This window comes from Erigeron canadensis, chromosome 4 (genome assembly GCF_010389155.1).
Source record: "Erigeron canadensis isolate Cc75 chromosome 4, C_canadensis_v1, whole genome shotgun sequence".
In the NCBI taxonomy this organism is placed as follows: domain Eukaryota; kingdom Viridiplantae; phylum Streptophyta; class Magnoliopsida; order Asterales; family Asteraceae; genus Erigeron; species Erigeron canadensis.
This window is the reverse complement of record NC_057764.1, coordinates 39,844,489-39,986,839: the sequence shown is the minus strand read 5'-3', so window position 1 is coordinate 39,986,839 and position 142,351 is coordinate 39,844,489. Positions and strand designations below refer to the sequence as shown.

Below are 142,351 nucleotides of genomic sequence, written 5' to 3'. Positions count from 1 at the left end.
AGATGAACCATGTTCTGTATGATTTGTTACACTTAATCTTTTCTTTATTGCTCTAAAAGATTGACGGAACAACGAATCACATCGTTTGCTTTCTGGAAGAAATGACTAGTATTTAATGCTGACAAAACTATGTTAAGCTCAGCTACATCTTTTCGCAGGGAAAGCCTTGTGAGGCGACTGACTCAAAGAGGAAAGAACCACCACAACCCTCACCTCCGTCACGTGCAAGTTCAATTGGGTTTGGTCTAGACAGTATTACTACAACGAAGAAATCAAAGTGGGAATGGAGCTGTGATGTTTGCAAAATCAGTGCCACATCCAAGAATGGTTTGGACGAACATCTTGCTGGAAAGAAACACCAAACAAAAATGGCAGCACTTAAGTCACCCAATAATGGTGGTAGTGAAATTGGTCTTGGAAAAGTTAAAAGCTCTGTCAAGGAACAATCCGATGGAGATTTCAGTGACCCCAAAGGAAAATAGGGAAACTAAAGGAGAGATCACCAAAAAAAGGTTCAACCCTTGGTGTAGGATTTGTAAAGTTAAAACTACCAGTGAGCAAGATATGAAAAAGCATAGACAAGGCAAACAACACTTGAAAAAGCGGTTTAGTAGAGAACGTGCAAAAAACAAAAATCGGCTTGCAGGAAGTAAAAGTATTGGTACATAGTCAAACGGGACATGCTATATTGCTAGAGTAGAGACTAAAGATCGTTGATGAAAGGATTAGTTTTTCTTGTCACATGCAATGCAGTCAAGGTGTACATCTATTATGTTCAGTATGCCTATTAGATTTCATTTACAAACATAATGCTACTTGGATGTTTCTTAAATTAATTTAACACTTCCTTCAGTATCTAAAGTTCAATATTTAATTTGGATCAATCTTAGATATCTGGTCTCTTGGTAATTAAAAAGGGACATCCGACTAGTTATCTTGTATGTTTTATTTATTAGATTATTAGGTCGCTTTTAATTAAAGTGCAATTTGAGCAAGGTTCGAGACTCACGAGTTAAGAGTTGTAAGGGGTCGAACAGAGAATGGGGTCTGTTCAAATTTCAACCACGGACCAAGAAAACTGAATATCAGAGTCTAACTTGTACCAACCATGCATACTCGGATGTCGGATCAATACATCTAGACTTTGGTGTTATTCTAATGTGAAGTGTGCCCTACTCACGTTCCCACGCATACTAATAGGAATGGATCAGTTTATTCTATATGTCCCACTTTTCCACTACCATATTACTCGTAATTTAGGGGTGTTTGTTATTGAGATTGCAAAACAGATTTTGCGTTTTCAAAATAAATTATGCATTTTCAAAATTGCGTTTTGAAAAAGCAGGTAGGTACATGCTTCTTTAAAACTGCGTTTTCATAGCAGATAATCACTTTTTTACACAAACACTTTTTCAGATTATCTGCGTTTTACGAACGTAATAATCAGATAATCAATTCAAAACGTATTCCCAAACACCCTCTTAGTAGGCTTGCATAATTGGTTAATTTCTACGAATCTACTTTCCCTATATATAAATTTTTAAAATAAGAACGGTAAGAACACTTAAAAACATCATTTTGATACATTAAAACTCCATAAAACTAATTATCATTATTTAAGTGTTTAACAACACATTAATTCATCAAAATCGAAAAAATCACGTTTTTTGTTTTGTGCATCCATCCATCAAAATGATGCATCCAACAAAAAACGTGATTTTTCGATTTTGACGGATCGATGTGGTATTAAACACTTAAATAATGATAATTAGTTATGTATTATGTCAGTTTTAAGGATAGTTTTAAGTGTTCTGATTTGTTTACATTTTAATTTGGTTCTCATTTGATAGCCTAGTAAATGAACTAACATGATTTGATCAAGGATCTCTTTGTTTTGATATTCTAATTATGTTGGCTGGCCAATGTTAACCATCAATCTGTATATATAGCCAACTATTCAGGATTGAAATTGACTCGTGTCATAATGTCGCATTCAGCCATTCAGGAGTGCAAATTGTATATGAATATACTTTCTATTAGATTGAGACTTGCAATATTTCTTCTCAAGAATTTACAGATGCTTTGACAGTTTGACCATATATATAGATATCCAAAAGACACTATGAAACAGTGTATTGTTTCATGAAACGATACCTATTCTAATAACCGACTCCAACTGACAATAACAAACTCTAACTACCTATCCTTTCCTATTGGTTGTGTTTCTTGCCAAGAGTCACGACCTTTATTATTTATTTACACAATATACTAACTTGTCATATTTAAACGAAAGTTTTGGTTTAACAATGAACACAAATGAGCTGAAAATCGTTTTTTCATTTCATAGACTTTTTGTTCGGATCAACAACTAGACAATCCTTTCTCAAACTTTATATACAAATTTATTTTCAATAGCTAATCTTATTTTAATACTATATATCTGAAAGATACTACATATAAGAAAACGATATAAAAGACAATTAAAGATGACAAAAATGCCCGTGGGTCAACAATCATAATGATACAATCAAACAAACAATCAATACATAAATTTGTATTTGGGGAACTTAAGGCGTTAAAATCTTATGTTCAAATCTTAATGTGAATAAAATGCTTCAAAATTGGAGATAGAGGTTTTCGCATAATGAATTTTCTCTGAAATTGGATTTGTTTTGCTGTTAAAAAAAAAAAATAATAGTAGTAATAGTAGTAGTAGTATAGTATATACCTCTATCACTTTCTATTCTGATTCTAACTTATATACATCTACATAAATCACCAACATAATTTGACAGTCAGATACAGCTTATATATATAAATTGAGATAAATCACAAACATAATCTAACAGTGAGACATGTGCTGTGGTCAAAAAAGATCTTAGATTTTTAGAATTCACTAGGTTAAACAATTTTTGGTGACTAATCAAGGGAAGTATTTGAAGCTAAAGACTCATCCATTAACATATATAAAAGCCCATTACCAGGAGTGGTCAGGGATACAATACAAAGTTATAGTAAAGGACAGTTACACCATTCCCATATAACAGTACACGAATTGCTTCTATTTCTATACCGCAAAAAGCCTAATGAATTGACCTTGTGTAATATTTTGTTAATACAAAACAGGTCCTCGCTCCTAGTTCCCTCTCTCAGTTGCCTCATACGAAGTACGTACTATTTATCGATATCACTAGTCTAGTCTAGCAAAATGGCCCTAAAATTTACTGAGCGAAAAACCATCTGATGAATCGGTAATAAGCATAACAATTAGCTACATAGCTTAGCCTTGGAAGTATGCGCAAATACCCGGCCTGTTATTACACTTTTACGTGCTTATGAGCTTTTAAAATGTCATGGCAAAAATTCTCTAGCGCCTTGAAAATAGGAATTAGACCACCTTGTAAACTATCTGAACCAACATTTTTAACTAACCTCATAGCTTTTTTAGAATCCAGATCCACTTGTCTCTCCAGCAATTGCCTTAAGATCATAGCAAAGTTATTCATCGCTATGGAGACTTGTTCTTGTGAAACACCATTGATTTCCCACTGCCAATCGTTGCAAATGATGAAAATTGGAGGAGCTCCTAACCAATCCGGGGAATAAGGAACCTCACCACCATCAATGGTTATTTCGGGTTCATTATCAATGCATTGTAGTAACCACCCGTTTAAGGAATCCACAAATGATTTCTGAGCATTAATCCAGTTATTAAGGTGCTGGGCCCAAGTTACAAGTCCTGTTTCGAGCTCAAGTGTGGTTCTCAAGCTTGAATCTCTTTCCATGTTGGTATTAGCCCTTAAAGTCCAACTTCTGCTCTCCATGATGGCTTCAAGCTGCTTTTGGTGACATTTCACAACTGATTGCCACATTCTTATCAGTCTGTAGAGAGCACAATAAAAGATAAAGTCATGACGGGTGTAATGCAGTTAAAAAAAGAAAAAGATGGGTCTAGTTTTAGCCAGAAATTTAGAATTTCAAATATTGGAATAGCTTATCAAAAGTTTAATACCTAAAATACAGATAAAAGCAGAAACCCAGTAGAAAGTAGCAATCTTAAAATTTGGGAGACACTCGGAATCAAGTACATACCCGTAGATCAGCTCACTGACTTGTGGCTCCAGTTCCATGTCCCTCACTTTGTGTATCTCGCTAGATATGGCATCAATATCTTTCATAGATATATCAAGTTTAGTAATCAACCTGTCTATAGAAGCCCGTGCAGCATCGATTCTACTAGAATTTGCTCTGCATGGTTCCAATTCAGTCAACCTCCTGAACATTCTTTGGTACTTCACTCTTAACCTCTCTCCATCCTAAAACCAAACCAGAAACATGGTCATTATTCTATATCCATTGTGTTTCTTTTTTTTAAGATACAGATATAATCAAGTGTTTTTAATGTTTTAACTATTAAGATGGTAATGATGTCTTACCTTTACTTCCTGGTATAACTTCTTCTCCCACATATATAGCTTCTCCAAAGTAGAAGAAGGGTTAAGGGATCTATTGTCCGGGACATCATACACATCATAGGATCCTGCAAGCTTTGTAACTCGAGACCTAGAGCTTGAAAATGTCGAGGAAGGATAGAGAATCTTGGATAACATCACTGCAATGTGACATTTATAATTAGTCTCTGATACATTTTAAAACATTAAAGCAACTCTGAACAGCATAATAGTACAGGAGCTCCAAGATAGTATATGATAGCATGATTTTTGATAGTATGCCATCATGATATAGATATATATACACTAATTAAGACTTGGAAAATAGTAATAGTAAAGCATTGGATGACTAATTAAATGGTGACAAATTAATGTGAATGATCATATATCTTACCCTTAAGAACATGAGACTTTGATTGGTAAGGCAGCTTGCCAGCTTCAAGCATCAAGGCAACCTGTTCCCCGTAACTAAAAGCAGCCTCGAATTCATCCTTGATTTCATTAAATACCTCATGAAGATCCCGAGAAGCCGCATGAGCAAATGGCATAGAGGATTCATCAATCTTTTGTGTTGTTGAGTACCCCACATCATCTATATCAAAAGTTTTCGGTTTTTTACCCTCATCATCCATGCTACGTTGTCTTTTCCCATAAGTTGGTATTCTTTTTGAAAAACTACTCCATGAAGAACTAGAATTGCCTTCATTGTGTTCATCACATAAAATTATTCTCCTTGTACTACATGTATGAGACTCGGTTTCTGTTAGTTCTTCTTCCCACTCAGGAAACCCCTCCTCCCGCATTCTGGAATATGGACTACTAGTACCCAATGACGACTCATCATCATCATCATACCCATATTTAAACATGTATTCCGTATTATCATATGCATCCTCAACCCATCCCCTTGTTTCCTCCGGTTGAATCACAGTAGTACGGGTAGCTGAGGCAGTTTTTTTCAGATAATAAGCATACTGATTTTTTGAAACCGGGTTGCCCCCATTATTATTATAACTATATTTATTATTGTAATTAGAAACAAAATTCTCTTGATACATGATCCCCCAAAAAGGAGGAGGAGGTCTATATTGCAACACATACGGGTCAGTTAATTCCCAAGGACGAGGCTGCTGCTGATATGGCATTACAGGTTGATCATACGGCGGAATTGGCATTGGTCCTCTGCCATGAAGATGACCATTGTCATGACCATGAAAATCGGAACTCAAATCAGAATCAGAACGTGAAGAATTAGGCGGTATATCAAGTTGTTCGTCCACAAATCTTGAAAGGGCGTAACCCATATCTTTAAGTGAATGAAAATAAGCTACATGTGAATTCGATAACTCGTACCGATTATCAACTGCATTCTTTATCAGTCTTTTCTTTCTCTACACTTTTTTACCAATGCCTTATCATGATCAACGACTTTTGAAGCTCTGCACCCCATTTAATTTGTGATATATAGTGTTAATTACACCCTATATATATAGTGTTAGCTCTACGATGGAAGAAAATTCAAGTGTGAGAATCAACAAAATTGTTTTTTTTTTTCGGGACTTAAATAACGAGATAATGTTTGAACAGAGATTTGTAGTCAAACAAAGAAGAGAGTTGTGCATGTATTTTTTAAAAAATATGGGGGCAATATATATAGGTAAGAAAGACAATGTTAGCTCTAAGTTTTCAATGTTTTTCCCCATATAAAAATTCTTACCATATTTATATTTTCCATGTTTGATAAACTTATGTATAGTTTCCATATACATAACTAGGTAATTCGGATGCGAACGCGGGGCTGTAAATATCGGTTTTTTCATGATTTGTTATTTAAATGCATTACCACAAACATAACATCGTAAATGTGTTTATTTCCAAATTAATAACTACGTAAAACATAATGTTTAAAAATATCTTCTAAAAAAGAAATAAAACGAAAATATGTTTATTTAAGGGCAATAACATAACACATTCAAAAGTTGTCCACTCCATCTAAGACCATGTTTGTTTAATATTTGGTATGCTACGCGTATCTGGTTTTGCGGCCTTTTTATATGGTATGGCACGTGAAAACATATGGGTATACCATCACATTTATATTTACTCAAAAAAATTATGAAGGACAAACGTTAATAAAATAACTCAAAAAGTGAATAGAGAAACAAAAAGAATCAAAAGAATATATGTAAGACAAAGTTGTACAAAAAATTTGCTAAAAGAATATATCAAAAAATATATAAAAGTCTATAAATAACAAAATGTTAAAAAATCAAAATATTAAAAAATAAAATAAAAGAAATAGATATTAAAAAAACCCAAAATTAAAATTAAAAAACAAAAAATTTAAAAAAATTACCTAGGAAAAGGTTATGTTTAAATAAAAATATATTAGCTAAATTGATTTTATATAAAATCAAAGATAAAGCTAAAAAATAAGAAATATATATATATATATATCAATCTATCCTAATATAAAAATATAGGGTTATATATGAAAGTCTTAGTATGTATATCAATGTGTTCAAATATAAGATTTCAGGGTTATATATGAAATTTTTGTGGGTTAAAGATGTAAATTTTAAAAAATAAATGAATTTAAAAACATTTTCGGGGGAGGAGTCGAACCACGGACCATTCCTTTAATAGGCAAGGTCTTTACCACTAAACCAAACTCATGCTTTTATTTGCTGTTTACATATGTATTATTTATTCCATAAATGCAGATGAGGACAAAAATTAATATTCACACCCATTTACTTTATTATAGTAAGTAATAACGTGTCTTGAAAATATAGGAAGTTGTTGTATATAAGACCTCTACTTTCCGTATCTATAACTATTATTTTTACTTCCGTACAACTATTTCTATCGGAGGGTTGCCATAAGAGAAAACAAAACTCTCGCGACAAAAGTTATAAAATATTAAGCCGAAAAACAAAATTTGTATGGCAAAAGTTAAGAAAGTAAACGATGTGGTCAAAAGTAAAAAAAAATGAAACTTAGGTAACAAAATTTATGTGGTAAAAAGCAAAAGAAAAACTTTCGGAACGAGACTTTAAAAAAACAAAGTTATGTGAAAAAAATTACAAAAGCTAAAAAACTTAAACTTAAAAATAAAGTTTGTGTGGCGAAAGTTTAAAAAACAAAAGTCATTTGGCAAAAAGTAAAAAGTAAAATGTAAATAAATAAAAAAAATTCAGTGGCAAAAATTTAAAAAGTAAAAATTATGTGGTAAAAATAAGAAAGAAATATACTTTTGATGGAAAAACTTAAAAACAAAAAGTTATCTGGCAAAGAGTTACTAAAGCAAAACTTTGGTTACAAAAGTTAGAAAACTTAAAGTTATAAACAATCTTCGTTAAATCCCTTTTGTAACTACTGTTAGTTAGTCAAGCAACACTTAATGATCGTTAAAGCCGTTAATTATTTTGGTTTTGCAATAGAAACTTGTACCTTATACATTAAGAGAGTACTTTTAGCTACAATGTCCCCCCTCTAACCCTTCACATACTAATATTTTATTATTTATTGTTTAATGAACAAATGCATATGGCCCGATGATTTTTATGAATTAAAAAAACAATATGTGAGTGTTCCACACCTAAGCTTAGATACCCGACAACCTTATATTCCCATATATATAATTTCTTTCTTTCTTTCCTTTTTGAACGACAAATTTAGATCACTGACGGACCACTGGAGTATTATCGTGCCACCAGGGTACCACCTCATCATATCCCCTTCAGACAATAATGTCAATACACCAATTCAAGAAGAAACTCAATAAATGTGAGAAAACCCCATATGTGAGTTTTGAACCCATGATCTTATGATCACCAAGTCTTATCTCACCATCAAGATACCACTAGGTTATATAATAATAAAAAAAATGTTAAATAAAATTAATATGTGTGTGTTGAACGACGAGTTAATAGTTGATAGTTAATATTCGAGACACTAAAGTAACATTCAATTGGGCAATATGCAGATCAGCTCGAATCATGCATGCATGCGATGAAACTCAAGACTCTCAAAACACCCCTTAATAATCTAGTGCTACAAATGTAGAATGTGTGATCCAAACCTGATAGATTTCCCGAAGGTCTAGAACCTTACTAATGGGCCACCAACCTATTGACAAAAAATTATACTACTTTTTATATCAAAGAGATATTAAATGCCTAAAAATATATACCTTTTGTACTTACCTTATATTTTTTTAAAAAGATAATACTTTTTATTAAATGTTAAGCTATTAGGGTACCCAAACAATTCGACAGTGATTATGGATGTGATGGTGTGGTGGTGAGACGATTATTGGTGATAGAGACGACGTTAAGTGATGTAACTCATTGATGTAAATAATTAATAGAGTTATTTTAAAAGATATTAGAGCTAATATCATAATTACACAAAAGTTTAAACAATTTTTTCATATAACTTTGAGATGTTCTTTTTATAACGTAGTAATATTTACTTATAAAATATATCAAATACAATAAATTCATGCAAGTATAAAATGAAAGTATTTTACGAACAATATGATACCCATAAAACCCTGGTAATAATATTGTTTTTATTCCGCAGTGTTACTTTGCTGTTCACTTATTTAAACCCTAAAAGAAGGTACCCAATATCTTTTTCTTCCTATTCCTAATGTAATTAATATTTAATTCAACATAATGAATCATCTCTTTCTCTTAATTTAAGATATTAGAACCCTAATTTGTTGCTAATTTCCCACTAAATTGAATTTCAGTACCAATTTGAGTTGGCTTTTATCATCAGGTTTTCAATTAGGGTTTTATTAGCTTTTTGCTTTAGAAATTGTTGCAAAATTTGAACTTTTTTGGGGAAAATTTATAGTGCCAATTTTGATTCCAGAATGTGAATATATAGCTATATTTTGGACTTATCTGTTATTTTTAAGCTAGATAACTATAAGTAAGAGTTTTGTTTGAATATTAACAAGTTATGCGTTTTCGTTACGTATATAAGTAAGATTTATGCCAGTAATCTACCTTCTTTTATAAGGCGAAATCGGCAAAATGAAAGTACAGACTTTCATGATGCTACAGACTTCAAGTCGGGGACCCATAAGCTGGATATAATCCAAAAGTATATAAGCCAAGATCCAAGTGCATAAATCGGAATAGAAAGAAAAATAAGAATGAAAAAGTGTATCAGGGGTTACCATGTTGCCATAACAAATGCCAAGTAGGGTAGATATCGAGCTAGTAGTCTACTTGCTATTTTTTGTTGCAGAATTGTCCTAAATTTTGAAAGCATAGCATTTTAGAAGTTGAATGTAGTATATTGCTTTTGTATCTTTTGTGTTTTCTTTCTGGAAACGTTAAAGCGGGTTGGTGGTCTGCATGATTTGTCGTTCTATATGGAGGCAGTTCATGTGTATTTGTTTATTTTTCGAGTAAAAATATGCATTTTCATGATAAATAACCAATCATACAGTTTTTGCTTTAGTCTACCAGAAGATACAATTGAATGGAGATATGTTTTGAGTTTGTGGCTACTCTTTTTCACTGTAATAGACAGAATGAAGTACCAATTATGATGCACCTTCTTATAGTTTTGTTTAGGGCACATCACTCTTATTATGCTAAGGTGTTTCTCAGGATAAATAATGATTGGTTCATTCATTGCTGATTCTAGCATATTTAGAAATTGTTGTAATTCTGATTCAGCAAGTAGATTGGTATGAAGAAGCAACTTGACAGATTGGTTCATTAATTTTTGCGACCTCTAGCCAGAAGCCCATCTAAATAGGCTAGTAGACTGGAGATTGAATGTTTTACTCACTTTGTTTTTTTAATCTGTATGTGATGGTATATAGATATTATCCGTTTCGTTCTCTCCCTTTACCTTAGTTTGCGTTTCTGTCTTCTATAGAGAATAAGATACTTCATAATGTGATATCCTAACTTTAAGACCTCTATCAGCTATCAAAAGCCTTTACTTCCTTAAATATATGATTATATGCCTTCATTTTGTTCGGTTTTTCCCTTTATAACTTTCTGTACTAGAATTCTAGAACCTTAGCTTGTATTTTCTTTGTTATTGTTTCAGAGTTTTGTAAAATGGAAAGTACTCAAGGATTGGAGGAAAAAGAGACTAAAGAAATTCAAGTAGAAACAGAAACCCGCGAGGAGATGCTCTCAAGGCATAGGTAAACTATTTTCTAAAACCGTTTTGCAAGTTATATGAATCCGGATTCCAGGTGGCAAATTTTTTTTGTATGGGTCGGGATGAACCATATTATCTTTTTTATGTTTTTTCTATCCATGAATTTAACAAGCGATTACTCTTTTACATATGATTTTATATCATTCAATGAATTAAATCATTGTTGGCCTTTATGTACATTGTGGATACACATAGTGTGACTTTCAACCCATTTTTGCTTTTAGCTTTAAAATTTAAATTTTGACCCGTTAAAGGCCAAATATTTCCCAGATCAACCTAATTACCTATTATTTGATCCAAACTGTGACTACGTCTTTTTATGAAGACCTTTCAACAAGATATGCAATTTACTAAATTAATTACAGGAAAGAGATCAGCCAGCTACAGAACAGGGAAATTGCACTAAAAAAAGCAGCTGCAAAAGGAAGTAAAGCTGAACAAAAAGCTAAGAAGAAACAAGTGGAAGAACAGATCTCTCAACTCATCACTGAGCTTAAAGGAAAACAGGTCGCCGAACTAGCTTCTGTAGGCTATGCTAGCACCACTACCAGTGGAGATATCAAAGAAAACAATATTGATATTTTGGCAAAAGCCATAGCTGGGGTCTCTGTTACCAACCAAACAGAGCATGCAAAACCTTCTAAAAGTGCAAAAAGAAAAGAAAAACGAGCCCAAGAGGAAGCTGCCCGGGAGCAAAGGATACAAGAAGAACAAAGCAATATTGTAAGTGACCGTATGGTTGAAGATGAAAGATTAGAGAAAAAGCTTGAACCCCGCGGTTTAATCATTAATGAAATCAAACCAGATGGTCATTGTCTATATCGGGCTGTTGAAAATCAGCTGAAAGTCAAAGGCTCACCGTTCTATACATTTCAAGAACTTAGAAAAATGGTGGCTGATTATATGAGGAAAAATCCTTCTGATTTTCTTCCATTTTTTCTCTCGGAAACTGTTACAGATGGGGATTATGATGATTCTGTTGTAGAGAAAAGGTTTGAAAGTTACTGCAATGAAGTGGAGTCAACAGCTGCTTGGGGTGGTCAACTTGAACTCGGTGCACTGACGCATTGCTTGAAGAAACATATCATGATATTTTCTGGGTCTTTTCCTGATGTGGAAATGGGAAAGGAGTACAAATCTAGTGACTCTGCAAGCTCAAGTATTATGTTGTCTTACCATAAGCATGCATTTGGGCTCGGTGAGCATTATAATTCTGTCGTGCCCGTTTAAAAGCATAGAGTTTCAGGTAGGATAAAACCATACTTGGAATTTAAATTATAGCTTTTTGTTTCATATTTTTGCTATCCAATGGCAATATAATCGTGTTTAATCTTTGAATCTAGGCTTTGTAGTAGTATTGCCATTTCAATTTTTCAAGTTCCTAATTTTGAGCTCATATCATCCGAATAATACGATTGGTGCCATATATCTTTCGATGGCGTGTGAATTATGGTTTTTGATTCGAGTTTATGATAATTCAGATTTGAAAATGAATTATCATTGTTATAGGTATTGGTCAAAATTAGTGCAAAGACGCTTTCATTTTGTGAGAATGTAACTTATGGTTTTTTTTTTGGAGTCAACCATACTATCATAGTAAAGGTTAAACACGTAAGTTTTCACATTCATCTTGTCCATTTTTATTTTTTCTTGTTATTAGTTACAATAATTATATTACATATGACAAGAATAACCAATGGTATTAAATTAACTGTCCAATTTCTTTTATTGATAGATTGATATTAATGATGGATCTGTTGCGACTTAAGCGCTTTGGGTAAAAAGGTATATGGTGTAAATATTTGGGTTACTGTGTATAGTTCTTTTAGTCCGAGTAATGTAGTTTTACGATATTTTTACGGTGATAAATCAAATAATTGTCAGTAGCTAGTAAACATCCGAATTAGGTTGTGTTAGCCTGCTTTTGAGAGATTATTATCTGGCTGATAATCCTCTTAGTATGGTTTTTTAAGCGTTGGTCAGATGGTTGGTTAACGAGGTGTTTGGGATTGTGTTTGCAAGATACATTTTGCGGTATAAAAATGAAATTTTGTAGAAGCCATGTATTCAAGTGCTATGAGGAAGTTAGATAAACCACATCTTATATGATTTCTTAAACACAAGCTTTTCTTTCTTGCTCAAATAGATTGACAGAACAACGGATCGCATCGTTTGCTTTCTGAAAAAAAAATACTTGAATTATTTTATCTTTTCGTTATGGTAATGCAATGCAAGAGGTCGGAAATAAGGTTGTTTCTGATGATGAAAAGAGTTTTTTTTTTCTCTGAATCAATTTGAAAACCTAGCTTGCTTGGTCTGACCAAAAAGAAATGGGACTCTTTGGGCGTCAGATTCTTTTTCTTCTCTTACGATATTAAGAGTTTTTCTAAATGAAGTCGTAATCTTTATATACGATATCGTCAAAAGAAACTTCCTGCTCACAAAGCGCGAAGGGTTATTGATCAAATTCGTGGGCATTCCTAAGAAGAAACACTTATGATATTAGAACTCATGCCTTATCGAGCATGTTATCCCATTTTTAAATTAGTTTATTCTGCAACATTCTTCCATGAATTGCTGAAAGCGAAAAGAAGTTCATCAAACTCAAACTAACTCTTCAAATTAACGAGTTTCTCTTTTTCAAATATTCAACTGCCATATCAATTCTTTATAACGTGCTCTACTCTATGAAATTACGTTGATACTTCCACATATTATGGGTAACGTAGGCGACATCTCTACTCCCCCCCCCCCCCCCCCCCCGGAATTTTTAGAATTACCACTACTTAGCTTTTAATTCGCCTTATAGTGATCCTGTTACTGTCAAAAAATATGCGAGACATGCTCAATTGGGGGAATTTTTGAATTAGATCGAGCTATTTTGAAATCTGATGGTTTACTTTAGAGAATCAATAGATTCCTTTTCGGGACCGATTTATCCTTCCTGAGCGCAGCATATAACTCTCCGTTCTTCCTTACCATGACAAGTCTTTGTGAAATATTGGCATGGTGTTCACACTTTGTTTAGAGATGTTTTTGTTGGTATTGACCCATATTTGGATGCTCAAGTGGAATTTGGAGCATTCCAAAAACTTGGAGATCCAACTACAAGAAGACAAGGAGTCTAATACAATTTGATTTTTTGTTTCTTTGTCCCGAACCGCTCTTTGAATTCTTCGATTTTTTTCATCCATTTATTAATTCAACTGATAGTCACAGATTAGACAGAAGGATTTCTATAGAATCCCCATCTACATTCACTACTAAGACTACAAGGATAAATAAAGAAAGTAGAGTAGTTCTTACTCTTTTTGCATTTTTTCTTATTTCTGAAAATGATTCCGAGGTATAAGTAATGCAACTATGAATCTCATGGAGAGTTCGATCCTGGCTCAGGATGAACGCTGGCGGCATGCTTAACACATGCAAGTCGGACGGGAAGTGGTGTTTCCAGTGGTGGATGGGTGAGTAACGCGTAAGCCCATCTTAGCTTTATCTGGGTCACAAAGGGATTCAGTTACTTTTGCATATCATTTAACTCGATTAGTTTTAAGAGAGATTGCAAGCAAGAGGGCAATTCATGATTTCTAAATCAAATAGATTATTAATTTAATTTAGAAAGTAGAAAACTAGAAAGAAATCTATATATAAAGAGAGCAAAGTAATACAAAAAGAACGCTGTTCATTTGGAATCCTTCTTCTACTTCATTTTTATTTACTTATTTAATTTAATATGAATATTTTTCCGTTTCTTTTTTTATTCCTTAAGTCCCATAGGTTTGATCCTTTATAATTGGACTCATTTTCTCATTGAGCGAATTGTTGATCTTGTAGCAGTTGAATGACAATAAATAGCCTGAATTTCGTGTCAATTCGTGATTTAAAATGAACCCTGCCGCGTTTAGTATTCTATGACTTTTATTTATTTACTATCTATCTATATCTATTGAGGTCTTCCTCAACTAGCAGTTTTTTCGAAAACTCTATTTATTCTGGTGTAGATGGCAGACAGGCCTATATTAATTGGTTTTAAGATTCCATTTTGAGAGAGTTGAATAAGCACTATCTCGTTGAAAAGTTCTATAGATCTGCCCTTTCTCAACGCATTTCTTTAGACAAAGACTCTGTTTTTTCCTCTTTTCGGATGGTAAAATTTTTTCAAAACATGAACAGTAATTAATGTTGACAAATCTATGTTAACCTCAATCAACTACTTAAATTCATGTATTGTCACAGGGAAAGCCTTGTGATGCGAACTAGCTTAAAGCGGAAAGACCCACCACAACCCTCAAGTTCATTTGGGTTTTGTCTAGATAGTAGTACTATCACAAAGAAATCAAAGGGGGAAGTTGCGATGTTTGCAAAATCAGCGCCACGTCCAAGAATGGTTAGAATGAACATCTTGCTTGAAAGAAACACCAAACAAAAATGACAACACTTAATGTTGGAACCACGTTAGTGTGACCGTCATTGATCATGTATCATTCCTGATATGATAATTGACGATAACTGAAATCCCTATGTCTAGTAAATATATAATGGGCTTATTTACTCTTAGAGACGTAGTATAGGATTTCCCATTAGGTGATTGTAAACTAAGAGGACTAATGGTGCACACATTAAACACCAAAGGGGTTGAATGTGTAAATACTCTCCTTATAAATAGAGAGTCATTAACCCTAAGTTAAGGTTATTTCCTAATTTTCGTGTGGTTTTCTCTTAGGAATTCGTGCATCATGTTACAGCCGAATTCATCATCTCATTATTACTCAATCACCTTGTTATGGGAACCCGAAATCAATAGCAATTATGCTTTATACTTTTACAGGTTCCACATGATGATCTGAGATGTTTTATCACTCGAATCGAATCATCTTTTTTCCAACACTTAAATCACCCAATAATGATGGTAATGATGGTCGTGAAATTGGTCTTGGAAAAATTAAAAGTCCTGTCAAGGAACAATCCATGGAGATTTCGGTGACCCCAAAGGAAAATAGGGAAACCAAAAGAGAGACCGCCAAAAAAAAGTTTAAACCTTGATGTACAGTTTGTAAAGTTAAAACTACCCGCAAGCAAAATAGGAAAAAGCATAGACAAGGCAAACAACACTTGAACAACCGGTTTAGTAGAGAACGTGCAAAAAAACAACAATCGGCTCGCAGGAAGTAAAAGTATTGGTGCATAGTCGAACGGCACATACTATACAGTAGAGACTAAAGATCGTGATGAAAGGATTAGTTTTTCTTGTCACCTGTAATGGAGTGTAGGTGTACATCTATTATGTCCAGTATGCATATTAGATTTCAATTACTGACATAATGCTACTTGGATGTTTCTTAAATTTAACACTTTCTACAGTATCTAAAATTCAATAACTAATTTGGATCAATCTTAGAACTAATTTGGATCAATCCTCAGATATCTGGTCTCTTGGTAACTAGAAAGGGACATCCGAATATATATATATATATATATATATATATTTTACATTATTAGGTCGCTTTGAATTAAAGTGCAATTTGAACAAGGTTAGACTCTTTTAGAGCCGTGAGTTAATAGTTGAAACGGGTCGTATAGGGAACAGGGTTTTTCCATTATCAACAAAAGGTTTCGAAAGCAATTGATCATAGGTGAACAAAAGGTTTGTCTCGCATATAAATGATTCTATTTAAACAAAATGTAGCAATGCTAGTTTCGATATCACTAGTCTAGCAACATGGTCCTAAAATTAACACCATCTAATGGATTGGTAATAAGCATAACAATTAGCTTCATAGCTTAGCCTTGGAAGTATGCGCAAATAGCCTCTTATTGTAGTCTTACATGCTTATGAGCTTTAAGAACGTCACGGCTGAAATTCTCTAGTGCCTTGAAAATAGGAATTACACCATCTTCTAAAGTACCTGCACCAACATTCTCAACTATCTTCATAGCTTTTTTATGATCTAGATCCACTTGGTTCTTGCTAAGCCGTTGTATTTCATCTTCTGTTTCTAGCAATTGCCTTAATTTCAGAGCGAACTTATTCATCGCTATGGTGACTTGTTCTTGTGAAACACCATTGATTTCCCGCCGCCAATCGTTGCAAATGATGAAAATTGGAGGAGCACCGGACTGACCCGGGGAAAATGGAACCTCACCACCATCAGTGTTTATTTCGGGTTCATGATCAATATTAAATTGTAGTAACCACCCGTTTAAGGAACCCACAAACGATTTCTGAGCATTCATCCAGCTATTAAAATGTTGGGCCCAAGTTAGAAGTCTTGTTTCGAGCTCAAGTGTGGTTCCCAAGCTTGAATCTCTTTCCATGCTGGTATTTGCCCTTAAAGTAAGACTTCTTCCCTCCTTGATGGCTTCAAGCTGCTTTCGATGACCTTTCCCAATTGATTGCCACATTCCTATCATTCTGTAGAGAGCACAATAAAAGATAAATTCATGACGGGTCTAATGCAGTTATAAAGAAAAAGGAGGGGTCTGTTTTAGCCAAAAGTTTAGAATTGCAAAATTGGAATACAATATCAAAGGTTTAAAACCTAAGATGTAGAAAAACAGAAACCCAATAAAAAGCAACAATCTTAGAATTTTGAAGATACTCGAAATCAAATACATACCCGTCGATCAGTTTACTGACTTGTGGCTGCAGTTCCATGTCCCTCACTTGGTGTATCTCGCTAGATATGGCATCAATAAGTTTCATAGATATATCAAGTTTATGCCTCGACCTTTCTATAGAAGCCTGTGCTGCATGGATTTTTCTAGAATTTGCTCGACATGGTTCCAATTCAGTCAACCTCTTGAGCATTCTCTGGTACATCACTCTTAACCTCTCTGCATCCTGAAACCAAAGTAGAAACATGGTCAAAATTATCCGTTATGGTTTTTTTTTTTTTTACAAATATAAGCAAATGTTTAGGTACAAATAAAAAAAAAAAAATTTAAATGTATTAAGATGGTAATGATGTCTTACATTTACTTGCTTGTATAACTTCTTCTCCCACATGTATAGCTTCTCCAAAGTAGAAGAAAGGTTAAGGGAGCTCTTGTCTGGGACATCATACACATCATAGGATCCTGCTAGCTCTGTAACTCGAGACCTCGAGCTTGAAGTTGTTGAGGAAGGCGCCAACAGACCGAGAATCTTGGATAAGTTCCCTGCAATGTGACATTTATATAATTAATTAGTCTACGTGCATTTTAAACTATAATATGACAGTAAGTATATGATAACATGATTTGTGATAATATATATAATTAAGACTTAAGGACAATAGTAATAGTATGATCATATATCTTACCCTTAAGAACATGAAACTTTGATTGGTAAGGCAGCTTGCCGGCGTCAAGCATCAAGGCAACCTGTTCCCCGTAACTAAAAGCAGCCTCGAATTCATCCTTGATTTCCTTGAATACCTCTTGAAGATCCCGAGAAGTCGCATGAGCAGATACTTCAATCTCTGTTGTCGAGTACCCCTCATCATCTATAGCTAAACTTTTCCCCTTTTTACCTTCGACATCCATGCTATGTTGCTTATTCCGAGTTGGTTTTCTTCTAGAAGTACTAGTGTTTGTACAAGATGATGTATGAGACTCGCTTTCTGTTAGTTCTTCTTCCAACTCATCAGGAATCCCCTCCGCCCGCATTCTGGAAGTACCAATTGACTCATCAACATATGCATCCTCAACCCATCCCCTTGTTTTCATCGGTTGAATCACAGTAGTACCGGTAGGCGGGGCAGATTCGTTCCGATAATAAGCAGCAGCAGTAGGAGGACACTGATCATCATGTATAATAACATGACCATTACTGTCATGACCAGTAAAATCGGAACTCAAAATAGTATATGGCGGAATTGATGTAAGTACGGCATCACCAACCGATCCCCTTGTTTCCTTCGGTTGAATGACAGTATGTTTAGCTGAGGCAAATTTTTTATGATAATCAGCAGCAGCAGCATCATGTATACCAGTATGACCATGAAAATCCAAACTCAATATAGAATTAGAGCCAGATGGCGGCATTGATTCTACTACATCATCAGGTGCTGAAGAAGGTGGTATATCAAGCTGCTCATCCACAAATCTCGAAAGAGTGTGACCCATATCTTTAAGTGAATGAAAATAAGCTACATGTGATTTCGATAACTCGTAACGATAATCTACTGCATTCTTCATCAGTCTTTTTCTTTCTCTACACTTTTTTACCAATGACTTTTTTACCAATGCCGAATCATCGACTTTTGAAGCTCCACACCCCATTTAATTTTTTATACGTACTGTTAAACCCCTAGATATATATTATATATAGAGAGATATATATATATAAGCTGCGCGCGATCGAAAGAAAACTCAAGTGTGAGAATCAGCAAAATTGAATTTTTTTCGTATTAATCGATGAAGGTTTGAGTGTTGTGCTTGGTTTTTTTTAAACATACATAGCTAGAGGGAGGGGGCAATATATATAGATAAAACAGCCGTTGGCTAGAAAATTTTCTTACCATATCTATGTTTAATATTTTTAGAAATAAAGGGACGCTACGGTTTTTTCATATAAAAATCCTTACCATATGTATATTTTTAGACTATACGTAATAATGTGTCTTAAAAATATGGTAATTAAGTCATATGCCTACTTTACGTATTTATAATTATTAATTTTATTTTTATATAATAAGAAAACAAAATGCTAAATACAATTAACTATTAAATTTATACTTTTCATATTAATAATCTCTAAATTTTATGTATTTAGATAGTTCATAATTACGATAAAAATGAAAAATTATACGCATACCTATTAAGGGATAACTGCAGAAAATAAAAAACACTTTTCGATCAATTCACGAAAATAGCAGTGACCTTTAAAAGTTTTACTTTTTAGAAATAAACTTTCATTTATTCACGAAAATAGTAACATTTGACACATATACATGATGACGTGAACATTTTTTAATTACGTGACATTTTATAATGACATGCCATTATTTTTTATTTATTATTTATGTAATTTGTATCAGCTATGTCATTTCCCCCAAAAAGTGGCATGGCTCTGTTTCAGTTTCGGTTCTGACAAGATATTTTTTTTCGTCATTTTCTTCTGAAGCTAATTTCACCTTAATTTTATTGATTTTTGTTGAGTCTCTTCCTATTTCAAGCATTGAAAATCTGAAAAATTGTGTATGAAGATCTTATAAGATACACAGATCTAGCTTTTCTTCGTCTATCTCGAGATTAAAAAATCTAAAATTAGATGTCTAAATTTAGTTGTGTATGAGGATGTTCAAGGTGAGACGAGAGTTTTATAGGCCGGATCTGGACCGTTTAAGAATAGTTCGTCGACAGATGACATAGATTCAAATAGCGGAGGTCCAGAGGTTAACTCGAACTCGAACAGACTGCCGATGGTTTCTGAACTAGTTGAAAAAATCAATAAGAAACCACCTCCACCTCCAACACCGCTGTCGTCGGTGTTGGAGTAATCCAACAATAAATAAGAGTTTATTGCTTAAAAGTGAAACTTTTAAATGTCACTGCTATTTTCGTAAATTGATCAAAAGATTCTTTTTATTTTCTGTAATTATAAAGTATGCCACATAATTAAAAAATGACACGTAATCAAAAACTGTCCATGTCATCATTACGCGTGTCAAATGTTACTATTTTTGGGAATAAATGAAAGTTCATTTCTAAAAAGTAAAACTTTTAAAGGTCACTGCTATTTTGGTGAATTGATCGAAAGGTGCTTTCTATTTTCTGCAGTTATCCCTATTATTAAATATCTCATAAGTATCATGGTAAGTTTAACAAGTTCTATGATGTCAATGGGTTGATAGCCCAGTAGCATCTCAGACCTCCAATGAAGGTTTTTACTTAGGCAACTAGGGTTCGAATCCAAGGGGGCGCAAAATTTACCCCAAATGACATTTAATGTTGTAGATGTTGTGCCGTTTGGCGATTAATTCAGGGGTTTTTTCCTGACATCATCCCCGGTGGGTGCAGTCGTACACAGACCATATATAAGTTGAACAAGCTCTGACAAAAAAACGAACGTTAAAAAAAATAAGTATTATGATATGAAAACTTTATTTATAATTTTAGGAAAATGTTAACTACACAATCTGTAAAATTGTCATCAAAGTGTATAAAATGTATATTCCTCAAAAAATTTTAAAAAAATTATGACTACTTATGAAAAAAAAATAACTAGTGACATCTTTTTATATACAATGAAACAAGTAAGCTAGATGCATAACAATCTTTTTGTTTATTTGTTTGAAATTTTTTTATTTTAAATCAACATTTTTTCTTCATTTTCCTTTTAGATTTATTTACCTTACTTAGAAAATAAATTTCAATATCTTTGTTAGCGCTTCTTTGTTATTGTATCCTTAGAATTGAATAGCACTATATTTGCTCATTTGTTATCATGTTATATGTGCCTTTGATATTGTGACAACCTGAATTATTGGTTCCTTTGACATTAGCTTTTTGATTATCAACTTTGGGTATACGGGTTATTAACCACCTATGGGGGTACCATATGCACGTCATTGTGGCACTGATGGCGCGACACTTCCGTAGCAGTGTGATCAGTTACGGCGTCTCATCTTCGTTGGTCGTATAATGGTGTTAGGGGACGTATGGGTTGACCCTAGTTTGTATTTGGGTTTTGGATTGTGTTTGGGGTTGTGTGCCAACTCCTCATTCACCTTTTGTGCATATGAATCTACAGTCCTACGTGCACCTTTCACCCAATACTTGTTGTATCTAACATACTTGATTTGCAATTGTTGGAATTTCGGCAGGTGTTTGTCATATCTAATGTTTCGGTCAAAAATTATCTAAGATAGTTTTAGAAAAGATTTTAGACAACTCAAGAACCGAAGATTTGTAAGTAGGGTTAGGTGTTCAAAGATTTTCAACAGGCCTAGTGATAAATAGGCGCAAGCTGCCCACTAGAGCAGGGTACCAAAATTTTGGTGGGCACCAAATCTTTATTAACATGTTATATATCTATTGGTCCAAAGTTTTTAATTAAGCCCATAGGTCATGGAGTATGTACTGTCAGTTCTGAAGTGGCTAGTTTTATTTATTTCATGTATATTTTAACTTATTTATTTCAGTTATAATATTATATGAATAGTTAATTTACATACATTTGAAATTAGAAAAATAGGTTTTACTAAAAGCATAAATTCTGAATCATTTAATTATATAGGTTGCTATAAGTTATTTTGATATATCTATCTATATATATAATAGTGTTAATATCCTTAAAATGTACCACAATATATATATATATATATATTATACTTATCGTGCTATTAATGCTATGTGTAATAAATACTCCATCCGTCCCATCAAAAGTGTCCACTTTTGAATTTTCAAAGTCTTTGTCTCGCAACTTTGACTTTAAATATTTTTATTTATTATGTATAATATTTGATAAAAGTTATATGAGTTGATAGAGCTTTCGATATGTTTTCATTGAGTATAACTTTCATCAAATATTATATAATGCAATAAAAGATATTTATGGTCAAAGATACAAAAGAAAGACTTTGACAAAACAAAATTGGACACTTTTAATGGGACGGAGGTAGTAATGTTTAAGCATGTTTCATTACATGCATTTGATTTTCTCAATTATAATCTAATTGCAAGTATCTCTATACATACACACACTTACTATCTTTTTATTATTTAATGAATAATTTTCGATGTTTAGAGGGCCCAATTTATCTTAACGCACAGGGTAACTAAAATCCACGGTACGGACCTAATCTTCAATTAATTAGGATCCAGCTATTATAGGATCCTGCTAGCTCTGTAACTCGAGACCTCGAGCTTGAAGATGTCGAGGAAGGCGCCAACGGACCGAGCATTTTGGATAAGATCATCACTGCAATATGACATTTATAATTAGTTCGTGATACATGCATTTTATAAGTTTAAAGCATAATATGACAGAAAGTACATGCAGCACCAAGAAAGTATATGATAACATGATTTGTGATAATATATAGTCCTAATGGTGGATCCACCACTGAACTTATGTAGTTTAGTTTCCATATACGTAATAATGTGTCTTAAAAATATGGTAAGTCATATGAGACTCTTACTTTCCGCATCTATATTTATTATTTTTACTTTCATATAACAAAAAAATAAAATATTAAATATAATTAACTATTATTTTTACTAATTTTTTTTTACTTTTCATATTAACAATCTCTGAATTTTATGTATTTAGATAATTAGATAGCTAATAATTAATAAATTCTATGATATGAAAATTTTATTTATAGGCTTAGGAAAATATTAACTACGTAAAAATTAATATGTATAAAAATATATTCCTCAGCTTTATGATAAAAGTTATGACTATTTATGATAAAAAAAAATAATACAGTAGTTGACATCCTTTTATCTAATGGGTAGGATAAAACCATACTTGCAATTTAAGTTATACTGTAGCTTTTTTTTTTTTTTATATTTTTGCCATCTAATGGCAAAAATAAATATACCTTAATGAAAAATTAAAGGATAACTGTTGAAAATAGAAAACACCTTTCGACTAATTCACGAAAATAACAGTGACTTTTACAAGTTTTGTTATTTAGAAATGAACTTTCATTTATTACCGGAAATAGCAACATTTGACACGTAGACATGGTGATGTGGACATTTTTGATTACGTGACATTATATTTTATTTATTTACTATTTCATTTTTATCAGTCGTGTCATTTCCCCCCAAAATGGCTTCGTTTCAGTTTCGGTTCCGGCAAGGTATTTTTTCTCGTCATTATATTCTGAAACTAATTTCACCTTCTTTTCATTTATTTTTGTTGTGTCTCTTCCATTTTCAAGCATTGAGAAGTTGTGTAAGAAAATCATAAAGGACACATAGATCTATATCTTCTTCGTCTATCTCGAGTTTTAAAATCTCTAAAACTAGATGTCAAAACGCCTTTGTTTTCGTCGGAGAGAGATCCTGCGGATGTTCAGGTGAGACGAGAGTTTCATAGGCAATATTTGGTTCGTTTAAGAAGAGTTTGTCCACACATGAGATAGATCCAGATGGCGAAGGTCCAGAGGTTTTCTCGAACTCGAACAAACTGTCGACGGTTTCTAAGTTAGTTGAAGAAATCGAAGAAAAAACCATCTCCACATCCAACACCGACGAGGTGTTCTAGTAATCCGACTATAAATTAAAGTTCATTGCTAAAAATTAACTTTTAAAGGTCATTGCTATTTTCGTATTGTTTGAAAGGTCCATTCTATTTTCTGTGTTATAAAGAATGACACGTCATTAAAAATGCCACATAATCAAAAAATGTCCACGTCACCTTGTCCACGTGTCAAATGTTGCTATTTTCGGTAATAAATGAATGTTCATTTCTAAAAAACAAAACTTTTAAAGGTCACTGCTATTTTCGTGAATTGGTTGAAAGATGCTTTCTATTTTCTGCAGTTATTCCAAAAATTAAAAAGGGGTTAATATATGTACTGCAACGGTACATATTTATGTGTACTGCAAGGGTATTATGAGGGGAGGTTTTAGTTCATAATTGAAGGTTAAATTTGTAATTATTTTTTTAATTTTCTTCTTAGTTGTACATATTGGTGTACAGTACATATCATTTCCCCTATAACTATTTTGTAAACATGACAATAATTGAAGGTTAGAAACCCATTTGGTCAGGGAAAACCAAAAAAGCCTTTTTATTTGGGCTTTTATATATTGGGCCAAATCTTAATTCACCGGGGATTGGATTATGATTTATTTATGTAGATGTAATTATGTAAATAAGAAAAGATGGAAATACATAATAGATACCCAACGACCTATATAAAACACATTTGCCACACAAGTACTCGTAATAAATTAATCGAATAAGGAAACTTTATTTCTATATATAGATTATATTAAACTAAAATCAGGGGAATAAACCAAAACGTGTACGAATTTAATTCCAAAAACTAAAAAAACGAACGAATTTATTAGAAAGTCGAATTGAATTGAATGGAGCGTCAAGCAGGTCGAACGCATGTGTTTGGAACTCCAGTGGTGGAACAACGTAATATTATTCTTAATGCTGATGGTTCGACGCCACGAACCCCAAGGCCGCTCTTTGAAAATCCGTTGGTGGTGGTGACACCAACCCCAAGGCCGCCTCTAATTCAAAATTCAGAGGTGGTGGTGGTGCCACGCCATGTCGGTGTGACACCAAGGCGTCTGTTTGGAACTCCGGAGGTGAAACGCAGCAAGAATCGTGGTGTGACTACTACTACTACACCAAGGCCTCCTGCTGCTCAGCAAGATACGCAATCTTTTGTGGATAACAGTCAAGGTGGAGGAGAATCGGAGATTTTGACACTCAAAGCACTGCTCGATTCGATTGAAGATGTTCATACACTGTATATGCAGGAGTTAGCTAGATTGAAGAGAACACCCGCGGCTAAAAAAGCTGAACGAGAGTCGCGTGTAAGAACTTTGATGTCGATGAGATAAAAAGTGATAATTAGTCACTGTACGTACGATCTTTCTTTCTTAGAATTGGCGTGGAGGTTCTACTCTTGTTGATCAAATTATCGACTGATACTATTTAGTTTGTTGTAGACGATATTTCTTGTATCAACTTAAAAGTTGCTTGTTGTAGTTTCTTGTATCTATCTATAAGGTTCGTTTGTAGTTATTCCTTCTATCAATAAAGTTTATACACCCAGCAATTAACTTGTTATTTAACTCTGCTATTTTTTAATCTTTTTACTTGGTTTTATTTCCTTCTCATTAAACAATATAAAGCCCAAAGTGATTCAAGTGCGTAAAAAGTTAAAAAGATTTTTGCTGCTTATAATTTTCTGGTACTTTCATCTATGATTATGGGCAAATTAATCCAAACTTGAAATACAGACAAGTCAAAGTGAAAGAGACCAAGCCAGGTCAACTAATTGTATAATTGTATATTCCTTTGACACAAGAAGCTAAATTATACGAGTCCTTATTTACAAGTTTATAACCAATACAACAAGAGAAACAATTTTGTTGTGATACGGGCAAATGGGAGGGGATTCTCTCAAGTTGGCCTTTGGATAAAACTCAAGGGCCAAGATTCAAAGATGATATTTAAATCTTGACCATTGATTTTCATTCAAAGGTTAAGATCTCTCCAACTTGACTCAAGCCAGGAAATGTTTACAATCTACCAAAATTTAAAAAACCATGATGACATGATCAGGTTGCAGATTGGTTTTTCCCTGTTGGCAACAATCACAATTACTTTAGTATTTTTTTCACCTTATCAATAGACTGGATATTCACCTTAACAATACATTAAACCAATGATAGGGATCTGAAGACAAAAAAAAAAGATGCATAAAAAAAATGAACCATAGCATATCTGCATATACATGATTTTGATATATCCAGGTATCTTGTTTACTCAGCCAAAAGAGGTCAACACAAGATTAATCCAACATATACATAATTTTGATTCCTTCAATCATTCATATTGTTTGCATCTCCAGCCAAAACAGAAAAGAACAAAACAATCAATAAAGCTTTCTTTACATACGCTTGTTTTTAGCCATTAAATTACCGTCAAAAGATCAATATAACCATAACTGCTGACCAAGTAAAAGTTAAAGTCTTGGTCTTGCACTATGTTGATTTTACCTAATCCACCTAGTTTATTATCAGTTCATACCCTTAAAGCCACAGGATCTTGCCATGAGATCTTCCTTTTTCCTGAACGATTTGTCGAACCATCACCAACATTTCGGCAAATCGACAGCTTTAAGTCGGTTTGTTCTTTTCTTTGATCCTCAAAGCTCTCTTGTGCTTCTTCTTCTTCTTCCATCTGACAATCAATAAACCCGTTAGAACAAGTAACCAATATGTGTACAGTTTAGCATAGAACAAGTAACCAATATGTGTACAGTTTAGCATTCAGAGTTGATCATCTTTTTCATTAATTTTTAATGCATACTATATTTGAATGTAACGTTTACAGTTTGATAAATTTTTAGACCATTGTAACAAAACCTGTCATGGTTCAATGAAGTTCATTAACTTACTGATATCTGGTTCAAGTCAAATATAGGAGCTCTTGCTTGAACTGCGGCTTCTTTACCACTAATACCGCTTTCTTTCTGACTAAATTCCGCACCAGGAGACATGTTTCCTATTACCCTTTGGTTTAGATTGACACCATGCATATTAACACTTTGATCCAAGTCAAAAACAATGGGTGGTCTACTTGGAACCATGTTTTTCTTCTCAATATACACTCTTCCCTTTTGTTTGAGGTTGTGAATTGGGGGCAAATTGGGCAAAGTTGCATCCTTTTTTGGGTTAAACTTCTCTTTCTTGTTTTTCCTGTATTGGGTTGTTTCCATATTCTGTGATTGCCATTGTTGTGGAGTTGATGATCTTGTTTTCAGTAGAAATTTGCGTCTTCTCCTCAAGAACCTGGGTGAACCATGAATAAGAATTCAGTTTTTTAACAGTTGCAAACTTGATGTGAATTCAAATTAAAAAAATCTTGACTAAAAGCTATTCTTTCAATGGACAATATGCGAAAATGAAGCAATTCTTTCAATGGAGTATGTGCGAAATTGATCATACCTAACTTCGGCTTCTAAAGTCTGTTTCCTTTGCTTCATGACCACCAAGTTGTTTCTTGCAACATCTGTTTCCTATATCAAGTCCATCAATTTATCAAAAATACTATACTGGTAATTCGAAACTGCTATCATTTATAATTCTGGTATATAACAGAGAAACCCAACCAATGATCTTTGTAAGATCACAAAAGATTTATGACATAAATACCCTTCTCTAGCTTAGAAAAGCCACAAATTACAAGAAAATTATGCCAATCACTCATGAATTATAGTCTAATCAAACAATTTCAGTTCAAACCCTAACCATAACCCCAAAAAATTGCAACACACTGAAACGACCAAACGAAATAATACAAAACACAAAAGGTAACACATAGATAAAACTCAACTATTGAAAAAGAAGTGAACTTTTTTTCCAAGAATCTTGACTGAAAACAACAGATCTAATCTAATAAGGTATACCAAAAAGATCACACATAATAATATCAAATATTAGATATCAAATCATACGATCAAAACCATATGAAAACACAAATAAAGAATCCTGAAGCATATAACAATATATCACAAAAAGAAAATAGAGAAAAAAGATGATACCTTTTGTAACTCAAAGAAATCTTGGATAAGTGTCTGATACTTAAATCTTGACCTAACATCTTCATAAGAAACATGAGAAGATGATGGATTAAAGGCAACACCTTTCATCTTTTTACTCATCAGATCTTAACTTTCTTCAATACCCACTTTGGAAAAGATATCAAAATGATCAAAAAATGTAAAAAAAAAAAGAGAGAAAAATGAGTTGAAAAAGGATGTGATGGAGAAAGAGAGAGAGAAAGATAGAGATTTAGGATGTGTGTATGTAAATGTATATGTGTGTGGGGAAGAAAGAGTTAAAGAAAGAAATAAAGATGGGGTGGAATGGGTGAGAAGTTTCTTGCTTTTTTTTTTTCTTTCTCTGTTGATGGTGATGAAACTCTGACCAAAGAGAAAGACCCAAAAAGCCCATGAAATTTGGTTGGTTTGGTAGACAATGAAGTGATGAAGATGGAGATTTTGGGGGGTTGCAGAAGGGTATTTCTGGAATAAATATAATTAGAAAGTCTGTTATGTCAAATTTGTTTATGTGTGATGTGTGTAAAGACTGTTTGTGTGTGAGGTGGGTTTGGTTGGGTTGGAGTTTGAAGACATTAGACATCTTTCTTCTCATGATTTCTTTCTTTCATATAATAATATCTTTTCAACATAAATTTTGGTCCAAATGGGCCACTGAAGAGACATGGAGAAGATATATGGGTGGCGTATGTAGACTCTTATTTATTTGTCTTTTGATGATGGATATGTTAAAGTTTCCATTTTTCTTTCTTTCTTGTTTGTGGGTATTGTCTGTATATAATGGGAAGACAGAAAGAAGCAGAAAAAGAATCATTTTAATATAATATATATTTTTTTATATTATATTTTTTTTAATTTTAGAGAGAGTGATAGGGATGATGAGTGCTGTGTTTCCTCTGATCTGTTGCAGTTGTTGGTAGTACCTTTGTTTTTAGGCCTGGCTTCCCTTGCTGGTTTTATTTTAATGCGATTGTGATGGTTATCTATATATCTACGTATAGATAATTACTATTTTGCCCTCTTCATTCTTTGAAAGATTCCTTCAAATAGAGTCATGAAAGTCTTCTGAATGTGCCCACTATAAAGTATGCTAGTACTAGTATAGAGTGTAGACTATAGATTAATACACTATTTTATTCATTCAAAGTCCTCCAAGGATAAGATGGTAATTTTATCGTACAAAATCCAGGCCAATTTCTTAACTTTCTGGTTTGGATATCATTGTATGTTTTAACTTTTTAAAGATAATGATAATAATGGCATAGTTAATTAGTAGTGGTAGTTGGGGAAGGTGGCAAAGAAAAGTTAAACAAAAGAATCTCTTCTTTTTTCCACCAAATAGTCATGTCCACCAAGCACCTCTCTTTTCTTTTCTTTTTTGTTATTTCCGATCTTCATATTTTCATATATATTTGTTTTACCCATCATGGCTGATGCACTTCCCTGACAGAGAACTCTAAATTTTATTTTTTTTTAACCAGCTGAACTTGGGATAAGAAAGCAAAAGAAAAAACTTAAGGGTTGGTATTGTAATTTTGGTGAAAGTGTGTTTTGACAACCTTTGTCATCTTATCTTTCCAAAGGGTAAAAAGGTAATTCTGGTTTAAATCTCAATCATGGAAGATACATGTCATTTTCTTAGCTTTCAGGTACATGAATATCAATGTATGCATCATTCTTTATTCCTATCAAATTATAATGTCTGTGTAAATATGCAAAAGAAGATAACTTTTCTTCCAACAAGCAAAAGAAAAGGTTAATTTGGTCATTTCAGTCTTTGTTTAGTCACCAAGGTCAGCAGTTGGTGACAAATAGTTAAGTTTGAAAACCAGTTGAGGTGAGTAATAGAGAATATCAAAGTAGTATTAATTGTTAAAAGTGGTATTAGAAGAAAGAAACAAAGTTAGAAGGTTGTGTTGCAATTTGTCAAAGTTTTGCTCCATATGTATCAAAAAATGTTTTTCTTGCTTTCCTAGAATTCATAGTTTCAACCCACATTGAATGGGCCAACAGGATCAGACCCGTAACATTTTATTCATACGTGATAAAGAATGTTTCTAAGCATATATTATCATGATCTTTTTCCTTTTGCAGCTGTGTATTAGGAACTCGATCAACAGTTTCTTGAGACCTGAAGCAATTCTGATACATTTGAATATGGCCAACTACATCTCTATTTTGATCTGCTGTTCTGTTCCCGTGTCCTGTTGCTATACTCTATATAGGTGCAAGCTCTTTGGCTATTTTTCCATACTTATTTGTTTAACTTCACATTTTCTTATTTAATTCGATTACTGGTATGGTGGTGTTGTAACGTGTAACTAAGCAATCTCTAGTTTTCGATGATGAACAATGATGATAATTTCTCGGTCCTCCTTATCATCCCTTTTTCCTTACAAAAATTTTTATGTTTCCCTTAAACTATAAACCACAATTCTATTGGATCATTTGACATTTCTAATGCTTTTTTAACTTGTTCAACTATTATATATCCTCATAATTTTAATCTTTGTTTTGCTCAATCATGAAGTGATAATCATACTTTATAGTCAATCATGTGTCTTATATTGCATAGGCCAGTACGTATTCATTCTTGGCGTTGCTATTCTTGATTCTTGTTGTATTAAAGCTGCATATAAATATTCACCTTGTATCGAATTATGATTTCACAAAATAAGTGTTCAAATGATGCCTTATCTTACATCACAGTTCTTAGTTTATATATGACTCGTAAAATTATTTTCCCACAATGCATGTATGATAACAACCAGAAAGTCATTGAACTACTTATCAAGTCAACGTTAATTTCCATGTAAACTTAAATTTGAATCAATCATATCTATACTTACTAGATAACCCATAGACTTTTCTGTGGGTTGATCATATTGCTTCAAAATCTTTACTTCTACTTGTTTTTTGGTAAGTTTTTGCCAGCCAAGAATTGTTGGAATAGAAGAAATGCTCTTTGAGGCTGGAACAAAGGGACTTCATGCCCGGCTCCTCGGACCGTGGCAAAGGTTAGTCCCTCATACACTTCAGTCCATCCTCCTACCTGTTTGTCAGTACACATATATTACCACTTATGACTGCCTTTTTCAATTAAGAAAGAACGAAACTTTTTGATCAACCTCTGACTGGCTGAATTTAGTACCTGGCCCTTTAAGTACCACGGGTACCATGGAGTCTTGACCGTGAGATTGAGATGGCTCAATGAAGTCCGAGTGGCGGTAACTGGTACAACCGAATCTGTGTCACCACTGTGTTATAACATACAATCCCTTTAGATTTTACTTCCCTATAATGCATATGCTACAATGGAGTTGTCAAGATGAGCGGGTCAGGAGGGTTCTGTAACATTTAAATTTTGACCCGAAACCACTTTTTATTGAAAAGTTTTTCTTTAATTTTTTTAAATCAATGGATGTAAGAGGAGGTTTGGTCTATATGAGCTGTTTCCCTTTTAGTTAATCTTGTAACTTGTTTCACGACCTGTTAAAGACAAAATGTTAATCGAATCGTCCCATTCATAAGCAAATGGGTTGAAACTGATAGCTTTTAGTTACAATTATGTAATTTCTAAACATGTTTGAACCATTAAAGATATTATGTTACTCGAATCATTCCATTCATAAGCAAATGAGTCGAAATGGAGGCCTCTAGCTACAATCATATACAATGAAGAAACTTACCTAAACACCCAAATTCGATAACCATTCTTGATTAGTTTCCTGTACGTTGGTAACATTGAAAACTGAGAATCCTTCCAGTTTTCGAGAAGTTCGTCACTGCAAAAACAATCATGAAGAAAATCTTGTCAACATCTTGCATAATGCATTGCATATTTCATCGTTTTGTATCAAGAATTAACCTGCAAGCAGTCCACTTATAGGAAATCCCAGTGATATTTGCGTGCATTGCTTCTTGTACATCACGCCGGTTATAATACTTTTCTGAGTTTCTTTCAATGCAAGGATCATAACCCGAAATATGTCTGCGTACAAGTGTGTTCTTAAGCCTTTTTGGTGCAACGTTGGCTGATGACTTGTTACAAGAAGGTGTATATATACTGTACTGATCAATCTCCCCAAACTCATTATTCCATGCGTAGTTGATTGCATTATCGCATTTTTCTGTGAATTTTGATGATGTGAATTTACAAGCACTCATGATTGATTTGTAGGTTGTATCTGATATGATAGAATGACTCCACCAATAGTCCACTGTCCCAATGTTATCATACTTGTTATCTGTTACTGCATTCCCTACCTGCATCAAGAGTAGTTTGTATACAATCGTTTGTTAGTCAATTACGTAACGAGCTAGTGTGCCTGTACCGTATAGACAATGCTGTTTTAGGCATCGTTTGGAATGTTAGTTTTGCTGTCAAGAAAGTAACTTACAATGAACCCTTTTAGGTTGATGATTGGATCATGATGCCTCTTGTTGTAATTGTGGATTTTGTTCGCTAGTTGAGGAACATAATGACCTAGAGAAGATTTATAACAGAGTTAAGAAAATGGTTGCTGAATGTTAACACGACCAGTCATGCTGTCCTGTCAAACGGAATTAGATATCAAGCCTGTTATCTTGAAGTCAAACGGGCCATATTGATGTAGGCTCAAGGAAAAAGTGTTTTATTTCTGGTCAAATCCATGCTGATGATGTTTTTAAGCATGACTTGTACTTTATCCTTAAGATTTTATATTGGTTTGACTATTTCTTTTTTTCAAAAATGTACTCCGTATAATGGTTAGTTTGGATGGTGAGTATACAAGGAAAATGTGAAAATTTTTGACCTGCATAACTTTCTCCGGCTATATAAAACTCTCTGTATTTGTATTGTGGAAATCTTGACATCCATTCTCTGAGGAATTTAAGTGCATCCCTGGCTGCATTGCAAAATGCAATTATAAACTCGTCATTACACATACCAGTTATATATATAAAGTGTACACATTATGAGCTCTAGACTAAGATAAAATTGTTAGAATAGCTAGTATATTAGTACTTTTGTGTAACTAACTATTTATATTATTGCATACTGTGCTTGTCGTTCTAGGCTTCAAGTAACATAAATAGTAGCATGAACAAATTGATCATAGATCAACTGGTACCATTACCATGTAACCACATGGCCCCACAAAATGAAGACCGCAAGGTCAGCTTCAAAACTTGTCAAAGACAAGTGTAAATTATATCGTGTTTCCATGTGTGAGGATGGTGCTTCAGGACATAAGTACTATGCGGTGTGCACTCTGGATATCAAGATGGACATGGGATCCGGAGGTTCCCACCCATTTACCCTAAAAAATAGCATGAAAATAACACTTTTTTAGTGATCGCAACTTACCAGTTCTTTTGTCACCCGAGTCTCTACGGTTAGAGCTTGTGTTTGTATACGAAAAACCGACACCAGCTGGAGATTCGAGAAAGAGAATATTTGCCTCTGTATTATTATTATCACCATCATATAAACTAGAATTAATAATGTTAAATGTGAAATCCAAGTTGTTTTATTGATTCATATGAATAATTGAGCTTACAGTATAGTAGTGGCTTATATTTTACCTATGTTCCATGAATATTTATTGAGATAGAGGGACTGGGCATTCTTGTGAATTCTAAATGGTCCAATTTCTTCTGAGGCTCCATATGCTATTGATGAGCAACCTGGACCTGTATTCATATTATCATATACATGAATTCAATATGTTCATAACTACTTGTACTTTTTTTTTTTTTTATATAAATTTTAAATCTAAATTAAAGAAGTACTGTGCAACAATTCATTCATTCTATTACATAAATAATCATCCCGGCCTTGAATGTGAGAGCAACAGCAGTCAACTAAATGTTGTTAACAACATATTAGCTAACCCCTAAATAAATAGGATTTTATCCTATGTAATAATTCATGAATACTCATTATGCTAGAACTTTATATAAAAGTATTCTTTTAAAAAAATATCTATATTTATACTCATTTGAATTTGTGTTATTTTTTTAAACTAAGAAGTTAATAAATCCAAAGTGGCCATCATTTTTATTCATTATTGAAAAAAATTTCACTTGAAATACCTAATACCCTTAATGAAATTTATTTATAATATCCATTCAACTTCCAAAATAACTATATTACCCATTTTACATCAATAACATATATTACTCGTCACCGTCACATGTCTACCACCTCCATTCGGCCTATCGCACGACTGCACGAGTACTCCTTTGGTATATTTAACCCATTACATTTTAAAAGTTTTAAAATTGTAGAATATTCATTTTACTTTTTCTTCATGAGAATTGAACTACTACTTGTAGCTCAAACACTTTATAACGCATACAACAATTGGTCTTCTAAACACTCATTAATTTCAATCATAGTTATTTTTTTTATTCAACTATTATTATACTTTCAATCCTATAGTATTTCATAGGCTCGTTCATAATTTTTAACCCTATAAATAAGCAAATTAATGTAAAGTGAAACAAAATCATGTCAATCATTTTTTGTTCTCGATCACAAGATTGATTGATCTTGCCATGGTTGCATGGGTTCATATAGATTGTAAGGTTCAATCTTCGGTGTCGTTCCTTAAAAGCGGTAAAAAAATTTAGATTATTGTATCATATCACATGTGTTTAATTTTTATGTCACTACTTCAATTCACATATGAAAATATAAAAATTCAATAACGATTTTTAAAAAAAATTCACCAGTTTTGCTTATTATTCATATGTAAGTGATGACTTAATTTACTCAAATGTATCATTTAGTGAACATATTAAATTGTATGTAATTTTACATGTTTTAAATAATTTGTTTTAGATGAATTATTTTTTATGTTTTACACGTAATAAACTTAAAACTTTTAGCAGTTATTACAAAACGAATCTTTGTAATAAACTTTTTGTTACAATCTTTTTTTTATATACTCGTATTTTGAATGATATAAGTAGCTTGTTCTCAGAAAACAGACTGCGATACTCTATCTCTAGACTTTAATGTTATGACAAATTGACATGCCAAATTCTTGGCCAATACAGAAGCTATCTAGCCTCAATGAAAAATTAAAAACACAAAATAGATAGACTAACGTGTTTGAGTTCCAACTCACAAATATTAAATTTGACAAGATATATGCCAACCCACAATTGAAAAAGAACACACTCTCACACTTATTGTGGTCAGAAGAATTAAGTGCAAGAACACATAGTGAATTTTTATTGGCGGTGCATGCATGTATATACGGAGTATATTTTATTTTGAAAGGTAAGCATATATATATATATATATATAGTTGTCACTTTATTAGTATATATGCATATGTACATACACGTACGTGTGTATAGTTATGTGGTTAATAGATTGTATGCAAAGACTAATATTAATAATAGCCTAAAGATGTGTGTAAAAATTTACAGTTGACATGTGACATGATTATAGATATAAATTAGGAAAAAGAATGAGTGTTATATATATATCATTTGTTAAATATATTAAATATATGTTTAAGCATATTTTTAGATATATATATCATTATCTAGGAAGAAATTGTGAAAAACATGCATAGAATAAACATGATAGTAGGGTAGATACATGAGACAATATATGTGGTTGGGATTAGGGTTAATCATCAACAACCTAATAAAAAACATACTATAATCATTATCAAATCATGCATCTCGTCCCATCGAAAATAAAAATATACATATAAAATGCTTTTTTATTACTTACAGTATTAAGGTTAATTAAGAGTGTAACTAAGTAAAATATATCAAATTGTTTCACATCTAATTTGGGTAAAAAAATTTTTACATTCTAACTTTTTATCATATTATGAAGAAAGTTAATAAATGGTCAGTTTTTGTTTTTGATTAATTAAAAAGTTAAGATGTGAAAAGTTTCTTATCAAATATGAATGTGAAACAATCTTATATTTACTTTTCATATATATGAAATTATCATCGGTTATACATATACCATTTTATATTATATATATATATAAGAAACATTTATATAATAAGAAAGTAAAAGAAAAATATCTACACAAAAGTATCACCGATATATACATCAAAAATTGAGAAAAGAGGGGAGGGGGAAGAGAGACAAAAATGTTTTGGTTAATTAGTCATGTGCAAGTTATTAATTGTAAAATTCTTTTGGTTAATCTTTCGTAAATTATTGTATCATCATTAGATAAAGTTATATTAGAAAGGTAATTAAGACGTACTTAAGTTGTGGATCAAAATAAATACTTGGTTACTTATATATAAACCTTTAAAAGATTTCATTTATTTTAATCAACTAACTTAACAAAACAAAATCACAATTTTTGGTTCTGGATAACGAAAACGTACGTCATTCAATTTAAACAGGAAAAGTACGTAGGTAATAATTATGTGTAGATATTTCGAATGAACAAAATGCTATTAATAACAAATTAAAATCCTCAGCTTATTTTGTCGCGTGGTACAGATTTGTATAGCAAACGTTTAAAGACTAGCAACGTGCGCGCCTAGCTAGCTAGCTAGGATAAGATAGCAGGCACGAATAATTAATCTTAATATCAGTTAAGGGTCATAAATTAGTACTTACTTATAATTTAACTCACCAGGCCAGTTAATTAGTTCGTTAGTGGTGGTTAATATTTTGGACCCTTCAATTCGAATCTTATTTGAAAAGTATAATTTTGAAGGTGGTCGATCAAGAAGAATTTGAAATTTGTATATACATTACGAGTATAATTTTAATTACCTCCATTGAGCCAAAGAACAAGAGGCTTGAGTTGTGGATTTTGAGATGCGGCTTCAATCAACCAGTAGAAAAGGGCTCGACCATGTCTCTTGTGGACTGTTACATAACCCGAATATTGGGAAAACGTCACGTTCGGCTGCCCTGGCAATGCCGTAATTCGATCCTTTTCTTGTCCTTGGGTTATTGAAGTTGTGTTGGTCTTGGTAAATAAGGAACCCAAAACCAAACACATTACAACTAGATTTATCATCATCATATGATGATGAGCTCTATACATCTAATTAATTTCTCCTTAATTTGACCACCCTAGCTTGCTTGCTTGCTTATATATTCCTTTAGGTTAAGTTTATTATTATGTGAACAAAACAAAAGTGTTTATAGATATATAAAAAATTGTTTGTGAGTTTGTGTGTGAACAATATTGCTATGAGTATATATATATATATATATATATGTGATGAGACAGAGAGATATGAGCTGGATATATCAAGGAGTAGAACTTGAGAAAAGGTAGTAGATGTATATATATATGATAGATAAATTAGTTATGATGAACTCCATATATATATATATATATGAGAGAACACAACTATAAATGATCACAAGTAGCTAGTATAGCCTGGATAGAAAAGTAATGGAAGTGTGTGAATTGAAATTCAATAAAGCCTCGGGTAATTATTACTAGAAAACATTTCATCTGAATTGATCGAATTAATCTATCTATAAAACTCGTTTTCAACAATAATTTTATATGTATGTGTTCGATTAAATTTTTGATAACGTGACAAACATTACATACATACAATTAAAAATTTTATAAAATTAAGTCGATCTTTTGATTTGAATACACACAATATATAGACTTTTTTTAATTGAAGCTTAATGCAATAATGGTATATTCATGGTACGTTCATATATGTATACATAAAATTATAAAAGATATATATATATATATATTGTAAATAAATAAAAAAAGGTCAGATACTCGATCGGGTTAACTAAAAAAAAGAGTCAGGTACTCAGGTTCATTTTCAGTTGAAGATTCATGATTAAACAATGTCCCACTTGTCATTGCATAGTATCGTATTTTCCGAAAAGAGTAAAAGACATCTACTTTTTGAATTGGCAATAATACAGCATATCCAAATTTCTTTTTCTTTTTTACCATCAATGTTAGTCATGATTGATCGATCATTGGCCTGGATGATCGAGTTAAATGTAAATAGGCTTTAATTTTCCAATATAGCTAGTTTAACTCTTATAATTTTACCACTAATGTTAGTATTACAAATAAAGTTAATTAGAATCATCTGTATTTCTTAAAACTATTCATTTGATAATCATGTATCCAATGTTTGTTCATATAGCTAGATCACTCCCGCACAATGCATTAGTGGTAACATGGGAATTAAACTAAAAGGTAACACAATTTATATGCGTGAAATGTTAATATGTAGTTTATGATAACATGCATATTTTATTTGGAAAAGTTCACATAGTAGGGGTTTGATGTGTGAAATCTAGCTTTAAATTTATAAACACGATTTACCGAAAGACTGACTACTACACACTCACAAGCAGTGTACCTGATCGCATGCAGTATAGTAAAAACTGGTAAGCCGAGATCGTTCACAAGGACTTCTATAAGTAATTGTAAATGTTAAGTGATTCAAGTCAAATGGGGGTTTTGTGGCCGAATTGCCACTTTGCAAGTAGTTAGTAAAATTTGTTAGTAATCCCGGAGGATTAATCGAAAGAGAAGTTTGTTGCTGAAAACAATAATTTAAAGGTCACCCATCTTGATTTCGCTCGACAGAATGTTAAGACTGCACGTTTGATGAAGTTCAAATTCAATTTAGTGATTAAATGACCGAGACTCAAATTAATCGCCAACCCCGTACCCGTCAAGTTAACAACTTGTTCGACTCTCTTGTATAAACTAGTTTCATTATTAAGACCGGTACCCCGAGACGCCTTATTATAACTTCTCTAGTTTAACAATGGTTTTGGTCATTTCAGATAACAATTTTGCCTATCGATTGTACCCAACCATCAACCTGTTAATTCTTATCGAATATTAATTACCCTCTACCGTACCCGTCATACAACCAATTGCTTCTAACCAAGCAATCAAAATAACTTATACCCAAATCCTAGTCGTCACTAAGCAATGAATACAAATTATCCGCAATCAATAATTGAATAACAAAGAATTAATAGATTAAGATCACGACAAAACGTTAAATCAAATCACTTGAATTAATAAATATTGTGCAATCCCTACATAATGTCTCACTCCATCAAGATGGATGAAAAGGCGATTAGCCACTCATATTAAATATGAAATAACAAATCAAAATGAAGGAATTCATTGTTACCGAGTACAAAGGATTGAAAACGAATAACGATATAATTCCAATAAAGCCTTAGATCCTCCAAATTGATGAAATATTAGAAAAACCCTAAAAAGAGGACTCAAAATCGTCTGGAATATCAAAGATAGGCTTTTGGAATGTTTTTGCAAGCTATTTATATGCTGACCAAATTCAGCAGATTCGGCGCTAAACTGCGTCGCAATTTCAACTTTGACTTTTCTGTTGACTTGACTTTCATTGACTGGCACTCTGTCGTATATAGTCTAACTGCGTCGCAGTTTCACGCAACTGCGAAGCAGTTTCAACCTCGACAATAATCATTGCGACGCATAACCACACTGCGTCGCAGTTTTACGTTGACTTGCATTGACCAGCTTTGACTTTCTTCTAATCTTCACTTACGTGCCCCGTAAAACGTCCGTAAGCACTCGTTTTGCTCCAGAAACTTCGTTTTCTTCAAATTATCGCTTAGGTACCTTTTTTCCTCCTGAAACACTGACAAATACCATAAACGCACCAACTACATACGAAAACGATTCGTAAACCTCACTAATCGACCACTTTAAGCTATGGAAAATGGGCATAAAATACGACATATCAGGGTTGAACTGAAAAAGTAATACTAACAATAAATACAGATCTTATCTTCTTCACAACTTTCTTAGGGCATCCCCAATGGCATTAAGCTATCAATGACTTTTTATTATTTCCACACTACTAGTTTATAATATTAAATTGAAAATATTAGATAAAGTCATATTAATATAATATATTTATAAGTTGGTGTGAGTGCACTTGAGAAAAAGTCTTTCATCAAATAGATTGAGGATTCTCAACCTTTTGAAGAAAAAAGTTATTTTTCCCAATGGTAAAAAACTTTATAATGACTTATTAGTATAAAAAAACATTTTACTCAACCTACCATTGTGGATACTCTTAGTTTTATTACAATAGGTGAGATTTTTTTTTTGAATTGGACATATTTGTTACTCATTTTGTCAAACAAGTTTTTGGGGAAAAAAATTTATAAAACAAGTAAATCCGGCATTAGAAATGTCGGACTCGTACACGTAAGCTCAACCCGGATATAGGATTGCCGAATTCAAGAACTTTTTCGTACGTGGCAGGAAAGAGAATATTGTACAAATGAATCTGGAAGTTGGAATGCCGGATTGACATGGAAGTACAAATGTGACCTGACAACGACGAATCTGGAAATCCTTTTGCCGGATTGGAAAAGTGAATCTGAAGTCCTACTTGAAGTAAATGATTGGAAAAGTGAATTTGGAAATTCTATTGCCGGATTGAAGTAAATGCCTGAACATATTATTTAACACTTTTATATAAAAAAAATATGAACACTTTTCATAAATTTTAAGGACAAAATTCTTTAAAATTTTTTAATAAATATATAAAATCAAGAAGAACAAGTAATAATAAAAAAATCACATATTAATAAAATCACAAGATAAACTATCATTAGATTTTATTCATAAAAATAGATAATACATTATTCAAGGAGATTTTATTCATAGGGGTAGGAGACGCACCAAACGGTACTGGAACGAGATGGATGAGAGTTCTATCAGCAGATCTTCAACCTCAAAACAACAAGCTAGGTATGGCGTTTGCGGCGGATTGGGCCATAACAAGAAGACATGCCCTGAACTTTAAAAATGACAATAATGTTGTTGCTTATCTGTTTCCATTATTGTGTTCTGTTTTTGTGTGTTGTTTTAATCCGTTGTTTTATGAATTCATTGGTGTTTTAATGTGACATGGCAACTTTTAATATGAAATTTATGTTTGATTTAGATTTTTTTTTTCTTATTAGGTATCCTTATGTTACTTACTTTAAAACAAAACAACAGTACAAACATTATAATTACATAAAAAACAATTATTTTATTTAAACGATTACATAAAAACTAATAAAACAACATTACAAACATTATAACAACATTAAAAACTAATGAAACAACTTATTTTATTTAAACGAAAACAACTACATAAATCGTAACATTTAAAGGTTGCAATCGTTACGGTGAACCGAATAATATGGCGAACCAAATCGGGAATCTGAAGAGGATACGTCACTGTCACCATCATTACGGTGAATGTATTCACCGGGCTCATAGTCAGGTGAGGCTGCAACTTCGGGGTCTTGTGGTGCGTATTCCTCTCCCGAATCAGTCTCGTAACCGTCAGGCCGCCTACCAACCGAGCCAATATCATGACAATAGCTAGTCTCATGTTGAATTGTGCTAATCATTGACGACTTGACAAAAGTAAGATGGTTAATGCTTAATTGCAACCATTGGACCTTCTCCTGCAGATAGTCCTTATACCTGTCATCTAATTTGGACGTTGGACCACTGTGCCACGTTCATAAATCTCAGCCTCATACTCCGACTTTTTCCCTTTCAAATGATCGATTAAAGTTGACACCTTATTTTTACACTTGTTATCATCAATACCGTGAACCCGAACCCTCTCATGTGCTCCAAGTCGTATGAGATTTGGGGCTGAAGATGAACCTGGCATTTGAGAAACCAAAGTATAAAATGAAGTGGGGGATTTTTTTAGGAAGAAGAAGAGGTGTGTCAACAAAATAAAGGCTTGAATGTATATATACCAAAAGCAGTCATAAAAGGACCAAGATTCCCTGCGAGACCGGTAGTGGGAATACCGGCCTGCCAAAATGGTAGTACAATTTGATTCAATATCAATCCGGCACTCCAACTTCCAGATTCGTTGGTGGTAGGCACGTGTACTTGTCCTCTCAACCTGGCATTCCAACTTCTAGATTCATTCAACCCGACATTCCAACTTCCAGATTCATTCAATCCGGCATTCCAACTTCTGGATTCATTTGTACGATATTCTCTTTCCTGCCGTACGAAAAAGTTCTTGGAGGTACGAAAAAGTTCTTGGAGGCAATCTTATATCCAGGTTGAGCTTACGTGTTCGAGTCCGGCATTTCTAATGCCGGATTTACTTGTTTTATAAATTTTTTTTCCCAAAAAATTGTTTGACAAAATGAGTAACAAATATGTCCACTTCAAAAAAACATTCTCACCTATTGTAATAAAACTAAGAAATTTATATATGGAAAGTCTTTCAAAATGTGGAGCTAACGGTAGCGCAAAGATAAATTTGGTAAGAATTATTATATGGAAATTAAACCTTTTGATCGAGCCTTGGAGCCAACGGTATATATGTTTTACCGGCTATATATATATATATATATGTATTGCCCCCTACGTACCTATGTTTAAAAAAAACCAAGCAAAACAAAAAACCTCTGTTCGCAATTAAAATTTAACATCGACCGATACAAAAAATTTCAATTTTTCTGATTCGTTTCTTCAATCGCATAAAGAAGTTTTAAATGGCTTCAAAAGTCGTTGATAATTCGGCATTGGTAAAAAAGTGCAGAGAACGAAAAAGACTGATGAAGAATGCAGTTGATAATCGGTACAAGTTGTCGAATTCACATGTAGCTTATTTTCATTCACTTAAAGATATGGGTTACGCCCTTTCAAGATTTGTGGATGAGCAGCTTGATATACCGCCTAATTCTTCACATTCTGATTCTGATGATGATGTACCAAAATCAATAATGCCGCCATCTGGCTCTGATTCTATTTTGAGTTCCGATATTCATGGTCATGATCATATTCGTGAGTATACTGCTGCTGCTGCTGTTTATCGGGAAAAATTTGCCACGTCTGTGATTCAACCGGAGGAAACAAGGGGATCGGTTGATGATGCTCAACTTCAATATTCAATGCGACCATATACTATTTTATGTTCCGATTTTCAGGGACATATTATACGTGATGATGATGAATATGCTCCTCCTTCTGCTGCTGATTTTCATCAGAAAAATTGTGCCTCAACAGCTGCTGCTTATTATCTGAAAAAATCTGGCCCAGCTACCCGTACTACTGTGATTCAACCCAAGGAAACAAGGGGATGGGTTGAGGATGCATATGTTGATGAGTCAATTGGTACTAGTAGTTCAATAAGTTTAGAGATAGATGATGAGGGGTGCTCAACAACACAAAAGATTGACGTATCTGCTCATGCGGCTTCTCGGGATCTTCGTGAGGTATTTAAGGAAATCAAGGATGAATTCGAGGCTGCTTTTCGTTACGGGGAACAGGTTGCCTTGATGCTTGAAGTTGGCAAGCTGCCTTACCAATCAAGGTTTCATGTTCTTAAGGGTAAGATATATGATCATTCACATTAATTTGTCACCATGCATTTTATAATTAGTCATCCAATGCTTTACTATCACTATTTTCCAAGTCTTAATTATATACACTATCATATTATGGTTTAGAATGCACGTATCACAGACTAATCATATAAATGTCACATTGCAGGGATCTTATCCAAGATTCTCGGACATGGAATTGCAGCCACAAGTCTGTAAACTGATCTACGGGTATGTATTTGATTTCGAGTATCTTCCAAATTACAAACCTTTGTTAGCTATTCCAATTTTGCAATTCTAAACTTCTGGCTAAAATTAGACCCCTCTTTTTTTTTTTCTTTTTCTTATAACTGCATTAGACCCGTCATAACTTTATCTTTTATTGTGCTCTCTACAGACTGATAGGAATGTGGCGATCAAATGGAAAATGTCATCGAAAGCAGCTTGAAGCCATCAAGGAGAGCAGAAGGCTTACTTTAAGGGCTAGTACCGGCATGGAAAGAGATTCAAGCTTGGGAACGACACTTGAGCTCTTGTAACTTTGGCGCAACATTTTAATAGTTGGATTAATGCTCAAAAATCATTTGTGGATTCCTTAAACGGGTGGTTACTACAATTCATTGATCATGAACCCGAAATAAACACCGATGGTGGTGAGGTTCCATATTCCCCGGGTCGGTCAGGAGCTCCTCCAGTTTTCATCATTTGCAATGATTGGCAGCGACAACTCAAAGGTGTTTCACAAGAACGAGTCTCCATAGCGATGAATAAGTTCGCTCTGAAGTTAAGGCAATTGCTAGAAATAGAAGATGAAATACAACGGCTTAGCAAGAGCCAAGTGGATATGGATCATAAAAAAGCTATGATGTTAAGTAAGAATGTTGGTGCAAGTAGTTTACAAGGTGGTGTAATTCCTATTTTCAAGGCGCTAGAGAATTTCAGCCGTGACATTTTTAAAGCTCATAAGCACGTAAGACTGCAATTGAGAGGGAACCAGAAGGACCTGTTTTGTAGAGTTGATCCCAAATGTAACAATTTTTTTTCAAACAATACTCTTATTAATAGAATTCTTTTCGTACGTATAGCTTTGCTACATTTTGTTTAAGTAGAATCATCTACATGTGAGACAAACCTTTTGTTCACCCATAACGGATTGCTTTCGAAACCTTTTTATTTGTGATGATAAAGCTACCAATATCAACCATTCAATGAGATTTTGGTAAACATTATTTTTTCTATATAAGGTTGTTCAATGTATTGAGCAAGCAAAAAGATATGCTCAATGACCAGGCCAAAGGTGATAATATCAAAACAAAGAGATCTTTGATCAAGTCATGTTAATTCATTTCATTCATATCTTTCGTGGAATCGTAGCAAAACCAACAATGACATATATAGGGAAAGTAGAGATTATGCAAGCCTAATAAATTGAAGAAGTAATGGAAAAGTGGGACATACAGAATCGATTACCAATCTTTAGTTTCAAACTAGTTTTTGACCAAAAAACACACATTTTTCACCCAAATCGATCACCAATCATTTAGATCTATACCAAGAAAGTAACCTACAATGTAAGAGGAACATTTTGAGCGTAGAAACACTTACTAACTTGACCCGAAGCTGTACTTCCTAGTTAGCTCAAGTGGTTGAGCACTTGCCTTACAAGCAACAAGTCTTGGGTTCAAGACTTGGGAAGTACATAGGAAGTCTTCCTATGAAGGCTTGACTTGGGTATACCCAGGTTCAAGTCTGAGGGGGTAGGGTTTACCCCTATTGATCGGCGTGCCTTCGGGCGGATTAGTAGGGGGTTTTCCCCCCATCGGGTATTATTTGAAATAGGCATTTCTACTTCGAGGGAGCTCTCTAGCGCGGACCCGGTTAAGACAACGTATGCTAGACCTCCCGCTGTCGAATCGCGACACGAAGTTCTCAAGCGAAATTCACCTTTCAAAAAAAAAACTTGACCCGAAGCTCCAAATCCGGTTTTTAAAGCTTTAAAGTGGATAAACATTTGATTGAACCCAAAATTCTTGAAGTTACAAGGATGATTATTATTATACAACGATTAACTAACAGTTTTGGTTATACCACTAGCTTTAGATCCAAAAATTAGAAGATGAAAATAGGAGATAAGATGGTGAGGGTGTTTGGTTCTTGCTTTTGAGAGAAAAGGGAGGAAAAAAGGGTTAGAGAGATAAAGAGAGTGTGAGAAATGAGGGAAAGAATTAGAGGTGGGAGGAGTTTTGTTCCACCAAAACACTTTCGCGGTTAGTTTCGGTTTCTCCCGATAAATGATTCGTATAATTAAAGCGTTTAACTCGAGGCTTATTCAAACATTTCGTTGACATATTATTATCTATTTTGAAAATACGTTCCTAACAACTATCCATTTGCCTACCTTTTCATTACAAAAGTTTACTTTATTTCAGTTTGACTCATTTCAAATTGACCAGTCCTGTTATGTTGACCGGTCAAAACGGCAGGTGTTACAGATAAGAAAAGAAATGATAGGAATAAACGTTAACGATGTGTTCTTGAGTTTTTTGTTGGAAAGAAAGGAAAAGATTGTGAAGGATTTTAGAAATTGTTGTGTTTTTTAGTTTCATTTAAGAGAAGAAGAGAAAAGAAAGAGGAAAAATCGGAATGATAATCTAAGGGTATTGTCAACCGCTTCACTCACCTCTCACTCACCACTCACTTCCAACCAATCACGTTGTGCCACCTCAAATCCATCACTCACTCACCACTCACTACAGTTTTATTTTTATTTAAAATATATTAAAACATTTATACAAAAGACTTAAAACACTTACATTAAAACATAATATATATTACAACATTACCGACATCATACAAACCCGGGTCGGTTGAGTGATACACTTGTGGAGATGGAGGTGTTAGTATGGGACGATAAACGGGTTGGGATTCACTACGGCTGGGTGGGGGAATGGGTCGTGATCGGTTTGGTGGCGGCATCATTTGTTGCAGGCGAGCGGGTTGGGTTTGTTGAACTCGAGGCCGATTACCACGCTCACCTCTTCCCCTTAGTGCCATCGTTGATCTTTTTTATTGTCTTGGATCCATTTTGTGCAAGTGTGTGTTTCAAGTTCTATATGTATACGTGTATGGTGTATTGTTGAAGAATATATATATATATATTTGAAAAACTAGCCATTGGTGGAAAAGAAAAACAAAAGAAAAAAATATTTTCAGTTGCTAAAAGAGACGTTACTCCCCTCGAATTTCGTTCCACGCGTTATGAAAATGGGTGTTCCCACCACGCAAAAGCTCCCACGCGTGGGTCGTCCCGCGTTGGCGGCGGTGTGCAAGTGAGTGGTCGAACGACTCACTACCGCGAACACTCAGCGTTGCCAACACCCTAATAAATTTTGTTTAAAATTCTTTGCTTCCATTTTTGAGATGATTTGGAAGGAAGAAAAATCTACCTCTTCTCTTCCATTCATCTCTCTTTTCCTTTTTCCTTCTTTTAAAAAAAGTCTCGAGAACAAAGCATAAATCTTTATTCTTGATTTTTTTTTATGTTTTATTTTTTTATAAAAGAAAGGAAATAGAATGATAGGAAAACTTAAGAATTTTTTGTCTTAAAATTTTCTTGCCAAATTCGCATGACTTGGATAGAAAATAAAGGATAACTATGTATTAGTTTTACTTCACTATTCGATCTATTTCTAATAATTTATTTAATAAGGGTATATTTATAAAGTTATATTTTTTTTCCTTTTCATTTTCTTTCAATTAAACTCAAGAATGTAATTAATCCTTTTGAATTTTTTCTTAAAGTCACGAATGCATTATATACATACAATTTCTTTAATTCTCCATCCCTACCCAATCTTATCATTTCTTTTCTTTTAATTATAAACTCGAGAATGTAGTATCAAGGAGGAAGACAATGAAGGGGAATATAAAAGGAGGCAAGAGCTTCTCACGGTAGCTAAAATTTCTTGATTGACTATACACCTGCATTATCCAATGGGAAAAGCTTGCTAGTAGATAGTGAAGACGGATATAAAAGGAGGCAAGAGCTTCTCACGGTAGCTAAAGATTTCTTGATCTAGTATTATATACCTGCATTATCCAATGGGAAGAGCCTGCTAGTACCAAGTAAGGTTAAACTATTTCGTATTATAATATGTTAATTAACACAATAAACTAGTGAAGAAAACATGGTTGGTTCGTTAATATTTATTAATTTAGTTGTATTTTTTAATTGATATTATTCTCTAAGATAGGTTATAGAGGTGTTGGTTTTTGGGACCTTCAAAACTGCCCTATTCCTTATGGTTCGCATTTTTTACATGTAAAAAACAACATCCAAAAGTTTCTAAACAATGCTAGAACAACGGGCATGCTTTTAAGATTTATGTCTAAGGTGTTGTGTCAAATTTTTTTTACAGAAAAACAGAGACTAGTCTACTAAAGGACTGGTGTGAATATCATGATCACAAAAGATGCAGAAATAGCGTTGCTGATTGCTTTGTTCGAGTAGTCATTTTCATATCCTCCGTCGTCTACGATGATGATCATTACCAAGGATGTCGATTTAGTTATGGCAGTTAATTTACTTTGTCATCAGGGGCACATAATGTTTCTTGCCATTCCATCTAATGTCGATGCTTATCGAGCTTTTGAGAATGTATCTGACTATGTTTGGGAGTAGGACAATGTTGCTTGGGGAAAAGACTGCTCCTAGATCAAAGGTAAAAAAGGAAGAATCGGTTAATGTTCAAATTGAATTGCTTTGTAGTTGTCTTGTGGAAAAGATGGGTATAGAAAGATGAAGATCATCGATTGGCATCGATTTAGTCTTTGGCATCTTTTCCAAACAACATTACTTAAATCTACTCCCTCCGTCCAATATTAAATGTCCAATTTTGACTTGTCAAATCTTCTGCTTGCAACTTTGACCATAAATATCTTTATTTATGTTATATAATAGTTGATGAAAGTTATATCAATGGAAAATACATCGAAAATTCAATCCATCCATATAACTTATATGAAGTTTTATATAATATAGACAAATATTTTTACGGTCACAGTTTAAAGTTTAAGACTTGACAAGTCAAAATTGGACATTTAATATGAGACAGAGAGAGTATATAAAAATGACAATAATAATAAAGAACTATAAGACTATAAACATGCACTAAATTAAGTATAGTCAATAACGTATCACATGTTTTTGAAATTTAAACTTAAATTGTAAGAAATGATGGTGGTTAAATTTAAAAGTATGAAGATAAAAATAATGAAACATATCTTATTCTTATTAAGTAACATATGGTTTAAAAAACTTAAATTTTAAATTCCAATAATGTCAAGATAAAACTTAAGTTAAAATAAAAAAGGTTAATTTACATTAGGCTTGATATTTTTAAAAAACTTCTTAAAATCAAAATTAAATAAGTAATATCATAAATTAATTAAATAAAAAATAAATAGTTAATAAGAAAATGTCTAATGTATCAAGTAAAATTTTATTAAAATATATTGATGTCATCACAACTTTGAATTATTTATATATAAAAGATGAGATTATTTTCATTTGGGTGTGATTTATATTATAAGTAACTAAACGCAACGCTTAGGGTTACATTTAACGTGCATAAAAAATTTATACTTTTCATATCAAAAGTCCATTTTTTGAATTATATGATAAGTGTACAACTATGTAATACACATTAACTACAACCTTAAAGATTGCATTTAACAAAACTCATACTATTAAATAAGTGGCATATGTATAGAACGTAATATCACCTTTCACAAAGATATATGTATCTACATCTCTACATCATTTTTTTTAACTTAAATACTTAAATGTATCTTTAGATAACCATATTTCTTCTATAGAATTTACACGACGCGTATTAACGTGCACCTTACCTTGAACACAATACAACTCTAGACACGTGACAAGAATTACATTTAGAATTGATTCCATTAAGAGACATAATCTTGATATCGGCTTCAACATTGGCGAATTCGCGGCGGTACCACAATTTATATGCATCGGTTATTTTGTAAATTATCTATATCTATATCTATAAATAAGGGTATTGGATTAAGAATTAAGCACTTTTTCGTTCTCATAATACCCTCCTTACTTTGCATTATATTTTACACCTCCTCCTCAAAACTACCAAAATTACCCATAGGAAAAATTAAAACCCACAAAAAAGACAATCACCCGATCTAAATCAGTTCTCATTCTCCCGGACTCCCGGTCGCAACTGACGCAACCCCTCCCTCTCGCCGGATTATCTCCCCCAACCACCACCGCCGGATTCATCACCATCATCAACTAAATCACAACCCCTCTTTCTCTTGCCGGATTCATCGCCACCAACCACCGTCGCTGGATTCTTTCCGCTGCAGCCATCAACTTTATTTTGTGACAAGGGTTTTTCTTTATTTGATCTTATTATTTTGTTTAATATACCGTCGCCATTTACTATCTAGATTAATAAGCATCTAGATTAATTTTCTTCTTATCTTTTGATGTATTTTGTTTTTTCCTTTTGCAGATTTGTGATAGAGTTGGGTTTTTTATTTAATGGGTTGATTTTCAATTCATCACCATCAACAACAAAATCACAACCCCTCTCTCTCGCCGGATTCATCACCACCAACCGCCGCCGCCGGATTCATCACCACCAACCGCCGCCGCCGGATTTATCACCATCAACAAAGGTTTTTCTTTCTGTTATTATTATTAATTTCTTATAATTTTTAGTACTACTATTTTAATTTTATTATACCAAGTCTTATCTTGATGTTAAGAATATAGATACTCTCTTGCAACATTAAAGGATATACTGTTTACCGATTCAGATTATGATTATGCAAATCTTTAATTATTGTTAATGATTTTGTATAACGATTTTTATACAAACATTTCATTATTAACACAATACACAACCCTCAATGTACATAGACATTCGAGCTTGCGTATCTATGTTATTGTTGTTCTTAATTACATGAACATTCTTAACAATTTATTATGTGAAAGGTTGGTTTCTTTTTCTTTACATATATTAGGCCTCTCCCTAACCTATCCCTCTTCCACACCGCCGCATCAGCTTTTCTCTCTTCATCCACCTCTTCCACAATCACTCCCTGTAACCCCTCTTCCACATCTCTTCCACAACTTCTATTTATTTTATTTTATATTTGTTTTGGCGTTTTCCACCTACATGGCACGCTCCCCCTTCGTCTTTCTTCATCGGTGGAACGAAATGAATTGATCGATGGGGCGGTCGACGAATCACTCCCAATGTCTTCCTCGTCAACGGGCCATGGAAGAGGCGGTCGACGAGAGCATAGTGAGAGGCCTTATAGGACAAGAAAGACGATGATGTGGATTTTGTTCATTTGCTTTCTCTCTATGGTTTAATAAACCTTGCACTCTTAACTTTTATTTCTTGGACACTTATATGGCAGGTTGTCGTGCAGGTTTCTGGAGGTGGAGGAACTTCCAAATAAAATGTTGCTCGATCTGTGCGGGAGTGGGACTGTTGAAACGGGAGCTTTTTAAAACACAATGCTTCCTAATGGTATATGCTTTAATCTTACTTTTTTTCAATAGGACATCACCCTTATCTACTGGAATCTGTTTCATTCTTTTCCGGTCTAAAGAATTTCAGTTTGAGGTTAAAGGGTGTACCATGGAAAGAAGTTTAATTTTAAATGTGTTACTTTATGTAAAAAACCTGAGCTTGGAAAGTAGAACCGATAGATAAAAGTGAATCAATTTTGTGTATAGCTTGGATGATCATGTAAAAAACATGAGTGAGATATTGAGAGTTCCAGATACTTATTTTAGTTGCTTAATTAGCATTGAATTGTAACTTATGATTCATTTCGGTTCTACTTTCCAAGCCAAATTCATTTTTATCTTATTTTAGTTGTTTCATTAGCATTTTATCTATCGGTTCTACGATGCAATCCAACTTTATTTTGAGATAAATGATGATATCCAGTCGGCCGAAGATCCTATTAATGAACTTAACTTGATTTTTAGATGGATTCGTCAAAAGAAAAGGCACCTTGATCATCTCTACCTTAAGTCGTAATATGTCATGTCCTATATTATTAGTATATTTAGTTTGAGTATTAATTTATGTTTGGTGATTGTCTATTATACCCTATTGGGTTTTGAATAAACTATGTTTTTTTTTCTGGATCAGTCTGATAAGTAAAGTTTCATGTTTCTTTTGTTTGATGTCGATATATCATGGTAATCTTTTTACTGATTAACACAAGTATTTGGTTTGAAATTATCGTTGTCGCCACACCTCACATGTTTTATATTCTCGTCCACTTTAACCGCTGCAACGCGCGGGCACCAGGCTAATCAATAATAATTCATTTCATAAGCTGTTTAGCTTTGCAGTTTGGTTTGTTTGAGTTATATATTTACTACGAGTATATATATTGTGGGCACATAAACGAAATAAATCAATAGTTAAGTTCCAGTGCTACCCTACAACCTCAATTGAATGTCATTAACTTAGCATGACCAACTACTTTTTTAATTCACATTTAAACGGGTGTTCTCAAATTTGTCGGTATACTTGCCATATTTTATATTCATTCAATATTATTTATACATTCAATTCGTTATCCAACCTGGAAAACTCAAGGTAGTACAATATATACAATATATATTTATTAATATTTATTATAGTAAATAGTTAATTAATCATGTGTAATTCCTAAAGAACAGGGGACTAAGAGACGATACATGTATTCTTGAGTTCAATCCTGCTTAGTTTTATTTTATTTTTTTATATTTTTTTTATTTTTAAGAACAGCATTAGTATTATTATTAGGACTTTCGACGAAAGACTTAAAGACACCACACAGTGAGTTACATGCATGTTACAATAAGTAATTAGGAGAAATTTGCCATAAAAGGCCAAACTAACCTATCTTTTTTACTACGACAATTAATCCAAAAAAATAATGAAGAAACGATATCTTTGAAGATATCAATACTACCATTAAAGACAACATTATTCCAATGTTTCCATAACGCCCACCACCATGTATATAAAATCGCCTCTAAAATAGTCTTGAATTTCTTTAACATTTGGTAGACTCGATAGCTGGTATTAAAGTTCTTCATCAGAGTAGCTACAAAACAAAAATGAAAAAATATATATGTATTATCATCGAATTTGCATATTTTCGGCCCACCAAAAAGTAATCACATCAGCAATGTCGGCTCAAACTTTTTAAAAGCCTTAAACGAAAAGTAATTATGGAGGCCTAGTCATAAGCATATACATACGAAATACGAAAAAGAAAAAGATATTAGTTATGTACCTCACTAATGTGAAAAACGTTAACTACATTGTTGCCTTTCATTGTATTTTGGAATTTATGTGGTCAACAAGTAAAAAATGAAGAAAAATGAGGATAGGTTTTTAGGACTATTTATTTTATTTATATAGAAGCCCAAAACTTTTTAAAAACTGAGGGCCTTCTATGCGTGGTGGCTCAAAGCAGCTAATTACCTGCTTACAATAGTTAGGTCGATCATGCACATCAATAATGAAGTATCAGTTCGACACATGTTTTTGTGTGTCATAGGCCTAAGAAAATGAACAAATAATAACAAAGCTACACATTAAAGATTGCCGACTACATAAATATTAAAGGTATGCCTGTGTAATGCAGCGACATTGGTAGTACTGGTGACAGATGGTGGTGAAGTGTTTATTAATGTAAAAGTTTTGATTTAAAAGATGGTAGTGCAATTATTTTGTGGGTAGAAAAATTTATGTTTAAGTTATTTCATTCCGGGTATCTACCAATAAACTAAAACAGGATTGAGATGTTATTAAAATGACACGTGGCGTAATATCTGATCGACATGTGTCATTTTAATTTATTTATTTTATTAAGTTAGTTTTTTTAATTGTATATAAATTTAATTTTCTTATTAAACCTAGAGTTAAACTATAACTTTTGACTTATTAATACAAAAGACAATATACTCTTATTTGATTGATTGTTTTTTCTCATTAATAAATTGTATACTTTTCTTTCTCAATTATTCAAATCCTTTACTTATATTACTTATAATAATAAGTTATTAACATGAAGATACTTAAAAAATTTGAGTTTATGATCCGAAATCACAAAACTATTTGTCATCATCCACTATGCTTACAAGTTCCGATTTTGACGTGATTATAAAGATTTAAAGTAAATCCAAAACTCTAACTAAACATACTATATTTATCATTATTGTTTATTATAATTTAGTTTCGATCATCAATTTACTTAACTACAATTTATTTCATACTAACGAATCATTTATGAGGAATATTCAAATTTCTTTATGATACAATTTATATAGCTACCATATATCGTACGGGTATTAAGACTAGTTATAAGTATATTAAATAGAGAATTATTGGTAGATTAGAAGATGAGTTGTTAGGATAAATTATTGAGGCCCGCAATTCGTTCAAACTTCAAACAAACTTATATGGGCTTATATTAGAGACAAGCCCATATGGTTAACTGGGTTAATTGGGAAAAAAGGAAAACGAAACCATTTTATATCAGGGCTTATTAAATCATCCTACACGACCCGACCCGACCTGCCATCCGACAATTCGTTCAAAATGCTTGAAATCATATTTTTCCCGCCATTCCCAAAAAAAACCCCCACTTTTTAATCATTTCAAATTCCCATTAAAGTTTCACAAATAAGGGAACCCCCAAAATCATTTTTTAATTTCAAAAGTTTTCAATCTCGAAAACCCCATTTCAGTATTTCGCCCAAATTGTGATTTCTAGGGTTTTGTAAATCCAGAAAGAATAAAAAAAATGCACATCAAAGAAGTTTGTTTGGAAGGATTCAAATCGTACGCAACACGGACTGTTGTTCCGGGTTTCGACCCGTTTTTCAACGCGATAACGGGTTTAAACGGATCGGGTAAATCGAACATTCTTGATTCGATTTGTTTTGTTTTGGGTATTACTAATTTGCAGCAGGTTCGAGCTTCGAATCTTCAAGAACTTGTTTATAAGCAAGGGCAAGCTGGGATTACAAAAGCAACGGTTTCGGTTGTGTTCGATAACTCGGATAGAAGTAGAAGCCCTCTTGGTTATGAAGATTGTTCCGAAATTACCGTCACTCGACAGGTAGTTTTTACGCCGTCTCTGATTGTTTTGTTAGTTGAAATTTAAAGATTTTGACATATCTTGGAATTTAATTGTTGTATAGATAATGTTATATTGTTATATATGTGTATATATAGGGGTAACAAAAATGATGTCTTTCTTGTAAATACTAAAATCCAAGACTTGCTAATATATGTAGTTCCCAGACTTGCGTTATCGTAACTTAGTAACTGCTTACTTAGATTGATACAAATACAATAGCCATGCTTACAAGTATTGTGCATACAGAAGGATATGGTGTCTTCTTGATTACTTTAACGTGTATTTTGCGCTGTATATATTTAGTTTATGTGAGGTGATGAGTTATATAATGTGCCGAATCAAGGTACTTTGTTATGGAATCGGAGTTTTAGTTAGTCAAGGTAATATGATTGGCGTTATATGTCAACTGTGTTTAGTTGTATAGCGAATACTATTAGGCAGTTGAAACTTATGATGAGGTTGGTATCTATGTTGTAGTGTATAACTGATGCTACTAGTAGAATCATGTTTGTTTGAACTTTGAGAAAATTTATACCAATTAATTCCTTAATTAGTATGTTAAGTCTTGGAAAAGGCAGTTAATTTGTCTTTGTTATTTTTAGAGTATGAAGACTTGTTTTAGAGAGGGTTTAGCAATACATTAGTTTTTATGGGTTGATGTTTATTTGTGTGCTATGTATCAGATTGTGGTTGGTGGGAGGAACAAATACTTGATCAATGGGCACATTGCACAGCCAACTAGAGTGCAAAATCTTTTCCATTCGGTGCAGCTAAATGTCAACAATCCACATTTCTTGATTATGCAAGGGCGGATTACAAAGGTGTTAAACATGAAGCCCCCTGAAATATTGTCCATGCTTGAAGAAGCTGCTGGAACAAGAATGTATGAAACAAAAAAAGATGCTGCTTTAAAGACCCTTGAGAAAAAGCAGGCTAAGGTTGATGAGATTAACAAGCTTCTTGATCAAGAAATACTTCCTGCGCTAGAAAAGTTGAGGAAAGAACGAATGCAGTACATGCAATGGTCTAATGGGAATGCGGAGTTAGATAGGTTGAAAAGGTTTTGTATTGCTTATGAATATGTAGAAGCAGAGAAGATTCGAGATAGTGCGGTTCATGGTGTTGATGAGATAAAGGCCAAGATAACCGAGATTGACAATGATATGCAGATGACACAGATCCAGGTTCAAGAGATGGAAACACATGTATCAAAGTTAACTGCTGAAAAAGATGCGACCATGGGTGGGGAAGTTAAAGGTTTATCAGATCGAGTTGATGCCATTTCTTGTGATCTTGTTAAAGAAACTTCTGTAGTTAAAAATCAAGAAGACAATCTCAAGACCGAGATAAAGAATGCTAGTAAGGTAAACTGATTGCCAGTCCATTGACACTTTCTTTGTGCATATTAGGTTCTTTTGTTTACATAATTACTGATAGTTCCTTTTCTGATGCTGATAGATTGCAAAAAATATTGAAGAGCTGAAGCAGTCTGTGGAAGATAAAGTTTCAGCTGTAAAGAGCGCAGAAGATGGTGCAGCTGATCTGAAGAAAAGAGCAGAGGAGTTTGCAAAGAGTTTGGAAGATCATGAGAAAGAATACCAGGTTAATTTTGGGTTATTGAGATTGCATCTTTGTATAATTTAATATTCTGATCATCTGATTATTCTTGTTTGACTAGTGACAGGGTGTAGTTGCTGGTAGGAGTAGTGGTAATGAAGAGAAATGTCTCGAAGATCAGCTAGGTGATGCTAAAGTGGCTGTTGGAAAGGCAGAAACTGAGCTGAAGCAATTGAAAACAAAGATAAGTCACAGTGAAAAGGAACTAAAAGAAAACAAAAATAAGCTATCATCAAAGCGTGATGAAGCTGTTAGTGTAGAAAAGGAGCTGAAAGTCAGACAGAAAGAAGTAGAAACTGTTGAAAAGGCTTTGAGTTCACTTTCGTATGAGGAAGGACAGATGGAGGGTTTACAAAAGGTGTTTTTTATATATATATAATAGGATCAAAGGTCAACACATGTACACGTGTTTCTAATGAATATATATGTGAATATTTAAAATTTTGTAGGATCGAGAGTTGGAGTTAAAATTCGTGGATAAGATAAAAGAGGATATTCGGAATATTTCTTCATGTTTAGGAAACATTGAATTTTCTTATCGTGATCCTGTGAAGAACTTTGACAGGTCAAAAGTCAAAGGTGTGGTTGCAAAGCTCATCAGAGTGAAAGATAGCTCAACGATGACGGCTTTGGAGGTCTTCATTCATCATATCATGCCACTGTTGTCTTATCTGTGACTCTTAATTGTGTTAATTTGTATACTTTATTTTGTCCAGGTATGTGCAGGTGGGAAGTTGTATAATATTGTGGTCGACAATGAAAACACCAGTAAACAACTTTTAGATAATGGACAGCTTAGAGGAAGAGTCACAATTATTCCTTTAAACAAAATCCAACGCCATGTTGTTGAACCTAGAATTCAAAATAAAGCTGCTACTAAGGTACATCATTATTCAGTTGCTTACTTTATTTCATCTTCTCTGAAATCATACTTATTTCGTATGTTTGTCACATGGTAACCTTTTTGCTTCTCAGTTTGGTAAAGGCAATGCTGAAGTTGCTCTTTCATTGGTTGGCTATCATAATGAACTTCAGGTATACATTCACATGGTATTTTCTTTTTGTTCATTTAACAAAATGTGTATAGACCGGGAATAATCCACAATGTTTTACAATTTATATGCCTGTTTTTTTTGTTTGTATTCATCATGTATTGAGTTTTATGACAATTATGGTTTTCTATGATTTTGTTGCCATCTTTTCTGAGATTTATCAATACTGCAGAGTGCTATGGAATATGTTTTCGGATCAACCTTAGTCTGCAAGACCAAGGAGATTGCACAAGAGGTTGGTTGCAAGAGTTATAGATTGTTATATCATTATATCAGCTCTTTTATGAGTTTATCTTCAATTCTGTTATGTGTATGCAAATTTGATTTTTATATAGTTGGATTTCTTTTTATATCTTTTTTATGGTTCACAGGTCGCTTTCAATCGAGAGTTTGGTACCAAAAGTGTGTCGTTGGATGGCGATATATATATGCCAAGTGGACTTCTGACTGGTGGCTCTCGAAAGTAAGCTACATTGAACATTGTATGTTTAATTTTTACGAGCAAGCGATGTAGATGACCTTAGTTATTACATGTTTATATGTGAAGAAATGGCGGTGATTTATTAAGGCAACTACATGCTTTGGGAGAGGCAGAATCAGAATTATCGTTACATCAGAAGCGGCTATCAGAAATTGATTCCAAGGTTTTCTTTTAGACGTTGTTTTTGTCACCCTTGGGACACATAAGAAGTTTTTTAAGTGGCTTTGTATGTCCAGATCAGTGAGATTCTTCCATTTTATAAAAAGTATACTGAGCTAAGGAAAGAGCTGGAACTCAAGGCATATGAACTCTCATTATTCAAGACTAGGGCCGAGCAAAATGAGCATCATAAGGTTCTACCCTATTATTTGTTTATTGTATAACAGTTGTAATATGTTTACTTACCTTTTTGTGTTTTTTGTATGATGTGCAGCTTAGTGAAATAGTGAAAAGGATTGAGCAGGAGCTCGCAGAAGCAAAAGTTGCAGTTAATGAAAAGCAAGCACACTTTAAAGAATGCGCTAGTGAAGTGGCAAATCTTGAAAAATCAATTCATGATCATGCTAATAATCGGGATCGTAGGCTCAAAGATCTGGAGAAAAAGATCAAGGAAGTGAAGACAAAAATGCAAGCAGCTTCAAAAGACCTCAAGGTATGCTTTTTTTAGAAGTGGTATATCTGGGCAACTGGTTTGGGAAAGAAGTCAAAACAGAACTTTGTCTAGGGGTTAGACTCACCCAAGATTTTCCAATTTCTTATGTAAGTAATATGTGACAAACTGACAATTACGAAAACTCTTTTATAACAATAATTATGAAGTGTTCCATTAAATATCTATGTTTTTTATGAATTAAGTGATTTTAAGAGTTTTATACGTGTATCAATATGCATTACTCATTAGTCATAGGGGGACTTTTGATGCTGATCTAATTCCTACTTAGCCAAGTTGTTAAATTTACCCCTATGGAGATATGATTTGTCAGAGATAAACAGTCCTATCCTACTTATAGGTGAATGGGTTGAAATGCCACATCTAGTTACTTGTTTTCTTGTTGAGGAGAATATATACGGTTCCTGACATGAGTGTGTATGTAGGGGCATGAAAATGAAAGGGAAAAACTTATTATGGAAGTTGAAGCTGTGAAACAAGAACAAGCATCATTGGAAAATCAACTAGTTGCATTGCAGAAGCAGATTAGCGTGTTAACTTCTGAAGTGGATGCTCTCAAGACCAAGGTGGGTTTATTGTCTGTATTTACAACTTATGTGTTTACATATGTGTTTCATCTTACTGTAAGACATTGTTTGCAGGTATCTTTATTGAAAGATGAACATAGTCTAGCACAATCTGAGCTGAATGCCGCCCGCGTGAAGGTGAAGGAGTGTGATTCACAAATAAGCAGCATTCTTAAAGAGCAACAAAAGCTTAAGAACAGGATCGGTGAGAAAAATCTTGAAAGGAAAAAGTTAGAAAACGAGGTAACTAATGCTATTCAACAGTGGCAACTTAATATATATGCTAGTCTAACTATAACTGGCAAAATGGCAACTCAGGCTATAACGAGTCATATCTGAAATGGGTTAAGTATGGGCTGAGTTGGCTTAAAAAGTTTCTCTAAAGTCAACTGTTACATGACTTTTTACTGTCTGGGATCCAAATTTCCATATATAGGTGAAAATATGAACAGTATAGTCACTAGAGTTATTTTACTGTAATTAAAATCCTCTATTATTGAATTGAACGATTTAAGAGGTTTTATGCGATATAAATACATTTTGAAGGCCTTTCGATCTGTTTGAGCTGCATGTTTCATTTTAACAAATGTTTTTAATCTAGCATGTCGGACACATTAGAGATAAAGCATAACCTGATTGGTCCATTCCAAGCAAGTTCATTGAACTGTTGAAGTGTCTCTGTTAGTCAAAACTTATGCTTTTTTTGGGTAAAGGGATACCCCGTTTTACTTTTATAACATTATGTCGTTTGTAGGTGAAACGCATGGAGATGGAACAAAAAGATTGTTCATCGAAGGTAGATAAATTGATTGAAAAGCATGGTTGGATAACTTCCGAGAAACAACTTTTCGGAAGAAGTGGAAGTGACTACGATTTCACATCACGTGATCCGCACATAGCAAGAGAACAATTTGAAAAACTCCAGGCTGAACAAGCAGGGTAAGGAGGTCGATCTTTTTCAATAGAATCAAGTTTAAAGATGGTAAACTGAACGGGTAATGTATGGGTCAAAATAGCAATTCTTTGTACATATGATAACGAATCAGATTGACCCAAGCTCTGTTTGTCCATTTTCTCTAAAACTTGATCACAAAGTTTAGCTATTTAAGGATCTAAATATTTCTGAGGTTTTATGCATTAAATGATTAGAAGTACACTTTGGCTTATATGTTACCTGTTAGAACCATTTGACCTATTCCCTTTTAAGATGGATATATATTTTACCCGCTTGACTCTTTAGAGATCAAACGTGATCTTAATCAACTCAGTCGCTATTCGCTACTAAACGGCCCAAAGTTAGAAAAATTCCTTTGCCAGATACTTTGTGGCGAGAAAATAGACCATTAGTACTTAGTTTTCAGTTGTTTGTCTCTTAAAGCCTTGAGAAGAGAGTGAACAAGAAAGTTATGGCCTTGTTCGAGAAAGCAGAAGACGAATACAATGACTTGATATCCAAGAAAAACATTATTGAGGTCTGTAAACCCACTCTTTAGTCATGGTTTCCATCACAATGATCTTCTTTTTAGTCTTTTACTTATGATGATCCTTTAACCTAGAATGACAAGTCAAAGATTAAACTCGTGATTGAAGAGCTAGATGAGAAGAAAAAGGAGACACTGAAAGTCACATGGGTTAAGGTTAATAGGTGAGTCTGTTGAAATTCTGTACCTAATCTTCTTTAAAAAATGTATATTCCTATAATTTTGTTCCCTTAATTAAAAACTTGTCACCACTATTTTCAGTGATTTTGGCTCTATATTTTCTACTTTGTTGCCCGGAACAATGGCAAAACTAGAACCCCCAGAGGGTGGTACCTTTTTGGATGGGTTAGAGGTGCGTGTAGCCTTTGGGGGTGTTTGGAAACAATCATTGTCAGAACTTAGTGGAGGACAAAGATCGCTACTTGCACTTTCACTAATTTTGGCGTTGCTTCTCTTCAAACCAGCTCCACTTTATATACTGGATGAGGTATTTGCCAACTTTTTAATGAGTTACTAAACAAACAAAAATCTTAATTGTTTCTTGAAGGCTTTCAATCAAATTTACTTGTATATCAATCAACAGTAATATGTTTATTGTTTATAAAACATGTTTTTTACCATTTTGAGTAGGTTGATGCAGCCCTTGATCTAAGTCACACACAGAACATTGGGAGGATGATCAAAGCTCATTTTCCACATTCACAGGTACTGAGAAACAACCTTAAATGTTTATTAACAGAACTATAATGATTTTAACGATGCTAATATATACAAATTTATCTTCTTGAATCTATAGTTCATTGTCGTCTCCCTGAAAGAAGGCATGTTCAACAATGCTAATGTTCTTTTCCGAACCAAGTTTGTGGATGGAGTCTCCACTGTTCAGAGAACGGTTGCATCAAAGCAGAGTAAATAATAATTATTATGAGTTTCAACTACTTAGACAATGTAACATATATTCATCTATTATTATGTCAAGTCCTTTTGGAGGGAGTCTTAATGTCGTTTGGTATTATTAGCACTAATCTTGTCCTTTTCCTGATATATGTTTGGATGATATTTGTATCATGATCTGCATGTGATAATGTTATAAGAAACATCACTTTGTTTGCTCTTCCTCTGTCTGTTTTTCCTGGTAATCAACTTACTAGCAGTACTTGTTTTCTACTTTCTGCTTCTCATTTTCATATACTCACATTTGATTGATACTTGTTTTCTACTTCTTTCTGCTTCTCATTTTCAGATACTCATATTTGATTGATATGCTAAATGAGGATCTTATATGATAATGCAGTGAGTGAACGAAAATTGACAAAAGTACAAAACTGACATGTATCGTAGCTGGTCATTTTAAATGAAAAATGTGTATTTTGTACTACTTTGGATTGTTAATAAATATAGTTTTATTGGTTTTAAACAACTCCTATCAACAATCAAATTCTGGGTTATTAACAATTTAACGTAGAACAAAAGTTTTTCAAATTCTGGTTTATTAACGTAGATCAAAAGTTTTTCTTCTCGTTTTACATCTGTAAACTTTTTGTGTCACATAATGATAGTAATCCAGGTTAACTATCACCAAGTTGGCTTAATGTTTAGATGTCATGTCTTGTTACTTATTGGTAGTACATACAGTTTTATTGTTCATTCATCATTGGATGCAATACCTTTTATGCTAATACCTTATATGTTTGTGCAAGTCGAATACTCGAATTTAGTCACGTTCGTAAACTTCCAAGATATATTCCAAAAGTTTATAAACTAACTACCAGTTTTTATAGATGATTATATAAATTTTTATAATTTGGTGTTATTAATAAAGGGAAAATATTATACTCATATATGTAGTTAGGTGCAATTTTTCACTTTTCACTCACATATTAAGGTTCATTATAGATGAGAAAATTCAAGGTTAATTTAAAAATACAAATGATTTTTCTCAAAATTTAGTTATGCTGATCATTTTTATATAAATGAAAAAAATATTTACTAAGAGAATATCAGATTATATCAGGTAACAAACTTGTCGATTTTAATGTATACAAAGCTGTACAAAAATTTTCAAAACCGTTCACGAATTATTAAATTTATATAATTTTAACGAGGATAACAAAAAAAATAAAGATACGAGTAATGAATATCAAATTAAACTTTTTATAAAAAAAAAACCCGTAGGAAATGAATTAAACAATGGTCAAACTTCATTATTAGAAACAAAAAACTTAAACACACAATAAAACTCATTCCCCCAACAAAAATTAACAATTTAATTTATAGCTGTAATAAATGTAATCATAAATGTAATAAAAAAAATAAATATTATTTCATCAATGTATTTCTAAACTGAACTACAACATTTCGAAATGCTGTAAACGCGTTTAATATGTAACGGCTTAATCATATCATCATAAATAAAAAAAATGTTTAAATTTCGAAATGAAGAGATATGATCAAATCATTAAGAGTTAACAAAAAACACGAAATAATCTCAAATGATAAACGGCTCCTCCAACCCATGACTCTGACGTGGCAATCGTGGACAGGCTTGCCAACTTCTATAAATTGGGGATGTCACCCACACCCTGCTACCACTTCCCAAATGTATACGTGAAAAAATCTTTGTTACTTTGAGAAAGAAAAAAAAAACATCATTTCGTTTATATAATTAATTTCTTCGTGTTTTTCTTTTAACTTCTCAAAAAGAATGGGTTCGACTAGGTTGTTGTTTTTGTGCTTGGCAACAACTCTCGTCGTGTTTTCGGTGAATCTTGATGTGTCCGAAGCAACTGAGTTTGTCGTCGGAGGAAAACAAAACTCGTGGAGCACCAACGCTCCTAACGAGTTGAATGCTTGGGCCGAAAAGGAAAGGTTTAAGGTCGGAGACTCGCTAGGTATATATATGTTACTTCATCATCTTAATTAATCCGTGTTTAATTTTATTTTTATCCAGTTTATTTTAGAAATGCTTTTTTTTTATTTCAATCTTAATTTTTATTTTTTTGGTTTGATTACCTACACATGCATATATGATATATATGTATCAGAATTATTAGCTATGTTTTTATGTCACTACAAAAAAAAATTACATTTATTCACACTTCCCCTAAAGAAGTGTGAAGAAATTTCTTAATTTATTCACGCTTAAAAATGCTTAAAAAATACACACACATAAAAGTGTGAAAATTTTTGAAAAATTATAATTTTTTTACACTTATATATGTGTGGAAAGAAAAAATTCACACCTAAAAGTGTGAACAAATGTCAAATATATTCACACTTAAAAGTGTGAAAGTCAAATTGTAACACCTAATTTCTCCACACTTTTGTTGTGTGAAAAAATTTGGTGTTACAAATTATTCCTTACACTTCTAAGTGTGAACAATTGATATAGTTTTACACACTTGGAAGTGTGAACTTTTTTCTCTCACATATATAAGTGTGAAAAATTTATGATTTTTCAAATTTTTTCACACTTTTAAATATGAATACTTTTTAAACATTTTTAAGTGTGAACAAATTAAGAAATTTCTTCACACTTTTTTAAAGTAAGTGTGAATAAATGACATTTTTGTTGTAGCGTGTGTTTAACATATATGATATATGTATCAGAATTAGGTTTTGATTAAATCCCTTAATTAAACTTCTATGTGTTCATTACTTTTTTGATACACACATACATAAGAAAAAGGTATTATCAATTGTACGTATTCAACATATTTTGGCATGCACTTAAATTAATTAATTATGGTGGCTTCAATGCCATGCTATTTTTTTGGTAATATATTATTATTATCATGATCGATCAACATATGTATTAATTTCACTATCCTTTTAGTGTTCAAATATGACGCAAAGGTGGATTCGGTGCTGCAAGTGGAAGAAGGCGACTACAAGAAATGCATCAAAACCAAGCCTATCAACGAGTACCACGACGGCAACACCTTGATCAAGCTAAATGAATCGGGTGCCTTCTACTTCATTAGCGGTGCCAATGGACACTGCGAAAAGGGCCAAAAGCTCGTGATCCGGGTTTTGTCTCAAAAACATAGCTCCACCGCACCGGCTCCTTCACTTCCTCCTACAACTACTCCATCGGCCGCTTCACCTCCTCCGGTGTTCACCCCCGCAGAAGCCCCAAAAGATAGTTCGGTTGGATCGAGTGACTTTGCCATTTCGACCATGGTCATGACCACCTTGGTTGCTGCTGCTGCTGCTATGATTTAAGGGAATTTTTTGTCTTTCTAGATTATTATTGTTAGTATGTTCTATTCTCTGTGTTTTGTTAGTTTTCTCTTTTTAGATTGATTTTGGATCGATTTGTGACTTTTGTGGTTTAATTAGTTTGAGCAATTATGGTTATTAATTTTGTTCGTATTTTGGTTTTAGCATATCTTTTTCATCATTTAAGTTTATATAATCCTCATGCATAGTCTTTGAATGTTTTTTCATGTGACAAAAACAGTCATCCCCAAATATGACCATGAAAACAACAACCATATTTCGCTATGTTTTTGGTTCTCATACAAATCTTGTATGGTTTCTTTTAGATCTAATTGCTAAATATTTATATAAAAAAAAGTATTATTATTCACAAATAACTCTTATAAAAATTTGTTCATATAATATTATTGAATTTATAACATGTTCGTAAATATATATTGATACTATTGTATTACATGAAAATATTATTCTAGTGGATAGAAATAAAATATTAATTATTCTAGTGTATTACATGAATATTATATGTAACTATGTACATATAATATTTAATATTTAATAAATATAATATTAAAATATTTTTACTAAAATATTAAAATATTAAAAATATTTTTAGAAATATTTAGAAATAAATATTTAGAAATAAAAGTGTGAAGAAATTTTTACTCACTTTTGTTTATTTTTATATTTAATAAATGTAATATTAAAATAAATTTAACCTATAATATTTTATATTTTTAAAACTATACTAATTTGGTAAATATTTTTGAAAGTATACTAGTTTGGTAAATAAAATTTTCCATTACACTATGTAATGATATGTGACACTTTTCACGCAACTAAAAATTCTTTGTTAAAATCAAAACCTATACTAATATATTGTCATGTTCTACCCTTATATTTGTTAAAAAACTATTGATGTTAGTGTATTATACGATGATGTTAGGCTGTTAGCATATCTGATTTTGTTATGATATCCGATCTATTATGCACAAATGAAGTCTTAAAATTATACCTAATACGAGTTATTTTTGCTGTTTGTTTTCATCCCTTTAACAACAAGTATTTATATATTCCGTACTATTTAATAAAATAAATAAATTTTTTTCTTAAACATGCTTCTACTTTTTTAATCAATTGAAATATTTTTACCTAATTACATATAATACCCTTAATGAAATAATTATAATATATATCCTTCAACCTTTGAATTAACCACCCAACCATCAATTAATTTACGTTCATTGCCGCCTCCACCACTATCACCGTTATCACTGCCGACATTATCGCCGTCATCACTATCCCAGTGTTATTGTATTGCGTGAATATAAGTTAGTACAGTATGTTTCTCCAACAAAAACAAAAAACCGAACATAACTTTAATGGGCCGGTACAGACGGTTCAAACAAATGAAAACACAAAAACTACTACAAAAATAATAAAAAATAATAATTCAAATCTGAAGTTTGACAATTCACAAACTTGCCAAATTTGGAAATAATTTGCATTCCATATTCTCGTCCCTGATTCTTCTTCTTTGTAAATCATCTTCTCCGATTTTAACTCCCTTTATTCATCATCTTATTTTATTAACAACTGTAAGTTCAGTCTCTCTACTTATTACCATTATTATTATTTATTATCTATTATCTGTTTAATTATGTAGTTGGTTGGATATTTCCCACATAGCCTCAACAAAGATCCCTCTCTGTTTACCGGTTTTGTTTGATATATTTTTTAAGGTTTTGGGTTTTCTTTAGAATTGCAAAATTAATTAACTTTGGATGAAAATGATGATTGCATCTTATTAATTTAAGTGGGTGTTATTGTTTTTAAATAAAAAAGGAAAAAGTTTAGATCTTTATATGGATTTAGAACAATGCATATACTAATTCTTTGTTCGGTTTATTTATTTTTGCAGTTGAATATATGTGTTAAAGATATATGCAAAATGCTTAAATGTGTATCTCAGTCTCAATTTATGAGGTAATTTTTTACTAATTTTTGCCTTTTGAAGTGATACCAAGTTCAAATCTTTTTTTGCCTTATGAAGTAATACCCTTTTATGGGCGTGAGTTCATTTGATATTCGTAAGAAAGTGTGTATCTAGGGAACCAATATGATTCCTTTGATTGAAAAACAGATTTCCAGATTGATTTGAATTACATGTGATTGGAAAATTATGGATGAAATTTCACATATTTTAGTCGCATGTGATTTAGAATGCAATCAGATGCGATTCATGTGGTTTCAAGTTTTTGAGGGCTCTCAAATGGACCGACGCATAGCCTTTGGTGTAGTTAATTGGGGTTACACAAAATTAACGAAGTGAAATAATGCTCATTAAGTTTGTATATTAGATATGGTTGAAAAGATTAAAAGAAAGGAATAAGAGTATATACTGTAATGTCTAAGAGAGCTTAAAACATAATCGATAGGTTTGAACTCGTTCAAAGCCTATTTACCCCTTTTGGTTATTATGTCAAATAACTTCAAAAGTATGTACATTTATAATGATCCACCGGTCTTACTAATATACTATCCATGGATTTGGTAAACTTGGATCCATCTTGTCACGCAGACATATAAAACCTTTGTTTTGATCCATATTCAAAGTAAAAGTTAACGCAAATGAATATTTTATGTGGACTTGTGTATGGTGCATAAGTACTGCTACTTACTCATATTAGTATAATTTTGAGAATTGCAATGCTAAAAAATCAAATAAAGGCTATCTTCATTTTGATTTTGCATTGTAGGTTGGATGATTTAGGTTCAAGATCATCATCAGCCTCATCCTCGATTCCCCTGAACAAACGTGGATTTGAGGGAATAAGTCAGCCACATCATGCAGCTGCAATCCCCTTTAAATCTTTCAAAAAAGGAATTGAAAAAGGTACTGAACGAATTAGATCAATCGGCCGCTCACTCGGATTTGGAGTATCCCGTGCAGTATTTGCTGAAGATCTTAAAGTATCAGAAAAAAAAATCTTTGACCCTCAAGATAAATTCCTTCTGACATGGAATAAATTCTTTGTTGTTTCCTGTATTCTGGCTGTGTCTATAGACCCATTATTTTTTTACCTCCCGGTTATTGATCAGTCTAAATCATGCCTTGGTATGGACAGAAAGATGGCCATTATAGTTACAACACTTAGGACCATTATTGATACATTTTATCTTATACACATGGCTCTTCAATTTAGAACAGCATACATTGCACCATCATCACGGGTTTTTGGACGGGGTGAACTTGTGATTAACCCAGCACAAATAGCTAAAAGATATTTGAGGTGGTATTTTATCATTGATTTCCTCTCCGTGCTTCCCCTGCCACAGGTTAGATATCTAATTTACCTAAACACTTTATATTGTAGAGATGGAAAAGCTGGACAAGTTAGGCAGGTTGGGTAACGGGTCAAAGTGTATCCAGCTTAAAAAGAGTGTTTATGGGTCTTCGGGTTAGGTTGAACACTTGAAACTGAACTCTATTGTGCAAACTTGTTACATATTTCTTCAATAGATAATCATTGTTTCAAATAAGATCTCAAAACGTTATATTAATTCAACAATAAGCTATATTTTCGGAGGGAAAAACAAAATGATATAGGAGGTTTTATACATTATGAAAACAATTTTGATGAATAATACCTGTTTTCTTCTAGGCTACTACTTTTATATTACATGTTTGACTTGTTTGACTATCAGAGTTAGAATATATACTGAACTGGCCGTATACATAATTTATTAACTATGCAGATTGTCATTTGGAGATATTTGCAAAGATCTAGAGGTTCAGATGTATTATCTACAAAACAAGCATTATTTTTTATGGTGTTACTCCAGTATATCCCAAGATTTGCACGAATTGTGCCTTTAACTTCAGAACTCAAAAGGACTGCTGGTGTTATCGCTGAAACCGCTTGGGCTGGTGCTGCTTATTATTTATTGCTGTACATGCTTGCTAGTCATGTAAGCTACTTCTTTTAATCCGGTTTATGCATGTTTATGTAACATTGACAATGTTCAATATATGTAGAGACACAAAAACATGGGTGGGTTACGGTACGGGTAGAACGGCAAACTTTTGCTTGGGTTGAATTGGGTCAGCTGACCCAAACTCTTAGTGTTTCAAATTTGGTTACAGAAATCTCTTTGTACTAATAATAATCCAATCCTTGGAATAGAGTGATTTGAGAGATTCTATGCATCAAAAATAAATCCTGGTGAATTTCAGCCTGTTTGACTGATGTGGCCCATCTGACTTGTTTTGCTTTTAGGTTTTTTTTTCTTTTTCTTTTTTGATTTTACATTAGAGAAAACTATAGCCCACTACCTCTTCTGATTGGAAACTCGTTTTCAAATCTTAATGTCCATTTAAGTTGGAATCATAATTTGTGTGCAGATAGTTGGGGCGTTTTGGTATTTATTGTCTGTAGAGCGTAATGATACATGTTGGCGAAGAGCTTGTAAGGAAAGCGGTCACGATGCTAATCTATTGTATTGTGGTAATGATCACATGGTGGGTTATGATCGCTGGAGCAATATCAGTAGGTCAGTTTTAACCACGGCTTGCAGCCCTGATGGTGACAATCCACCATTTGATTTTGGGATTTTCCAGCAGGCTTTGTCATCGAACATCGTGTCATCGAAAACATTTGTATCAAAGTACTGCTACTGCCTGTGGTGGGGACTGCAGAATTTAAGGTTAATTTATTTCTTTGCAACTGATCTATAGTGTTTTAGAGTATATTGTAACCAGATTCAAGCATGTTTGAAACACCACAAATGGAAGACGTAGAAGTTCACGTGAATGAAGAATTTCAGTATATAAAACAAATTGGATATAAAAACTACTTTTTTAAATATATGAATATACCAATTTAGTTTTGATTGTGCTTTTAATCTTGTCACAGCACACTTGGGCAGGGGCTTCAAACCAGCACCTATCCTGGGGAGTCTTTATTTTCCATCACACTCGCCATATCTGGACTCATTCTCTTTGCTCTTTTGATCGGAAACATGCAGGTTTGTCTTAGATCATCCAAGATATGAAATAATCTCATCATCATAGTTACAATAATTGTAAACTTTTGGGTTGATTGTTAAGGCCTTATTTGTCTTGCTATCTACTATTTTCTGTGTCTTCGTGTCCCACCTATATGTTATATGACGAAATGAAGATGTAATGTTGAATCAATTTGACAAATGATCAGTCCAGCATATAGAACCTTAACCTGAGATCTTTGAATTGCACCAACAAATGTCATTAATTACACTTTAAATGGTTCCCATATTTACATTCTGTTGTAACATGGTTTTTGTGAACATCTTTAACCCAACCCAACCTGTTTGATCTATACAAGAATTACCTATTTTAACTCAAACTGGTTTTAACCCGCCCTGCCTGTTTTCTTTCACTACAGAGATTGATATGCTTTCTTTTTAATGTTCCAACAGACATACCTCCAATCTCTCACTATCCGTCTTGAAGAAATGAGAGTTAAGAGGCGTGACTCTGAACAGTGGATGCATCACCGGTTACTTCCACAGGATTTGCGTGAGCGTGTAAGACGCTACGATCAGTATAAGTGGTTAGAAACTCGTGGTGTGGACGAAGAGAGCTTGGTCCAGAGTTTGCCCAAGGATCTCAGAAGGGATATAAAACGTCATCTTTGTCTCTCTTTGGTCAAAAGGGTATTTCACCACTATCGATTCTTGCTATTTGAGGCCATCTAGTATTCTTCTTAGAGAAATCAAGTTATATACCTAATTAAATGTTTACATCTGCAAATTCTTTCCATGGAAGGATACATATTTTAAGAGGATTAATTGTACCATATAAGTATCATATCTGACACTTTTTAACCAAAATCATTATTTCAGAAAATGTAGTGCTTATTTTCTTCCTTTTATGCATTTTGAAATACTAACTGACTTACTTCTTTTGCAGGTTCCCTTGTTTGAGAACATGGACGAGAGATTGCTTGATGCCATATGTGAAAGGCTAAAACCTTGTTTATACACTGATCATACCTACATTGTTCGAGAAGGAGATCCCGTGGATGAAATGCTCTTCATAATCCGTGGTCGTCTTGAGAGTGTAACCACTGATGGCGGCAGAACTGGGTTTTTCAATCGTAGTTTGCTAAAAGAAGGTGATTTTTGTGGTGAAGAGCTTCTAACATGGGCACTTGATCCTAAATCTGGGGCTAACCTTCCATCTTCAACTAGAACCGTGAAAGCACTACGAGAGGTGGAAGCATTTGCATTACCAGCAGATGAACTGAAGTTTGTTGCTGGCCAGTTTAGGCGGCTGCACAGTAGACAGGTGCAACACACTTTCAGATTTTACTCACAGCAGTGGCGAACCTGGGCAGCATGTTTCATTCAGGCAGCCTGGCGGAGACATTGCAAGAGAAAAATTCTTGAGCGAAGGCGTAAGGAAGAAGAGGAAGAGACAGAATTGGCTGCACATGATGCATCCGGTGGTAATGGAGGTTCTCATAGCCTTGGTGCTACTTTCTTGGTGTCAAAATTCGCGGCTAATGCTCTTCGTGGGGTCCACCGGATCAGGGACCAGGACCAGGACCGGAAATTGGAGACTGGCAGGGAACTGGTAAATTTACCAAAGCCTCCAGAGCCTGATTTTACTGCCGATGCTGATTAGTTTTGTTCATACCTATGTACTAGTATTTACATGTGCATGGAAAGTTGTAGGCAATAATGGTAAATACAGAGTAATTATTATATTACTAGAAGATGTTATACCTTAATCTATATCTTGGATTGGATATATATAGGTATATGGCCTAAAATTTTGCCAACTTTGTCCATAGAACATAAATATTTCATACTGATACACACATATATCAATATCAATAAGTCGGGTTAACCCAGCAATTCTAACTTATTTCCGATGTAACACAATATATATATTTCTATATTTTTGTTTGTTATAAGTATAACACGAGTTGAGATGGTATTTGGGTATGTTAAGCACAAGGCCATGCTTTGAAATAACTGTTGGGATTTGTTAGACACGAATTAAACCTTGGACCAGCTTCTCTACGAGTCTCCAAGTTCTGAACTCTTTGCGCGGATTTTATCCAACCCAATTGGTGGCGTCGATATCAGTTTAGCAAATAGATGGTTCGGATTAAACTTTCTCAAAACCAAAATTACCACATCTGTTTAATTCTTATCAAAGTTGATCGATCAAACCGGATTGTATACACCCCTGGTCGGATCTGTTTAACCCAACTCGACCCATTTGTCATATCTATTAGTGCCCCTTTGAATAACCGCTCATCACTCCTATCATTTAGTCCGGATAGTTGTACCTCACTTTTCTTTTCTTATTCTTGATAATAGAAGTCTGACGTTGTCGCACCTTGCAAATTTAACAATCGACTAAAGATCTTGAAAGTCTTGTCATATAGGTCACTAGTCGTAATCTCGTTTGGTCCTCGATCCTCATCCTAAGAGTTGGTTGTAACTTTAGTTCTCACCATAACATAATTTGGTGCCATTTTTTTTGGCTAAAATACAAAAATGTACTTATGAAGCAACCACAATCTCTATATTTAAGCAATCCTATAAATATTTATTACAACTTCATTCAAGACCCTCTTTTAATAAATTTACATGGCACGTTATAACATAATAACAACTTGTAACTCTGGGTAAAGTCAACTAGAGTATAGAACGGAGCAATGGCCAATTATAAACGTTGAATTACAATATCTTTATTGTATTGTTTTAGTAAATTAGTGAAAACTTTGATCATTTTCTCCCATATAACAACCATATATATGATCATAACATAATATTTTCAAATCTTATTTTTTAGTTTTCTTTAAGTTTATATAGACTACAAAACTACGAGTATACATGTCTATCATCTAACTGATATACCCCAAGACATACTTTTTACTAATTAATTAAAGTGACAAAACTCATACAATATCACAGAAAACAAAACAATCATATAGTATGTATAGTTTAGTAAAACAACATTCATTTAACTTTGAAATGTAGAGGTATTGTTTGTAAAAGCTCGACTCGTTGTAACCGAACCTCGAGTAACAAACTAAAGTGTCAAAGGGCTTAAATTTGGCTTGGAAAAAAATTTTGATTAGGCTTGAGCCCAACTCGATAACTCGACAAACTTAAAAGGTATATGCTCAAACTCTGCTCAATTAGGTTTTAATATACTTAACCTCGGCTGTAAAAGCTCTATAATCTAATCTATAATATAACTAAAAGAGGGGTTGGGGGTATACTTGACACCCCTAATCCTCCTTCTTTAACCTAATATTTTCTCCTTATTAATTCTCTATTTTTTTAATATGTATTTAATAAAAAATGACTTACCTATAATAAAAAAAAATCATCATCATTATTATTTTTATTATTATTATATAGAGTTAATTTTCATATGTTTCTTTTTTAACTTTCATATTGATTAAGTTGTGATATTGGTTATACACTTTTTGTTTATCTTTTCATTTATCTAAAGTTGGAAAATAAAAGGTAAACTAGAATCAATATTTATATGGAGTTAATTTTTATATGTTTCTTTTTTAGCTTTCGTATTGATTAAATTGTGATATTGGTCATACACTTTTTGTTTCTCTTTTTATTTAACTAAAGTTGGAAAAAAAAAAAAAAGAAGGGGTAAATTGGAATCAATATTTATATGGAGTTAATTTTCATATGTTTCTTTTTTAATCTCGTATTCATTAAGTTGTGCTATTGGTCATATACCTTTTGTTTCACAATTATTATTATTAAATTTATATATCTTTAGACTACTCGTCCAATGCACGAGTCTGAGCACTAGTACCCCTATATAAAGAGAATAAATTAAGACATTAAGCCAAAAAAATTTCTCTAAAATACCATCACTTTGTCTCTAAAGTTCCTAACTTACCCTTCTATATCTATATCTAATTATCTATACTATATACCCCTTATAATACAAACTACAAATCTGTTTTAGAAATTTAAGCAATTTTTTCATAATCCCAAAAATACCCTCAAATACCTATCTTCATCTACATTATAAAGAAAAATCTACCTTTGATTAATTTTCAACATTCAACTTAAAATTTCAATATTAATTTTAAGTTATAACAATGTACATATTTTAATGCATGATGTACCATACATCATAGTCACATTACACAATAACTTTCATTACTCGTCGGCGCCACCGCCACCAATCTCCGCTGTCACCACCGCCGCTACTGCTGCTCGCCACCATCATCCGTCACCTCCACCACTGCCGCCACCATTATAACACCACCATCGCTACCACCTTTATCACCGCCGCAACGCGCGAATACCTTTCTCTCGTATATCTAAGTTAAACAAAACCATAGTCAAGTTAAAAGATAATGTTATAACTTCAAAACTAGCATCATTTTCAAAATCCAATACCGACATTCGTTAACCCAAGTTTAAAACGAATAGAGAAACAAATTAGCAACTCATATATCTCAAATACTCTAACAGAATATGTATTATGTTAAATATCATGAGCTTTAAAAGCTAAAAAAACTAAATAACTATTTAAGGTTAGGTTATAAAAGCTTGAGTTTGACGGGTAAAGTTTAGGACCCGTTGAATCGTTGATAATAACTCGTCTCAAAATTGATTGATAAAAAAAAGTTCGACTCGATTGTAAGTGAACTTTGGATTTTGTAAAGAGTCAAAAACTCAAAACCATAGATAATATCTATATCTATCTTATTCATCATCAATATATAAAACGATAAAAATGATCAAACGGCTGAAATCACTTTAATAACCCTCCACTTATCTTCTTGATCCCCAATTTAATCAAGTTTTCATGTTTTCCCCGTAACCATAAACCAAACCCCCCAAATGTCACACACACTCTCTCACACAAACCTATAGATACAGATTTATAAATATAATAAAAAACAGGAACTTGAGAGATTCAGTATACATACAGATCTAAAAAAACCCAGATCTAAAATCTTTGAATTTTGATGATATGGGTCATCAATCAAATATAGTGTTTCATTTATGGATCTGCGTTTTTCTGTTACTATCCATTCATGGATACTCTTTCTATCTCCCTGGTGTTGCTCCTCAAGATTTCCTCCAGGTAAATTATATATGTATATGGTTGTGTGTTTGGCTGAGCTGTTGATGGGTTTTGTTGATTAAGTATGAAAGTTTTGATCTTTATGTTTTTTGTTGTTTTTTAAAATAGTTACAGTGTGTGATTATGTTTATGAAAATGTGAATCTTTAGTAGGGACTAAAAGTTGAACTTTTGATTATGTATGATGATGAGTATATAGTTTTATGAAAATGACGTAATTTGGAAAGAACAAAAGACAGAAGTCTGGGATTTTGCAAACCGATAATAGTGGTTAGTATAGTTAGATTTCTTGTTGTATTTAGAATCTCATGTATGTGTACTTAATTGGATCGGACAATGGCACATGCTTTGTAGATAATTCCGTTCTTAAAACCGTTAATTATGTAAGAACCTTTTATTAGTACTACCTGATATGTTGATGTAGATGTATGAACCCATTTAACAGCTTACTGCCATACATTAATCCGTTTATCTCATGTATACCGTTCATAGATTCTTGATTAAATGGTGGACAGCTGTGTGTGTGCGTATACGCGGCAACAAACGTCTGATACTATAATGTAACGTTAGTAACACGGAAATGTATGTAAGCAATGGTCAATGGTCAAATAATGGATGCAAGTTACTAGCTGATTATGTGTCAGGTTTCTTGTATGTTTTGCGATTATGACTAATCTAGGTGAAGAATATCGGGATAACACAATCTTATGCTTTGAAGACGATTAGTGTATATATAAGTTGTAGATTAGATGTGGGAATTGGGTAAGCTTTTGCAGATCTGAAGTTTGTTATCAAGTGTTAATGATTCCTTTTTTATGTTGCAGCGAGATACTCTGAGAGTAAAAGTTAACAAATTAGCTTCTACCAAAACCCAGCTTCCTTATTCTTACTACTCTATTCCTTATTGCCGTCCAAGTAAAATCGTTGACAGTGCTGAGAATCTCGGTGAAGTTCTTCGTGGTGATCGTATAGAAAATTCTCCATATGAGGTGAATTTAACAGTTTTTAGAGATTTCCTTCTGATTATGTTTCTGGTTTTGATTGTTCTAATGATATTTGCACCGCAGTTTCAAATGCGAGTTCCACAGATGTGCAATGTCGTATGTCGCATCGTACTGACTGAGAAAACAGCCAAAGAATTTAAGGAGAAGATAGATGACGAGTATAGAGTAAATATGTAAGTTTGATTTTGTATATTATGTTTGCATTTTCATTTTGCAAATCATAAGATCAGTTTAAAAGTAGCGGATTATCTAAGAGTAAAACAAAATGTACCTATTTTACTCTCATATTAACGAAATATAAGATACACAATTATCATCCTACATGTTCACTCACATTTTTTGTAATGCTATTCATTTCTTCAATAATATATCAGAATTTGACAATGATCGTCCATTAGTCTGATGTTACAATTTCAGATAATCAAAACACACCAAAAGAGTATCTTGTGCATCATGTTATATCATAACTGATTATCTGATTGCGATTATTTTACATAGTCTCAAACGCAATTCAAACATCAGTGGTTCCCCAACTATGTATCTGACTAAATCTACAATTGTTGACCTGCAGGATATTGGACAATCTACCTTTGGTTGTTCCCATGACTAGGTTGGAAAGGGATTCACCAGTTATATATCAACATGGATATTTTGTTGGACGCAAAGTGCAATATGCCGGAGTAAGCAACAAAATAGCCCTCAGTACTAGAGCAAATTTTACTGTATTTTATTAGTGTGTCATTGGTTCTGGTGTTTTTTCTAACTCGTGAATATCTGCAGACAAAGGAAGAGAAGTATTTTATCAACAATCATTTGACATTTATAGTAAAGTATCACAAGGATATTCAAACAGATTCTGCAAGAATTGTAGGATTTGAAGTTAATGCTTTCAGGTAATAAGTTCTTCAAGTTACTGTCAGTTTGTAACGTCGATCTATTTCGTGGTGGCGAATGAACAGTTTTGGCAATGGGTCAAAAAGGTTAATGCCAACTGGGTATGTTTTAGAGTATCTCCAATGGAGCTTTTCACAAAACTTTTTATAAAGCTTTTTACTATTGTAAAAAGCTTTTGTACGAGCTTTTTACCATTGTAGTAAAAAGCTTTTTATCAATAGCTTGAAGAACTTCAAGTCTTTGAAAGAATTTTACACCCTCTCTTCATAGTTTTGTTATTAAAAAGTATTTAAAAAACTTTTTATGAGTTTTTGCCATTGATGCAATAGCTTTATGAAAAGCTTTTTTTAAAAAGTAACTTGACCATTGGAGATGCTCTTAGTATGAGTTGACCCGAAAGACTTTTTAGTGCTTTCTATAAGCTCTATTCTTTTTCTTTTACCCATCCGACCCGTTACTAATAGTCCGAAATGACCCATTACCAAAATCACAGGGGTTGAATTGCCATCTCTTTAAATGCATTAAATTGTGTCATTGTTTGGTTTGATGCAGTGTGAAGCATAAATACGAGGGAGAATGGACTGACAAGACCACCCTAACAACATGTAATGCTCATGCAAAGCAGATGGTCACGAGCTCTGATCCTCCTCAAGAGGTTGAAAATAAGATGGAAATTATTTTCACTTATGACGTTGATTTCCAGGTGAGTCTACTGTTAAATATATCATACTTCAACAGCACTGTCATTATTAGTTGGATATGGCTGTATGACTGATATATATACGAATGATGTGATATGGGCTGTGTTGTATCTCAAAAATGGGTCAAAAGGGTATATGTTAAACGGTTTTGGAAGCCATCCAAAGTTTATTTGTTAATGCGTACAACCTCTTACTTGCCTATATTCAAAGATTTGGATTGTTGAAGTAATATTGTTCTTGACTTCTTTCAATGATAAATGCAACTTAACATCTATAAGGCCGTCTTTAACCCATCACCTACTTAAAGTACTACCATGTCATCACCACCTTCACTTTTACTTCCAACCCATCACCTTTAAATTGGACCCCACCTTTATTTTGTTTATACTTTTTAATCCCCCGCTACACCCTACAATACTCAAATCAAAATATTTGTATTCACAAATCTAGACCCCACTATGCTCATCAGCGACTCGTTAAAGATGGTCTAAAAGATGAAGAAAATAAACAAAAAAGTGTTGGTTGATTTTACTTGGCATGACATGTTTTGACTCATTTTAAGTGACCCATTTGAACCCAAGCACAGTTTGACCTGTTACTTGACAAATCCATCTTTGCCACTTCTGCTATTATTAGTTTATATGTTGATTATTGTACATTTACTTTGATCCACAGGCGAGTGATATCAAATGGGCATCCAGATGGGACACTTATCTTCTAATGGCAGATGATCAAGTTCACTGGTTTTCTATAGTTAACTCCCTTATGATCGTGCTTTTCTTGTCGGGTATGGTGGCTATGATCATGCTAAGAACACTTTACCGTGACATCTCAAAATACAATCAATTAGAAACTCAAGAAGAAGCCCAAGAAGAAACAGGCTGGAAACTAGTTCATGGTGATGTTTTTCGTCCTCCACCCAACTCGGATTTACTATGTGTTTATGTCGGAACTGGTGTTCAATTCTTTGGTATGATATTGATCGCCATGATCTTCGCTGTTCTTGGGTTTCTCTCTCCATCTAACCGGGGTGGGCTCATGACAGCTCTGCTTCTACTTTGGGTTCTCATGGGCATCTTTGGTGGGTATGCATCGGCTCGCCTTTATAAAACATTCAAAGGAACAGAATGGAAATCAATCACTCTCAAAACCTCTTTCATGTTCCCTGGGATTGCATTTGCCATTTTCTTTGTACTAAATGCTCTTATTTGGGGCGAGAAATCCTCTGGTGCAGTCCCATTCGGTACCATGTTTGCTTTGGTATTCTTATGGTTCGGGATTTCCGTTCCACTTGTTTTCGTTGGGAGTTATATAGGGTTTAAAAAGCCTGCTATTGAAGACCCAGTGAAAACCAATAAGATCCCAAGACAAATACCCGAACAAGCTTGGTACATGAGCTCAGCTTTCTCTATTCTCATTGGTGGGATACTTCCATTCGGTGCAGTCTTCATTGAGCTCTTTTTCATACTAACCTCGATTTGGTTACAACAATTCTACTATATCTTCGGCTTCCTTTTCATTGTGTTCATTATCTTAATTGTTACGTGTGCTGAGATTACAATCGTGCTATGCTACTTCCAGCTCTGTAGTGAGGACTATCTTTGGTGGTGGAGATCATATCTAACATCAGGTTCATCGGCTTTATATCTCTTTTTATACACAATTTTCTACTTCTTCACAAAGCTCAACATCACAAAACCAGTTTCGGGCGTTTTGTACTTTGGGTATATGTTGATTGCATCATACGCTTTCTTTGTGCTCACGGGTACAATTGGTTTTTATGCGTGCTTCTGGTTCACAAGGCTCATTTACTCATCAGTGAAGATTGATTGATTGTTGGTTAATGAAGGAATGGTTAGTAATACGTAGCTTCTTGATATTTTATAGGAAATTAGGCTACTTTATTGATGATGTTTAGTTATACAAATTGTTTCCCGAACCGGGCATTTTGCTACTTGAATTTCGTTGGATGGATAATTTTTGTTATAATCATATGTCCCTGCATAATATGTATGTAGAGATTTGAGAGAGGATTCTCAGGGAATCTTTTTTGTTATTGTTCATTGATTATATGTATCAGAGGATTATGAAATTTTACTGCTGAAATTGATCGTCTTTCTATTAATGAGATGAAACTGTATTCTATATCTTTCGGGTTGTGTGCTTCTACCCCTAAGACCTGCCTGCCTCTGTGAAAGGATTACCAAAACTGCTGCCACAAAGGCACAAACTTGCCAAACTGCCACAGCTCACGGCCTCACGCTATTGGGAATGGCGAGACTGTCGTGATTCATGAAATCCGTTGTGGAACATGAATCTTTTCTAGTGGAGAATACAATGGTTATGTTTGTTTTCATCTTAGTTAGACGGATGTACCCGTAAATTATAGGATTTTTTTTTTTTTTTTTTTTGAACAGCAGTAAGTTTTTTTTTTTTTTTTGAACATTGACAGCAATAAGTTATAGTAGGAGTTAATTGGATAAAGATTACATATGATGGTTGAGAATTATTAATTCTAATAAATAATGATTTTTGTGAATAATCTTTTTCTTTGTGTATACCGAAAATGAATAAGATAATAAAAATCTATTATCAGTTTGTGATTTGTGATGATGAAAATAAGTTAGGAAAAGGAAAATGATAATCTTTCTAACTATTCTTTTTTTTTTTTTTTTAAAGTTAATTTCGATTTAGACATGTTGGAGACAATTTTAACCAACAAATCGTTGGACCTCCAACCCCTTCTTCATGGAAAATACTTTGAAATGAGAAACCCAAGACTCGAAATATGTGTATCATACTAACTCTCTTTGTTAATCCTAACTCTTGATTTTGACACATATTATAACTTATAGTTAAGAAGACTTTTAAAAGATTTTGTTAAGAGGATTAATCATTTTCTGAAAGAAAAAACACTTGGTCTTAGATCAAGGGGTCACCTGGGTGGTTGGGCCTACTTTAGGGGTTCTAGGAGATTAGATATTAATTTGGAGACCAAGGATTGAATCTCAATTTCTCATGGTCTAAGGCATTTACCTTTTCAGATACGTAAGTTTAAAAAAAAAAAAATAATAAGTTACGAATTTAGTAAATGGGTGTTTAAGTCTTTTTGGCCATATAGTTTAGTATACAAAATGATATAAGAGATGTTACATATAGTGTTGTAGAGCTTTATCCAACACAAGTCACCTATAGTAAGTTTTTGTATTTAAATTTTATAAAGAGTCGTATGATTTTTAAAAGTGTGTCACTCTTAAGATTATATTTTTCTATTCTATTTTTTTTCTTCTCCCTTATTTCTTTGTTCAATCAATAATTATGAAAAACCAATAAAAGTAGGTTTTAGTGCATGCATCAGGTACAGGTTTATTCATTCCCTCCTTTCTAATTATTCCATTTGAACTCCATTATATTTTATTCTCATAAAATAATTAAAGTCATCTTATCTACTAATTAAGTAATTATTGTTTTTCTAAGTTTTTGTTTAGATTTAGATGTTGATTAATATAAAATTGACATGGCTAGTCAGCATTGGCCCAATGGCCAAGATAAACGTTTTCTCCTAAACATGATGAGTAGGCTAACCAATACAAAATTGTCTATTCGAATCAAAGTTAATTTATTATTATTAAGTTGACTTGGCCAATGTAGAGTGAATTACAAAGAACTGTCTATGGTGTATGTTGAAAGTTATTGATTTAAACTTTACCCATTAAACTATGTTAACTATTTTCGTTCATTATGATTTTTGTTACGTTGGTTTATTTGTCTAGGAATGGCGTCCCCTTTTCCCCTTTTAATATTTACAATCATGTTCTTCATAATTATGAAAACGATCCAAATGGACAAAAGAACATATTGATATTGGTTTTGTAAGTTTAAAACTCAAAAATATGTCCCATTTGACACAGGCAAGGTTTTTGTATTTTAGGAGATCGACGGTGGAAATTCACTATATGACATGAAACAATTTATGAACTTCACACATGAGTTTGGATTATATGATTAAATGAGCCATGGTTATAAATGGACTATTTATCGTTTATGTTTACCCTTACTGCTCGAAAACATGTTTACCATATAAGTTTGACTGTTTGAGTAGCATAATCAATCAATTCAGATTAGAGTTAAGATATATACAACCTTTTATAACCTCCAAGTCAAATGCAACAATCTAAACAAGACATGAAAGGCAAAAATTAAGATGATACAACACCTTTATATAGACATCTTTAATAAGGTAGTATCTTAGTATAAAGGTTTTGTTAATAACTTAATATTGATCTTTAGAATGATGTCAATAATTTATAATTACATGTATAAAATGTTATACATATTATTCAAAAATACATTTTTATACATGATATATAATTTATTTATACTACATGTATAAAATGTTATAGATATTATTTAAAAACAAGTAAAGAAAATATATCTAAAGCTCCATAATTCATATGTCAGGATGGTACTTCACCGGATACAAGCTCAATGCGGTATGTGCTACCTAAGATAATAAAACCTTTTTTTCTATATATATTTTCTTTCATGAAAAAGAGATTGCATAAGGGTATTTGGTATAGGATGACATGAAAACGCTGAAAAAGATGAAAATAAAAGGAGAATAATTTATCTTGTTTGGTGGCATTATAGAAAGGGAAACACTCATTATAGAAAGAGAAACACTTTCATTCTCAATATTTCATGAAAATGAAACTTTTTTCTCATGGATTTTCATAGATTACTTTTAATTATTTATATTAAGATAGAATAATTATATTTATGTATTTTTTTTTACAAAAAAGTTTGTATTACTTTTTTTATATTTATATCATTCTTATATTTGTTTTTTGTTTGGACCAAATAATGTAATTATTTTCTTTTAGATATTCATTCTCTTTGCTACGATCTCTGTTATGTGTTATATTTTTATTTTTTATGATCTTCTTGTAGGGAAATAATCAATCCTTTTAAATTAATAACTTAAAATTCTCATAACTGTTAGATGATACATGTAGAAAAATCAATTTATTATTTTACTGTTATTTAAATACCCTATAAAGCAAATCCACTATTTTTTCTTCTTAAACTTCCTGTCTTTAAAAAAACGAAGATACCCATGTTTCTATAACTATCCTGATAACCGCTCACACCATAAACATTTCCTAACACCTACCTATTTTTATTTTTTTTGTATGATCTCTCCTCAACCTTCCTTCCTTCCTTCCCTAATCAAAATGAAATCCAAACAATGTGATGAAAAAGGTTTTGGCTTAATTGGTTTGCCTAAAGATGTGCCTAATTGTAAGATGATGTCATGTGGAAAAATCAGAGGGTAAATTTTGAAAAGAGAATTAGTAAAATCCACATGTTAAATTCTTAAAGTTTTAGACATATATTTAGACACAACAATTAAGTTGATTAATCATTTTCCTAAATTTATATCTATATCCATACCTTTTTACATATTAACAAATCATCACTCGCCGTCACGTTACATAAGTAACCTCTCGTATGGGTGTAATCCGTGCAGTGACTAGTGAGTCACTTGACGATGATGACATAAACACCCCATCTCCACGCCTTTTATTTCACCCAATCCAAACCCAAACCCAAGCCCCGACCCAACCCGACCCAACCCAAACTCCTATAAATAAACCTCATCATCTATTTCACTAATGGCATCAGCAGCAGCTGCAATCATTAAAATTGCAGCCCATTCTTCTTCTTCCTCTTCCTTCGCTCTATTCACTTCATCTTCCATTTTATTAAGATCCACTTGCTTTTCAATCACAAATACAAAAACATATCAAAACAATCTATTGTCTTGTGGTTTTTCCAGAAACAAAAGAATGGCTCATGTTATTTCTAAGGCCACTCTTGGCCTCACTCTTCCTGCCCAAATTGATCACCCAAAGGTCCTTCCTTTTTCTTGTTTTTCATCATTTTCTTGATTATTTTCACATGGGGTGTGTTAATTTTAGATGATTGATTAGTTTCTTGTGCTGTCCATAAACCAAGTTGTGAAATAATCTGATCTTTATTGTATTATGTTGTGATTCAGTTATGTAAAGACTAAAGATTTATATATCTTTTTACTGCTTATGTATATGAAAATTGTGCTATATTTGTTTTGTTGTGAATGGTAAAAATATAGTTATAACCTTGAATTACCTAGATACCATTCTGATTATCCTTTTTGTTGTTAAGTTGTAATTTCTTAGATAACAAGCGACTATGTGCCTGAAATTTAGAAACCCGGTCGGTTTCTTTCCATGCTCATTTTTAATAAGAACTTACCCTGTGTCTAATTGGAATATATATTTGTCGGTGGAATGGAAACCATAAACTTGTATTTATTTTTATATATACATAATAACGAAATCTTTTTATCCTATGTAAATGCTCATAGTTAGAGTTATATGATTTCTTAACTGATATTAAGGTTCCATTTCATTAACGAGGAAAACGATGTTAAGTTCCATAAGTGATTATTTCTTGATCTGTGTCATGTTCTAAGTATACTTAGATTGCTTGTTGTAGAATCATCTCAAAAAATTGAGTTTTTGGATTGATATCAAGACTAAAGCTTTCTTATCTTTTTTCTTGAAACATGAAAGATCTCTTTCTCCGCAAAAGAAACTGATTTGGTAGAATGGAAAGGAGATATACTAGCAGTTGGTGTCACAGAAAAAGACATGTTAAAAGATGAGAACTCAAAATTCCAAAACCCAATCTTAAAGAAACTAGATTCACAATTAGGTGGATTATTGTCCGAAGTATCTGTTGAAGAAGATTTCACTGGAAAGACTGGACAGTCAACTGTTATTAGGCTCGCAGGTCTTGGGTCCAAACGGGTCAGCTTGATTGGGCTTGGAAAGGGCTCCACGGGTTCATCAACTGTAGCTTACCACAGTCTTGGTGAATCTGTTGCATCAGCTGCAAAGGCTTCACAAGCTAACAATGTTGCCATTGCACTTGCTTCTTTAGAAGGCTTAACTTATGAATCAAAAATCGCCATTGCTTCAGCACTAGCAAAAGGTTAGTTTTACCATATTTTTTAGTTAAAGGTTGTAATATGGTTTCACTGTGCATGGCGTGGGTTGGGTTGAGCAACGGATCAAATGGGTCTAATTGGCCCATCAACGTTTTTGTATCCATATTTATAACTAACAGATGTACGTAGGGTCATAATTTATTTTCTGTTCCTTACATAATTAGTAAATTAGAAGTACAATTCATCTTAAGAAAATTGATTTATTACATCTTTAAGTCACAGTCATCAGATACTCAGTTTTAAATCAAATATCCAAACACCACTTGTTTTTTATTGCAAAAGTTATACCATTAAAGTTGTAAATCCATTTAAATTTGTGTTAAAAGTGATTGGGAGGTTGTAAGCATTTGAACCACTTTGGGCAAGCCTCAACCATTTGAACCTTTTTCATTCTTAGTCAAGTTTATTCAATATTACTTGTTTGTCCCGTAGGAGTTGTAGTGTACCCTGAACTAACCCGTTTTCAGATAAATACATCTTCCACCTCTGTTACTGATGTTCTACAGCAGAGATTGTGACCTGTAACAAGAATATTTGGCTCTTATAATGTAATAGGTACGCTGCTGGGTACATATGAAGATAACAGATTCAAATCTGAGTCTAAGAAGTCAGCTTTGAAGTCTGTGGAACTTCTTGGTCTTGGAACTGGACCCGAACTGGAAAAGAAACTCAAGTACACTGAAGACGTTTGCTCAGGAGTAATTTTGGCAAAAGAGCTTGTAAATGCACCTGCTAATGTGCTCACTCCTGGTTAGCCATCCATATCTTCTCACTTATTGTTTGTTAAATACTTTTAATAACAATGCTTAATTATTACGAATAATATTGAATGTGTTTATGTTTATGCCTCAGAGGTACTAGCAGCGGAGGCTGAAAAGATTGCTGCTACATATAGTGATGTTTTGACAGCAAAGATTTTGGATACAGAGCAATGCAAAGAATTAAAAATGGGTTCTTACCTTGGTGTTGCTGCTGCTTCTACAAACCCCCCAAAATTTATCCATTTATGTTATAAACCTCCTAGTGGATCTGTCAAGACCAAGCTGGCTTTGGTGGGGAAGGGATTGACTTTTGATAGGTAACAATCTTCTTTTTTTTTTTTTGTACAAATGATGGTATATTGAAAGCATCATCATTTACTCATGAATGAGTGTATTTGAGTTGTGCTATCTCAATGTCCCAAATAAAATTTTTATGGTTCAAACGGGTTGAAAGTCGCCTATGGCTATTCTCAATGCATGCAACCTCTTAAGTTGCCTTATTCAAAGGTTGAGATAGTAATTGTACTACTAATAACACATCACTTATTTTAAAGTTAACAACGGATCCAGTAAGTGTTTGCAGGTCAACCTAACACACCATGACCCGTTTTGACATGTACCGAAAAGGATCCATTTCAACCCAAATCTATATTGACTCATTCCCAACTTTCTTGAAGCGCTCACATTGCCACTTAAAAAATGTGTGTGTGTGTATATATATATATATTAAAATGTTAGTGAAAGCATGCTTGTTTTAAATAAAAGGGAAGAATATCTGTTCATCTGCAACTGTCACGAACTTACCATTGTATTCTTGTTGGTTATTAGCAGAATGGAATTAATAAGTCATGCCTCTTGATAGGTTATTAATTTGTCTTTTCATTTTTTGTTTTCAGCGGTGGCTATAACATTAAGACGGGACCTGGTTGTTCAATAGAGATGATGAAAGTTGATATGGGAGGCTCATCGGCAGTTTTAGGTGCTGCAAAAGCCCTCGGTCAAATAAAACCACCCGGAGTAGAGGTTAGATAATATGCTTCCAGTTCAAGCTATTTTTTTACTCTCACAAATTCAAAGTATGTTTGTTTTAATGCTCTTTAGTTCCACAATTGATATGTTGTTTGTTTTTTTGCCGTTTACAGGTTCATTTTATAGTGGCAGCTTGTGAGAACATGATAAGTGGAACGGGTATGAGACCTGGAGACATATTAACTGCCTCAAATGGAAAGACAATTGAGGTACATTTGCATGTTTTTTATATCATTAGTATGTCGGTTCTGTTAAAAAAATGAATTTTGTGCCAAGTAAAGCACATAAGCAGACATGTATTTGGGAGAAGGGGGGTGGGGGCAACACATTTAATCATGACAATGAATAGTAAAGGTAATTGTATTTGGTTGAATGATAAAAAATGATAACATAGCTTGCAATCTTGCATTTATAGGCTAATGGCTAAATAATTTTTGGTAGACAAGCAACCTAATGGTATAAGGAAACTAGATTGAGACAAACAACAATAAAAGCAAATCCCACAGGCATGCGGGGATTTTTTTTAATAAATTGATACAAGTATTAACCAAAGATAAGTGCTAACAAACCTTAAACATTATTGGATATATTCATGGAGAACCTGAATATATTGATTATGTGGTTTGTTAATTTAGGTTAACAACACTGATGCTGAAGGCAGACTTACACTTGCTGATGCTTTGGTATATGCATGTAATCAAGGTGTAGACAAGGTAACTTTTCTTGTTCAGCAACAATTCAAGCTGTTTTTCTCATTGAATGTAACTTGATTCTTTTTCTTACATTAATGTCATTGCTTCTCTCTTTGGGTATACTTTTACACTATGACCTAGATAATCATTTAGGCAAAACCGGGTTGTCGCTTCTCATGTTAAATTATTGTATTATGCTGTCATCCATAATGGTGTTTTGTTCAGATTGTTGATTTGGCAACTTTAACTGGAGCCTGCATTGTTGCTCTTGGTCCCTCAGTTGCAGGTATATGACAAATTTGATATGATATGAACTTGTGGGTACCTTTTCTCGTACTATTTTGACAAAAAAAATGAAATTACTGGTAAAGTGCTAAATGATAATATTGCTTATCAAATCATAGTTAAAGCATTCATTCTCTACAACACTTTTTAGAATGGTAGTTTTGGACATTTTGATAAATGATTGAAAACGAAATCAAACTTTGTTTCATTCAGGATTCTAAACATACCTAAAAGAAAATGGAATTCTGAACATACTCAAAAGGACTTTTGACACATTAACAGGGAGGCCTTCCACGGTTTCATTTTTTTGTATTTACCAGGAACTGGAAATTTCTTATATTCTTTAACTTTTTGTTTCAAAAATAAAACAGGCATCTTCACACCCAGTGATGAATTGTCAAAGGAGGTAGTTGCCGCCTCGGAAGTCGCCGGAGAAAAACTTTGGAGGATGCCTATGGAGGAGAGTTATTGGGAGCAAATGAAATCTGGAGTAGCGGATATGGTTAACACTGGTGGTCGTCAGGGTGGTTCTATTACTGCAGCTCTTTTCTTGAAGCAGGTATCACTCATTCCATGAAAGTTACAGAAATTCCCATATTCAGTGCTCATCAAAATTTTAATTCTTTTAAGCTAGCTATTTGCATATTGTTATAAATTTACGATCACTAAGGGTTGATTTATTCTAGTACTCTAGTGAATATTGCATACGGTTACATTATGTGAAACCCATATAGTTCTATTCTGATCATCATCAAGAGAAATATATATGTATATGTATATATATATACGTCGATCCTGGTCTTGAAAGATTTATCATGTTCTGTCAAATTTCTGTATACCTAATATAAACTCCCTTGGATTGTTTGTAAAGTATAATGCAAGTATTTGATATTTGACTAGTTTCCAAAACTGTTTTTCATTGCAGTTTGTTGATGAGAAAGTACAATGGTTGCATATCGACATGGCTGGTCCTGTTTGGAGTGACAAGAAAAAGGCAGCAACTGGATTTGCTATCTCGACTTTGGTGGAATGGGTTGTGTTCAACTCTTCATCTTAAAGCCTTTGATATCTTAGTATGCCATTTTGGTGTCTTAGTATGCCATTTTGGTACAAGGAAAGGATCCCCTCAAGTTGATCAACTTGAGAATCATGACCCTTGATTTTAATCTAAGGGTTTAGATTCCTCCAACTTGACTGAGGGATCTTAATCCTTTAGGTACAAGGAATATTGAAATGTGAACTATGAGTTTTATGAATAAAAGGCTTCCTTGATTGAATATAGAATTCTTTGTGATTTGATGTCTCAATTGTGAAGAACTTCACAATTTGGAAGTAGATTGTAATGCATTTTCACATTTTCTTGATGTTCGTGGATTGTGGGTTTTTAAGAAAAATACTTTGAGGGAACGCAAGACAGGATCATACAAAGACCGTTGCTAGGTCTGGTCTGGTCTTGTATTCCTACTTAGATTAAGGTGTTTTGGTTTATCATTTCAGTTATTGGTTTTGCTGTGAGGGTGATCCTTGAAACCTAACCCATGCCCTCTGGAAGTGGTTTGGTTTTGGATCGGTTAGGTCAAAAGAAGGGTCTTAAGCAGTTCAAGTATAATTGGCTTCAAATCAGAGACTTGATAAGGGGTTATTAAGCCATATCCAGTCATAAAAAATCAACATTTTAGCACCAATATCATGGTTATTAAAGGAAAAATGTGTCGAGTATTTTTCATTAGAAAATCTTCACTTTTTCTTCCATTTTTCTTCAAGTCTTCCCTTTCTTATTATCTACACACACACACACACTATGTAACAGTGAAATCCCATGGTTTTAAAATTCTATAACTTCATTGGAATTTAGAACTCTTGATTTTTCCTATCTTCTTTTTTGCACTGAAGGAGCATTTTTTACAGTGATACAAGCCAAAGATTGTAACTTGATAGTCAATATTACTGGTTGCAAAAGAGAACATTCATCGCCATATTTTTTTGAACTTGCTCACAAACTCATACGATATTTTCTTTTCTGATTTTTTGTTTTTTTTTTCCTTTCATTACAGCCATTTTCAACTTGAAAATCTTGCATATGCCTCTAACAACAAAATGAGTAACAAGAAGCCGTATGCAAAAACCAACTCTTTGAACTTCTTCACAAACTCATATTTGGTTCGATATCCTTGATAAGTCCAACCACTTGTTGCATACTTGGCCGCTTAGATGGAAGATCAGCTGTGCACAGATACCCGATTTTCAAGCCTTCTATCATTTGACATTCATCACCCGTGGTTCGAATCTTGGGATCTATGGCTTGTGAACCAGCGTTCATCCTTACGAGCCCTCTAACCCAACTAACCAAATCTTGTGCTTTCAAAGTGTCATTGTCTGGATAGTCATCACCAACGGGCTTTTTACCTGTAATCAACTCAAGAAGAATCACCCCAAATCCATAAACATCAGATTTTGGAGTAATCACGTCATCTGGTGGCGCATATCCAGGGGACCCGTGAGCCATGTCATCACCAACAGTGTTTCCAAAGATTTTTGCGAGACCAAAGTCTGATAACCTTGGTTCAAGATTGTAATCAAGATAAACACTACTCGCCTTAATGTCTCTATGAATGATTGGTGGTGAGCACCCATGGTGGAGAAATGCCAATGCCCGGGCTGTTCCAAGCCCGATCTTGTGTCTGAACCGCCACGTGATCAAAAGGGCGTCAGACCCCATGTTTTGAATACCGTTTTCGACATTTTCTTCCCATGCATCGGTACTCCAATCTTCATTAACTTGAACTCCAAGAGGAAGATCATACAACAAGTTATGCAAGTTTCCATTTTCCATATAATCATAAATTGCGATTCTTTGTTCACCTGCAATGCAGTATCCCATTAAAGGAACGAGATTCGGGTGTTTTATATGCCCAAGATACTCGAGCTCTCTTGCAGCCTCTTGATCAGTCATGGTGGATCCATGAACCAAGACCTTAATTGCGACATGAACATCACCAGCCAAAAAACCACGATATACCGGTCCAAACCGCCCTTCAGCCAAAAGGGTATCCCTATCGAAATTTGATGTAGCAGATAAAAGATCCGAAAAGGTAAAATTCAACAACGGCTTCTCAAAGATCACTACAGGGACTAAAGATGCAACCTTTACATCTGCTACCCAAGTGGTTGAATCTGTTTTAAATGAAAACGGGCCAGAAATGAATTTTTCTTCATTGCAAGACTCTTTAGCATCCCACATTCTTGTTTTCTTTCGACACCCAAATGCAAACAGTAGCAAACCAAGAAGCAAGCAGATTAACGAGATGGCCAGACCCAAAGCAAGCTTGAGTCCTCTATGTTTATGCACTTTTCTCTTGAAAAGTGTTGGGTTTGCAGCGAATGGGCAACTATTTGTTGACCCAATGAACGCAGATTGCAGGGTTTCAAGTGGAACTTCAGAACCACAAAGAGTCAAATTGTTGTAAGAAAAGTTGAATCTTTCCATCCATGGTAGCTTTTTCAACAGAGACAATGGTATGTATCCAGTTAAGTTATTTTTTGAAAGATCAAGGTTCTGTAGTGATTTAAAGTTCAGAAGTGGGATGTTACCAGCAAGATGATTACTTGAAAGATCAAGTGTCCTCAGATGAGTTAAAGTCGAAATTTCGTCATCGATTCGACCGATTATATTGGTTTTCGACAAGTTTAGGTACTCTAAACTATGAAGTTCATCAATGTGGATGAAACTTTGTTTTGTGAACCTATTTTTAGCAAGATTAAGATGCCTAATCTTATGGGCTTGGCTTAAATTACTAAAAAACATTCCACTAATCTCATTATCAGATAAATCAAGATAAATCAAATGAGACCAATCAAAAGATGGATCAAAGTTTACCTGAGAAATATGACCATCAAAATGATTACTACTTAAATCAATCACTTCCAATGGCCCATGAAATATTTCAACAACAGAGCCCTTAAAAAGATTCTTGGAAATGTTCAAATAAGTTAAGGAAACCATCTTTGAAAAATCAGACCCCCTTCCATTAATCAAATTTCCAGCAAGATTCAAGCTTTTTAGCTTAGGAAATGCATGGTCAAACCCCTTTGGAAGACTGCCATGAAAACTGTTCATAGAGAAGTCAACAGAAGTCAAAGAGTGGCACTTTATGAATCCTGATGGAATCATTGAATCAAACAGATTTCTGTTAAGATTAAGCATTTGTAAACTTGCTAGAGAACTTAATGAATCAGGGAGGTGACCTGAAAAGTTGTTGAAAGAAATGTCAAGTTTTTCAAGTGACACAAAGTTGCCAATGTTAGTTGAAAGATTGACTGAAAATTTGTTGTTTGAAAGATTAAGTGATTTAAGTGAAGTTAAGCTCCAAAAATCAGATGAAAAATCAGTGATATGATTACTATTTAAGTCTAAAAATTGAAGCTTTTTAAGTTTGGCAATAGTATTGTCAGGTATAGGACCAGTAAGACCTAAATTAGGAGCAACAAGACCAATGACATTTTCTTGTTTAGCATCACAAAACACAGCTTGCCATGAACAAACAGATGAAGAAAGATTGTAACATTTTGAAGAATTTAAGCCCATTTTTTCAAAAAAACTGGAAATCAAGAACTCATCTGAATTGGGTATTGGCAGATTTTGCTGTTGACCAAGGTTTGACTTCAACAAGAGTGTTAGAATCAAAATGCAACCAACTAAAGCAAAGTCCATTATTTTTGATATTGACTAAAGAAAGAAAGATGTGTGAACCCCTGAATAAAAAGCAAGTCTCCTTTATCAATCTTTGAAACACTTTTTCATCTCATTACAATGCTTGTGTTCCAAGAAAATGCCCATTTGCATAAAGCAAACATAACAGAAAACCAAAACAAGAAAATGTGAAGAATATTTGTCTTTGTGTTTTAAGACTTGAGATGGTATGATAAAAGGGTCCAAATTTTGGATGAAACACAAGAAAATGGTGTGTGGGTGGGTTTATAATGTTGGTGATGGTGAATTTGGAAGTATTAACTGAAATGAGTGGGGAGATGGTGAAGGGAGTTCATAAATGTGACAAGGGTTGGTGAAAGTTATCAGAAAAAGCTGATAGTAGTATTCAATGATGCCATGCTATGTGTCAATGAGTGTTTTGTGTCATTGTGTGTATTTGTATTTTAAGTGTGTTTTGTTGTGTATAGTGGTAAACATCATTTTCATTTTCTACTCAAGTTGGGTATGTTTTTTTCTTTTTTTTTTCTCATATGATCAAATATGGAAGTTATTTTAGATACATATATTTAACTTTCTAGAAAGTTGACATAAATATTGCTACTTTTCTCTTAAGCATTTCTTTTATTTTATACGAGTAGTATATTTGGGTTTAGTCCTTTGGTATGTTTATTTGTTAGTTTTATATGAAAACAAACACTTTTCAAAACACCATTGATATTTTAATTTTCAAGTACCTAAAATAAACTTTAACTAAATGATGCAGATCACAAATAGCTTTGAAACAGATTAACATAGATGGTAAAATGAAAGTGACGATAAAACTGGTATTAACCACACGAGTACACGAGTATATAAGCATTCATTTTACGACAATAAAAGGAGTAATTAATCAATTTAAAACAAATAAAAGGATACAATCATTAACAAAATACCATAAACTACCCCATTTGAAGAGAAGGTTACACATGTGATAAATTTAAGTTCCCAAATCTAAATAAAACAACTAGCTAAGTGACAATGGATCTAGCCTACCGTGGGACAAGAAATAATATAGATGATAAAATGATGAGATGACTACATTATTATACATATGAAAAAAAATGATAACTTCATGCATGGATTTGTTGCGTAATTTGACAGAAATGACAAGTTTGAAATTGGTGAGTAAAGTTGCATTGTTTGATATATTTCATGTTTGTTAGTTGATTATTAGTTTATTACATATGTATATGAAATGACATTATTAAAAATATTTTTAAAATATAACGTTCATTGACTGGATCATTGACTTAATGTATGTGTATATATTAACTTTAAATCTTTAATGTAAACATTTTCGAGACTGGATATAAATTATAAGTTAAAGTATCTCATTAGTTAATTAGTTTATACATCGAGTGAGGTGGATACAATAGATGATGATGATGATACCGTGACCACTTCCATGCTTAAGGGACCACAATTTTCGATACTTATATTTATAAAGTTCTATTTATATGTTTTTTTTTTTTTTTTAATATCATTTTTCAATTACGATAATCAACAATATTTTTGTTTCCATAGCTGAATGATGTAATCATGTGGGAAACACTAATACCAATTTTAAGCCACGAGACGCACATACTTAAATGATCTATTTTTATGCACTAACCTAAATATTCTTCTACACATATATATTGTATCATATATATCGTACTTTGTGGCAAGTAATGAATTAATATCATAGTCAATGTGGCGTTCGTTTCATAATAGAGATTCTTATTTCTGGAACGAAGTTTAATATTTAATTTGTGACATGAAGTATTGTGTATCAGAGTATATGTATTAGTTTGAACTAGAAATAAACTCAATGTAACGGAATATATAGATACGTTTTAAAAAAATTTATTTTTATAAAGAGTAAAATTTTTGACCTATTATATTTACCTTAATTATAATCTACTGAGAATTCCTATCAAACGTCATAGCTTCATCGTACAGCAAAACTCCTATAGGCGTGATATTTATTAAATTTTTGTTACAAATGTATAATCAAGACGTATGGGCGTGATATTTATGTAAAATTTATGGGCGTCAATGGAAGAAGAATTCCAACTAAAACATGTGTGAGTAAATTTTGTCTGTGAATATTAATATGTTTAAGGTGGTGATATTCTTACCGCGAAAGTTAATAAATTTTTCATAGTTATACATTAAACATTTATACAATATGTTATATAATTTATACCTGTAGTAAATTTATCAATTTTGATAGTATTAATATCATTCCTCATATGTTTATCCAGTAGAACCTAGCTATTTTCAAAATGTATGGGCGTGACATTTTTCTAAAAATTTAATAATGTTTTTACAGTATATAAAAAGAAACTTGCATGGAGGCCTACTCAGTGTAGACTGTAGAGGTTTTTACTGTTACGAGGTTAAGATTCTGTTTTTTTATGTGAAGTTCCAAAGGACTTGTTTGAGTGTTTTATTGTTGGGAATATTCCACCCAATTTGAGTGTCCTAAAAAAACTTATTAAATGATTGAACTAAAATTTAAAAAGTTAAATAACAATGATCATGATAGGCATCTCAGGTTTTACTCAAAGTTTTGAGTTCAATCCTTAAGAATGACAAATCTTATGGTTTTTTACTTTGAATACTTGTAACGGCCCATGGTCAACATCTCATTGTCTAGGGTATGTGCAAGGTTTCACCATTATACAGTGATGTTTCCCTAATGTCGCATACCGACTGAATGTTCGGGAAAAAAAATCATAAGCGTCACAAATCATGTCAAAGTCGTAATTTTTTGAGATAAGACAGGTGAAACTCATTTTTCTCTCATTAATTATGCAGAAATCAACTTAAAGAACATCTGAAGTTTAAATTTGGAGTCGTAATAAAAGAAGATTTTAGTCGCCTAATGTATATTGAAAAAAATTATCTAATAAAATGAAAATGTAGTTTTCTATGCTTTTCTTTTACTTTATAATATATGCCCATTAGCACATGAAATACGCACTTAAATCCAGACAATCAACAACATTTACAATCAGTGATAAATCTATGAAATCTGAATGAATCATTAAACATGATTTCAGGGGGTGTTGGAAAAGATTATAAGTGTGTTTAAGAATTATATTAGGAGGCTTAATTATGACAATTTGATAAAAACCTATGGAAGTTTGTTGATGAAGCAAAACATCATGGAAATGGTAGTGTTGTGGTTAATCATTGTGCCTCATGTTCTATCATCAATTACCTTATATGCTTACTTTCTACGTCTTTTCTTGCATGCTAAACATTGTTGAAACCTTTTGACATAGGATACCTATGCCTATTGAGTAGTCAATTTGCAGTTTGCACCCATTTATCCAAGGATCATGTGAATTCCAATTTTATGCAATTTTATTTAAAATGCATAAGATATATCAGAGGACGACTTAGATCATGGCCAGCTACCATGGTCTATCAGGCGGCATGTACTAGGGCTAGGAACATATTCACCATTGTATTGGCTGGCCTGTGATTACTAGTGATTTCAGCATGCTATCCCATGTAGTGTTTTTATTTCATTCTACAGTCATTTCAATTTCGTGTATGTCAATCACTAGATGAATGTCCACGCGGTACAACAATGATGGTGGCAACAATGATGGCAATGGCGGCGGTGTGGTTGCGGCAGTGATGGATCATGGTGGTGGCGATTAATGATGGCGAATAATGTAAGTTATTCATTGAAAAAAATGATGATGTAATTTTTGTAATAGTATAGTAAGTGTTGCGGCATGAAAAACAGAAGAAAACATTTGAATGTTTGATGTATTACCTTATGAAACCAAAAGTTGGTCGTCTCCGTTACACATTTATAGCTTAAACTCTTAATATTGTTACTGAAAGAAATTCTTTATAATAATGCAGTCACTGTTTATAACAAATTTGGAAAACTGATAAGTAAAACATTCAAACCAACCCCATTATACCCATTATATAATTATGAACCGTTGCATCAACAAATGTATCTGACTCCTTCACTTGTAACAAACATTTACTTTCGAGCACTTGAGGTTATGCCCATGCATAATACAAACAAGATTTGAACCATTAGATACACCTTCAATAACAATTCCTCCCATAATTTGCTTATTAATCATTCTTGATTAGATATCCCAGAAAAAGTCCAAACATTAGAGGTACATTAGTTCAATATCCTCTCTTCTTGAAACAAATTACATACATTAAACTTTACCATGTTCAAGACTACTACATCATCAAGAACACGTTAACTAAATCGAAACTCTAACTTCAGACAGCAAAACAAAAATTACTCCCACACCTCAGGAACTCGGACAAACTCTACAAATCAGATAAAGAATTTCTAAGAGGATACCTTGTAAATATGTCAGGCCATTCTCGTTCTCAATTCTCATAAGCAAAAAATATTGGCTCAATTTTAGCATCACGTCCTGCATGGCCCGTTACCAGATCGTGACTTATTGAACTGCTTTTTCATCATCGTAGAAGGTCCTTTAATCGACTTCTGTTTTCCTGCATGCGATTTTAACCTTTCGTTTGCGATATTTTGAAACGGGTTTTCCCCATCAAATTGTGTTCGTGACATCCTTACTTTCTTCCTACGTCCTTGATCGTATATGTAGTCCCTGTTAATATGTTTCACAAAATAAGTTAAGAACTATGTACAACGTGTTTGAAGATTAGAAGATGCAAACATCATGACTCATGAGGTTGGGACTCTCACCAATCATCTCCTATGTAGCCAATGGTGAGATCATGTTCTGTTTCTCCTCTCTGAGATCGTGTTGAATCCTCCTCATCCCAACGAGGGACTGAAATATATATATATATATTATATATATAAAAAAGAATGACATAAAAACAGATAAAAATTACATGCAATGTATTCATACTAGTAGGAAAGAACAAAAACATTCCCCTCCATTCCATGCAAGTTGCAAAACTTTCCTGTTTTCCATATTAAACTCCATCCACCACAAAAAAAAAAAAAAAAAAAAATGCTACACTTTGTAATCTGGGTTTTCCCCCAAAAAAATCTCTTTTTCCTTTCCTTAACATGATTCCTTCCTAAATCTATGCCTTCATCCAATATAAAAAATCAAGAGATATTGGGGATTCCAATTTGACCAGCATGTTCTCTTAAATTTGTCTTCTTAAAGAATTCGATCTTTAGGTTTGCCTAGGTCCTCAAGATTGTTGATTTCGTAGTTACTTAAAAGGTCAGCCAAACCATTTTCCTCTAACTAAACGACTTCTATTTAGAGGAAATATTATAATACTACAACGTATAAGCAGAATGCAGAAAAAGCAAGGAAATAATACTACTCACCAACTCTGTCCTCCAAACCTCTGGTAAGCATACGAACCAAATCTTTTTGTTTTGAAGCGCCCCTGCAAACATCCAAATGATTTGATCCTTTAGGTGCATCTCTTTGCAAGTCACCATTACAATCACTTGTTGCAAGCACAGCACCATCTATGTTCACCCTCTCTTTGAATCCATTTTCAAAGGGACATTTAACTGCCTTCAGTGCTTCAATTTTGACAGAAGAACCTTCGAGAACTGAGTTCTCTTTGAATCCATTTTCAACAGGAAGTTTGACCAGCTCCAGTGGTTTTACATTGATTGATGTAGACGGACCTTCATTGACCAAGTCCTCTTGAGAAACATTTTTCAACCGTTTGCTTTGCTTATGTTTCTTTTTCTTCCTCTGGTTTAATGATGTCCCCATTAAAACATTTGAGCTGAATTTCATACTCATTACCCTGCACTTCAGGAAGTTCTTTGCTTTTTTATGGGTTTTCCTGCCAAGAGTTTTCTCCTCCATACAGCTTTCCATTTTTGGTAAACCTGATGGCTCCAGCAATGTAGTAGCTACCACCTCGATTTGACCATCACGACCACTATTGACCCTAGATGATTCACTCACGCCAACTTCCTGTAGATTTTCACCAATTAACGACTAAATAAGCATAAGCATACTAAATAAAGTTAGAGGCGACAACATTTAATTATAAATTGATCAAACTGGGGTATGTTTTTTCTATTTTTTGAACAATAGAACTAATAACTGAGAAGCTAAACGTACAGCAAGATTTGGACCCACACCCAAGAGACTGTAAGAAACTACTAACACTGCTAGCCCGAATAGGTAAATTCAAAACTAAAGATAAAGGTTATAGAACACAAACTATGTTTTCTTTGCATAAACCTATTGAATTATATATCCAGATACTATGACTAAACATATGCAATTGTTGATAATCATAAAAAAATAATAACTTGGACAGCGTTTCTAATCAACACAAAGTGACCCATTTTAAACAATACCTAGAGTACATCGCCACCCAGCCTGCACGAACTGCCCATTTGTCCAATTTAACATTAGGCCAATAAAATCATAGACAAAAAAATGGATAAATGGTTTCTGGTCAAACCAACTAACCAAATTTAATCAATATTCAGATAACACATTATCAACCTAACTTGCAAGACCTACCCATTTATACACTTCAACATGAAGTTCAATCCAAAAATAATGAAAATTTGTGAATCATATCACAAATTATTTTGGATAAAAAGTTTCTCCATTTCTAGTCAATACAACCAATCCATTTCGATCAATACCCATGTAACCCATTACTAATCCAGCCTGCACAACATACCCATTTATCCACCTCTACTCAACCCGCTAGCCCGAATGGGTAAAACTGAAAAGGCTAACAAACGTCAAACGGCACAAAAGTATCCCATTGTATGTTACTAAAGACTAAAACTTACTAAATATTAGTTCAGACAGATAAATTATTGCTGAAAGAATACATATGACAAACTTTTCGAACAATTTTTTTGGTCAATCCAACCCTTTATGACCATAACACAAATAACCTGTAACCCAACCAAGCTACAGGACCTACCCATTTATCTACCTCTATATGGAGTTCAACCAACAATCAAAAACTTTACCATAGCATGGTTCTCCATTTTAATTGCAGTATCCACAGAAGTAGTAAGTGGCTTGCAGCAACTGACTGTTGTAGCATTTTGGATGGTAGAATGTTCACTTTTGCCCTTCGTGGTCAATTCTGAATTGGGCACAAAATTGCTATTTAAAACTGGACCTTCTGTCTTCTGGGTCTGTTCTAATGCACCATTACTGATTTCATCGGTCATGCTACCAGCCATATAAGAAGACTTCTGATTGATTGATACTATGTTACTTATACTGGTGTTCGTATGGGTCAGGTCTGGTGCACCATTACTGGAAGCATTTTCCCTGGTACCAACAGTAACTGAAGACTTGTGGGCATTTAGTGAACCATTGGTTAAACTGGTGTTTGAATATGTCTGTTCAGGTGCACCATCAAGGGGCCCATTTCCCACAGTATCAACAGTAACAGAAGTCTTGTGACTGCTTAATGCTCCAATACTTAAGCTGGTGTTAGTTTGGGTCTCTTTTGGTGCAACAGAACTGATCCCACTTCTTTCAATTCCAACAGTAGCCAAAGAGTGTGGATCATTTAATGATCCATTGATTAAGTTGGTATTCATTTGAGTCTCTTTTGGTGCAACAGGAATGGGACTGCCGCTTTCAATAGCAACAGTAGCTACAGATTTTTGAACATTCAATGAGCCATTACTTAGACCAGTTTTTGTTTGGCCCTCTTTTGGTGTACTGGATCCATCAAGTGTACCATTAATCACAGCTTTATCTTTTTGATGAACAACATCTGAAGTCTTCTTCAGTGGAGCAATTTTTCTATCCCGAAAATAGAATAGCATGTAGGCTTTCTGCTCAAAAACCTTCTTCTCACTCACTTGATAGACCTGTTCAAATGAGAAATAACAGAATATAATTATAATCTACACTTCTCCTACTCCTATATGAAGCAAGTCAAGTATGCATCCTACCCGATTGTCATCAAGTGAGTACCACATGCCACTAGATGTCCGAACAAAGCAATAATAATGACCAGAATGTGTGCTCCAACCAGCATGAACTAGAACGCCATAAAGAGTGTACTTCAAATCCCCATCCTGCAATATTTTGTAGATGAACCTCAATAAATGACAAGAAAAGGGAAGCTATATAGTAGGGAAGATCATTTGACCCATTTACTTACGAATGGGTTGATCTAGGTCGCTCAACTCTAATAGGTCAAACACCAACAACCAAAATCATTTTATCCAAAAATATGAAATATTTAATAAAGATAAGATAGTTTTGCAATCTTATTTGAGAACAATACCTATGTATAGAAACTTCAAAATTTTGAACAGGATTACGGCGCCTCAACCCGAGCCCACTTTTTTCAACCCATTAAAAAGTTAAGGTTTTGACTCAAACCCAATTTAGATCCAATGAGCCAACCATGCTTATTTGTGCCCCCTCTAATATATAAGCATTGCACAAACTTTCAAAATGTAAAAGACATTCTTTCACATGATACAATTAACTCATGCAGGATTTGAGTGACTGGTGCTGAAATTAAATAACAGGACTTACATTTGGCCCAGTGACAAAAGGTGTCAAGTCTAATGTAGAACCAAACAAGACTTTCTTGTCAATCTTTTGCCCTGACATTTGGGAACCAAAGCGTTTCAAGTGGACCGTAAGGACATTGGGGGCCTTGTGAATTGTAAGCTGTTTGAGAGCCTTGACCTTTTGCTTGCACTGCTGGCACTGGTATTGCTTAGCCCCTCCATCCAACTGTTCTTTGGCAGTAAAATTCGCAAAGGCCTTGTACAAATTATCTGCTTTCAAGATTTCCAAACTCAAATCCAAGAACGGATCAAACTTGTTAGAGCAGTAGTTACACTGCATGCATTTCACCTGGAAATTGACATTATATTTAAACATGAGCAAAACGCCAAGCATCTACAGTCATTCAAGGTATGTTCACAAAGCTCTTAACCAAAAGTACTAGCAGTAGTTACACTTATCCCTCTTTCCTCCTCTACCACTGAAGTAAAGAAATAGGAGTTACCTGACTACGGAGTTTGCCACCGAATATCTTATGAACCAAACTTTTATCATAAGCGCTTTGTGATTCACTAGGCACTCCTGTAGGTAAGCAACACTTGTGCATTGATTCCAACAAGTTAACCATGTACTCGTGAGCATCCTCCTGCCTTGAATTTCTAAAAGTCCTAGATATACCTAATTATGTTGTTAAGGTGTTCAAATCTGAAATAAAATTCAATCCAACGAGCCTAATTGCATCCAAGTTCAAAAAGCTTCTGAAAAAAAAATAACCTAATCAGGAATATGAACAATGTAAACTGTAGGATACACCGCAGATTTGAAACTAGATCTTTAGGTGCCAATGATCTTCCTGATAACTGCAGTGCACGACTGACATGCTTCTGAATAGCACATAAAGCACAAAATCCAGCTTTCCGACCTGCATAAGTAGTTCAATACATGAAAAGATGCCAGCTAATAAGAATTTTAATATTCTGTCTAAATCGAATATCTCACAAGGACTACATAGATATGCATGTTTCTGAGTTTATTTACAGAAAGAAAGGTGAGATGCTTACAAGTAACTTGATGCTTTCCACTTTGTAAATATGCAGCTAAAGGCTCAGTATATGTTAAACATTGTAGCACCGAGTTAAGAAAGCAAGTATTCCCTAAATTTTCCAAACCAGCACCCTGTAGATTGTCACATCAATACATCATAAGTGCAGTATACCGAGTAAATGATCCATGAATATTTCCAAGAAATATAATTGACATAAGGTTGACTGTTGACATGGGTAAATGTGACCAATGAAAGAAATCATAGTAGCACCAAGTGACAACCAAAAATTGATTGACAACCGTGGTGTCCAACTTTCAGCAGACTAATATCACAGCGTCCAAGTTCACAGACACACAAACATGAAACAGGTCTAGAGACCCAAGAAAAATTTTGCGCCACCCACCCGAGAAAGGATCACACCAAAAGAGTACCAAACATAATACATAGCACTTCTTGATAAGAGTACTCAGCCCGTTTAATCAATTGGCCACCCCCATTTGGGTTAAAGTAATTAGAGTTTGGAAACACAAACATAGCAGATATTCTAGTCCACTGTAGCACCAAACCTGCTCTAGGCTGATAGGAAACACCAAAAGTCCGAAAAGTAAGATCCAGTTTTGGGTTCCTAAATTCTCAAAAGTTCATTTCTAGTTTGTGCACGATCCAGATTGGTTTTTGACTGTTGCACAACCTTAATCAAATGGCCCAAAAAATTAGTCACAAACGAATCAAGTCAGGTGAAATTTTACTAACCAAATTTGATAATCCACGTAGAACCCATCTGACACTTTTTAAGTATGATTAAAATTCTGAGTGACCCATCATTATATGTTTCATCAAAATTATGTACCAAGTAAATAGTCCCTTCATGATGTTTTCCCTATTCAGGTTATTCGGGGAAGGCAAGTCAATTTTTTGACAATATGATTCATGTACGCGGGCTGACTAGGGTATCCCATGGAAGTTTTCGAACAAATTCCTGGCCACCCAAAGATTGTACCTATAGGGGTTCAAACCTAAAACCTCTTGTGAGCAAGATAATCATATTTCAAAATGTATTGGTAGTAATGCAATTTCTAACATTTCACAAGCATTTAGAGAAACTGCCCTGCAATATAATAGAAGAATAATAATAAATCCAAAAGAATTTAAGAGATACGAACCATACAGACCATATACAGCTCACTGTACGAATATGTAAAATCTCAACAAGCATAACAAAGTCCAATACTATTCTGAATAATCAGACTTTATAGAATAAAAAACATCATTGAGAAAAAAATGATCCAAGAAATTCATGAGCAAAAGTACAAAACAATAAACTTTTGTGAAGATCTAAAGAAGTGATGCCGGATTAACAAATGTTCAGAAAAAAAGATCTAAAGAAGTTATGCCGGATTAACAAATGTTCAGAAAAAAAGTAAATTGCATGAATGGTCCCTGTGATTAAGTCATTTTCTCACCCTCAGTCCCTCATTATGTTTTTTTGCACGTATGATCCCTCAAAACACTTTTTATTGCAAGCATGACCCCTCTATTTAGAAAAAAAATTCACAATGGGTCACTTAAACTGTTATTCATTGAATTAATGGTCCTCCTAACAAGTCAAGTCATGTGAGAGACGGACAATTCTTACAATGAAAAAGTCATTTCAGAGACCATACATGCAAAATACTTATAAATGGACTGAACGTGCAAAAAATGATAAACCACGTGAACTATTCAAGCAATTTACTCACAGGAAAAAATATCCAAGCTAATAGACATGGTATGAAGTGAACATGATAAATAATTACCTGAAAATATTTCCAAAAAGGCCAACAAGTGCAAATCCAAAAAAAAAAAAAAGAATCCAATGAGAGAAAAAACATGTCTCATTCTCAATAAAGCCATGAAAATGGAATTAGTAATATGGTCACCAAGGAAACATTTAACAAACAAATGGCATTAAAAATTGGAGAGAGTTATGTAGTTTCAAGTTTGACTTATTTACAACAGAAGATGTAAGCTGAAATATTCTTCCAACTCTCTTGAAAAAAAAAGTAAAAAACATAGTAGTAAAAACAGATTGCAACAGATGCTTCTTAATGATAAAGTGAGAAGCAGTAGAATGCGCACATTAGTCAGATCCCTTGATTGAGATGACAACTATCAGTTTGGGCAGACTGGATACAGGTCTAATGTCTTTGGTTAAAAACAGCCCATGGTCTGAAAAATAAAAAAGATCAATTGCACTTGGGTTCGTTTTAGGTGGCATAGTTGTTGCATGGAATGACTAGGTGCAGAAGAGAATTGGGATCATGTTTCTCCTCGCACATACTTTGAAGAATCCCTTACTTCATGGGTTTTCTCAAACCCTCGCCTTAGCAACAAACACCGTCTATCACTTTTAATCTTGTCCCCATATTTCCAAAAGTAAACTCACCCGTACTAGACGGAACAAAAATCAAAATGAGAAGATATATAATGGCACTCCCTAAGACCTATAAGACTTACAACACTTGTCTTTCAAAAATGTCAGATTTGTAAGAACATTTCTACATTCGGAGAAATCATCTAAAGTAATGATTTTTGCTAGTCCGCCGTTACACACACTTGATGATAATTACTTGCAAAGCTTACTTACCTTCATTACATATTACTTAACACATCCATCCATGGTTGAGAAAGTTTAAACTTCACCAAGAGTACTAAAATGATCATCATTACTATGTTTTCAGCCCGAAAACGATTATCTTCAACAAAACCAATATCCTAACACCAGTAACACCCACAATTTCTTACTAATTTTAATACTTAACAGTAATATAAACAGTAAACAATCATATTAACCAAATACACAATAAAAATCAAAACTTTCTAATAAAAGAAACACTTACAATTCTTCTGAAAGTAATCCCAAAACTAAGTTCAGGATCCACCCCATTTTCCATTTCAAAAGCATCTCTTTTCTTACCCGAAATCCCAACACAATCCGACCCACCAGTTTTTTCATTCCCACTAACATTTTTCGACCCGGGTTTCGTCGGGTTTAGCGTTTCGAGCTGAAAACCATCATCAGCTCCCCCTTTATTGAACCCATTAAAGGGTTTTCTTGCAGGATGAAATTGAATCCTTCTAAATGGGGATTTATCCAAAGATTCTTGAGCTGGATTTTCAGAATTAGAAAGATTGGTACCAATCAAAGTGGTTAGAGATTCAGCCGCCATGATTTTATAAGTTGGGTGTTTTCAAGATTTGTGGGTTTTCTTTGTTTATCTATGGGGTTTACATACATATATAGATATAGATACAGATATATGTATGTAGATATGGATTGATATGGAAGTAGGAAGAAAGGGAGGTGAGGGGGGAGAAAGAGGAAGAAAGTGTGAAAGCAAAAACAGAGTTTATAAACCCTACTTTGGGGTGAGTGAGTGAGTTGGTGATTTCACACGTGTGACTCGGTTTTTAGGGTTTGGTCGGTAAATATTGGATTAAACGGTGCGATATAATCTAGTGGTTTTAATTTTAGGGTATGTTAGATGGAGCTTGAGGCTCACGCTGTAATTAGGGGCTGGGGCTGGGGCTGGGGCTGGGGCTGAAGATGAGGGATGGAGCTGGAGGCTGTAAAACTGAAATTTTTAATTGAATAAATGTAAAATTACAATAATGGCATGAATTTTTAATGTTATAAGAAAACATAAATTATGAACAAAACTAATAACAATGCCATTTGTAAATATAATTAATAAGTTTACAAAGAAAAACATAATTTGAAATATAACATAAGTTTTAAAAATGTGACATAATGCTTGTAATAATTTATCGAATACGTGCACTCCATATTAAAGTAGCTATATCATTGCGGATCTGTTTCATCACATTGGATGTTCCTTCCGAAGAATCTCTGTTGTTTGCGTACGGGCCGTGAATATCAGGAAGTTCATCACGTGGTATGAAATTTGGATGTTGCTCTAATTCCGTAAACACCAAATCATCTTTAAAATTATTACGAATGTAGTTATGCAAAGCAAATGCTGCAATGATAACGTCAATCTGAGTTTTCACATTAAATTGTGGCATTTTTTGGAGTATTTTCCATCGTTTCTTCAAGACTCCAAATGATCTTTCAATGCAACTTCTTAGAGATGAGTGAGAAAGGTTAAAAGCCTCTTTCATGTTAGTTGGCGGTTCATTTTCAAATTGAGATAGATGGTATCGTGTCTTGGAATATAGAACCAAAAATCCTTGTCTAAATGGATATCCTTTATCCATCAAATAATATCTACCTGTTAAATAGTCAAGTGTAAAATTGTACGGCTTGTAATATACCAAAATAATCATGGTAAAGTGACACAGTAAGACGTAGTTACCTTCGGGTGGGTTTGGAAAGTTCATTGAAGGTGTGTTGATAGCATGAAGAAAAACACGTGTGTCATGAGCAGATCCTTCCCATTCAACTGATATAAAGGTAAAACACATGTCGAAATCACAACTTGCCATTACGTTAAAAGTAGACACACCCTTTCTACCTATATAGGGGATTTGTTGACTATCCGGGATACATGCTTCGATGTGTGTACCATCAATATATCCGATACAATCCTAAAAGTATGTAAATTTATAAATTGATATATCAATATGATAAGAAATGGAGCATTAAATGAATAAATTCATGCAAACTATATACATGGTAGCGTACGATAAGTTTATGATAAAAAAGTAATTTATTTAATTAAAATAAATCATTACCTTAAAATACAGCATATATCTGTTATCGTCAACTATTTGAGGTGGAATATGTTGAAACGTTGAATCCTTTGGCTTTATAACTTCATGTGCTAGGCCATTGAAACCTTTTCCTCTAGCCGTTATTGCCTCCAAAACATCATGAAATGCTCTGCTAATAGTCTCCCCCAGCGTTGAAAACGCTCCCCAACATCCCTATTTGATATACCTAATCCAAGTGTATATACGAAAACCCCCAACTTCTCAAGAGCTGACATCTTATCACTTGACTTCAATCCATATTTTGATTTTAGTTCATCACATAATTTCATAAATACATCTGGATTCATTCTGAATGCATTAACACATCGAATAGGGTTACCACTTAAAACTTCATTCATCCAAGATTCACCTGTTTGTAAGGATGTCATGCATGGCTCCTTATACATATACTTGTAAAACTACCAAGCCGCTATAGCTTTTTTAGTACGTGAAGCCGTTAGCAAATATAAACAACAAAGTCTTTTTCTTTTCCTTCTTCTTTCAATATCCATGGTTATCACATGAACCTATAACATTTCACAATACATTAAAACAAGAATTATATCATATCCAACAACTTAGTTAAGCACAAACACTTTAAAAAGTATTTCACACTCAATATAGTGACGAAATCATTCAATCCAAAATACAAAATTGAAGTCAGGAAACAAAATGCAATCCAAATTGAAGTTCACATAAATAAATGCATAAAACATACTCTAGTTATGTTGACTAACAAACGACATAAATTACTTCAGTTTCCATGCTGATGTTTATATTGCAACCATGTCAACCTACTAGCATCATCAGGAAGATTCATAAAAATTTCTCTTTTCACCACATCTTCAAATAAGCTAATTGCAAAGCACCATAACTCATCTTTTGTCATTACTCCACTGTTTACCATGCCGTTAATAACACTTATAGTTGCAGTAACACTAAAACTACTAGCTTGATTCACATGAGGAGCTTGATCATTGACACTAAAAGCTTGATTAACATAATGAATATCTGATGTTTAGATTTTCAAAATTCTTTCTTCAGTAGTTTCTTGATTAGTCATAAATTCTTTAAACTTTGCGGCTCCCGATGACTCTCTTAATTTACGTTTCATCTTGGATTTTTCATTCACTTTGGTGGACTTGTAAGGCTGTTTAGAACCCCCTGCACTGTTTGGGTTACTTACGGGACCATGTCTTACCTCAGTTACGAAATCTGGGTAGAATTCATGTTGTTGTTTATCAAGATCTTCTAAACGAGAGGCATAGTTAGTGTATACTTCATAAGCATTTTCAGCATAATCAATCTCTACATCGTCGTCTATAATATTATTTGTATGATCTACAGAAGGAGCAACACAATTAACACCACTAGCAACAACATTTCCATATAATTGCTCCCATGCTTCTTGTACTTCCCTAGAAGGTTGTTTTTTATAAACCTTCTAAGATTGGGGTTTTCCTACATTACACAGAACACTCAAAATTATAAAATATTATATATGATTATGGTGTGATCATTTTAAATTTGAGTAACAGTACACTAATATTACCTTTATTTTGTTTGCCCACCACTCACTATCACCCTCGATTCTTCCTGTACTTTTTGCAGACATGCTTTTGACGCTTAAATTAGTTATCAATACCAACTATATATATATATTGAAAACAAACAGCAAGCGATCACTAATACACGAAGAATATTACTAACCGGAATGCACGCAACGAGGAAAAGATGTGTAGAGAAGAATATGGCTATTGATAATAGAAAAAACTAAACACAGGGAGATGAACGTGTAGGGTAAAATTTGGGGTATATGGGTAATTTTATTCAATAGGGCATAAGGCTTCTATTCTAACATTGCATCATGAAACTTTTGTTTTAAAGCCCATTGGGGCTTTTCTTTTCAAAATAGAAGCCTTAATCTCTTTTCCAAACAAAGCTAAAATTTTTAAGGAAGACTTTTATTTAAAAGCCTCAATCTCCAACCCCCTAATAGTTTTCAACTTTATAAATAAAGTTAAATTAAAATTAAAAGTTAAGATTCAAATATGATTTTTGAATCTTGATCTTTTATTTTTATCTAATGATCAAATGATTTTTGAATCTTGACCTTTTATTTTTATCTAATGATCAAAATACCAACTTTATAAATAAAGTTGAATTTTAAATTTATAGAATCTTATCTTAATTTTAATGAGTTATGTTTATAGGTTGATCAAACCTTCTAGTCAAATATGAATCAACAATTGTATAATTTAATTTGCCTTGAAATTCAAATAAAAATGATAGCAACATATTAGCTTTAAAACTAAAAAATATAATAATGACGAGAAGCCAAAAAAAAAAAAGCTTAGTCATGTTTGAATTTGAATTTTTAAGTGTACAATAATAGTCTGTTAAAAAAAAGTGTATCATGTTAATGGACATTGTATTAAAATATCAAAGTGGATATTGTATTAAAATATTTCATAGTAAAAATTTGAGGCGAACACTGTTATCCATACAGCCCAGCCTAATTAGATACGGAAACGCATAAATGAAAATTGAAAAGTATCGAAAACTTGTGCACAACAAACAATGCACGCTATTTAGAATTTTTATTATACTAAAGCATAGTTGCTCTAATAACTTTTCGACCAATCATAGCTCTCGATTTCTTAATGTTGGCTTTTGTTTTCAATTTTGACTTTAATTTACACTTTTTTGTTTTCCATCACAAATTTATATTTTTTACCCAATAATTTAAATATAATAAATAAATAATAATATCTGATATATATATATATATATATATATATAATTAATAATAAATTAAATTTAATGTAAATATATCAAGATCATAATAGTAATTGACTAATTGTAATATTTTAATATTAATAGAGACAGTTGAACTTATAACTTATTAGTCAATTATATCGCTCGATTTCATCAAATTGACTCTCGATGATGTCACCATTTGGTTTTTTACATAATTTTATTGAATTAATAAAAAACAAATAACTAAAATAATTATTTTACAATGTTATTAAAATTGGTTTCTATCTACAAAGTTCAGCTTTCACACAAGAATAATTGTACATCGCAGTATCTCGAGTTAAGTCAAAAAGGGGCTATAAGGTGTTAATATGTGACAAAGATGAGAAGAGAAAAGACATTACAATAAATTTCATATATAAAAAAGTTTTTCAACTGCCGAATGAGGCTATATGTTTCCAATATTAATTTTTTACATTAGTTTTCTTTCTATTAGCTTAACATTCTTGACATTTGAATTAAACACATAAAATCTATATATATCTTCAACTTTGAACTTATAAGTTTTTATGAGTTACATGTATTAATATCTATTTTTAATAATGTCGTAAGTCTCGTGTCCAGTGTTGGACACGGGTCTAAAATCTAGTATATATTGATACTAACAGCCGATATATACCATAAGTAAATTAAACCTACACATTATGTGTGGCTGATTGAAAACATAAATAAAAATACAATAAATGATAGTCTTATTATTATTATTATTATTTATAATTTATGATATTAGAAAACTGTTACGACTCACAATAAAATTATACTTTATTAATATAAGATACACGTCAAATATATAAAAGCATAACTAATGAAACATAAATATTTATAAATCATAAAAAATAAATATATGATACACGTTAAATATGTAAAAACAAAACTAATGAAACATAAAAATTTCTAAATCATAAGAAAAATTATATAACAAATACTTTTCAAAAACTAAACATAATATAATAAATAATTTCATTTGAAAAAAAATAATTATTATTGAATTAAGAAAAAAAATAATATAATGTATATATATCTTTATACTCATATAAAAAATAAAAAATTAAATATTAATGATTAGGGTTATGATTGATAATTAAGACAGTAGTTGATGATTAATATCATACATGACAACATGATTATAACAATTTAAATAGAAAAATGACACCTCATTAAAATTCATTGTTGCAAAAAATAAAAATGTCACATAAAAACAAAATGTCAATCTCTTAGTTATATAGAAAGAAAATGTTTTTTGTATACAAAAAAAAAAAGTTTAAAGGTTATATGTATATGGTTTCAACTAACATGATGCTCATGCAATACGCCCCGATGTCGGAAAGGTGAATGTGATGGGTGGCGGCAACGGCTGGTAATGATAATGACGAGTAGTGTAGGCTATTGCTGTAAATGTAATTGATATAATGGTAGTGTATTTATTTTAAGAATTGAGAAACTAATGGTATAATGTATTAGAATATTATTAGAGATAATTAAGTTACTGTATAAAGTAGGTATATTGAATAAAGAGTATTTTAGAATAATATTAGAGATAATTAAATTAGTAAATAAAGTAGGTATAATGATTTTTTTTTTATTTAAAAAAAGGTAATTTTGTCATATCGTATATAGTAACTTTTAATATTTCCAGATATAAATAGAACTATTTTTTTTATAAGTAGGTATAGATTAGTGTGAGAATGAGAATAAAAACATTGGTTTATTTTTTTTAAGCTGTGGATTATTAACTCGTAACAGATGATCTAGCTTGCGTTGTCGTTAGAGAGCTTTTACACCCTGAATACCTAATAGAATGAGAAAACCCTAGCTAAACCACTAGAATACACGACATTTAAATGAGATAAAACTATGTCCCCTCTGCACGACTCACACATACTAAACTGGAAGACTTTATTTGCAAAAAGAATTTTAAATTTGTTTCTCATGACTCAAACTTGAGACCTTCAACATATAAAACTGATGCTCAACCACTGAGCTATAATAGAAAGTACAATATTTAGTATTTTACTGTAGTTTTTAAGTAGTTTAGTCAATGTAAGTTCCACACTTGATGGTATAACCCAAAGAGTGTAAATAACTCAAGAATAATCTCTAAATAAGACTTTCTTTTTTAGAGATACATACTAAAAAGGACTGATATTATTGCTTAAATATAAATGCAAGAATTTAAAGAAAGTAATATAAGAGTTAAAGCAATAAAATAAATAAATTGATGGAACACAATTTAATTTTATAAGTATACTAGCTAATGATCCCGGGTTTAACCCAGACACTAACTAAAATTTTAAAATAAAAAAAGTTAAAAGAATATATATATATATGTAGTTTTTGTAATTGATATATCATAACTTAGTTTGGAGATATTAAGTTGGCTTACATAATATATACATGTATGAGTATTTATTGCATTAACAAAACATAAAAAAGAAATTTACAATAAAAAAGTAAGAACTTAATATAAACATTTAATAAGCTAGCTATTTATTTTTAAAAATATTACAATATTAAATATGACATCATAAATAAAATCAAACCTTTTTAAAGAAAAATATAGACTTGCCACATAATACTTTTTCTAAAAATAGTTTTAGAAAACAATTATTCTTTATTTATATAAGAGAAAATATTTTAGAAAATAATTCTTCTTTATTATATTATATATAAAGATTTTATCTATTGATGTTAAATAAATTGATGAAACACAATTTAATTTTATAAATATATATTTTATCTATTGATGTTAAATAAAGTTATATGATAAGGAAGAAATAAAAAAGTCTTTAATTAGGGAGAAAATTAGGGTTTTATATAATCCCGCGTTTTATCATATTTCCCCGCGTTTAATTAACGCCAACTGTAGATATATATATAGACTAACTGTAAAATAATGTAAAATAATACGATTAAAAAAATTCATACATTCTCTTCTTCCCTCCAAACAAACCCACCCGTCCGATTACACTCCCATCCCAACAGTCGTCGATATTGTATTGTATTTGTATCCATCAAGATTAGAGTTTTTTACAACTTATTATCAACTTCCTATTTTTAATGCTTCAATAATAAATTTGATGAGTTTCGATTCGCCGGTTAGGGTTCCAAGGAACATCAACAACGTTGAATTTATATATATATATATATATATATATATATAAAGCAAAAGCTTTTTGGTTCTTTCATCAAGATTAGGGCTCAAAGGAAAGAATTAGGGGATTTATTAACACATACATTGCATTCTTTCTACTTCCATCAAGATTAGGGCTTTTTTTAGCTGTAAGTCGACCTATTCGTTATTTGTGATTGTTTATCTATTTTATTTTATTTTGTCTTTTGGTTTGGTGTGTATTTAAACTTATTTTCTTGTACTAATGTCAAAGAGTTTGTAGGGTTGTGCTGGTTGAGAAGGTTTTCCATGGCAATCTGTCTGTCTCAGTTGTTTGGATTCAATCGATTGTAACGGGTAAATTTTCTATTTTCTGTTCTAGGATGTCTTCTCTTTTATCTTTTTTTAAGTCGGGTAAGTTATTTTTCGTATTTGGGAATATAGATGGATCTTAGTTAGGAAATTTGTTTCCCCATGTCTAAGTAAATTTTGACAACCAGATAATGATAAGAAATATTTTCGTAAACTTGGGACTAAATCATTGCGCAAGAAGCATTTGCCGCTGATTTTTGGCATTGTGAATTCTTCGTTTACGTTTCTGGTCTCTTCTTACTGTTGGTGTTTTCCCTTATTTTTTGTGGTTTCATCTGCTTTTGTATTTCCCAACTATTGCAACACTTAATCACTCATTTCAACTTCTCTTGTACTTTGAGGCTTGTACTCGAGAGTATGATTGTGTGTATTTAGCTTGTCGTTCTAGGAGGGATTACTTTAGCTTTTGAAGCCCCCATAATTTTTGTGGTTTTGACGTTTATATAATGGGGCTACATATGTTAAAATTTACAACTGCTTTTGTATTTTCCAACTACCATAACACCTAATCACGTGTTTCAAATACTCTTGTACTTTGAGGCTTGTACTTTGGGTGTTTGATTCGGTGTATGTAGGTCGTTGTTTCAGTAGGGATTGCTTTAGCATTTGAAGTCCCTTAAGTTTTTTGGTTTTTACGTTCTTAATAATGGGGTTACATATGTTAACTTTCAACTGCTTTTGTATTTTTCTACTACTGTAACACCTAATCACCTGTTTTAAATACTCTTGTACTTTTGAGGCTTGTACTTTGGGTGTTTGATTCCGTGTATGTAGGTCGTTGTTTTAGTAGGGATTGCTTTAGCATTTGAAGTCCCTCAAATTTTCTGGTTTTTACGTTATTAATAATGGGGTTACATATGTTAAAACTTTCAACTGCTTTTGTATTTTTCTACTACTGTAACACCTAATCACCTGTTTTAAATACTCTTGTACTTTAAGGCTTGTACTTTGGGTGTTTGATCTTGTGTATTCAGGTTGTTGTTTTAGTGGGGATTGCTTTAGCTTTTGAAGTCCCTGATTTTTTTTGTGGTTTTGACGTTTTTTAGCTGTTTTGTATTTCCCAACTACTATAACACCTGATCACCGGTTTCAAATGCTCTGTATTTTCCAACTAATATAACACCTAATCACCGGTTTCAAATGCTCTTGTACTTTGAGGCTTGTACTTTGGGTGTTTGATCTTGTGTACTTAGGTTGTTGCTTTAGTGGGGATTGCTTTAGCATTTGATTTCCCTGAAACTTTGTGGCTTTGACGTTTTTAATAATGGGGTTACATTTCTTTTTCAATTGCTGTTGTATTTCCCAACTACGACAACACATGAACACACGTTCTAACTTCTCTGTTACTTTGAGGCTTGTACTTGAGGGTTTGATCGTGTGTATCTAGGTGGTTGTTGTAGCCAGGATTGCTTTAGTCTTTGACTTCCCCAACTTTGTGTTTTTGATGATTTTCACAACAGGGTTACATGTCTTTAAAATTTTCAATTACTTTTGTATTATCACCTCTACTATGACACCTAATCGCATGTTTCAACTTCTCTTGTACTCTGAGCTTGTACCTGAGGGTTAATCCATTGTATCCAGGTGGTGGTCTTAGCAAGGATTGTTTTAGCTTTTACTTCTACCTTATGTGTTTTTGAAATTTTCAACAATGGGGTCACATATGTTTTCAAAATTTTCAATTGCTTTTGCATTCCGTACCAGAACACCTGAACATATGTTTTAATTATTCTAGTACTTCTAGGCTTGTACTTGAGGGTTGATCATGTGTTTGTAGGCTGTTCTTGTAGCAAGCATTGCATTTGCTTTTGAATTTCCTTGCTATATGTGATTTTAACAGTTTTGTTGTTGGGGTTACTTATGCTACTAACGTTTTCAATAGCTTTTGAAATCCCCTGCTAGACGTATGTGTCAGTCAAATGTCTTGCGCAACATTTAGACTAAAGATTTACAACTCGATATCTTCTAGATTTGTTTTTAAAAGAAGACTGTGAAACTTAAAATAGATGGACTAAAAATCACTGTTTTATAAAATATAGATTTCATTTTAATAGTTTACTGAAGCTTTAAATTACATAAAGTACTAAGTGCTTCTTTTGATATATTAACATGGATATAGAATTGGTTTTGATAGATATACTGGAAATGGATATTTTCATATTATGTCAAGAACCTGACATTAAGGATCTCGTGTACTGTTAACTGGTCATTACTTGCAACTACCTGATCATAAAGCTCGAACCCTGTCCAGATGGTTTTTAATTGATTGTTTTTCAATGCGAGGTATATGGACTATCTCAACCTGTATGGCAGAGATCGAATGTGAAGCCTCTATATTTGCTACGGGATATAAACTGTCCAGAGTCTCTTGGGTGGTCCAGAGAATAAAGTAGACGGCAACAAATGTGAAACAAGACTTGATGACTGGACATGAGGTATTGTGGATCAGTCAAGGACCCTTTTGTGAATGGTAAGTGTTAATTTCAATATTTATATTTGAAAAGAGGTTTCTAAGAAAATCAGCTAAAGAGTAATATGCTAAATGAACTCTTGCCTGCTATTGTTATTGTATGTTTGAATGTTATAAATGATTGTAGGATTTTTGTTGAATATGTTCTTATATTTGTCAAGTAATGAGTACATTTTTTTTCTCTACTATCGAGTAGTATGCAGTTAATGATGTGTGATTGTAGGTTTGAAAATCAATATCAGCTGAAAAGCTAAAGTTTGACCTTGACAATATCTTGCAGGTTCTTCTTCGATTCTTGCTTTATTTTTCTCTGATTATAACTAGTTTTCGTGCTTTTTCCAGGGGTTAGGGTTTAGTAGGATCAAGTAGAAAAGGTCTTGGGGATCCTTTCATGTTGATTTGATTATCAAATTTAGCTGTAAGTTAACCTATCCGTCATTTGTGATTATTTATTTATTTATGTCATTTTTTTTGAACTGCTATTTATGTCTTTTAGTTTTGGTGTTTATTCAAATTTCTTTTCTTTTTTTTTTTAATTTTCATGTAAAAGAGTTTGTAGGGTTGTGCTGGTTGAGAAGGTTCTCCATTGCATTCAGTATGTCACAGTTTCTTGCAAAGGATGATTGGGTCTGATTCCCTTTCTCCTATTTGGATTCAATCGATACTTACTGGTAAGTTTTCTTCTCTAAAAGGTTTTTATTTTAGATCAGGTCAGTTATCTTCTATATCTAGATAGATCGATTTGCAAGCTATATGTTAGATCTTGTTTACGAAATATGGTAACAATGTCTAGGTAATTCATGATACCCCTTAATGGTAAATATAATAATCCTAAACTCGAGATTAGATGATTGTGCAAGAAGTTTCTGTTGGTGACTTTTTCTTTGATGATAACCAGTTGTCGTGGCAGAATGGTTGAATTAGGGCTTTCTATGTTCAAGGAATCATGATATTAATTATTGGATTTATATCATTTTCTTGTATTAATGTGAAAGAGTTTGTAGGGTATTGTTGATTGAGAAAGTTCTGCATGGCAATCAATGTGTCTTAATTCTTTGCAAATGGATGATTGTGTCTGATCCCTTTCCTCCTACTTGCCTTAGTTACTGTATGTTGGATCCAATCGATTATGATGGGTAAATTTTCTGATCTAGAATGTCTTTTTTTAAGTTGGGTAGATTATTTTGTAAATTTTTCCGATCTAGAATGTTTTTTTTTTAAGTCGGGCAGAGTGCTGGGTGGTACCGATTAACGGTTCCCCTTTTCATGAGCTGAGTAAGAAATAGTTGATTGATCCTCTCTACTTGTCTTTACATATTGATAATTATATTATATCTTTTTAGGGCTTGTTGGTTGTCAAGAGATTCATGGCTTCAAGCTCAATCAATTCCTAGCAATGGGATAATATTCAGATTGGCTTCAGAAGGTACAATTGTTTGTCGTTATTATAATGCAAGGAGTGTATCCATATTTGTTTGAAATATGACTATAATTGAGTAATGAACTACTAATTAATGATGATGTCAGATTGTAGGTTTGAATATCAATATTAGCTGAAAAGCTAATCCTCATTGGTGATCTTTCCTGCCTTATTATTGGGCTATTTTGCAGGAGCACATTTTCGTATAGTTTAGGAAGATTTAATTCTCATTGGAGTGCCGACCATATATTCCATAATCTCCTAGCAAGGATATGGTCGCATGTGATCTCATTAATACTTCCTTTACCATGTTACCTCATCATGATAATATCTTCTTTGCCAGGTGGCGTCGTACATTCAGACATCATTGCATATATATTGAGTTTACGATCTTTCATATCGAACATCTAAGTATGCCTTAACAACTAACGATATCCGGGTTTCAGTGTAACAAGTTTGAAAATTGAATAGAGGCAGTGGCACCAACCATCACATGTTACTTGATATATTTAGGCACATATCACATATATATTTAGGAGTTTATGATAGCCATTCCCACTTTTTAAGATTCATTTTGTGGGATTACAAGCAAAAGAAATTAGATTATATCTTTTGTGCTTTTAGGTTTTGTTTGGTTATTTGAGAGTCCGAAGGGCATCAGGTCACTCTAATATAGGCGCGGTCATATTATCATACAACAAATGAATGTCATCTGATCATTGTTAAAAATATTCATGAGGGATGCGTGTATCTATCATCTATGGCTTGTAATTTTAAATCCGTAGCCACCGCTTCCTGTCTCTTCCTTTTAATTCGATGGTTGTGTCAGGGCCTCTTTGCTCTACTTGCTCTAGTTACTAGTTAGAGCTTGATTAGGTTATTGGTTCACAAGTTATTATCCAAGAAGTTCATGAATCATCATAATCGATTATAGGTATTTATATTTTATGCAGATCATTATACATGTAGCTTTATTACATTATGTATGTAAAATCAATGTGTGTGTTTGTTTGATACATCATCATCAGAAAGTGTTTCCAGAATAGCTCATGACCAATTTGTCTTACCTGGTGTTGGATCACTATTTAAACCATGATTGTGGGTTCTATTTCTATGTATCCTTAGAAGCTGAGTGGCTAAGTGATATATGCCATCATTGTGAGGTATTCTAGTATATTCATGTTCTTGTTTGTAACATATCAATATGTTCGTAGGCCTCTTTTAGGTTTATAGTTATTTTATAGGCTCTCTTAGTGGGCAGATCAAGGGAGCTCGGGTACTTTCTAGATAGGATGTTGTTGCGTCACTCTCTAAATGGGGGTGACTACCTTGCTGCTAACTTTCGGTTTTTGTACAGGTTTTCATTTGTAGGTCTTTACTACATGTACCGATTTGTAGGGCCTCTGTTAGGTTTATGGTTATTGTATAGGTTTTTTTAGCGGGCAGATCAAGGGAGTTCGGGTACTTGCTAGATAGGATGTTCTTGCTGCTAACATCTGGTTTTGCGATTTATCGGTTTGGTTTCTTTCGCCAATGGGGTTGGTAGCCCATTGCTAAGGTCTTTGACGTTGAGATCTCCCTCTAGGGTTCGAGTCCCCACTCCACTCATTTGTGATGTATATTCAAGAGAAAAGAGGGGGGGGGGGGGGGGGGATTTTTGGAAATCCTGGGTTAGATTCTACGCATCCGTGTAGTTTAGAAGTAGAGTAGTTTGCCGTTCCATAAAAAGTCAGTTTGATTTCTTGGTTTTGGACCATTGGTTTGCGACTGCCGGCTGGTATGTTTCTTTTTCAGTTGTAGGTCTTTATTGTATGTAACTATTCGATCATAATTCATAAGTAGTTACAGTTTTTTTTTGCGTTGCATTGCATTTAGTTCATAACTATTCGATCACAATTTCAATCAGCATAAAGATAAGTAATCATAACTAGAACCCTAATCTTGATGATGGTACCCAAAATGTATGTAACTATTAGAAGTAAGGCATGAGGATGGGTTATGTTCTTTGTTTTGTTGATAGGTTGTTGAGCATGGTCCTTTTTGCCATGCGAAATGATAATCCTAATTAAGTTTCCGGTTTATATTTAGAATATGTACAACTATTTGTCATCTCTGCCCCCTTGTACTGTGTTAACCTAGTGTAATGTGTATTATGTGTCGTTTATTGTTTCGTGGCTTTAGACCGTATGATAGTTGACTGGACCTTTGTTGTTGTTTGCTTGTTTATATGTTGTTCTTCTATAGATATGTGGCGTATTGTGTGTTATTGGTTTCTTTTATACCTTTAGAGGCATACAAATCTCGTTACTTGTCATGTTTACATATTTGGGTACCATCATCAAGATTAGGGTTCTAGTTATGATTACTTATCTTTATGCTGATTGAAATTGTGTATTTTGTTATATTATTTTACCTTTTGTTGACATGTTAGCTATGGCTTGGACAAGGACGAGGCTTTTGTTATTTGATGTCTGTCTTTTCTATGTTCTTGTTTATTTGGAGACCTTCTTGACCATGACCCTTACATTTGATACAGTACCTTGAATGGGTTTATTCGAGGTTACTGGTCGTCTTTGCAAGGTCTTACTATCAGAATAACATGGTTATGTTGTAACAAGTCTCTTGGATCGTTATGTGTTTTTAATATGCTTTGCGTTTTTTTAGTGTTTGCTTGGCAATCAAACTGCAATGATGATATAACCGCCTGGTACTTCTATGTTTTTTTTCTCATGGTCTTTCTATACGCGGATTTTTTGTCAGTCACGGGCAAGGTGTTTCTTTTCCTGTTTTTCTGGGAGGTTTCGCATGTTATAATAGGTTATCTATGTTCATTCATCACAAGCTTTTTCGTGCCTTAGTTTTTTTGCTATTTTAACCGAGACTACGACTTCATTTATTAATTTTTACCCTAAAAGCTTGGTGAGATAGGTGCTATACGCTCATGACCAGTTCCTGTCAATTGCTTTTTGCACATCTTTGGAAAATGTTTCCACATTTTGTCTGATTCACTTTCGCTCTGATGGTTATTGCTACAAAGTGTTCCAGAATTCTGAGTTCTTGTTTGTTATTTGTGTGTCCGTGTTAGGCTTGATGGTTTCTAGTAGAAAGGTGGAGCATGAGAGGCTATGTGTTTGTTAGCCAGAGTATTCTTGCCGCATTCTCCCAGCAAGGTAGTGACTAACCTCTCCACTATTTTCAAATTTGTGGTTATAAATTTGTGTTCCTGGTTATAATCTTTGCTTCAGATTGGAAAGCCATCTGTTATGGTAGATATATTTGGTTTATGGAAAGCCATCTATATTGTTAACCATGTTCTCTGCTCATCTTTTGTAATAAACTAATTTTAAAATGAAAACTATTTTCTATGGCAATACTTCATTTTTTTAGTCCATAGATGGGAGGATGGCAAGCCAAATAGTTTATTCATAAATGGTTCGTTGTTATTTTGCTATACCATTTGGTAATCCAGCTTCGACGGCAACACTATTTCTTGTGGCAGAACGATTAGGGTTGTAATTTAATGATGATCTTATTCTGTCACTGTTCCCTTGTGGTTCCATGGGAATTTAAGGTTTTCTTCGCTGTATGTTGCTGCTTGTTTGGCTTGCTTTCTTTGGTTCGCTATGATGTTTCTACTATCATGCTCGGCTATGTAGGAGTATATGTGTTAGGAGATGAGCGGATCTTGACCACGTCATACAGCTCTATTTAGTTCGATCTTTTCGTGTGCTTCTGTAAGTTCAGATACCATTTTGTATCTGTAACGCTTTTTTTGTGATTCCATGGTTCATTTTATATGGGTTTGTATTTTGTGCTTTTGTCATTGTAGTGGTGAGTTTGGGTTAACTATTTTGTTGATAGATTCTAAATGGCTAACATGGTTGATTTAAACATAGTTTTGCCAGTTTGTGGACACTGCTGGACTGCTGGTGCTTCTATGTATTCTTTTTCTCGTTTTAATAGGTCGTGTTTTTCTTTTCCTCTCTTTTTTGGCAAGCTCTAAGTCATACATTATTAGTAGGACTTTCTGTGTACTTCTATTACAGGCTGTTCAAAACCTCCGTATGATCGATATTCAAATGGATATACTTCATTACTAGATTTATGTCAACTGCCGCATGCACACTTTTAAATAATGATTATGTTTGTTGCTGTAATAGCTTTGCTAAGTAGTCTTTTTATAATTGGAGACTTCTTGTCACACTTCTTTTGTTTAGGGATCATCTTTGACATCTTGCTGTACTTGTCTCTATCTTGAGGTTGCTGGTTTACCAAAAAGCCTGTTTTGTGCCGTTTATTACTATTGAGAGTGCAATATTGGAACATGTTTCATATCTAGCAGAACTCATTAGCTATTTATGGGTTGAGCCTATATTCAAAATCTCAAATGAGTTGTTATTCACCAGTAGTAATAGAGGTCGTTAGTTTGTCAATCTGTTATTTTGCCTTCTCTTATCAGCCTTTGGTGAGACGCATCATGTGACACGGTCACATCTTCATTTCAAGATAAAACTCAAAATGATTGAATCATGTGCTGGTGGATCACCAAAATGTGTCTTTGCTGTGTAGGTACTATTATGTTCATTTATTCCTTCCTTTCTCATATTTTCTTTGTGTAAATCTTGTATGAACAAGCTATCTTTGAGTATTTGGTTTGTTAAATGCAGCAGTCCTAAAGGATCGAAGGTCCAATGGGAGGCAGTATCACATAGCTTTATTTACTTTTAAAATTTTGGTATGTGGGTACTTTGTTATTCTATTTGGAAGTTGTATTATAATATTATTGCTATGCTCCTCAATCGTTTATCGTGCAGAATCTAAAGGAGTGTGGAGTGCTTCAATGCAAGTTTATTAACTAGTTTTGTAGGCTATGGAATACCAGTGTTAGGAAAAAGTGACAGTGTCACTTTCAAACTCTGTGTGGCGTGCTTCTACTTCTTTCTCATCACGCTTCTGTCTTCTATCTTTTTGTTCAGGTCATGTTATCATCTAGTTAATTGTGTTATTATTGTTGGTACAGGATTGGCAGAGTTATAGTTTGCAGTTTTGGTTTTTCAGCTTTGTTTGCTTGAAACAAGGTGCATGTGCTTCTTTTTCCTAGAGCAATGTTTTTGTAGCTTGGGCAGTTGGGCATCAGTAATGGCTTGTATGGTATATAGTTTAGATGACACACTTGGATACTTTGGGTATAAAATGATTTGGTTTCTGTTATGTTTTTGAGAGGCAACAACCATATCAAGTCCTTAGCAGGGTGATGGAAATGGAGTTATGACCTTGTTATAGAAGTTTCTAGCTTGAATTTCCTGGATCATAGTCTTCGTATCAGATGTTGCTAATAGGAGATGCAAGAATCTGAACTTTCACAATCTGTATTCTTCTTTGGGCCATAGTTATTGTTGTAACGTTGTCGTTCCACTTTACAACCATGCTTATATTATTTATATAGAGTTATTGTAGTCTTTTGTTTGCAATTTTAAAATAGTGGATCCTTGCGGTTGTATCTAATGCACCGGCAAATTGGCTGGTTTCTAGGGTGTGCAAGGGGTGGATGGTGGTGGTTGCCTACCATAATAGTACTCTCTTGTAGTGGTTCCACAAGAGAGAGGACAAAACCAATGATATTACAGCTGCTTGTTTTTAAAGTATGTGTTTGCGAAAAGTTAATGTCTGATAAAAAGAAATGTTATGGAGGAGAAATCAGAATGATATATTTATTTTATACCACATCACAATTGGCCTATTTTCCTCGCCACTATTAGTGCAACCACGTGCTTTCCACCCAATCACTACCACCATGATACCGAACTTCATCCCTGCCACAACCACCGTTGTTGCCGGAACCTGTGATTTGAAGCAAGCTCCGGCCTAATGGGTAGCTGATGGGGGTGATTGGTCTTAGGGGATGATCAGTGGTGAGGTGATCTATTTTACGGGGGTAACGCCCTTGGCAGCCATCGTTGCGCCTTGGATTGACTAATGGGCTTTGCCTTTGGTGCCTTGGTGGTGATGGAAAGAAACTGAAGATACTACTCTTTGATTTGCATGAGATTGTATTTGCACATGCGAAGAACATGAAGGTTCGTAGGCATAGTATTTATGATATTATATGTTTCTTAAGTCCGTTAGTCGGTTTGACCATCCAAATATGTAACATTTGTGATTTTTGACTTAGTTGACTTGTAATTTAATGTAATCGAGAATGAACGAATTTGTTGACTTATATGGATTACCGAACGTTTTGTTGTATAGTAACGTAACATGAAGTCTAATTGTGTCAACGGTCTCGTTTTAGCGTTTAAATGGTTAACGTTTAGCTATTTGTCGGGATTAGCGGAGCGGGAGCCCAATAATGGACTCCCTAGGCCAGCCCCCATTCTTCGCACACACACCCACCACATTCATTTCTCCTTACTCTCTTTTCCTTCATCTCCTTACTCTTCTACTCTCTCATTCAACCACCACCACAAATCATCATAAATCCACCATTAATACACCAAAAATTTGTGTTTTATCATCCAATCTAACTAAATTAAGTAACCCTAATAATAATAATAATCATCCTACATGAATTTAGGTTCTAAAGGTATTCATCCAAGTGTTTTGCTCTAAACCCGAAATTTGAAGTTTTGAACCATTTTGGTAAGTTAAACTCATCTTAAATCTCCCCTTTTATGTTTAAAACTTCATTACTAGTCATGTCTAAGAAGCCCTTGGTCGAAATCGGGTTAAAACTTGAATTGGGTCAAATTAGGGTTTCATTAGGGTTGATTTGGGTCAAGAACGATTTGGACATGTAATTGTGTTATGGGTTTGGATTTGATTGATGAAACATGTTTATTTATACTTAATGATGTTTGTTTGAGCCTAAAAACGAGTCTTGAAACACCACAAGTCGATTTGGATGTCAAAATTTGGGTTTGGGTTCGTTCTTGTTGCTGTTCTGCTGCTGTTTGGCTTCAGATACTGGCCACTGCGGCGCAGTAGCTTCCCCCTGATCATTTTTGGAGTTTTTGGTCTCACTGCGGCGCAGTGGGACTCCCTGGTCTTGACTGTGGCGCAGTGAGAACTTGCTGCCCAAACGATTTCTTTTGCCAACTTCAAACGCTTATAACTTTTGAACCGTAAGTCCGTTTTAGGCGTATGACCTATCGTTAGAATCGTGTGGGAGTCTAGTTTCTCTTAGTATCATCCTTTTTATGAGAATCTAACACCATTCTTCCTGAGTCCCTCGTTTTTCCAATCGTGTATTCATCGTCCGACCTTGGGGTGTCTTGGAATGGCCTAGAGTGACGTATATTGTAACGTAAGCTATAATGTGATGATGAAATGTTGTTATAATAGGTTTGTGACCGTTGTGCTCCCCGCTTACCCGCTTAATCACCTTCTACCAACTTTCAAGGCCAAGGTGAGTTTCGTAGCCCCGTTTCTCTTATATTTGGGGTGGAAAGTGTACTTGTTTCTTGTAAACGTTTTAGCGAATTATTTGAAATGATTTGATATTAAACGATGATTTGTGAACGTAAATGTTTTGTTCCCCGTAAACGTAATCATGATTGTTTGTTATGATCATGCCGTTGAAATATACGTAAGACATATCGTTGATCATGCATTTGAAATATATGTAAGTCGTGCCGATATGTGTTGATTTGTGTTATGTGTTGAATTGTAATAACGTGAAACCTTTTAGGGTTTCCCTTGGATCGTGAATTGGTATTCTAATCTTCGTGTATCGTTAACGGTTGTTATCCCGACACTATGATTTTAAACGTTTAAACCTACGAACTCACCAACTTTATGTTGACATGGAACTCTGAAGTTAAAAAGTAACAATCCCGTTGAATTTATGTATGCGAGCGAGTACTTGTATGCATACAAATGTGTATATTTGTGCGTAGAGATGATCTAGGAAAATCAGTAAAAAAAATTTGGTTTAAAAATTTGAGGGCTTAAATGTGATATACTGTATACACACTTCAAATTTTTAGGCCATCAATCGCCCAAGCTAAATGAATCCAATACCCAAGTGTACGAATGTATAATGTATTCACAATAAGCAGATATGAGCCAGCAACATTCTGAAAATTAGCCTAACTTGTATTGTACAAAAAAGAGGAACATGCATATAACTGACAATAAATTAAATAAATAAATAAAAAATACAAGTGATGTACTATGCATAATCAGGCATTACCCTTCTAAGGAATGTGATTGGTTGGGATATTTCAGGAGCAACCTCTTCAAACGAAATATAATTGCGTTCCTCATTGTAGACATGGCAGATCGTCAGAATTGTCTTCATTAAACGCCAATTCCATGATGCCTCGTTCATATACTATTCGACATTTCATGACAAACAAAAATGGTGTTACTTAACACGTTGCCAAAAAGTATACAGTATTAAGTTCATCATCGGGGTGTGTCTGTTTCTGTCTTTACAGGACAGGGAGGGCAGGCGACGGCATTTTAATATATGAAAAATAGTCAAAACATTTTTATTTATATTATGGATAGACGGAAATTGTGAGTGTGTCTAGATATATAGACACGGAAACTGACAAGAATCTTACTTTTCCCCAATTATCTTGAAGAGATTTATGAGCTGCCCTCAGATTGTAGCTTGGAATCTTTGAGGAGACATGATGGGGAATATGAACGTTGATATCATGACAAAGTATCTCTATCCTGTGCATCCAGAAACCATGTTAGTCTGTATTTGTGAAGCTATTTTGATATGCTTTTGTCTGTAAGGTGTCAAATATGTAAGTTCAAGATAATTACTAATAACGAAAAAGTCAGATGGGTCAAAAGTTGCCCAAAGTATTGCATAACACCTTCTAAATCGTATTATTAAAAGAATTTAGGTTATTGTTTAAATAAGAAAGTCTTTGTAACTATTTTTAACACACCAATGATTTAGTTTAAACTTAGTAATTTGGGAAAAGGTGTTTCAGGACAACCATCATAAATACATAACTTTCAGCAATGTATTACCCATTTTGACCCATTCCTCAACCTGCCCATATTGCACCCTCTAGGAGGAAGTTTTGAGTACAAGAAAAGATACCAGCGGGGATAATCACAATGCACTGTGCCACTAAGTTGGGCCTGAGCCGCATTCCACTCTTCTGAAGATTTAAAAGGTATGTGAGGTGCAGTGTGGTGAACCATGGTGAAGGTGCTCATCTGCAAATACACAAAACCATCACATGCTAAAATTGTATCTGTAGTTTCTCAAGAAAAAACTTCTTTTTTTTTTCCGTTAAAGTAACATGCCAAAGAAAGGAAATATTGGCTGGTATAAATATTAACAAGATTAAGAAAACTTGTTTACAACCATAACTCTACATGGATGTACCCTAAAAATATGATCCTGAGAGTACAACCATAAATTTTCGAGTTTCTGGAATATAAGAAACAAAAATGGAATGCAAGAAAGTAGTACATACCCAAAAATGATAGCCCAGCCACGGCATTAACCAGAACTTAATCCATCCAACTATCCCCACCTTGTATACAATTAAAGGCCATCCAATTGCCATGAATGCAAAAACACAAGCAAGGCTGATCTTTACTCTTTTAATTTCATTTGGTCTGAATTTCTGTAAATTAAAGTGCCATATTAACCTGGAAAGAAGATGGTTTAGCAATAAGATCTTTCGATATAAAAGGAGCAGAGTTGGCAAGACGTGAAAGTAGGGTGGGCAGGGTTGGGTAAAAGGTCAAACGACTTTGGGTTATAAGTAGAGACGACTCATATTTTCAAGTATTGACCCACTAACACCTTTTGTGTATTTATCAAAAAACATATACATAGAATAAATGTGTTTTTTATGATTACAAAAACAATATTTATTACAATACTAATCCAAATATCTGTATAAAATGATTTAGAAGGTTGTAGCATTGAAAATAGTTTTTGACACCGATTCAACTCAATTTGCATATTCCGTCTCTAGCTGAAATAATTTGATTTGGCTCATTAAAAATAAACCGCAATCCAAATCAGACCCATTCATAAGAAAATGGGTTGGCATTTCTAGACATGGGGATGAACAATAAGAGGATTTCTTTAATCACCAGTCACATTTATGATAGTTGTGTAAGTGACCATGCAAAAGGAAATTTATGTATATAGACAATTACCAGTGTGATATAGACATGATGGGGCGAATGGGACCATATCCGAATACAATTGCCTTCTTGAAAATTGGAGACTCCTCGAGATTTTTTTTCATCACGGGGTGCCAAGCAGTATCTTCATTCAACCTAGAGTTTCAAAGAGTGTAGAACAGAGAGGTTTGATAAGTTGTATCAAGTTAAAAATATGCAATCGTTTTACTGGAGATATATTAAAAACTGTAGCAACTTGAAGTAACACAATTCAATGCATCTCTACTATGTGTATGTGTTACTCACACATGTCCAACATATACATGTTTCATACATAAAAGCATTTTCCTTATGGTGAAAAGTTTAAGCTAAGACGTCACCTATTTACCCATCATCACCACTAAAAAGTGTTGATTTGGCACTATAGATTCACTTTTTCCGTCATAAGAGGAGGGTTCATACTGTACAGGATATTTGACTGATAGGCGTATCCAATCAAACTTCTGAAATGTCATGAAATAGCTGGAGCATGTAACTTCAGTATGCGCAGGTATATATGTTACGAAAATCACATATTGACTACTATCATTTTTTATGCTTTCAGAAGTTACATGAACTCACAAAAACTTATAACAGAGTATTGTGAAAGTCTTCAGCAAGTCATAGTATCTCTAATAAGGGATCAATACCGTTAATCCCATAAAAAAGATGCTTATGGCTTTGAGAATACCCCTGCAATTGGCAATCTTTTGGACTAAATGTTAACATACACTTAGTTATTCCCTCAGATGAATAAAGATGCATATGTTCACTAAAAGCTCAAATAAGGTCGTTGTAGATGATGTAAGCTATTTGAACCATACCCAAAACTTGAGTAATACAACAAGCTTAAGAGATGATGTTATACATACATGTTTGTTTTTGCATGATGCCTGTCATGCTTGAAGCGCCATGGCTCATAGGGGTATATCAATGGCATGAAGGCCAGAGTTCCAACAATATCTTCCAGCAATTTGTTTTTTGAGAAAGATTTGTGAGCACAATCGTGACCTATTACAAAGAACTTTTGATGGAAAATGATAGAAAAAAATTTAACTTGTGATTAATAGGAAGATAAGAGAAAATGGATACACACACAAACACACATATACAAAAGAGTTAACTATCTAGGATCATGAACTGGTAGAAAAGATTCGATATGAAAGTATAAAACTAGTGATGGTGGTGATTCCATCAACAAAAGGAATAGTTTACCCCTGTAATTGCAGTTCCTGTCCATGCCCAGGCAAAAGGAAGAAGATACCAAGGGGATTTGGCAATCAAGAAAAGCCCCAGCGTATATGATGTTACAGATACCAAAACTGACTTCCATGCTTTAACATCATCAATCTCGAACACCTTTGAAAACATTTCAAGGAAGTGTTAGGGGGGTACTTGGCTATGTATTGTTTGGATGTGCTTATGTAGTTTGAAGTTGTAATAATCAGATAATCACATGTTTAAAAATTTCTAACTGTTGAAGGAATAACTATATATAAAGATGACAAAAAATGACATTTTTCGCCCAAAGTACAGATCTTTTATGAACCAGAGTTTTCAAATCAAAAGATAATTAGCTACAAATGTGGTACCGTTTTGGGAAGTGAATCAATAACGTTCTTTAACGTGATATTATCTGGGAGAGGTTCTCCGATTTGCCTGAAACCATAACTTTCACATAGTTCTTGCCTCCTTTCTGCACTGTCTCCTGGGAATGGTGCAGTAACAGGACTGGCCACTGCTTTTACGATTTTAGTCCTTCTCAAGGAGATTGCACATCTTTGGTATTTGGGTTTGCATTGTGGTAAAACTTCCCAATTCAATAAAGAGGTGCCTGTCTAATCAAGTAAGTATCATAAGACATTACACGATGAAGTACACATAATTGAACATGTTAACAAAATGAAGCCAAAAGTATTATACTCAACTAAAACATATAGCATATGGATGCATGAACTACATAGATAGGGGCATAAGCAAAGGTATAAAATCCCATATTAACACAGTCAAATCCATATTTACTAAAGATAGCAGCAGCAGCAGCATTTTAACAAAGGGTATAGATATGCTAATTGTGTGTACTAAAGATAATATGCACTAAAAACAATTGAAACCCAAATTAATAAAAGGTTGCTAAAGTTTATACAATAAATAAATGGTTAACGATTCATACCAGTCGGATACAATGACACAAATCTATGCCCTCCATGAACTCCCTTCTGTTGGAGGCCCTATATTCACACACACACACACACACACGAAATATTCTATATATCAATTCAAACAATATATACACACGCGCGCGCGTATAGAAGTTAGTAGTGATTAATTGAATAATTACTTACCTTGAAAAAGCAAGTGGAATCTGTGAGTGTGGAAGCCATTTGGATTCAACAAAAATGCCTTTTGTTTTGTTTTTGTTGGGGGATTGAATGAGAGGCAGTAGTTGAGAGAGGGTTTTATATGGATTAAGTTAAACCTCCTTTCTCACCCCCTTTTCTTTTCGTTATCCTATTATACCCGGGCATTATTATAATGATTTTTAAAATTTTAAAGCATATAATCATTATTAATGTTAATTAGCATAAAAATGATAAATATGATGTCAAAACTCGTAAAGTCACAACTTTTTTTTCATAAGTATTAAAATTTGAGAGCAAGTGCCCGTGCGTTGCGGCGGTGAGATGGTGGGGGTGATACCTAGGTCATAGAGTGTGATAGGTTATAGGAGTTGATATGTCATACAGTATGAAAGTCAAATGCCTTAGCCATACGGGCTCCGCTTTCGGATTTAAAAATTTGTCAAAAGTATATTGAATGACGTCTCTAATGAAAGGGCATGAAATTTTAAGAACACCCATACACTTTTTATAATTTATTGATGTACAGTTTTTGAGATAAAAGATTTTGAATAAATTGGAGGAATAAATGATTTATGGAGAAGAGAGAAAAAAGATGATTGACTGAGATTTGAGGAGAGAAAAAGGGTATTTTAGTTATTACCGGTAAATATAGAATAGATAGGAGGGGCATTTTGGGAAAGTACTTAAAATCAATATTGAAAATTTCAAGTTCAATGTTTAAAATCTAGGGAAAATCTGCTTTATAATATAGTATATAGATAAGAGCCGAGAAAACCATTTATGAAACTAAGTTTGAGACAATAAGTTGAATTTGAAATATACAATAAAGACATCAAAATAAAAAAATTTAAAATTTAGAAAAATAACAAATTTAAAAACTTGCTAATTTTTAACAACTTGTAATTACCCATTAGAAACGATTAATATATCGAAAAAATAAAAATTAATAATGTAAAGATGACATCACAAAAAAGATTTTTTTTAAAGATTAATTTTAAAAATTGATTGTGGTAGAACTATATAAATTTTTTTATATATATAAAAAATAGATGATATCATTGAAAGTATTTTTTTATTTAGAAAAGTGATAAAGATCAACATCGTTAAACTTAAAATCGAGTGTTCTATTTTAACAATCATGACATGATACTATTTATGAAAATTTGAAACATTTTTTTTAAATAGTTGAGAAATATTAAACATTAAAAGAAAATAAATATGTGATGTCATAATTTTGTTATTATATGGAAAGTATGAATTGTAGAAAGCTATGGTGGTGCCACATATGAATTTTTTTAAAAATGATTACCTCATAATATGACACATAGGAAAAAAAGTTTTAAAAACAATTTTGTTTTATTTATATAAGATATAAAATAAGATAAGATGTGTACTGTATATATTTGGAAAATGATTTACATTAAAAAATTACTCGTAAGTAATTTTGTCAATTAATTGGATTTTTCTTTTTTATTTGGATGCATAAGTCTTTAAAGTCTTTCGATCCCATCAATGACGGACTTGAGATTTTTAAAAGAAAGTAAAGCATTAAAATGTTACAAGATATTAACATTAGGATGATCTACTCAAACCAATTTTTACACACAAGCATGGCAACTTGAAATAAGAACTTTTTTTTTTTTTATATCCCACTGCGCCGCAGTGGGTCAAGGACTCCCCATTGTGCCGCAGTGGATATCCTCGGCCAGAACTTGAACTTGCCCCACTGCGCCGCAGTGGGTTCGACACATCTCCCACTGCGCCGCAGTGGGAAGAACCAAAATTGTTTCCTTGGGATTCCACTGCGCCGCAGTGGGCAAAGTCACCCCACTACGCCGCAGTGGACCACCTGACAGCAACCCTAAAACTCATTTCGACCATGAACAACTTGTACCCATCAAATTTCGAACCAACAGCTGAAAGACACTTTCTAGAGATTTATAACAACTTCATAGACACATTTTAAACACAATTACAACATAGTTTGTTTCATAAATCCAAGATCAACCCTAACGGGTCATTTACCCATTTGGCAACAATATCGCCCAAATGCAACCATACCAACTTCCAAAAACTTTACAACTTGAGCATTTACAGAAATGTTACCAAAACATGACTCCAAAACAAAATGTACCATGAGCCAAAGGAGAGGGACAACTAGGTATCTACACCAAAAGATTGTCATCCATCCAAGGATGACCTAAATACCTTCAAGAACTTCCAAAGGTTACTTCAAGCTCCAATTCAGTTTTCTTCAAATCAACAACACTAGTTCCTTCTTCCGGAACTACCTATAAGAGTGTAAACAACTAAAATATAAGCAAAGGCTTAGTGAATATACTTGCATACATTTACGAATACGAAGGAGGGCATAGTACAAGGACTTTCACATGTAACCTATGGCATCGTCATGTCACATTTACATATTCACCTTGCACACAAACAATACATATATGGATCCATATAAGCTAAACAATCATATCTATCGGGATTCTTAGGCCCCGGAGGTTCTTAGGCCTCATAAACAATGCCCCACATGGACTTCATGCCAAATCAATTACCATGCTTGGAACATTCACATCTCATGGTAATTGACCCAACGTAAACATAAGGGTATGCAAATATACTCACCTCCTCCGCAACAAAGACAACAAAGCTAAACAATAATGCTCAACAAGCTCAACCTATGATCATATCATAAATGCATAAGCTTTTATTCACAAATTGACTAGCTTAACCTAGCCATACACAATTACTAGCCTTTTCTAGACCCAAAACCCAACCCATTTGTCATTGAGTTACTTTCATTCTTATAATAGCACTTGGTAGCTCATTCTACCCTTTTTCATCATCTTTTCAATAACTAGCCAAAAAGATTTATCTTTTCTCATAACTTTAATTTATCACAAGAGCTTATCAATTTCATAATCAAACACATTATATAACTCAATGACAACTAGGTTAACTAAGGAATTGAGAAAAATTAACCATAAATCATTTCTAGTAAAAGCCCCCAACTTGGTTCATCCATGAACCCTAATTTCAAAAGAAAAGATAAAGCTAAATTTGGGGAAATTCCTTACCTCAACAAGGAAGACAATTACTTAGGGTTTTTAATTCACAATTCCTTCATCTTTTCTCCAAATTTTCGGCCACCACCAAAACCCACAACCCTAACTTTTTATTCTTGAATGGAGATTATAAGTTGGTGATGTTTGATACAATGATTTCTCTTTTGAATGTGAAGAATTAAGCTTTTGATTTTGAAGAGAGAAGATGGAATTGCATGAAGATGTAGAGATGAAGAGAAGTGGAATATGACTCATAAGTCATATGGATGGCTAACACTTTCAGGAGATGCCACGGCTCATCCCACCTTTTTGTGGGTATTTTACCCGCTATCCGCTAAAGTTCCAACTAAATTAACCCCATATCCAAAAATAAAATACTAGGAAATTAATTTAATGTCAAAACTATAAAAAGGGGTTAATTTCTTTTACCTTAAAATCTTCGGGGTGTTACATACCGGCGCAATGCGGCGGCGGTAGTGGGTACGACGGTCTAGTATTGTCGGTGACAGTATTATTTCTGGTGGTGGCGGTGTCAAGTCTTGAATGGTGTAGGTTGATGTAAAAGTAATAGTGGAATATTTAAAAAGATAAGAGCTTAAAGTTTTAATTATTAAAATAAATGTTAAAGATAACTCTGATAATTCAAAGACAAAAATTACTAAAAATAAAAAGGGTCATTTTACTTTATAAAGGAGTAGAGATAGATATATTTAATAACTTCATGTATTTTAAAATTTGTGAAAAACATCGTATAATTAAATGATGTAAACATTATATAATTAAGTTATATCCATATCTAAATAAGTTGGGCCCTTAGCATATATAGTGGACTAATATTTTGGAACACCATAATTTCCAAATTATACAAAGGGAAAATAACATACTCGTAGTATTAGTTAAGAAAGGTGTTTTTGACAAAATTCCTTAAAATACTAGCAAACAACTCATACACCCGACATTTTTTTATGGGGGGTTTTGGGTGCGCGCAATTGCTCGAACACTTAAATGGAGTTTCCCCATATACGTACATATATCTGTATAAGTATGTGTGTTGAATTTTGCTCGATCAATTTGTGAATGTATGTATGTGTCTTGAATTCCATGGAATCGATCAGTTAGGCATTACTCTTCTAAGGAATGCGATTGCCTGAGATTTATCTGGAACAAACTCTTCAAATGATATGTAATTATGCTCTTCATTGTACATGTGGCATGTTGTCATAATAGTCTTCATCAAACGCCAGTTCCATGATGCCTCATTCATATACTGTTTACATGAAAATTTTTGTAAGTTTAGCTTCAGTAACTCTTGTATGACGTACTATCTTTACTAGAATATATTTTTAACAATTTGACAAATAATTCAACTCCATAATGTACGAGTATTTACATATTATTACAATTTTTTTAAGAAAGAATGAAGAGAATGCTATCAATATTATTCTTGGCATACTGTTGACTTGTTTTCATCTTTATCTCTACCTTTATTGAAAACTAGATTTGTCCCCCGGGCGTTGTCCCGGAAGACGTAACGTTTAACTGATGGGAAGATATTAATGAATCTGCAAAGATTTATTTTGGTTTGAGTTCAACTTCTCATATTGTGAATCATTATATATCCTGATTATGAAGACGGACGTATAAATATATCTTATCGTTTAACACGAATTATCACAAACCAACAAAAGTAACATAACGGCATATAATAACATAATGACATATAGTTCTATCCGTTCTATCCGTTCTACATAACGGCATATAGAGAGTCGGTTGTCAAAGTATAAACTTGTGTATCGTAACATGGTGTAAATATGATCATGAAAGTTTTGACGTATAAGCATTTATTATATAACACGAATAAACACGTAACAACAATAAAATAATAATGTGTAAAAGTAGTCATATTAATTTGTGAGAGTGGAATAATATGGATTTTGTGAGAGTTTTGGTTTCCAAACATATGTGTAATTTTAGAAGCAAAAGTAGAATAAAATGCTATTTAAAAAAAATCTCAATTTACATGATAAGCAAGCTGCCCAAAAAAATATTTTTGAACCAAAATGGATTGGAAGAAGTTTTTTGGCCCAATATATTTCAATGTAATATAATATAACATTTGTTTATTGCAAAAGGCCCGTATGGTTTTGTAGAACCGTGTGCCACCAACATTTATCAACCCCCACCCATAGTATATATCTGCTCTCCCATTATTTCACATCCCAAAAAGTCATCTTTTTCTGTCACTTCTTAAACAGTTTACTTCCACCTCCTAATTAAATTTATTTTTTCAACCTCGTAATTCAGTTTTATTACTGTACTTTATTTAGAGTGAATCATTTGATAATATCAATTAAAAAAACTTTTGTTGCATTTACTTTCTTTTTCTTCATTGATTTTGATCTGAGTTTTAGGTGAAGTTCCACCCCCCCCCCCCCCCCCCCCCTCTTTTCGTTTTTTTTCTTTCTTTTTAGGCCAGCGGCCGTTATTTGTGCATTTTTCTAATAGTTGATGTTTGTTTGTGGCAAAGTTTTGGACGACAGTTTCTTGGAAACGGTTGCCACTAAAGGTTTCAGGCTACGAATGTCATTGAGTTTATAGCTGGTTGATGGTGCACAAGTGAGCATGGTGATGACCGGTCGTCTAGTCGTGGTTTTTCCGTAGTGGGTAAAGAAGGTTGCCGGTGGCGTCGATGCTTGTTGTCGGCGATAGATGAAGAAACACAAAGCGTATTGAAGGAGACAGGTGATGCCGTGATGGTTACCGGCTGCGGTTTATGATTTTGTTTTTGTATACGTATTATTGTATAGACGATCAAAGAGAAAAGGGAAAAAGAAAAAAGAATTATGTTTTTTTGCTGGTTATGCTTTTGGACATAAAGTTAAAGCTAATTACGAATGTGCCATTATGAATAAAAAAAGAGAGAGTTGAGAGTACGCACGCAAACTTACGCACGGTTTTAAGTGTATATATAGAATTATTCTCTCTTGTTGAATATTACTACATAATTTGGGATATATGAAATGTCTAAACTGTTTGACCATCAACCCACCTTTTTATACTTTTTGCAACTTACTTACTTAAATTCACCAACTTATTTCCAAAGCAATTATCAATTCTTTTATTCAAACACCATATCTACGTTAATTTTGTCATCAATCTCAATAGTATCCGTCGTAATACACAAATATCATGCTAGTATCTAATAATTTTAACATCTTATAAAACAATACTAATGGCATCTAGTATTTGGTATCTTTTCTATTTTAGTGGGAGGAAATAGAAAAGCAATCTCAGAATTTGGTTGATTTTGTATAACACATTTTAAGTATCCTTCACCTTAAAGTCTTAAACAATGACTTTTACTCTTTTAGAAGTTTAGTGGCATGTGAAAGGTTAAATCAATGAGTCTAAATAAACTTCGCGGAACAAATCTTGGAGTAAAAAGCTTAAAGTGTATAGAAATTAACCTTTATTTTGACGATTATAAAACCGTTTTTTTTTTTTTTTTGGCGTTGAAGTCTTTTATAATTTGATTTAGCCAATTTATCGTAATATATAGACATGAAATGAAAGGGCGTTGAACAATCTTACTTTTCCCCAATTCTTTTGAAGAGATTCATGAGCCGCTCGTAGATTGTAGCATGGAATCCTTGGGGAGATATGATGGGGTATATGAACATTGCTATCATGGTTAAGGATTTCCACCCTGCGTACCACAAAAATGTTTTAGACAATTAGATTAATTATTTCACAACATATGTGTTCAAAAATGAACAATAAAACATTCCGTGTTCTCAAACTCAAAGCATCTATCTCTTGGTGCACCAAAGTCACCATTCAAGACGCAACCAGCTAGTATCGAGCTTACAAAAATTGTAACTATAATTTTCTCCATGCATGTCCAAATAAATTTCAATCAATTATTAGTAATTGACTTTCTGATTTTGAAAAATACCATCGAGGATAATCACAATGCACCGTGCCATTAAGGTGGGCTTGTGCAGCGTTCCAGTCATCTCGATGTTTAAAAGGTATATGCGGTGCAGTGTGGTGAATCATTGTCATGGTGCTAATCTGTACATACAATCAAAATCATCACTTGGTGAAATTATGTTAGTCAAGTTAACTACATAATTCGTTCTAAGGTAAGCAATTTTTAAAAGGTTATGAAGTAGACTTATTTTTATTATACACCATATTATATAAAATTTAATATAGTTATACATATAAATTCCCTAATTATCAGAATTTAGACAATAAATGGAACATAAGTAATCAAAAGTACCCAAAAATGAGCGAGTAACCATGGCATAAACCATAACTTAATCCATCCAACTATCCCCACTTTGTAGACGATTAATGGCCATCCAATTACCACGAACGCAAATACGCAAGCTAGACTCTTCTTTACTCTTTTAACTTCATGTTTTCTAAATTTTTTCAAATCAAAATGGAATGCTAACCTGGCAAATGAAATTAAGGTTGACATATATAATTAAAAGTATACATACATGATACATCCATCATATATGTCATTACTAAATGTGCAAATAATAAAAGTATTTTTGGAACTAGCTAATAGTTAATTACCAGTGACCTATAGACATGAGTGGGCGCATAGGACCATATCCGTATATCCTTGCATTCTGTAAAAATGGAGACTCGTTAAACTCTGTTTCAGTTATGGGCTGCCAACTTGGATCTTCATTTAACCTACAAAATATATTTAAAACAATGTGGGGGATATTATATGATCGAAACTTCGATAAAGTACTGTAATGACAAAAATATAATGAATACCGTCCCCCAACAAAGAGTTCTAGGCAGCTAAATGGCACGTGGTTGAATACTTGCAAAACAGATTCTCTCCCACCTATATCTCTGGGGAGTCACCGGACTACAGTCTATGCGGTAATAACTCAGGGTACCCATTCGGTACATGGGACCCGAGGGTTTCCACCAATTTACCCTTGGGAAATGAATAATTAAGTATGTGGCTAATTTAAGGCATATTATCTAAGATAACAGATTTGACATATTACATCTTACATACAACAGTAAAGTTATTGAATATAATTTCTTTTGGCATACATACATTGTGTTTAACAATTAATGTATAAATGGAAGATGATGTATATAGAATAGTAGTACATACATGTTTGTTTTTGCATGATGTTGATTATGGTTAAACCGCCATGACTCGTAGGGGTATAGCAATGGCAAGAAGGCCAAAGTTCCAACAATATCTTCCACCATTTTGTTCTTCAAGAAAGATTTATGTCCACAATCATGACCTAATGCAAAAAACTTTTGATCCAAGAATTAAAACAATGTAACAATAAATTAAAAACTCAGTTAACCGGCCTTTAGACTAGTAATTATGAGTAAAATCAAACTAATTATGACAATTAATTATATAGATTACATATTCATATAAATATTGTTTGCATACCCCTGCAAGTGTAGTTCCTGTCCACACCCATGCCAATGGAAGAATATACCAAGGGAATTTGGTGATCATGTAGATCCCCAATGCATATGATGTACTAGATATACAAACCAATTTCCATGCTTTCACATCATCAATCTCAAACACCTATATATTTATATAATATCGAAAAAGGAAGTAAAGAAAACCCCTCCTTGATCATAATTAAACTATTTATCGTATGTATGCATATATAATTATGAAAATAACTACTAGCTGCTAGTGTACGTAGTACCGTTTTGGGAAGAGTATCAATAATATTTCTTAGAGTGATATCATCTGGCAACGGTTCACAAATTTTTCTAAAACCATAAGCTTCACATAACTCTTCCCCTTTTCCAGTTGTGATATCATCATCGACTGCAGGAATTACACGATTGTCGACGACATGCACCATCTTACTCCTTCTCAATGAGACTACTACATATTTTTCCTTCTTGGCTTTTACATTCACCAACAACTTTCCATTTCATTTATATCCATTAAACAATCTTAATTATACTCTTACTATTACAAAATGCAACCTTATGCGTGTGATGTTGCACCGCATATATGAGGAACCCAGAAATTTTATTCTTGGTGTAAAGACAAGGTGTTTTATCTTAATTTAGAAATTCTTTAACACAAATAAAATAAAAAAAAAGCATAAGTTCATAAATTTACAAAAACGTTAATATTACTCTTTTAACACTAAATTTGTTAATAGATTTAAAACTATATATTTATCATATTTTTAAAAACACTTTGAATATTTTATTACGAGTACTTTTTTTTAAAACATAAATGATATGAGTACCGGCCGTTCTATAATAATATTCCCTACTATATATACCATATGTTACTGTCAACTTATTATTATATGAAACAGAAAAAATTATGATGTTGTGTGTTATATATCTCGTAACTTTAGTTTATGGCTTCGTAAGTACGTACCTGTGGGATATGATGACACATATCTATGTTCGTGATATGGCTTTTTCCTAGAAGCCTAAAATCAAAGCATTTGTATATCATGATGAACATATATTAATTCTACCACGCATATAGATTTACAGATTACAAGAATAAGCATCACCTTAAGAAGGAAACCATAATTCACAAGCATAGAAGTCATTGGAACAAAGAAAAAGAGCTACCTATGAAAGTTTAATAAAAACAACATTCAACAAATTGAGTGTGGTTTTTCATTCTCCAGACGTAATTAAACCATCTTCCTTTATGCAAGGTTTCACAATTAGCAATCAATCAATGTAACTTGCATAAATAGCCCTTATACTATCTTTCATTACATTTTTGTTTGTCGATATATATACTTTGCAACTGTAGATGGAGTCATGAAGGTTATAATGGATTCTCTCAAACAATAAAATATTGATAATAACGTGTAAAAAAGATATAATTTCATTTTATTGAAGCAATGCAAATGTCCTAATTATTTTGGACCAAGTAGACATCATAGTGAATTAAACTATATTTGTTTATGTTGACAAATTATATATGGGTGAATTTTGTAGTTTATGGTAAAAACAAACAAGTGAGAGAGAATATATAATTTCTAACTCCTTCAACGGTTATAATTTCTAACAAGTGAGAATATATAGTGGAAATCAATCTTGAAATGAAAAAAATGCGTTTTGTTGTGTAATCTATGTTGTCACGTATTTTGATGTGTGAATGCTCACGCTTGTAACATGATTATGGTTGGTTGCAACACATTAAATGAAATTATTAATAATTTAGGTGATTGCATTTTAAGCTTGAACACAAATATAAACCGAAAAAAAGTGAAAAGATTACTACAATATAGATAATTGACATGACCATCATATTGTATATTTATATACTTATTAAAATAAACACTTTTTTTTGAAAGTTATTGTAACGCCCTTAACTTACAAAACGTACAAAATGATATCCAACAGAACTTAAAGGACAAAAGGGACATTAATCTTATTGAAAGTCAACCAAAGTCAAAGTAACAAAATATTCAAAAGTACTTATTATTCAACATAAAGAACTATAGCTTGAAGAACTCTAAGGCCAAAGGTGCTAGATCCAAATCGTTCTACACTTTTCGCTCGTTCCCAGTGCCCCTTGATCACCTGCCGTATAAGAAAGAAAAAGAATACGGCTGAGTAAAAAACCCAGTGAACGGATATGACAAAAGCAGTAATATAGTATGAAAAGCGAAACATGTTTTATAAACAAACTTATTTTTGGAACAAACTTATTTTTGAAACAAACTTATTTCAAATCAAAGTTCAAATATGTATAATTCCATAATACATTATACATCATATATATATATATATATATCAGATATAAACCAAGTTTCATAAAATAATGCATATAAGAGTCAAACAAATAAGGGCCGAATGAAATCATAGGGTAGCTACTCCCTAATCATCCATTTTTGGTGCGAAACGCCTCATATGACACTACGATAAGCGCCCACCGTCAAACAAATATACCTAGGACCGATCCATACGCCTCCTATCAAATATAATATAATGAGCTCGAACCACACTGGGTTATCAAAAGGAGACGCCGTAGAACAAATCAAATACACCGCTACGGCCGATGTCACGTCATCGGTGTCACAATAACGCGCCCATGGGAACTCCATGGATAGGTTACTCTTACATGCACATCTTAAGAACCCGTTTTGACCAACTTATATATATAGATATATTGAATGAGTTTTTATGAGACAAAAATGGAATTTTTTTGGACAATTATTTTAAGACATTTAAATATAAACTTAAAATTACATCTCCATCACCCAATTCTCACAAATATGCGACAGTATTAATTTTCGTTAATCGAGTGACATATATGAGTGTACGAAGTGGGGAACACTTGTACGAATCACCGCATCAAATGTAACACCCAAAATGCAACTCTTTCGGGACTATTAGAAATTTGGGATTCAAGAGATGGTTTTGACACACTTAATATATATATCAAAATATTATAATTTTCGAATCAACAAATATGTTCAAAGACTAACAAACAAATAATTTTTTTCAAATAATATATCGAATCCATACAAATTTCACAAATTTAAATGGAGTTTTGAGAAGAAAGATTTTATCGGAAGGATCCTAATACCACCTAGAATATCCGTACCTTATCGCCGATCTCAACGAATTCAAAATGCAAGATTCACCAACGAAACGCGATCACCAAAACGAATCTAATCATATACAAGAGTATAAGCACAAAATATATTCAAATAGAGAGTATGTAATATCCTTTTTATTTTATGGATTATATATTTCGAACTGATGGCCTTCTGTAATGTTTCTACATATTCGTTTAACTAGAAAATTGCGATCGACTATAAGTCACGTTTGTCATACTGTATATGCTAAATGTTATTCCATATCCAAGGCATATACAAATTTACCCATATGCCATTCTGTTGACTAAAATAAAAATATAGATATAAAATAAACTATTGTTTTTATTTTGGTCATACATAACTAATTTAATAAAAAAAAATGAACCCATGAGGTGTATTATAAAATTTAAAAGTATACTGATTATTTAATTTTAATAGAATTTAAGTTGTGTAAATGGAGGATAAGCTATATCATGATGTCCTTAAAGTTTACAAAACTATTTCGATATTTATATGTACTGGAATTATGTAGATTTAAAATCAAACAAAACTCATATTACAATAATCTGTCAAAATAAAATAAAATAAAATAAAATGAAAATAAATATACAAATCATACGTAGGACTTGATGTACTTAAAAAAATATATACATTTAAATAGATACAAGAAAACTCATATTGCATCTAAATTTAAGAAATTAATTATTCTAAAAATATATATATGTGAACATGCATGATACGTAAATGTAGATATATATATTTTCAAATGTTTTAAAAAAATGTAATCTTGACTAGTTGTCATAATAATCTATCAACATCAATAAACTAATTTGTTTATAATAATAAAAATGGTTTCCATGAGTATGAATATATTAACAGATTTATTGAACAAAATATGAAGGGCTTAGAAAGTTACCAACAAAATGATACTAGAGAAGCCTTGTACTAAGTAAATTATTTGATAAATCAACCCAACGTTGTAGATTTATATTTTCTTGATTTCCTTCTTCCTCCCTCTGGCAACCGTACGTACCAAGAAGAAAGCAAAGGCCCCCAATTGAGATTTAAAGTTTAGCAATATATATATACAGTTTTAGCCTTTTCTTCTATCCTTATGGGCTGCTAACTTCAACCCTTATATTATCTCATTTTCATTTTCTTCACCTACTCCAGCCATGTTATATGTCTGAATCTATAGTTAGTATGAAAAACAAAGTTTGGAAGTTGTAGTGTCAATTTACATGGATGGTTGTATGACTTGATTATCCTTTTTATTTATGCATTTCCTTCAAACAACCGTAAATATATAATATAAAAGGCCATGATCTTGATTACACAAAACTTTTAAGTTCCTATTGATTGATTAAATTAGATATTAATGTATTGCTCTTTAGTTTTCGTAACCGATTATCACTACCATACTTCTACTAGCTTTTTATTAATTTTGTTTTATTACCATGATTATCCATTTATCTTTATCATGATTATCCATTTATCTTATTATCATGGATGGATTAATTGATTTAAGAGTATTTCCAATTGTTACACTTAATATGACACTTATTATTATTCTAATTCTAATCCTCGTATTATCACCACTAGTCCATGACTAGCTATTGTTAATTTAAATTTTATTATTATTTTTTTTTTACATAATGTTTTATCAAATTATCAAACTATCAAATTATAATATTTTAAATTTTTATGGGATATTACAGTTATATGGTGGGAAAATTGTCAGCTCTTATCTATATTATGTAATATTTTCACTTAAAACCTTTAAAATATTTTTACATACAATATTCTTAACATTAATGATTAAAATACACTATTAATCCTATATCTTCTAA

At 33.2% G+C, this 142,351-nt stretch overlaps 15 protein-coding genes, 2 long non-coding RNA genes and 1 pseudogene across 23 annotated transcripts in view; 9 read left to right on the top strand and 9 right to left on the bottom strand.

Annotated features, from left to right (window-relative positions):
- LOC122598099 overlaps positions 1-855 on the top strand; it is a 1,814-nt gene extending 959 nt beyond the window's left edge. The window contains exon 3 of the mRNA XM_043770705.1: positions 159-855. Coding sequence (XP_043626640.1) covers positions 159-482 — 324 coding nt within the window. The 3' untranslated portion in view covers positions 483-855. The remainder of the gene's footprint in view (positions 1-158) is intronic.
- A 2,462-nt stretch (positions 856-3,317) lies between these two features.
- On the bottom strand, positions 3,318-5,755 carry LOC122597598 (nitrate regulatory gene2 protein-like). Its single transcript, XM_043770173.1, has 4 exons — positions 4,846-5,755; positions 4,437-4,612; positions 4,093-4,316; positions 3,318-3,882 (listed from the first exon to the last, which is right to left on the bottom strand). The coding sequence occupies exons 1-4, from the start codon at positions 5,753-5,755 to the stop codon at positions 3,318-3,320; spliced, it is 1,875 nt and encodes a 624-aa protein (XP_043626108.1).
- A 3,253-nt stretch (positions 5,756-9,008) lies between these two features.
- On the top strand, positions 9,009-12,034 carry LOC122596429 (OVARIAN TUMOR DOMAIN-containing deubiquitinating enzyme 5-like). Of its 2 annotated transcripts, none has more exons than XM_043769005.1 (3): positions 9,009-9,077; positions 10,536-10,635; positions 11,018-12,034. In XM_043769005.1, exons 2-3 carry the CDS (start codon positions 10,547-10,549, stop codon positions 11,880-11,882), a joined length of 954 nt encoding a protein of 317 aa, XP_043624940.1. In that variant the 5' UTR covers positions 9,009-9,077; positions 10,536-10,546; the 3' UTR covers positions 11,883-12,034. The 2 variants fall into 2 exon arrangements, with proteins under 2 accessions (XP_043624940.1, XP_043624939.1); XM_043769004.1 differs by lacking the exon at positions 9,009-9,077 and adding an exon at positions 9,135-9,239.
- A 4,429-nt stretch (positions 12,035-16,463) lies between these two features.
- Positions 16,464-18,914, bottom strand: LOC122597597 (nitrate regulatory gene2 protein-like). Its single transcript, XM_043770172.1, has 4 exons — positions 17,954-18,914; positions 17,626-17,810; positions 17,270-17,493; positions 16,464-17,064 (listed from the first exon to the last, which is right to left on the bottom strand). The coding sequence occupies exons 1-4, from the start codon at positions 18,912-18,914 to the stop codon at positions 16,464-16,466; spliced, it is 1,971 nt and encodes a 656-aa protein (XP_043626107.1).
- A 7,214-nt stretch (positions 18,915-26,128) lies between these two features.
- LOC122595654 lies at positions 26,129-28,616 on the bottom strand. Its single transcript, XM_043768067.1, has 4 exons — positions 27,884-28,616; positions 27,288-27,358; positions 26,738-27,131; positions 26,129-26,520 (listed from the first exon to the last, which is right to left on the bottom strand). The coding sequence occupies exons 1-4, from the start codon at positions 28,001-28,003 to the stop codon at positions 26,362-26,364; spliced, it is 744 nt and encodes a 247-aa protein (XP_043624002.1). The 5' UTR covers positions 28,004-28,616; the 3' UTR covers positions 26,129-26,361.
- Positions 28,617-29,580: 964 nt separating this feature from the next.
- On the top strand, positions 29,581-32,742 carry LOC122595689. Of its 3 annotated transcripts, none has more exons than XR_006323247.1 (4): positions 29,581-29,738; positions 29,996-30,126; positions 30,836-30,918; positions 32,317-32,742. It is a non-coding gene; the product is annotated as an uncharacterized LOC122595689 (long non-coding RNA). The 3 variants fall into 3 exon arrangements; XR_006323246.1 differs by having other exon boundaries at positions 30,826-30,918; XR_006323248.1 differs by lacking the exon at positions 29,581-29,738 and adding an exon at positions 29,751-29,811 and having other exon boundaries at positions 30,826-30,918.
- On the bottom strand, positions 30,660-37,077 carry LOC122595688 (serine carboxypeptidase 24). 2 transcript variants are annotated; one of them, XM_043768111.1, is made up of 9 exons: positions 36,660-37,072; positions 33,470-33,577; positions 33,252-33,347; positions 32,698-32,790; positions 32,302-32,387; positions 31,770-32,167; positions 31,591-31,686; positions 31,053-31,158; positions 30,660-30,953 (listed from the first exon to the last, which is right to left on the bottom strand). In XM_043768111.1, the coding sequence occupies exons 1-9, from the start codon at positions 36,934-36,936 to the stop codon at positions 30,807-30,809; spliced, it is 1,407 nt and encodes a 468-aa protein (XP_043624046.1). In that variant the 5' UTR covers positions 36,937-37,072; the 3' UTR covers positions 30,660-30,806. The 2 variants fall into 2 exon arrangements, with proteins under 2 accessions (XP_043624046.1, XP_043624047.1); XM_043768112.1 differs by having other exon boundaries at positions 30,848-30,953; positions 31,053-31,147; positions 36,660-37,077.
- A 12,205-nt stretch (positions 37,078-49,282) lies between these two features.
- LOC122595930 lies at positions 49,283-51,201 on the top strand. 2 transcript variants are annotated; one of them, XR_006323267.1, is made up of 3 exons: positions 49,314-49,683; positions 49,808-49,973; positions 50,736-51,201. It is a non-coding gene; the product is annotated as an uncharacterized LOC122595930 (long non-coding RNA). The 2 variants fall into 2 exon arrangements; XR_006323266.1 differs by having other exon boundaries at positions 49,283-49,973.
- A 2,887-nt stretch (positions 51,202-54,088) lies between these two features.
- LOC122598522 (structural maintenance of chromosomes protein 2-1-like) lies at positions 54,089-61,444 on the top strand. Its single transcript, XM_043771116.1, has 20 exons — positions 54,089-54,443; positions 55,148-55,828; positions 55,923-56,066; positions 56,149-56,439; positions 56,531-56,716; positions 56,798-56,962; positions 57,057-57,116; positions 57,306-57,368; positions 57,505-57,596; positions 57,681-57,777; positions 57,851-57,967; positions 58,048-58,266; positions 58,710-58,850; positions 58,926-59,093; positions 59,605-59,789; positions 60,229-60,322; positions 60,407-60,495; positions 60,593-60,818; positions 60,962-61,036; positions 61,128-61,444. Exons 1-20 carry the CDS (start codon positions 54,126-54,128, stop codon positions 61,245-61,247), a joined length of 3,531 nt encoding a protein of 1,176 aa, XP_043627051.1. The 5' UTR covers positions 54,089-54,125; the 3' UTR covers positions 61,248-61,444.
- A 1,591-nt stretch (positions 61,445-63,035) lies between these two features.
- On the top strand, positions 63,036-64,555 carry LOC122594838 (early nodulin-like protein 1). Its single transcript, XM_043767145.1, has 2 exons — positions 63,036-63,222; positions 64,167-64,555. The coding sequence occupies exons 1-2, from the start codon at positions 63,036-63,038 to the stop codon at positions 64,553-64,555; spliced, it is 576 nt and encodes a 191-aa protein (XP_043623080.1).
- Positions 64,556-66,019: 1,464 nt separating this feature from the next.
- LOC122596190 (probable cyclic nucleotide-gated ion channel 5) lies at positions 66,020-71,462 on the top strand. Its single transcript, XM_043768721.1, has 8 exons — positions 66,020-66,147; positions 66,471-66,535; positions 67,309-67,888; positions 68,309-68,521; positions 68,955-69,256; positions 69,466-69,577; positions 70,010-70,246; positions 70,503-71,462. Exons 2-8 carry the CDS (start codon positions 66,501-66,503, stop codon positions 71,217-71,219), a joined length of 2,196 nt encoding a protein of 731 aa, XP_043624656.1. The 5' UTR covers positions 66,020-66,147; positions 66,471-66,500; the 3' UTR covers positions 71,220-71,462.
- Positions 71,463-74,402: 2,940 nt separating this feature from the next.
- LOC122595446 (transmembrane 9 superfamily member 8-like) lies at positions 74,403-79,413 on the top strand. Its single transcript, XM_043767807.1, has 7 exons — positions 74,403-74,687; positions 75,511-75,675; positions 75,754-75,863; positions 76,262-76,370; positions 76,471-76,583; positions 77,137-77,287; positions 77,961-79,413. The coding sequence occupies exons 1-7, from the start codon at positions 74,574-74,576 to the stop codon at positions 79,116-79,118; spliced, it is 1,920 nt and encodes a 639-aa protein (XP_043623742.1). The 5' UTR covers positions 74,403-74,573; the 3' UTR covers positions 79,119-79,413.
- Positions 79,414-82,945: 3,532 nt separating this feature from the next.
- LOC122595295 (leucine aminopeptidase 1-like) lies at positions 82,946-88,383 on the top strand. The gene is made up of 10 exons (XM_043767637.1): positions 82,946-83,200; positions 83,903-84,323; positions 84,895-85,089; positions 85,192-85,417; positions 85,997-86,123; positions 86,243-86,338; positions 86,765-86,842; positions 87,047-87,107; positions 87,478-87,665; positions 88,032-88,383. Exons 1-10 carry the CDS (start codon positions 82,961-82,963, stop codon positions 88,161-88,163), a joined length of 1,764 nt encoding a protein of 587 aa, XP_043623572.1. The 5' UTR covers positions 82,946-82,960; the 3' UTR covers positions 88,164-88,383.
- A 575-nt stretch (positions 88,384-88,958) lies between these two features.
- On the bottom strand, positions 88,959-92,214 carry LOC122597769 (probable LRR receptor-like serine/threonine-protein kinase At2g24230). Its single transcript, XM_043770338.1, has one exon. The coding sequence runs from the start codon at positions 91,815-91,817 to the stop codon at positions 89,250-89,252; it is 2,568 nt and encodes an 855-aa protein (XP_043626273.1). The 5' UTR covers positions 91,818-92,214; the 3' UTR covers positions 88,959-89,249.
- Positions 92,215-95,917: 3,703 nt separating this feature from the next.
- Positions 95,918-104,731, bottom strand: LOC122595042 (ubiquitin carboxyl-terminal hydrolase 23). The gene is made up of 10 exons (XM_043767318.1): positions 104,246-104,731; positions 101,383-101,497; positions 101,133-101,243; positions 100,827-100,999; positions 100,346-100,672; positions 99,751-99,876; positions 98,806-99,666; positions 97,168-97,777; positions 96,562-96,649; positions 95,918-96,463 (listed from the first exon to the last, which is right to left on the bottom strand). Exons 1-10 carry the CDS (start codon positions 104,573-104,575, stop codon positions 96,262-96,264), a joined length of 2,943 nt encoding a protein of 980 aa, XP_043623253.1. The 5' UTR covers positions 104,576-104,731; the 3' UTR covers positions 95,918-96,261.
- Positions 104,732-105,170: 439 nt separating this feature from the next.
- On the bottom strand, positions 105,171-107,733 carry LOC122597596 (annotated as a pseudogene).
- A 16,633-nt stretch (positions 107,734-124,366) lies between these two features.
- On the bottom strand, positions 124,367-128,929 carry LOC122596092 (omega-6 fatty acid desaturase, chloroplastic-like). Of its 2 annotated transcripts, none has more exons than XM_043768611.1 (10): positions 128,801-128,929; positions 128,629-128,686; positions 128,048-128,289; positions 127,671-127,814; positions 127,328-127,479; positions 126,450-126,572; positions 125,753-125,930; positions 125,371-125,489; positions 124,874-124,988; positions 124,367-124,638 (listed from the first exon to the last, which is right to left on the bottom strand). In XM_043768611.1, the coding sequence occupies exons 1-10, from the start codon at positions 128,837-128,839 to the stop codon at positions 124,477-124,479; spliced, it is 1,332 nt and encodes a 443-aa protein (XP_043624546.1). In that variant the 5' UTR covers positions 128,840-128,929; the 3' UTR covers positions 124,367-124,476. The 2 variants fall into 2 exon arrangements, with proteins under 2 accessions (XP_043624546.1, XP_043624547.1); XM_043768612.1 differs by having other exon boundaries at positions 128,048-128,293; positions 128,801-128,910.
- Positions 128,930-135,432: 6,503 nt separating this feature from the next.
- Positions 135,433-137,774, bottom strand: LOC122597594 (omega-6 fatty acid desaturase, chloroplastic-like). The gene is made up of 7 exons (XM_043770171.1): positions 137,613-137,774; positions 137,342-137,485; positions 137,045-137,196; positions 136,480-136,602; positions 136,175-136,352; positions 135,845-135,963; positions 135,433-135,595 (listed from the first exon to the last, which is right to left on the bottom strand). Exons 1-7 carry the CDS (start codon positions 137,772-137,774, stop codon positions 135,433-135,435), a joined length of 1,041 nt encoding a protein of 346 aa, XP_043626106.1.
- Between the last annotated feature and the right edge of the window lie 4,577 nt (positions 137,775-142,351).

Coding starts and splice junctions, on each gene's coding strand:
- LOC122596190 (XM_043768721.1), top strand. CDS start 66,501: ATGCTTAAATGTGTATCTCAGTCTCAATTTATGAG. Junction 66,536..67,308: donor TCTCAGTCTCAATTTATGAG/GTAATTTTTTAC, acceptor TTTGCATTGTAG/GTTGGATGATTTAGGTTCAA. Junction 70,247..70,502: donor GTCTCTCTTTGGTCAAAAGG/GTATTTCACCAC, acceptor CTTCTTTTGCAG/GTTCCCTTGTTTGAGAACAT.
- LOC122596092 (XM_043768611.1), bottom strand. CDS start 128,839: ATGGCTTCCACACTCACAGATTCCACTTGCTTTTTCAAG. Junction 127,815..128,047: donor TTGATTCACTTCCCAAAACG/GTACCACATTTG, acceptor ATGTTTTCAAAG/GTGTTCGAGATTGATGATGT. Junction 125,490..125,752: donor GGCTGGGCTATCATTTTTGG/GTATGTACTACT, acceptor GTGTATTTGCAG/ATGAGCACCTTCACCATGGT.
- LOC122595446 (XM_043767807.1), top strand. CDS start 74,574: ATGGGTCATCAATCAAATATAGTGTTTCATTTATGGATCTGCGTTTTT. Junction 75,676..75,753: donor TAGAAAATTCTCCATATGAG/GTGAATTTAACA, acceptor TTTGCACCGCAG/TTTCAAATGCGAGTTCCACA. Junction 76,371..76,470: donor GCAAAGTGCAATATGCCGGA/GTAAGCAACAAA, acceptor GAATATCTGCAG/ACAAAGGAAGAGAAGTATTT.
- LOC122595654 (XM_043768067.1), bottom strand. CDS start 28,003: ATGAGTAAAAAGATGAAAGGTGTTGCCTTTAATCCATCATCTTCTCAT. Junction 27,359..27,883: donor ATTTCTTTGAGTTACAAAAG/GTATCATCTTTT, acceptor GACTTGATATAG/GAAACAGATGTTGCAAGAAA. Junction 27,132..27,287: donor ACTTTAGAAGCCGAAGTTAG/GTATGATCAATT, acceptor TGGTTCACCCAG/GTTCTTGAGGAGAAGACGCA.
- LOC122597597 (XM_043770172.1), bottom strand. CDS start 18,914: ATGGGGTGTGGAGCTTCAAAAGTCGATGATTCGGCATTGGTAAAAAAG. Junction 17,811..17,953: donor AAAGTTTCATGTTCTTAAGG/GTAAGATATATG, acceptor GTCACATTGCAG/GGAACTTATCCAAGATTCTC. Junction 17,494..17,625: donor AGTTATACAAGCAAGTAAAT/GTAAGACATCAT, acceptor CTTTGGTTTCAG/GATGCAGAGAGGTTAAGAGT.
- LOC122598522 (XM_043771116.1), top strand. CDS start 54,126: ATGCACATCAAAGAAGTTTGTTTGGAAGGATTCAAATCGTACGCAACA. Junction 58,267..58,709: donor CAGCTTCAAAAGACCTCAAG/GTATGCTTTTTT, acceptor GTGTGTATGTAG/GGGCATGAAAATGAAAGGGA. Junction 60,323..60,406: donor CCAAGAAAAACATTATTGAG/GTCTGTAAACCC, acceptor CCTTTAACCTAG/AATGACAAGTCAAAGATTAA.
- LOC122594838 (XM_043767145.1), top strand. CDS start 63,036: ATGGGTTCGACTAGGTTGTTGTTTTTGTGCTTGGCAACAACTCTCGTC. Junction 63,223..64,166: donor TAAGGTCGGAGACTCGCTAG/GTATATATATGT, acceptor CTATCCTTTTAG/TGTTCAAATATGACGCAAAG.
- LOC122595042 (XM_043767318.1), bottom strand. CDS start 104,575: ATGGCGGCTGAATCTCTAACCACTTTGATTGGTACCAATCTTTCTAAT. Junction 101,498..104,245: donor GGATTACTTTCAGAAGAATT/GTAAGTGTTTCT, acceptor GACAATCTACAG/GGTGCTGGTTTGGAAAATTT. Junction 101,244..101,382: donor TGGAAAGCATCAAGTTACTT/GTAAGCATCTCA, acceptor CTACTTATGCAG/GTCGGAAAGCTGGATTTTGT.
- LOC122597594 (XM_043770171.1), bottom strand. CDS start 137,774: ATGGTGCATGTCGTCGACAATCGTGTAATTCCTGCAGTCGATGATGAT. Junction 136,353..136,479: donor CTCATGTCTATAGGTCACTG/GTAATTAACTAT, acceptor TTCATTTGCCAG/GTTAGCATTCCATTTTGATT. Junction 135,964..136,174: donor GGTTACTCGCTCATTTTTGG/GTACTTTTGATT, acceptor TTGTATGTACAG/ATTAGCACCATGACAATGAT.
- LOC122597769 (XM_043770338.1), bottom strand. CDS start 91,817: ATGGACTTTGCTTTAGTTGGTTGCATTTTGATTCTAACACTCTTGTTG.
- LOC122596429 (XM_043769005.1), top strand. CDS start 10,547: ATGGAAAGTACTCAAGGATTGGAGGAAAAAGAGACTAAAGAAATTCAA. Junction 10,636..11,017: donor GAGATGCTCTCAAGGCATAG/GTAAACTATTTT, acceptor AATTAATTACAG/GAAAGAGATCAGCCAGCTAC.
- LOC122597598 (XM_043770173.1), bottom strand. CDS start 5,755: ATGGGTTACGCCCTTTCAAGATTTGTGGACGAACAACTTGATATACCG. Junction 4,613..4,845: donor AAAGTCTCATGTTCTTAAGG/GTAAGATATATG, acceptor GTCACATTGCAG/TGATGTTATCCAAGATTCTC. Junction 4,317..4,436: donor AGTTATACCAGGAAGTAAAG/GTAAGACATCAT, acceptor GTTTGGTTTTAG/GATGGAGAGAGGTTAAGAGT.
- LOC122595688 (XM_043768111.1), bottom strand. CDS start 36,936: ATGTATAGAGCTCATCATCATATGATGATGATAAATCTAGTTGTAATG. Junction 33,348..33,469: donor TAAATATTCATGGAACATAG/GTAAAATATAAG, acceptor ATAATAATACAG/AGGCAAATATTCTCTTTCTC. Junction 31,159..31,590: donor TATCGAATTTGGGTGTTTAG/GTAAGTTTCTTC, acceptor GTTATAACACAG/TGGTGACACAGATTCGGTTG.
- LOC122595295 (XM_043767637.1), top strand. CDS start 82,961: ATGGCATCAGCAGCAGCTGCAATCATTAAAATTGCAGCCCATTCTTCT. Junction 83,201..83,902: donor CCCAAATTGATCACCCAAAG/GTCCTTCCTTTT, acceptor GAAACATGAAAG/ATCTCTTTCTCCGCAAAAGA. Junction 84,324..84,894: donor TGCTTCAGCACTAGCAAAAG/GTTAGTTTTACC, acceptor ATAATGTAATAG/GTACGCTGCTGGGTACATAT.